Source organism: Suncus etruscus, chromosome 15 (assembly GCF_024139225.1).
Source record: "Suncus etruscus isolate mSunEtr1 chromosome 15, mSunEtr1.pri.cur, whole genome shotgun sequence".
In the NCBI taxonomy this organism is placed as follows: domain Eukaryota; kingdom Metazoa; phylum Chordata; class Mammalia; order Eulipotyphla; family Soricidae; genus Suncus; species Suncus etruscus.
Window position 1 is genome coordinate 90654325 of NC_064862.1, and position 133333 is coordinate 90787657.

Sequence of the window (133333 nt, forward strand, 5' to 3'; positions counted from 1 at the left end):
GTATTGTTTCTTGAAAACGTGAATCATTACCGCTCAGGTCTCAAGGCCGCCCTTTCCCCCGTCACCACCCCCTTCCTAGAACACTTGCTGAGTCGGCCAGATCTTGTCCCAGAGGGAAACCCAGCACCGACCGACTTCTCAGCGTCTGGAGAGGGAAAGAAAGAGTCCCTAAAATTTCGGCCCTCGCTTGAGGTAGGGGGACCGGCTTTTCGGCCTACTGCCCGTTGCCAGTCATGCTCGGCATGGTTAAAAGCAGACCCTTAAGACGCAGGTTTGCTAAGAGCCCGATGGCGCCTAACTCCACTCCGAGGAGACAGACAGCAAGAGTCCATGAACAAGCCACCCAGGGCGCCACGCCAGTGTACAGGAACGAGCACAGCGGCATCCACGTGGGGGAAAGCGGCTGACTGCGCCTGCGCAGGCCGCGAGGACTACAAATCCCGTCATGCCTCTCGCGCGCTTCTGGCTGCGCTTCCGGGCACCGCAGCGCTTCCAGCCTGGCGCGCTCGCGTAGTAGCGGGCGGAAGGAGGGTCCGAATGCATAAAGCCCAAGCAAGGGCTATGGTGTTGAACCCAAGGGAAGGTTGTGAGTTAGACACCGGGGCTGAGCTGGATCTGCAGGTTGCAGGCAGAGAGGAGTGGTTTGGTATGGTTCTTTTTGCACTGGAGCGAGTTGGAGATGCAGGGGGAGTGTGGTCAAGCCCAGGGAACCCCATTACTAGGTCAAGTCTGCAGGCGCCCCGTGGGGGCCTTGAGGGACAGCAGTGTCCAGCGGGTTCTGCTGCCTGTTTGGTCCTCCCGTGGGGGCTCCCGGTGAGTTGGGTAATGAGTCATCCTGGACTCCCCTCCTCCTCTCAAGCAGACACTGACCTTTCCAGCTGTCTCTTCCCAGGCAGCCCTCGGGCGACCTGCAGCTCACTGTACTGCTGGGAAAGCTCTTGTGTAAGAGAAAAGCCGCTGCCGTCTGGGACGACCTCAGAGGGACCCCAACGCAAAGCTCAACGGTTTGCATCAGAGGCAGCTTATGAGAGCTGTGCAGGTGGGGACCCTGAACATTGCCCTCGCTTGGGTGCACCAGCTAACAGGCACCACAGTCGTTGGGAGTTTCGAAGCATCACTGCACAGGTCGGGCCAGGAGAACTCCAGAAATGGGGGCGCCCCATAGCCATAGGCTCCTCTGCCTCCTGACACCCCAGAATAGAGGTTGAGCTGCTGCACAGCGACCTAGTTCTCCTTTCATTGCTTTAGTAAAAGATCCAGGTGAGCGCAGGGAGGGTTGCTAGATAGGAGGAACTGCCAGAGCACTGGCTCCCCAACCTGCCCTAAGGTTAGAGACACCACAGGGCCATGTTCCCCCAGGTCTGTGACAGAGAAACCTTTAAGCCCTCCTGGGAAAGCAGTCTTGGTTTCTCCTAAAACTCAGCCAGATGCCAACATCCCACACACCCTGCGCCCCTCCCTCCTTCCAGGATTTAGGTCAAGTCAAACCAGGGACAACCCAGACCCCCGCCTTTCCCATCTCCTTTTGCAGATGTTTTGTTTTGGGCCCTGGAGGTCCTCAGGATTTACTCCTGGGTGTGTGCTCAGGAAGCAAACCCGGGTCAGCCACGTGCAAAGCAAGAGCCCTCCTATCTGCTTTTCCATTTTCAGGGTACAGTGCCAGCTGTAAGGGCTGTGTTATGCTCGCTCTAGTTTGACACCCACACACACAGCTGGCAGGACCATGAGTCTATTTGGAGGCTCACGATTTGTGGACTCCCACCCGTAATCCTGAAAGGCTGGATCTAGCCCAGGCTGAGGGCAGGCTGGGGCTACCTGGGCCTGCAGAGGACCCAGGGGAGGCCTTGGACCTGGGCCCAGGCTTGGGAGCTGCTCCAAGTTCTGCAGCTTCGAGAATGACTGGGGGTTGGGAGGGACACAAGGACAGCCCGAAGCCTTGGTGGTGAGCAGGCAGCTTTTGGCCACGCAGGACCAGCCAGTGGGGCCAGGAGGGCACAGTGGTGCTGAAGCCCTGCCTTAGACAGCCTGTGCAAGTATCATGTTCTACAAGTGACAAAGACAGGTCCTCAGTGGAGCCATGGAACCAGGCCCAGTCTCCCCAGAACTAGCAGGCAAACTGGCCCCTACGAGCTGCAAACCCAGTGTGCCCACATTTATTTCACATCCAGAAACCAGAGGATTGCACTAACCAGAGAAGATGCAGTGGGCAAGTGGGCCTAAGAGAGTATTAGGTAAGGATCCTGCAAATTCACACGCTGCCAGCACGTTCCAGCCCACCCCATTGAAAACATGCTGTTTCTTCTTAGCCCTCACCTTTTTGTTTTGTTTTGTTTTTTGGGCCACACCCGGCGGTGCTCAGGGGTTCCTCCTGGCTGTCTGCTCAGAAATCGCTCCTGTCAGGCACGGGGGACCATATGGGACACCGGGATTCGAACCAACCACCTTCGGTCCTGGATCGGCTGCTTGCAAGGCAAACACCGCTGTGCTATCTCTCCGGGCCCCTTAGCCCACACCTTTTAAAAGCTACTCATAGGTTTCAGGAGGACAGAATGATAGAACAGCTGATGGGGCATTTGCCTTGCATGTGGCTGAAAGAAGGAAAGTAAAATAGAAGGGAGGAAGGAAGGAGGAAAAGAAGTAAGAGAGGAGGGGAGGAAAGAAGGGGCCAGAGCTATATCAAAGCAGGTAGGGTATTTGCCTTGCACATGATCAACGAGAACCGGGGTTCGATTCCTGGCATCCCATATAGTCCCAAGCCTGCCAGGAGCGATTTCTGAGTGCAGAGCCAAGAGTCACCCCTGGAATGCTCCTGGGTGTGGTCCAAACACACACACACACACACACACACACACACCACGCATGTGCGCCTTGTTGACTGTACATGTCTTACAGTCAATCTGGGTTCGATCCCTGAAATCCCTAGGGACCCTCTAGTCCACCATGGTGAGCTCTGAACGCAGAGCCAGGAGTAACCTCTAAATACAGCCAGGTTTGGTCCCAAAACAAACCAAAATAAAACAGAGAGGCTTGAGAGATAGCATAGTGAAAGGACGTTTGCCTTGCATGCAGCCGACCTGAAGGGTTCAATTCTCAGCATCCCATATGATCCCTCCGAGCCTACCAGGGATGATTTCTGAGTGCAGAGCCAGGAGTAATCCCTGAGCACCGCTGGGTGTGGCCCCAAAACCCATCAATCAATAAATAAAGTTTTCAGATATATAAAAAAATAAAAACAAAGAGTAAACTTCCAGTAGCCAGAGATGCTCTGTGAGCAGAACTTAGGCAGCAACTGAGGAACCCTGGTCCATTCCCTGGCCCCCCAGTAACAAACCAACATGCACAGAACCACAAGTATCCAAGTACCACGAGATGTGGCCCCAAATAACAAAAGACAAAGTTCTGACAATGGGGAGATGACCTCCTAGGAGGAGTTCTGACAATGTTCTGACAAAGGGGATCACACTCCTTGCTTGTGTAAGGCCCAAATTTGTCCCCCAGCGGGATGGTCCGACCCAATGTCCTCAAACATTCCAACATCTCATTCTGCCTCATCTCTGCCACGGTCCCCCACCCACCAGACTGCGGCCTCCTTGTGTGGGCATCTGCCTAGTGCCTGCTAGCACCCACACTATCTTGGCACTTCCACTTGGGCCTGACTGGTAACCGGAGCACCTGATGGAAGGTAAGCCCTCCATAGCCCTGCTCTGCAGCTCACCTCCTGAGAGGGCTGCCCCTCTCCTGCCTCCTGCTGCTAGCCTGTTCTCTCCCTTCCCTCCAATCCCTCCCAGGGGGCAGGTGGAATGAAGCTGGCAACGAAGAAGCAACAGCACAGACAGACACACAGACACGGAGATTCCAGGTGCCAGCACAAGGTCAAGTTCTTTACTTCCCAAAAGTGCTGGCAGGGGCTGGGTGGGGGAGGAGGAGGAGGAAGACAGAGGCAAGGAGGCGGCGGGCGGGAGGGGACAGTGAACACTGTCCTTTAGTCACAGGAAGCAAGTGCTCAAGGTACAAAAGAGTCCCGGAGAGTGGTCGGCGGGGCGAGCTGCTCCGGTCACAGTCCTGGGAGGCCAGCGCCGCCGCCGCGGTCAATACTTATGTACAGCGGCGAGTGCAGGCCGCGGGTGGGCCGGCCGGTCACTTCACCAGGGGCCGAGTTTTGTCATCGTCGCCGCACTGGTGGGCTTTGTACTTTTTGACCTCGGCCATGTACTTGGCCCACGCGTCGCCTTTACTTGTTAATACCTGGGGGAGGAGGAGAGGGGCGGGAGGACACACAGCAAGGAGGGAGAAGAAGCAAAAACCTGGGGTCAGGATGGTCTGATGACCACACACACCCCAGTTCTGGCGGCAGGCAGGGAAGGGGGGAGGAGCACTCACCTCATCCTCCGTCTTCTGCTTCTTGGCTACTATTCCTGTCTTGAGGGCTAGCTTGTTCCCGCCTCTGCGCTTGCCCACCTGGGTGAAGGGACAGAAGACTGCAGGGTTACAGGAGCCGGGCCCGCCGGCGGAGGAGGCCAGCTAGACCTTCCTAGCCCGGCCCGGTGGCCCTTGGACCTGCGCAGCAATCAGAGAGGGGCACAGGGACTCAGTGCCCGCACCGCCTGCCCCGTAGCCCGAAGAACCCCGGGATTGGGGTTGGGGGGTGCGGGCCCTGCCCAGGTCTCCCTGCACAGCCAAGCCCTCTCTAGTGCCCGCAGAACACCCATGGGCCACAGCTCCCTTTAAGGCCGGAGCCAAGGGATCAAACGCCACCCCCAAGGTGAAGAAGAGTCAACACCCCGTTTCAGAGCTGCGAAAACTGAGGCCCAGGAGCGGCAAGGAACCCTCGTCCTGCCCAATGACTCACGGTCAAAGGCAGACAGCGACCCTCCTCCCCTCCACCAGGCCTTCAGGGACCACAAGAGTTAACTGCCCACCCCCTTTTGTAGCAGATGAGGAAACCTGAGTCGGTTATTCTCAAGTCAGGAGGAGTTTTTTTCTCCACAGCCCACGGTTGAATCTCGGCACCCCAAACCCCTAGGGACCCAAAGCTGAGCTCCGGGGAGCCAATCAACAGCAAAGCCTCCGTTTCAAGCCAACAGCGTCTGGGCGGAGCGAGGAGGAGATGTTGATGCTTAACCACAGTCCTACCTGCAGTTGCCCCCTCCCGCACCCCCAGTTCTGACAACCATATTGGGGGAAGGAGGCAAGTGTGTGTGTTGTTGTTTAGAGAATCGTCCCCCAAATGAGAACCAGAACAGAGGGAGCCCTTCCCACTCTGGACCAGCAGCTACCAAAGAAACCACCTCCCAGCAGAGCAGAGTCTGCAAAACGGGGCGGGGGGTTCCAGTCCCGACCTCCGGGTTACTTCGCCATGGCATGAGCCCCCTGGGGGGGGGTGCTGCACCCGCTCCCGGTTGCCCTTCCCAGGGCGAGGGAAGAAGAACGGGCTCCGCGAACAGGCACTCGGGACGAAGGCAGTCGGGCCATTTCCCCGGGGTCATTCGGAAGGCGAGCAGTGTTTCTGGGCCACACTCCAGGGGGGTCCCCGAGCCCCGCTTTTGCTGAAGAGGGGGCGATCCCAGACTAGAAAGTTGGGGCACCACCCAAGCCGGGATGAATGCTCCTATTCTGGGACACCCCGAGGCTTCTGGGGTCCCCCCAGATCCCCAAGCACTAGCACCCCGAGGCTGGGCCCCAGGACCGGCTCAACCAGGGCCGGGCCTTCGCCCCGCTCTTCCCTCCGGCGTGCACGACCCGGATCCCGCACCCCGCACCCCGCGCGGGAGACGCGGCCGGCGCCGAGGAGGGGGGCCCGGGCTCCCCGATTCCCCTTCCGGCCCGGCGCCCGCCGCCCCCACCCCGCCGGCTCCTTACGAAGCTGAGCGTGGGCCCCGGGCCGCCCTTCCTCTTCGGGTCCCCGGGGCCCGCGGCCGGGGCGTCGGGGCGCGGCGGGCCCGGGGGCGGCTCCTCCTGCCGCTGCCGCTGCTCCTCCTCCATCTTCCGCTTGAACAGCTCCAGGAAGCTGCCGTCGTTGGCGAACAGGTTCACGCCGCCCGACACCGGGCTCGACCCCGCGTCGTCGTCCCCGCTCTCGGGCGACGTGCCCGGCCCCGACTCGGCCCATCGGCCGCCGCCGCCGCCCGCGGGGCCCGGCGCCTCCCGGCCCGGAGGCTCCGCCCGTCTCCCTCGGGCCGCCATCTTGTCGCCAGGTGCGCGCAGAGGACGCTGGGAAGGCCCTGCGCGAGGCATGCCGGGAAGTGTGGCGTCTGGGGGGCGTGGCCTGGGCCGAAGGGGCGTGGTCCAGCCCGGAGCCGAAGCTCCGCCCCCGCAGAGTTTTGTTGTGCTTTCTTTTTTTTTTTTTCTTTCTTTCCGGGATCTGCTCGCTTGGGGCTGGCTGGCTGCGCGCCCACCTGATTGCCTGATTGATTGATTGATCTCGCTCCCAGAGATGAGGCCGTCGTCTGGATCCGAAGCTGGACTGGGTTCCAATCCCGGAGGGAGTGAGTTTCCCGCTTGGGACTGGAGGAGGAGGAGGGGATTAGATTTCCAGCGCTCTGGTTTACTATCTTCGGACGCGAGGGGATTATTTGCTTCTGAGGCGTCAATATGATGCCTTGGAATTAGGTCCCGACTATCTTCGGACGCGAGGGGATTATTTGCTTCTGAGGTTTCAATGTGATGCCTTGGAATTAGGTCCCGACTAGATCTGGAAAGGTAGATCTAGTCTTGGGTACCACCCCTACTCACCCCCCTAACTGGGAAAGGGAGGTATTTCTGGGTTTGGGGAATCTGTCTCCTGAATGGACGAGTGGATGGATGGATGCTGCGCTTTAGACGCTACTGGCTTCGCCCTCATCTCCCGCCTTCCAGCTGGGGCTCTTATCTGATAAAGGTGTTCTAAAGACAAATGGCCTGGGGGTGATCCAATAAAGCCCGGTCGGAGATGCATTTCTAGGCTGGAATTCGCACCTAAAGTTTAGAGAAAGTATCCGCCAGCGGGTTGTATTTTTACACCCGGCAGAAACTGAAACGGGAAACTGGCCGGACCGGAGTCTCCGCTTCGACTGCGAGCAGCGTGCAAGGAGGCGCTAGGAGGAGTTTCTTCTTCCATCCGGTGTGGTGGTTCCCGGCGCAGGGGCTTTTAAGCTCTGGGTTGGCCGACGATCCGCGCACCGTACCCAGATATCCAGATACCGGAGTCTTTCTCCCGCCCAGTCGCAGCCCCGGGGATCTATATGCCCAGTGAACAAACGCATCAGCGGTTCGCTTTCAGAGCCAGATCTTGACTCAGAGCCAGTGGATAACAGCAGAGACGGACATGGGGCGATGCTGGAACCCCAGTCTGGAGAAAAGGGCGAAAAATAATCGCCCAATGTGGAGCCTACGAGGAGGTGAAGAGCAGCCAAACCACGAATGTCAAACTTCACCCTCTGCTCTGGGCACGCGTGGCTCGAGTGTTTGGCCGGTTGCTAAGGGCAGGCCGGCGGCTACCGGAACGCGAGTCTGATTGGTTAAAGCCAGAGACGTTATAGCCAATGGGAAGAGAGCTGCCGGCTGGACGGTCCAATCAGCGACGAGGAGTATCTTGGACCGTACCAAGACGCGTAGCCGGCGGGGAAAGTCCCCCTAAGAACGACATCTAAAAGGCGAACCAGGCGGAACTCAAAAGCGAGGCGATAGGGCCACGCCATCTCCCACTAACGTATAAAAGCCAAACTGAGGGGAAATAAATACGGTGCCCCGGCTCTGAGGACGAAACGCGAGCGCGCTCCCCCCCGCCTGAGCGCGGCGTGGTGCGGCCGGCCGGGTCACGTGATCCGGTTCCAAGATGGCGGCGGGGGCGGCCGGGTGGGGGGTTGAGGCGGACGAGTTCGAAGATGCGCCCGACGTGGAGCCGCTGGAGCCCACGCTCAGCAACATCATCGAGCAGCGCAGCCTCAAGTGGATCTTCGTCGGGGGCAAGGGCGGCGTGGGCAAGACCACCTGCAGGTAAGCAGGAGGCTGCGGCGGGGGACCCCGAACGGGGCGGGTGGTGGGATGTACCACTTAGCCCAGGGGAGGCCGGGCGCCGGGGTCTGGGATCCCAGGCCGGGGTCTGGATCTTGGGGGGACCCTCAGGGGGCGGCCCCTTAAGGATCTGGCCTGGAACTAGACGACGATCCCTCCTAAAAGCTCGGCCCGGCGGTGCTTTCTGCATTGGACCATCCCGTTAGGATTCCCGGGACGAACCCACCCCGAACACAACGCTTGGGGGTGTGGGCAGGTGCCCAGGGGGCTGGAGAGTAGGAAAATCCCCCTAGCAGATGCACCCAGACTGGGGTGCAAACCAGAGGGAAGGTGCACCGGGTTCCTCTAGTCCCCTTTGAACCTTGCCATGCCTTTCGATGCCTGGCATGCGGTTGCGGATGGAAAGTCAGCAAGAGTGCCTGGATCCGAAAGTGCCAGGGAGCTGGGAGAAGAGTTGGGAGAGTCCAGGCCTTCAGAACCTCTTGCCCTAGTAGATTGAGCCCCCCATTTAGTTTTGTCAGTTTATACTTTAGCTTAGGGTATATACAGGGCGGGAGTCCGGAATGAAAATTCAGCGGGCTGCATAGCCTCTTGGTGCCCGTAGAAGAAGGAAGCAGGCATGCAGCAGCATGAACTGTCAGGTCAGCCAGCTGGAGGGTTCCAGATCTGCAAGGCTGCCTCTGCAGGAACTAAGGCTTGGTGACCCTAAATGCCCATTTTAGGAGGCCGGAGAGATAGCACAGCGTTAGGGCGTTTGCTTTGCACGCAGTTGACCCAGGACGGACAGTGGTTCGAATCCCAGCATCCCGTATGATTCCCCCACACACACACCAAAGTCTGCCAGGGGCGACTTTTGAGCACAGAGCCAGGAGTATAACCTGAGCACTGCTGGTGTGACCCAGAAAAACAAAAAAAGAAAACAAATACCTGGGGTCGGAGGTAAGGCGTTTGCCTTAGACGCAGAAGGACAGTGGTTCGAATTCCGGCATCCCATATGGTCCCCCGAGCCTGCCAGGAGCAATTTCTGAGCATAGAGCCAGGTGTGACCCAAAACCAAAAAAAAAAAAAAAAAAAAAGACAGAAAACAAATACTCATTTTATTACGCCCTCCTGATCCGAGACAATGTCTTCACCCTACCACCCACCAGTCTGGGAACAGACACAGTCTGATCCCCTCCAACCCACTCTTTTGGCCTTGCCCCTGCGCAGTTGCAGCTTGGCGGTCCAGCTGTCCAAGGGACGGGAGAGTGTGCTGATCATCTCCACAGACCCTGCCCACAACATCTCCGATGCCTTTGACCAGAAGTTCTCCAAAGTGCCCACCAAGGTCAAGGGCTATGATAACCTCTTCGCCATGGTGAGCAGAATTTGCAGGTCCCCTCCGGATCCTCTGAACCACCCACTCCTCTCCCGCTCAGCCGCCCCGGCCCTGCCCTTTTCACAGCCTCTGCCCCTCCAGTGCTGTCTCCTCCCCTTCTTGCCTGCCTGAGGGGGCAAGAGTGAGGAGGAATGTTGATGGAGCAAGAAAGAGGCCAGAGAGCCCTAGGACTTAGGAAAGAGACATAGCAGAGGTCAGTCTCAGCCTTGGGTAATGAGCCCGCTGCCCACCACTGCATGCATTTCTTAACTCTTAAGGCTCCCCGTTCCTTCAATGTGTCTGTTCATGTTGTCGGAGGGCTCATACCCACTCCTGGTTGTGGTACTTCCATGTTTGGTTGTGGTGCTCGCCAAGGAACACATCACTTTGCAGTACTCGCACATCATGCCTAAGTGCTCACCATTTGTGGTGCCCACACACAATCTCGAAGGGTGTCACACTTTTTGTGGCCTTGTGCCCCACTGTGTAGTGATGCTCGCTGTGGATTGGATGCCTCAGTCCTGATTGGATGCTTCCTGAGACTAGATGCTATAATTGGAGTGCTCCCTTGCAATTGGCCACATGAGTCATGGTGCTCACCAGCGATTGGGCACTCTAGTATGCTCCCAGTAATTGGACGATTAAGTAACGATGCTCACCAACTATTGGATGAATGCTTTTGTTGCAGTGCTCACTGGCGATTGGACACTTTAATTTCACTGCTGACTAGCGGTTGGATGATGCAATCACTGCAGTAGCTCGCCGGTGATTGCACACTTGAGTGGCAGTGCTCTCACCCCTGGGCTCTGGGGTGCAGAGGATCAGGAAAACCAACCTCAAGTTGTCCAGGGCTGCATTCAGTGCCACAGGGCTTAATTCATGACTTCTTGTTTTCAAGGCTCGTCTTGAGAGCCATTGACCTCTTCCTTGAGGGAAACACACTTTTTGCAAGGTCCCTTTGGTTTTAAGGCAAGAAGGGATTTTAAATCACGAATGGTGCAAGGAGACAGGCGGTACATCCAGGCAAGAGAGAAAGGTGGCTTGAACTGGGTAGGGAGCAGGCCTTTGGGGGTTGGAGAAGAGCCCTCCTGGTCTTCCAAAGGCTGTGCCTGCGAGATCAGACCAAATCCTGTGCCCCAGCGATGAGGGCTTTGCTCACTGCTGAGTGGTAGCCCCCGGCTGCTCCTGTGCAGTTTCGCATCTGCTCGTGAGAGGTTTGCTGTCCCATGAAACAAGCTGGGTTTCAGAACCTCAGCCCAGAGGAGCCAGCATCCCCACTTGCCTTAGAGCGGCTCCCCTCTCACCCCCAGGAGATAGACCCGAGCCTGGGTGTGGCCGAGCTGCCTGATGAGTTCTTCGAGGAGGACAGCATGCTGAGCATGGGCAAGAAGATGATGCAGGAGGCCATGAGCGCCTTCCCAGGCATCGATGAGGCCATGAGCTACGCCGAGGTCATGAGGTCCGGCATCTGGCAGGGTCGGGATGGGCAGTGGGACAGTGGGGGGGGGGGGGAGTAGGCAAGGAGTGGGGCAGAGGGTAGGGGGCAGTGTGAAGGATGAGGGGCAGAACCTGCCGAGGATGCTCTGCAACATTGATGCCCACCAGCTGCCTTCTGTCCGCAGGCTGGTGAAGGGCATGAATTTCTCTGTGGTGGTGTTTGACACAGCGCCCACGGGCCACACGCTACGGCTGCTCAACTTCCCCACCATTGTGGAGCGAGGTCTGGGGCGCCTCATGCAGATCAAGAACCAGATCAGCCCTTTCATCTCACAGGTGTGGGGGGTCAGGCGGGAATCTCCCATAAACCCACCCATAGCCTTTCCCTCCCCCCACGCCCCATTTCCCATGGAAAGCATTGGTTCTCAGGGTCTGGGCACTGTGTCCTGGAGCCAGGTCACCACTCAGTTTCTGGGGTGCCAACCTAGTGATCCTGAACAAGCCTCTGGACTTCCCAGCGCCTCTCCTTCCTGGCTAAGAGATGCCCCCAGGACTTGATAACCCCCAGGACCTGGAGGGGCCAGAGAGATAGCACAGCAGTAGGGTGTTTGCCTTAGAAGCAGAAGAACAGGGGGTTCAAATCCCGGCATCACATATGGTTCCTTGAGCCTGCCAGGAACAATTTCTGAGTGTAGAGCCAGGAGTAACCCCTGAGCACTGCCAGGTGTGACCCAAAAACCAAAAACCAAAACAAAACAGTAGGACCTGGGACACTTCTTCCAACCTCTGTCTATTAGCATGAAGGCACTTGGAGGTTTGGCCAGTACCATAGGGGATGGGACAAGGGGCACAGGTCAGGCCCTCGTTACCTCCAGATACCCCCATGCTTTACAGCACAAATCTGAGAAATCGGGGGCCAGAACAGTAGTACAGTGGGGAGGGCGTTGGCCTCCAACATGGTTGATTCAGGTCCAATCCGGGCATCCTAGAGGGTCCCCTGAGACTCTCCAGGAGTGATCCCCGAGTACAGAGACAGAGGTCAGCCTTGAGCATTGCTGGGTGTGACTCAAAAAAAAAAAAAGATAATATCCCAGGGCAGTGCCCAAGTGGTCAGCCTGAGGCCCCTATCTGTGGACGTTTTGGGGCCCCACAAGCCTTTTGCGTCCTCCCACAGATGTGTAACATGCTGGGTCTAGGCGACATGAATGCCGACCAGCTGGCCTCCAAGCTGGAGGAGACACTACCAGTCATCCGCTCCGTCAGCGAGCAATTCAAGGACCCTGTAAGTTCCTGAGGTGGCGGGTCCAGGGGGGTGGGGGCTGCCCTGGGCCAGAGCAGTCCTCATGGTGCCTCTTGGATCCCTCCCACCTCTCCAGGAACAGACCACATTCATCTGCGTGTGTATTGCCGAGTTCCTGTCGCTCTACGAGACAGAGCGACTCATCCAGGAGCTGGCCAAGTGCAGAATTGACACACACAACATTATCGTCAACCAACTGGTCTTCCCCGACCCTGAAAAGCCCTGCAAGATGTGTGAAGCCCGCCACAAGATTCAGGCCAAGTACCTGGACCAGGTGCGTCCCTGTGTCAGGGTCTCGAGCTGGACACATAGTACAGCAGGGAACACGCTGGTTTTGCATAAACCCAATCCCTGGGATCTAAGTGACAGCACAGCGGTAGGGTGTTTGCCTTGCACGCTTCCCACCAGAGACGGACCAAAGTTTGATCTCCGGCATCCCATATGGTCCCCTGAGATATCAGGAGTGATATCTGGGCACACAGCCAGGAGTAACCCCTGAGCGTCACTGGGTGTGGCCCAAAAATTAAAAAAAAAAAATAACCCAACCATAGGGTTTGATCTCCCCCATCCTATAGGGTCCCCCAAGTGCCCCCAAGAGTAGTTGCTGAACACAGAGCTAGTTGTAAGCCGACTGGTACTGGTTGGGGTTGTGGCCCAAAAACAAAGAACAGAAAAATACTAGCGGCCAGAGAGATGGCGCTAGAGGTAAGGTGTCTGTCTTGCAAGCGCTAGCCAAGGAAGGACTGCAGTTCGATCCCCCGGCGTCCCATATGGTCCCCCCAAGCCAGGGGCGATTTCTGAGCGCTTAGCCAGGAGTAACCCCTGAGCATCAAACAGGTGTGGCCTGAGAAACCAAACAAAAAAAAAAAAAGAAAGAAAATCTTCCCTCAATGCTGGACCTACCCAGCTCAATCTGGAACTGGGGGCAGACTGCTGTATCTGACCCACTCCCCCCACAAAAAGCCCTGCAAATTCCAGTGCATAGGGATGAGGACTGTCCACACCAGAGCCCGCTGACCTCACTCGACCCTCTCTTTTCTCCGCAGATGGAGGACCTTTATGAAGACTTCCACATTGTCAAGCTACCGCTGCTCCCCCACGAGGTTCGGGGGGCCGACAAGGTGAACACTTTCTCAGCCCTGCTCCTGGAACCCTACAAGCCCCCCAGCGCCCAGTAGCACCTCTGCGTCCCCCCCCCAGCCCGTCCCGGGGCCAAGTTTGCACAAAGTCCCCCCCACCCTCACCCCCGAGGAGGGGGGGAGTCCCTTGAGGAGGCGGGGAGGGGGTTCCGTTCCCCCTGGTGGGGGTGGGGGCTGGAGTTGTCCCCCGTCTCTCCCTGCCTCTTGTTCCTCAATAAATAAAATGACCTTGACCCCCAGTGGCTTGGCTTTTTCCTTGGTTGGAGGTTTGGAGCCATCACCCCCTGGTGCTGTCCTCCGGGTCAGGCTCTGTCCAAAGCCGCTCTCCCCTGGGCTCCAGCTTGGCTCAAAGCTTTGCTGTTGAGTGGCAGTGGTTTGGGAAAGGGGTGGCTGATTCTGGCTCTGGCAAGCCCCGGGTAAAGGGGCCCCCCACCCAAGGCTGTAATGCTCAAGTGTGGGAACCAAGAGGCCCAGGGCTAGCCAGAGGCCAGTAGGGAGCGGATCAGGCCTGCAGCTGGCCTGCACCTCCCGCTGCTGGACTGGCAATTAGTGGGCACCCCCAGGAGAGGCCTTTCTGCCAGGCTGGGGATTAACAGTCTCTGCAAACACTCCCCAACTCCTTCAAATCCTGCCCCCGTGGGAGCATGCCTGCCCCTCCCAGCACGGCGTTCCAATTAGGGATCAGGAATGCTGAGCTTAGACCAGAGGCGCCCCTGCCCCTCTGCCTGCACCTCACCCCTTCTTCTCAAGTGACTGGCAAACCCATACTCATGCCCCAAAACTCCCACCCTCACATTGTGAAGAAGCAAAAAGGGGCTGCTGGCAGGGGTGGGGCCAGTTCACAGGCCCACAGCACCTGTTGGGGGACCCCTGCTATCCTTTTCCACTGCTGTGGCATCTTCCCAGAGAGACAGGGCCGTGACCTGGGCTGTGAGCGAGAGCCAAGGTGACACCCACTGGGAAGGGCCCCCCATCCCCCCAGGACAAGCATGAGTCAGGAAGTGTTGGTGTCTCTGGGTGTGTCAGGGTGTGGGTGTGCAAAGGGGAGCCCGGCCACGAGTCTTGACGTGCCCCCCTGGGTGTGCACACTGGCGGGCGTGGGCACGTCGGGGCGGCTTGGGTAAACAGACATGGGCGGGCCAGGACATCTCACGCTCCTGCTGCCACCGAGCTGCAGCCTGGTCGGGGGGCCAGTCAGGTCTGACACCCTGGCTCTGGGCTCAGAGTTCACTCCTGGAGATACTCTGAGGACACCGTGGGATGCCAGGGATTGAACCTGTGTCGACCACATACCCTCCTGTGTAGCCAAGACCAACTAATCTCTGTACGCCTATGGGGACTTGGAAGGACTTCGGGAGATGAAATACAGAACAGAAGCGGCCACCACCCCAGGAACTGCGTGTCCCTGACCCAGGGGCACAGACAGTGGGAGAGAGGGTATCCCAGCCCAGTTCTGGTGTCTCCAAGGCTGGGAAACCATGAGTTCGGGGAATAGGAGAACCAGCAGCAATGAGAGGAGGCTCCATCTGGGGGTGGGAACTGCTGGTGGAAGGAGTCTTTGAACTTGTCCCTTCCCCATGTCTTAGTACCCCAGTCCTTCACCCCCTTTTATGGGTCATTGGGCAGCTGGACAGCGGAGGCCCGATTGGGATGGTGGCCAGTCCCGGCCGGTTCCTAATTACCCCGGGCGGGGCAGACATCTGCCAGCTCGGAACACCATGTCCTGGGCTCCTGACTTCTGGGCTGGGCTTGCTCCTAACACAGGACACACTCACTCATGAGATGACCGTCAAGCTCAGGAGCTCCCCAGGGCGCCCATGTGGCCAGCACCCCATCCTCTAAATTGCACACAGTCCACTGCTACGCTCAGGGGTCTCAGGGATGGGGTTGGAAGATGCCACAGGGGGCATGTCCCCTCATAGGTCTCTGCAAGAGATGTATGACCTCCATCCACATATGCTACATGCAGACACGAGACTTCCTGTGCCCAATTTGTGTTTTCACAGCAATGTTAAGGGTCCTGCCTGGATTATGTATGCAGGTGTGGGAGAAGGAAGGAGTGGAAGTGTGCCCCAAGTCTCAGTGTGCCTTTCATTGGGAGGCTGCTTGGAAAGGAATTGCTATTACTGCTTTTTTGTTTTTGTGTTTTAGGCCACACCTGGCAGCACTCAGGGGTTAATCCTGGCTCTGCACTCAGAAATCGCCCCTGGTAGGCTCGGGGAACCATATGGGATGTCAGAAATCAAACTCTGGTTCATCCCAGTTTGGCTGCATGCAAGGCAAACACCCTACCACTGTACTGTACTATTACTCTGCCCGTCGCATTTTACCACTTTTTTTTTTGTGCAGGGTAGGGGTGCTTGACTCCCAGCAGTGCTCAGAGAACCCTATAAGGTGTCTGAGACAGAACCCGGGTCAGTCACTGGCAAAGCAAGTGCAGTACCCACTGATCTGCCATCAGTTCCAGGGATTTCCATGACACGATTGTCCCTTTGCAAGGAAAGTGAAGCTGAGGGCTGACCATGACCCCTCTCTGAGCCCAGAATCAGCCTCTGTGTTTCCAGCATCTGCAATGGAGTCCCGGTGGTGTCTCTATCAGGGAGACACAAGACATACTTGTCTGAGAGGCGATTTGCGTACAGGCATGCAGATCTGGCTAGGCTAGACACAATCTCTGTGCATGATCCTGGGGGACTGAGGAGCCCTGAGTTTCTGTCCCTCTTTGCTTCTGCCCACATCCTCCTGGGTTGCATTTATTTTTTTTCCCTCTACCTCTTCTCCAAAGCCAAAAGAAAAAGTAAAGAGGTCCTTCGGAGCCAGAGAGAGAGGAAAGGGGTTCAAGTGCTGGCCTTGCATGCATGTGGCTGAGCTAGGGTCAGTCCCTGGCACCTACCACATATGGTCCCCTGAGCTCTGAGTCAGGAATAAACTCAGGGTTGGGGGCTGGGCGGTGGCGCTAAAGGTAAGGTGCCTGCCTTGCCTACGCTAGCCTTGGACAGACCGCGGTTCGATCCCCCGGTGTCCCATATGGTCCCCCAAGCCAGGAGCAACTTCTGAGCACATAGCCAGGAGTAACCCCTGAGCATTACCGGGTGTGGCCCCCCCAAAAAAAAAAAAAAAAACTCAGGGCTAAGGAAGTTCCCAAAAGAAGAAACCTCCAAAGAGGGGCTGGAGTGATAGCACAGAGGGGATGGTATTTGCCTTGCAAGTACTTGACCAATGGATGGGTTCCATCCACCTGCATTCCATATGGTTCCCTGAGCCTGCCAGAAGGGATTCCTGAGCATAGAGCTAGAAGTAACCCCTGAGCGCCACCGCTGGGTGTGGCCCCAAAACAAACAAAAGATGAAACCTCCAAAGTCAAAAGAAATTCCCTCGTATTTTTGGGGTTTGGGGGACCACACACCGGCTGGGTGTGGCCCCAAAACAAACAAAAGATGAAACCTCCAAAGTCAAAAGAAATTCCCTCGTATTTTTGGGGTTTGGGGACCACACCCGGCTGGCTTTGCACGTAGGGATCACTCCTGGCAGGGCTCAGGGTACTCTAGGAGGTGCTGGGGATAGAACCTGAGGCAGCCGTGAGCAAAACAAGTGCTGTAGCTACTGTACTAGCTCTCCCACCTCAGAAACCCCAGATTTAAAAGCCCTAAGAGGTCAGTGGTAGGAGACAGTCTGGAATCCCCACTAGAGTGCTCCTGATCATATGGATGTTTCTCCAGTCACTCTGAAAAATATCTGTGACCTTGTGTTCTGCCCCTAGGTTCACTGTGCATGCAGTAGGCTCATGATGCTTTTTTTTTTTTTTTTGGTGGGGGACACACCTGAAAATGTTCAGGTTACCTCTGGCCTCTACACTCAAGAATGACCACTGCTGGCAGTGTTTGGGTGATACTTGGTTTGAGAAATAGCTTGTGTGTGTGTGTGTGTGTGTGTGTGTGTGTGTGTGTGTGTGTTTTGTTTGTTTGTTTTTGGGTTTTTAAGTCACACCTGGCAATGCTCAGGGGTTACACCTAGATCTGTGCTCAGAAATTGCTCTTGGCAGGCTCAGGAGACAATATGGAATGTTAGGGATCAAACCCGGGTCCTTCCCGGGTCGGCTGCTTGCAAGGCAAACACCCTACTGCTGTGCTATCACTGCGGCCTTATACTTTGAGTTTTTTGTTTTTATTTATTTGGGAGGATCATAATGGGTGGTGTTCTGGGTTTTCTCCTGACTGTGCTCAGGGACACTGTCTGGGGTGCCAGGTGGACCACGTGCAAGGCACATGCCCTCCCCAATGGAATATCATATAATATATATATATTATATGATATCAAAGATATATCTTTGCTATATCTATGATGTTTCTTGGTATAGCTTTGTTATCTTACTTCATGGCCGAATGTGTGTGTGTGTGTGTGTGTGTGTGTGTGTGTATGTGTGAGCGTGTGTGAGCATATCTGGTTAGTGCTCTGGGGAGAGAACTCAGGGGTCCCCTGTACAAGCTCCCCTACAGCCCTCAGAATATCCTTTCAGCTTTCTCTTTGCAACTGAGATGGGGTGAGATCAGAGGTGACAATGCAGCTTCTCCAGCTGCGTGTGTGGACCTGGGAAAGAGGTGACCTGCCCCTCCTCCACCTCCCTTGGACAGGGCCACTGACAGGCTGAGGGACTGGGAGGATCGGGCGGATTTGTCCCCCAGCTGAGTAACAAAGCCGACTTCTGCAAACAAAGTTGGTCAGCTCTGGGGGCGGGCTACGCTAGGCTAAACCTGCCCACTGCCCTGGCAGCCTCCCACCCAGGGTCTGTCTGTCTCCAGCCCCACCCAGTGCCGAAGCCACCCGCCCATCCAGTCCCTGTCCTCGGGTGTCCCTGCAGTACAGCAGCTGCCAGCAGGTGAGAAGGAAGAGCAGAGGCCTGGGGAAGAGGAAACACAGAGCAGGAGAGAAGTGTCCGCAGGGCGGGGCGTGGAGGCCACTTTCCAGGCTTCAGGGGTCAGACTGACCCGAGCCAGAGTTAAGGTGGGTGCAGATGCCGGAGTGAGAGGGCTGGGGTGGGAAATCATTGAAACATGGATCTGGCTTCACACGCAGAGCACCTGGAACCAGCCCCAGGCAGGTGGTGTGAGACCCCTCTTGGGGGGCCCCCAGGGGGTTAGGAACAGGAATCCAAGGACTTCCAAAGGACAAGTAGGGGACAATGGACCAGACTAAGAGTGAGTGGCCGGGGGCGGAGGCAGAGGTGAGACTGAGAAACCTTGATTGGGGTGAGGCGAGTTTGGGACCCTGGAAATTTAGGTCTCAGGCTCCACGCGCAAAACAAGGCAAAGGCGTAGGTAGGCAGAGCTGGAGACCCACTATTAAGGTAAGAGGGGCACTGGGGTGCAGAGGGGCAAAGCCATGCATCCTCTGGAGGTGGAGGGAAGAAGTTTGGGGGGTGGCATGCTGAAGGAGGTACTGTCTGGAGCCCAGAAAAGGAGTTTTGGAGTTGCGGGGAAACTCAGCCCGGATGGCGTGGAGCCAGGCTGGGAGGAGACATGGAACTGGAGGGAACCCGCCTGCTACACATCAGGGAGGTGATTGGGGCGCGTGGACAGAGGGACCCCGGTGAGGCCAAGTCGCAGCCCCCAGCGCTTGTCTCCCGTGCCCACAGACCCGAGTGCGGCCGAGTCGCGTCCCCCGCGCGCGCCGTTATGACTGTCACCTACACGGCGCGAGTGGCCAACGCGCGCTTCGGCAGCTTCTCCAAGCTGCTGCTGCTTTGGCGAGGGAGCATCTACAAGCTGCTGTGGCGGGAGCTGCTCTGCTTCCTCGGCCTCTACATGGCCCTCAGCGCAGCCTACCGGTGAGCACCGGGGATTGCGGAGCTGCGGGGTTGCGGGGTTTGGGGGCGCACGGTGCCCGGTGACTACCCCGCGCGTCTCGCTCGCAGCCTGGTGCTGTCCGACGACCAGAAGCGCTACTTCGAGAAGGTTGTTATTTACTGCGACCAGTACGCCAGCCTCATCCCTGTCTCCTTCGTGCTAGGTGCGTGTGTGCTTTTGGGGATGCGGGTGGAAGGTCCCTGCAGGCCCCCCCACCTGAGTCTGCCAAACGCGCTGCGTCCACACCTCCAAACCAGCCTCAGATCCAGCCTCTCTGGGTTCCCCATTTCTCCTGTCCCACAGGCCAGGCTCAGGTTAGGTCCCCGGGGCATCTTGAATACTATTTATTTGGCTTTAAAGATCCCATGTCTGCCCTGCTGGCTTATTTTTGGACACATTTGGGACTCTCACCTGCATAGAGGATTTGGTTATTTCGCTTTTTTTTTTTTGTTGTTGTTGAAAGGGAGCACACCCCAAGGTTCTCAGGGCTTACTCCTAGCTCTGTGTTCAGAGATCACTTCTGGAGGAGCTCAGGTAATCAAACTTGGGTTGGCCACGTGGAAGAAAAAAGCACACACACACACACACACACACACACACGCACGCACGCACGCACGCACGCGCGCGCGCGCTGTACTGACTCTCTAGGCCTCAACCTGCCTAGATCATTAAATGCATGATTAAATACATAGGTCATGTAGTAAAAGCCAGTGTGTGTGTGTGTGTGTGTGTGTGTGTGTGTGTGTGTGTGTGTGTGTGTGTGTGTGTGTGTGTGTGTGTGTCCCTTTCTCTGACAGTCCTCCATGTCAGACCTTTCCTAGTGTCCATGCTGGAGTTCCCAAGGACAGCCCAGGTGGCCCTGCAAGATTCCAATCCAACATCCTGCCCTATGTTCCTAAGGCTGACCTGATGCCTTACGCCACTGCCCAAGATTTAGGTCCCTCACCACTTCCTAAATCCCCAGATTCGGGGCCTGAGCATCACCATAGGTGCTCCCCAAACTCGCCAGGAATAATTCCTGGGTGCAGACCCTGCCAGAAGTCATCCCTGGGCATCGCTGGGTGTGGCTCCCTGACCAAACAAACAAACAAACAAACAAAAAAAAAACAAACAAAAAAAAACAAGACAAAACCAAACCAAACCAACTAAGTTCCGGGTGTCCCTAGATTCAGGGCCTGAGCATCATAGATGCTCCCCCAAACCCGCCATGAGTAATTCCTGAGTGCAGAGCCATCCAGAAGTCATCCCTGGGCATCGTTGGGTGTGGCTCCCCGACCTAAATAAATAAATAAATAACAACCCAAAAAAACAAGACAAAACAAAACAAAAAACAACTTAGTTCCGGGTGTTTCTATTCCACCGCAGGTTTCTACGTGACGCTGGTGGTAAACCGCTGGTGGAACCAGTACCTCTCCATGCCCTTACCCGACGCGCTCATGTGCGTGGTGGCGGGCACGGTGCACGGGCGCGATGAGCGCGGCCGCCTGTACCGCCGCACGCTCATGCGCTACGCGGGGCTCTCGGCCGTGCTCATCCTGCGCTCGGTCAGCACCGCCGTCTTCAAGCGCTTCCCCACCATAGACCACGTGGTGGAAGCTGGTGAGTTTCCAGGGGCGGGGCTAGACGAAAGGGGCGTGGTCAAGTGAATAGGGGCGTGGTCAGGTGGAAACGGGCGGGGACAAAAGCTAGGCGAGGGGGCTAGATGGGGAAGGTGGGCGGGGCTACTGGTAGAGATAGGCGAGCGGGCGTGGTAACCGATGGGTGTGGCTTATTGAGAAGGCGGGGCCACAGATGGGGCGGTGCGAGGGAGGGCTATGTGTGGGCGTGGCTATTGATGAGGGGCGTGGTCATATGCGGGATGACAGGGCCTGGAAAGCCTGAACTCCGCGCTTCCCCCCAACTCCCGCAGGGTTTATGACCCGCGAGGAGCGCAAGAAATTCGAGAACTTGAATTCCTCCTACAACAAATACTGGGTGCCCTGCGTCTGGTTTTCCAACTTGGCGGCGCAGGCCCGCCGCGAGGGCCGCATCCATGACAACAGCGCCCTGAAACTACTGCTAGAGGTTGGCTGGAGGGGGTGCCTGAGGGTCCAGGGAGAGGGTTGGTTGGATGGACTGACTGTCATGCGTGCCTTCATGCTGGAGGCTCAGGTCTGATCTCTGCACTGCAGGCGGCGTGGTCCCCTGAACTCTGCCAGGTGTGATACCCTCCAAAGAAATCATATAAGTAAATATGCATCTATACAGGAAAGGGCCAGGTTTGGTGGAGTAGGACAGCGAGTGACGGCATGGCTCATGAATGTGAGACCCTGAGTTTGATCCCCTCAGCATCTGCCACTGGAAAAAAATTAAAAGGCTAGCTATTTGGGGCCAGAGAGATAGCATGGAGGTAGGGCATTTGCATTGCATGCAGAGGATGATGATTTGAATCCCATATGTTCCACCGTGCCTGCCAGGAGTGATTTCTGAACAGAGAGCCAGGAGTAACCCCTGAGCGCCGCCGGGTGTGGCCCAAAAACCAACCCCCCCAAAAAAAATGGCTAAAAGGCCAACTATTTGCGAAAGAGCTCCCAGGAAAAATTCCAAAACTGTTATCAGCAGTCCCCGGGAGTGCATTCATGTCTTCCAAGCACTCCAAAGGAGCTGCTAAGTGTATGGGCGTCTTACCCCAGGGGTAGACTCATTAAATGTCCTCTTTGAGGTGCTCAGGACATGGCCATGTCCACCTTCTGCACGTGCATCCATGTGCATCCGGGTAGCCAAATGAAATGTGAACTCACATTTCAGCACTCTTCTGTTTTGTTTTGTTTTGTTTTGGAGCCACACTCTGTGATGCTCAGGGGATATGTCTGGGTTTGTGCACTGAACTTACTCATGGCAGGTTCAGGGGACTGTATGCCATGTATGTAGTTCAAACCTAGTTTAACAGCATGCAAGGCAAAGGCCGTTTCTGCTGTGTTATCACTCTGGACCAACTGACTTGTATTCTTTCCATCTGCCAGGAGCTGGCGGTGTTCAGGGGCAAGTGCGGGATGCTCTTTCACTACGACTGGGTCAGCATACCCCTTGTCTATACCCAGGTAACCCCCCAATGCTGGGCCTGGGTTGCCAGCCTGCTGCCTTGGTCTAAAGGGGATCTAGATGAGACCACAGCCTCTTCAGACCACTGCACCCCTGTCCTGGTTTCACCCATGCCCCCTGATGTGATGACCTGGCTTGCCCCCAGGTGGTGACGATCGCGGTGTACAGCTATTTCCTGGCCTGCCTGATCGGGCGCCAGTTCCTGGACCCTGAGCAGGGCTACAGCGGTCACAATTTAGACCTGTGCGTGCCCATCTTTACCCTGCTGCAGTTCTTCTTCTATGCCGGCTGGCTCAAGGCATGTGTGCTGGTGGTTGGGGGAGTCAGGGCTGGGGTGGAGGAAAATCCAGGATTGTGGGACACCAGGAAGTGGGGCACACCGGGGTACTCAGAGCTCCGCCTATTTCCCTACTCAGGTAGCCGAGCAACTCATCAATCCCTTTGGAGAAGATGACGATGACTTTGAGACCAACTTTCTGATCGATCGCAACTTCCAGGTGAGTCCTGCCCTCCCAGGGCCCCTGATCCAAACACACTGGTGAAGCGGAAGCCTCATGCCCCAAATTCAAGGCATTGGAGAGATGCGGGTATGGATGAAAACGTCATCCCAGGAGATAATCCACATATGCTTAAGGGGATAACAAGTCCAGAAACTTCCACATGCGAGCCTTCTGCTCCTAAGATGCAGTTATGTCAGTGGTGGAAAACCGGTACCGCAAGCCCTCTTTCCCTGAGGCCCAGCACCAGACCATACCTGGGGTGGGAAACAGATGGTCTAAGGCACCAATCCAATGAGTCACAAGCATATCCTGAATAAGATGGAACCCGGTTCATCCAACACACTGGGTCCCCTACTCGCCTCACTCCACCCTGCCCCGCGCCACAGGTGTCCATGCTAGCGGTGGACGAGATGTACGACGACCTGGCTGTCATGGAGAAGGACCTCTATTGGGACGCCACGGAGGCCCGAGCCCCCTACACAGCAGCCACTGCCTTCCTGGCGCAGCAGCCATCGTTCCAGGGCTCCACCTTTGACATCACGTGAGCCAGGGCTGGGCGGGGCCTTGGGATGGGACGTGGTTTTTGGTTTCTCTTGGGGTAGTAGTAATGATTTTGGCGTGGCTAACGCTAGGGGCGGGGTTTGTGGCTCTGCCTGTTGAAGAACTGGGCCACCCCCAGCAAACTGAGTTTCTGATGTTGGGGTGGGGGAACACCGGCTGTATTCGGGGATTATTCCTGGCTCACAGCTCAGGGATTACTCCTAACAGGCTCAGCGGACCCTATAAAGGATGCCAGGGACTAAACCTGGGTTGTCTTGCAAGACAAACTCCCTTCCCGCTGTGCTATAACTCCGGCCCAAGGACCGATTTTTTTTGGAGGGGTTCTTTTTTGGGGGGTCACACCCAGCAGCGCTCAGAGATTACTCCTGTCTCTACGCTCAGAAATTGCTCCTGGAACATATAGGATGCCGGGATTCGAACCACCGTCCTTCTGGAGTTTTTTTTTCCCACCAGGGGTGCACACCCAGTAGTAGTCAGGGCTTATCCCTGGCTCTGAGCTCAGGGATCACTCCTGAAGAGCTCGGAGATGAGGGGGGGTGCCCTATGGGATGCCAGGGATCAAACCTGGGTCAGCTGTGTGCAAGGCAAGTGCCTTCTGTACTATGGTCCCAGGCCCCTCGGGGACTGCGACTTGGGCAGAATTGGCCACCCCAGGATGTTCGATGAGGCGCCGGACTTTAATATGAGAGTAGACCAGGGGCTGGAGAGATAGCACAGAGGTAGGAGGGCGTTTGCCTCGCATGCAGAAGGACGGTGGTTCGAATCCCAGCACCCCATATGTTCCCCTCAGCCTGTCAGGAGCGATTTCTGAGCATAGAGGCAGGAGGAACCCCTGAGCGCCGCCGGGTATGACTCCCCCCAAACAGACAAGAGTAGTCCGAGTAGGCAGGGCCTGGATCCTGTCGGCCCTGAGAGGGGCATTCGCCCACCACCCTCCGTCTCCCACCTCGACCCAGTCCTTCCTTCCTTCGCGCAGGCTGGCCAAGGAGGACATGCAGTTCCAGCGGCTGGACGGCCTGGACGTGCGGCTGGGCGACGCGCAAGGCGACTTCCTGCAGCGCCTCCTGCCGATGGGCGCGGGGAGCGCGGCGGGCGCGGGCGGCCTGCTGGGCCGGCGCCTGTCGGTGCTGCGCCGCAAGAACAGCTGCGTGTCCGAGACGTCCACGCTGCCCAGCTGCTCGTGCGCGGGCGCCCCGGAGGGTGCGTGCCCCGAGTGCGGCTGCGGGGAGGCGCTGCTCGAACCCGGCCTGCGGGAGCCGGAGCCCGAGGGTCCCCCAGGCCCGGAGCCGCCCGCCACCCCCGAGCCCCTCGCCAACGCGCCCGTGCCCGCGCCCCGGGGCCCGGCTCCACCCTGGCTGCCCAGCCCCATCGGCGAGGAGGAGGAGCCCGGCCTGAACTCGTTCTCGGGCGAGTGAGCTCCGCGGCCAGGGAAGCCCAGCACGCAGGCGAAGGTTGCTGTCTCCGTTCCGGTTGATCCGGAGCCAGTTTCGTGGACTTGGAGAGATTTCTCGGACCCAGGACTCTTCGGCTTCCGCTCCTTGGAACTGCTGCCATTCCTTGCCAGCCCCACTGCCCGAAAGGTCTCTCTCTATTCCGCCTTACTTCTTTCCCCCAAAACATGAAAACCTGAGTGCCTACCTCAGTCGGGGCAAGATGACGGACCCAAAGACCTCAGAGTGTTTGTACAAAATAGGTGCTCAATAAAACGTGAGTGAGTTTTTTTTTTAATTATTTATTTATTGGTTTTTGGGTCACACTCAGCAGGCTCGAAAATTGCCGCTGTCAGGCTCGGGGACCATATGGGATGCCGGGAATTGGACCACCATCCTGGGCTGGCTGCGTGCAAGGCAAACACCCTACCGCTGTGCTATCTCTCCGGTCCCATGAGTGGGTTTAAAAAAAAAAAAAAAGAAAACTTTGACGTCAAGTGCTCTTCCTCTGGTATTATGCTAAAGAAGATATTTCCCCCAGTTTTTCTGTTTGGGGCTACACCGTGTAGTGTGCTCAGGGGAGGTGACTATTCTGATTCATGTTTAGATATTGGGTGGTGCTGGGGACCTGACCGCATGCTAATTCTAAGCTTCGGCACTTGGAGCTGCACCCAGCCCAGCCCTGTGCTTCAGAGCTTAATTTTTTTAATATTTATTTTTTGGGTTTTCTTTTTTTTGGTTTTTCGGGCCATACCCGTTTGATGCTCAGGGGTTACTCCTGGCTTAAGCGCTCAGAAACTGCCCCTGGCTTAGGGGGACCACATGGGACTCCGGGGGATCGAACCGCGGTCCTTCCTTGGCTAGCGCTTGCAAGGCAGACACCTTACCTCTAGCACCACCTCGCCGGCCTCTATTTTTGGATTTTTTGGCCACACCCGGTGACACTCAGGGGTTACACCTGTCTATGCGCTCAGAAATCGCTCCCAGTTTGGGGAACCATATGGGGTGCCGGGGATGAACTGCAGTCCATCCTAGGCTGGCATACAAAAGGCCTTACGCCTTGCACCACTGCTCTGACCCCAATATTTATTGATTGGTTGGCTTTTGGGTCACACCCAGCGGCATGCTGGGTAACCCAGCTGGGGTTACTCCTGGCTTTGCACTCAAAAATAGCCATATGGTGCTGGGAATCAAACCAGGTCCCTCCTGGGTCGGCCACATGCAAGGCAAATACCCCACTGCTGTGCTAGCTCTCCAGCCCCTTTTTGTTTGTTTTGGGGCCATACTCAGGGACGCTCAGTTTATTCATGGTGGTGCTTGGGAGATCATATGAAACGCTGGGATTGAGCCCAGGTCTGCTGTATGCAAAGCAAAAGTCCTCCCCACTGTCCTATCACTCCAGCCTCTCTCCTGGGCACTTATAGGTACGGTCAGTAACATAATAATCCCATAAAATGTTTACATACACAACAGGTATGATCTGCCCTTTCCCCAATAAAACACAAACTGTGGGGCTGGGAGGTACCTCAAAGGTACAAGGCACATTCCTGTATGTACAGGATCCTGAGTTCAGAACCACAATCCCCCCCAAGCACCACTGGGTAGCCCCAATATTGCACTACAGGCTGAAATCAGTCGGCGTATCCCTCAGTCCCCCTGGGCACTGCTTGGAATGGCTTCCTGTCCTCCCCCCCAATTTTTTTCCCTTCCACACCCATCTCCTGAGTCACCTTTCCTGCATTCATTCCCAGGGTAGAGCTTCCCACACTCGCCTTTTACATCACTGCTTATCTTCCCTAGAAATGACACCTTTAGGTAGCCGGCTCTCTTCCTAGGGTTTTTCTTCCATCCAACCCACCCACTGGGCGCCAGAAGTCACTCACACTTTAGTAAGAACAGACCAAGGTCTCTCTCTCTTTCAAAGCAATGTTTGAGGCTCTAATCACAGTGCCCAGATTAAAGTCCTTAATTTTCTTCTTCAATACAAAATCAGGGGGTCAGAATCACATTGTTGCGGGCTCTGGCTGTCCATACCTACCTCCAGCCACCCTAGTCCCCTTGGTCCCAACTTTCAGGATGCTGGCGCAGTTGGGGAGGCAGGTGCCCCTCTCTGCCCCACAAGAATTGGGGTAGGGGGGCGGCTTCTGGGTGGATCGGACCTGACTGGCTGGGAGGGTGATGGCAGGCTCCCAAGATCCCTCAGAGTTTGTCCAGGGGGCGTGCGCTGAGGGCCGCCTGGCGCCCCAGGAGTCCTCGACGGGCATTGATGACCAGCCGCTGCTGGGCCAGGAAAGACTGGGCATGCGAGGGGGCCCGCTCCTCACCCGCTCGCTGCTGCAGCGCCACGCCCTGAAGAGAGGGTTGGGGTGGCAGTTTGGGGAGCCCCACAGAGCGTCCTGCTCCTCCTGCAGGGTGTCCTGGGTCACTTACCATGTTATACCAGGCATTGATGAGCGACTTTTCCTCCTGCTCCCGCTGGCTGCGGCTCTTTTCAAAGTCCATCTGTCAGCAGGAGGCCAGAATCAGGGGACTTGAACCAGGTGGGGACCAGAGCGAGCCGTGCCAAAGGGCATGGGGTCAGGGGCACCCTCACCTCTAGATTCCGGATACGCGCTGTCCGCTCCCGCAGCTGCGTCCTCAGGCTGTGAAGTTCTGGGGATGGCCCAGCAGGGAGGGCCTGTTTGGGTTCCAGCGTCTGCATGACCTGGAAGTGGCGGGGAGACCCAGCCGGCTGAGATGACCTCAGGAGACAGAGGCAGGGGGGCATTTGGCCAGAAGGGCAGTGGCCCCAAGTGCTCACTGTGCGCGCCTTGTCCACGTAGCGCCGGTAGCGCTCCTCCATGGCGCGCAGGTCCGCGTCCTTCTTCTGAAGACTTTGCTGCAGCTCCTCGATGCGCCGGGCTGCGGGGCGAGGGGCGAGTCCATGCCGGCGCTCAGGCCCGGCCAGGCTCCGGGGGTCCCCTTCCCCCGTCCTGCCTCCCATCCATCAGGCTCTCTGGCCGGCCCGTTCACTCACTGCTATCCGACGGTGGCTCCAGCTCCTCGAGGTACTCGCGTTTCTGCTGCAGCTCCACATCCTCCCGCTGCAGCTGCTCCCTGCAAGTGGGGGTCACAGGGACCAGCTCACCCCCTGGACCACTGCTCCGGCCCACCCCAAGTTCCCTCAGGCACGCTGGCTGTGAGGCGGTGCTCAGAGCTCTCAGGCTATGCCCACCAGTGGCAGCGGAGAGCGTGTGGGCTAGGAGCATGGTTTGTACAAGGAAGACCCGAGCCCAATCACTGGCACTGCAAGATTGCCCTCTGAGTACAGAGCTGAGAGCAACTCCTGAGCACTGCGCCAGGAGCAGCCCTTGAGCACTGTGCAATGAGTCTCCCCCCAAAAAATCAACACCAAAAAGAAAAAGCAATCATACTCCTTTCCTGGACCTATGAACAGCTTCTTTTTGTTGTTGTTGTTGTTTTGTTTTGGGGCCATACCCAGTGATACTCAGGGCTTATTCCTTCAGGTGGGATTCCAAGGACCACTCGGGATGTCAGGAATCAAATCTGGGTCAACCGCATGCAAGGCAAGTGTCTTACCCACTAAACTAACTCTCCAGCCTCTCACCCAGCTTATTTTAAAAATATTTTTGTGGGGGTCATACCCTTTGATGCTCAGGAGTCACTCCTGAGTCTGCACTTATGAAACACTCCTGGTGATATTTGCTCCCCAGCATCCCATACGTTCCCTGAGCTTGTCGGGAGTGGTCCTTGAGTGTAAGTTAGGAGTGACCTCTGATCATCTCCTGGTGTGTCCCCAACACCAATAAAAAAGAGGGGGTTCTGGAATGCAATAACCAAAACTGACTTGTGATGAATCTGTGGTGCTTCTGGCAACATTTGCTCATGTTCCTTGTGCTAAAAACGGATTGAGAGGCCAGAGCAATAGCTCAGCAGTAGGGCGTTTGTTTTGCAAGCAGCCGACCCAGGAAGGATTCAGGTTCGGTCCCTGGCATCCCATATGATCCCCTGAGCCTGCCAGGAGCGATATCTGAGAGTAGAGCCAGGTGTTTCCCCAAAACAAAACAAAACAAAATGAAGGGACTTAGTGGAAAAAGGAACCCCCTGGACTCTGTCATTCTCCCTTGACAAGAGCCCTCTGTATGTTTTCACTGACCCGGTCCCCCCAATACCCCAACCCACACAGAATCTAGGACCCCCTGGACTCACAGGTGCTCATCTAGCTTCCTCTTCAGTACGGTAGGCTGGGGAGCAGAAGGAACAAGACAGGACGTGAGGGGATCTCCGAGATCCAGGGGTAAAGGTAGGGGGTGCTCCCGGGGCCACCATACTTACAGTGGACTTCCCAGGGCACCGGGCAGCGGTGGGGAGAGAGAGGAGGGTTACTGGGGGGCGCGAGGGGGGGCCAGGTGGGGAGGAAGCAGCACTCACGTCCTCGGGCTTGCCCCCCTGCTCCTGCGGGGCTTTCTGCAGCTCCTCCACCTGCGAACGCAGCTCCGACAGCTGCTGCTGGTTCAGTCTGCGAGGGTTGGCGCTCAGTACTCGCACCCGCAGCACTCACCTCCACCCCCGTCCTCCACCACCCTGGGCCCCGCGGGGTCCGCACCGGTGCTGCGTCTCCAGCCGGTGCCGGTCGCGGTTGGCTTCCTCCAGGTGTCGCTGCAGCTCCTCCAGCCGCTCCCGGTCCGCCGCCTCCTGCTGGCACAGCCGCTTGTTCTCCAGCTCGAGCCGCTGGAGCGTCTCCCTGCGGGGCAAAGAGGGCTCCGGGGCTAGGAAACGGGCCCCCCACGCAGGCCTGCCCGGGCTCCCCAAGACGCTGGGGCTAGGAGAGTGCCGGAGCCCTGGGAAAGAGACCAGCCGGGCACTAGGGACCCAGTCCTGGGGCGGCCTGGGTACCAAAGGGGCGGGACCACCACTGACTGTGGGCGTGGCCAAGGCTGGTTTTGGGCGAGGTCGGTTAGTGTGGGCGTGGCCTGGTTGGTTGTGGGCGTGGCTAACGTGCTCGTTTGCGTGCTGGACAGCAAACCCCACTTGCTCCAAACCCCTGGGGATGCTGAGCAGATCTGGGCCCAGAACGTGTTGTGCGCTGAAGGCAGAGGTGTGCTCTGGGGTATGGAAGCCTATGTGGGCACCTCTGATTTTGGTGGAGGAATGGGCCCTGTGTGGACGGTAGGTGCTGGCTGAGTGAGCCCCGGCATACCTTAGCTCTGCAGGCAGAATCTCCGCCGCCAAGTTTTCTGCAGCGGGTGCGGTGGAATCCAATGAAGGCCCTGGGAAAAACAGTCAGGAAAAGACTTCAAGGCACAGCGCCCAGCACCCAAGCCGGCCTGGACCCGCCCCAGATGTAGCTTTGCCTACACCTTCCTCCAGGTCTCGCGCGATGGGGCTCCCAAGGAACTCACCTGCCTGCGCCAGTCCCCGGTTCTGCAGCTGTGCACAGCGGAGTTCCTCATTGGCCTCCCGCAAGGAGTCCCGCTCGGCCATCAGCCGCTGGATGGACAGACGGTGCAAACGGGGCCCCTTGAGGTCTGAGATGAGATCTCAGACCCCGGGTGGGGGGACAGGCAAGGCAGGGCAGGGCAAGGCATGGCAGGGGCAATGAGCCCAAAACTTCACCTCCTTCTCCTTGGTCACCGACTCATACTTTTCCTCTAGGTTCTGGCACTCAAAGAGCCATTTCTCGGCCTTCAAAGCCTCCTCCTGTCTCTGACTCTGCAGCTCCTGGACCTGAACCAAACGGTAAAGGGAAGACGGCGGGATTGATTGAGTGTGTGTGTGTGTGTGTGTGTGTGTGTGTGTGTGTTTGGGAGGGCAGTAGTCAGCGGGCTTCATTAGAAACATATCTCCCCGGGGTGTGGTCCGTATGCTAGGTATGGAGAAGGCGTGGCTGTGGGGGCCCTGACCTCAGTCCCAGGCCCTTTGCACACCTGCCTCCGCTGAGCCTCCAGCTGGGCGCGCAAGGCGCTGGCCCTCCGCAGCTCTTCCTCCAGCTGCCGCGTGCGCTCCGCGTGGTCCACGTTCCGCTCCTCCAGCTGCCGCACCTGCCGCCGCAGCTCCCGCAGCTCGCCCAGCTGGCGCCGACAGCTGCTCAGGGTGGCTTCCAGCTGCCCGGCCCTCTCTGAGGACTGCCTGCGGGAGGGGGCAAGCGCGGGCAGGGCGGTTGGAATCTAGGATGGGGCACAGCTTGGCGGGGTGAGACCACCGGGCCAGGGGAACGTGTCATGAGGGACAGGGCAGGGCCAGTTTTCCTGGTGTAGATCAGCGATGACTCAGGGATCCTTGAGAGTGGAACAGTTGGGACACATTGTGGGGGACTAAGGGGGCATAAAGTGGGCTAAAAAATCCTGGCACACACCCAAGGACTCCTCAGGAGATCATAAAGTGGGTTGAGGGGTTTTGGGGTATGTTTGGGGGGATCACAGGGGTTTGAGAGTGCAAATGAGGCCCATAAGTACATGCCCAGTATCGGGTGTGGGGAGAGCTCTCTGAAGGTACAGGAAGGTTGAGAAGGTGGTTGCTGGGTTGGTAAGAAGGAACAGGGCTGGGGGACTAGAGGAATAGGACAGTATGGAGGGCATCTGCTTTGCACGGGGCTAACTTGAGTTTAATTTCTAGTACCCATCTGGTCCCCAAAGCACTTCCAGGAGTGATCCCTGGTAACCTCTGAGCACCGAAAACGTGTCCCAAAAAAGGAGGAGGAGTGTCCAAAGCAATAGTACAGCAGGTAGCCGGTAGCACAGCATAGCTGTGCCTCGCAGGGGGCTGACCCAAATTTGATCCTTGGCATCCCATAGGGGTCTCCTGAGTCTTCCAGGAGTGATTCTTGAGCAAAGAGTAAGGAGTAACCCCTGAGTGTTACCAGGTGTGGGCCACCCAACAAAAGAAAAAAGGAGGAGGAAGAAAAGAAAGGAGAAGGTGGCCCAAGAGTGTTCTGAGACCCCGGGGTGGCAGACAAGGGTATTGCACAGGTACTTTGGGCAGGTACTGCACTGTAAGACTTTGGGCAGAGGATGCTGGGGCCACAAGATCTGGAGCTGCTCTGGGGTCCTGGGTGGGTCCAGTGCTCAACTGAGGCACTGGGGAGCCCACGCACCACGGAGCCGGGCCAACACCAGGCCAACACTCACCGGAGCTCGTCCATCTCGTCCTGCAGCGCCTGCGCTTCGTGGGCCAGGCTGGTGAGGGCCTGGTTGCGCTGCTGCAGCTCAGCCACTTCCCGCTGCAGCGCGGCGCATCGCGCCTGGTCGTCCTCGCGGCTGCTTTCCAGCCGGAAGTTCTCCTCCTGCAGCTGCTCCAGCTGTGTCTGCAGCAGCAGCAGCTTCTTGGCTGTGAGCTCCGGGGGCCCCTCGCCCGTAGGCCGGGCCCCGCGCTCCCGCAGCGCCGCATTCTCCTGTGCCAGGCCCTGCTTCTCCTCCGTCAGGAGCTCCAGCTGCAGGAGATGGGGGAGCTGAGCGGAGGGGCTCTATGGGCAACTGCGCAACACCTATCCCGGCGTGCCCACCAGCATCCCACCTGGCGCTCCAGGTCCAGACAGCGCTGGCGAAGCTGGTCCCCATCGTCAGCATCCTCGCTCAGGAAGTAGTACCTGCGGGACTAGAGGGACCCAAAAGTCTCGGGGCAACTGGGGGAGGTCCTCAAGGGTAGGGTCAGGAGGGGACCAGGCTTCTGGGGTGTCCATTACTAGGGTCCCTCAATCTTTACCTGGCTATCAAAGTTGCCATATGTCTCTGCCGACAGGCCATCCGGGGTGTCTTTACTCAGGAACTAGAGGGAAGTGGGGAGATGCTGTATGAAGCTGGGGGGGATCCTAAAATTGTGGGTTTGTAATCTCAGGCCATCTCTGCCTTCCTGATCCCAGTCAGCCCCCTGGAGGCATGCAATATCCAGGGAAATACCCTTGGCTTGGAGGTTTTTGGAGTCACACATGGCAGTGCTTGGGGATTACTCCCAGCTCTGTTCTTGGTGAAGGGGAGGTTTCTGGTCTTATTGGGGCTCGAGGAGAACCATGGGGTGCCCAGGATCAGAGCCTGCACCCTGCCCTTTGAACTTTGTCCCCAGCATCCCTGGTTTATGGGACCACACCCAGCAGTGCTCAGGGGGGTTAACTCCTTGGGTATGCATTCAGGAATCACTCCTAGTGGAACTTAGGGAGACCATATGGAATGCTGGGCATCAAACCCAGGTTGGCCATGTGCAAAGCAAATGCCCTCCCCACTGTGCTATCACTCTGACCCTACAGGAAGTGGCTGCATTGGGACCGAGAACTGAGATATCAGGGACAAATGAGATCAGAGGGCTCCAGGGGATCCCCTCCCCTTACCTCCTGGATGGCCTCCATCACCACCTGCTGGACCGATTCCTCCAGCGTCATGATCCTCTGAATGTGTTCTGGGGACAAGACGCCTCTGAGTCCCCGTGGGAGGATGCAGCTCATGTTCTCCCCTGGGAACCCCCAGAGCCCCGCCATACCCTGCTTTTTCTCACAACTGATGGCACAGCCCAGCACTAGCTGGAGCAGCTTGCCCAGCTCCACGGGGTCTGAGAATTCACCAATGAGATTTACATCCGGCCATTGCTGCTGAGAAATAGGGTGGCCCAGGACCTGGAAAAGTGGGGAGAGGAGGCATTTGAGGGGCTCATAGACACTCCTTCCCCATCCCCCAGACCAGCCCCGAATTCCTGATACTCACATCCCGGGTGTACTCCGTGAGACTCGTCAGGATGGCTGTGAGTTTGCTGACCTGGGCAGCGAATGGAGAGTTTGTGTTTAGGGGTCCTGGTGGCCGCTTCCCCAATTCACCCCCTTTTCCCCCTCCTGCTCCTGTTCTCCTAAGGCTGTCCCATGGGGCCGCCTACCCACCTGTCTACTAGCCCAGCCCTTTCTCCTCTGCTGCCCCAGCCCCCCTTAACTGTCATGTTTTCTCAGGATCCTCGTTCCCCCATTCCCAGAGCCCTCAACATCCTCAGCTCCTCTGCAGTCCTAGCAGCCTGAAGGCAGCATTTAAAAGGCCCACTAGATCCTGGCTTGGTGGAAAGTCTCCTTTCACTCTTCATGACCCTTAAAATAGAACCAGAGCCCCAGCCAGGTTGCCAGGCCCACGGTGACCTCATCCGCCTCCAAGCAGCAGCACTCACTGCCTGGTCATTCCCTGCTTGCCACCAGTCCCGCATCCCACCCAGCCAATGTCCACCTGGGGCTTTTCACTGGGGGCCAGCTTCGACTTTTCGGGAACCACACAGCCACCCCAGATACTCCTGCCCACTGCTGCCCTGCACCCTGCAGAAGGTTCAGTGCCAATGGAAGACACAGCTGGGGTGTGAGTGTGTCAGGCTGGCTGTGTCCCCAGAGATAAACGATAAAGCACCTGCGGCTGATCCCCGAACACCTGTACCTCTCCCTGCCCACGCCCGCCCTGTCCATCACCCAGGCTGTGTGTCTAGCCTGACCCTTCAGCCGTGTGTGTCCCCCAGCCAGGAGTCCACCTGTCACCTTCTGCCTCCTGTTGGGACTTGGGTCATCTGAGATGTCCCGCAGCCAAGCGTCATGGAACCAGGATGGGTCTCTGGGCGGGGGAGAAAGTGAGATGAGTTCCTGGGGGGGGGACCCTCGTGGCGGTGGGAGGGGGGATCCTCCACTTTCCCTTGGGCCCTACTCACATCTGGTTCAGCACCTGGGCTACAGCCAGGCCATTGCTCAGGTCTTGGGGGCTGGCACAGGGGGGCGGGACGTGGAACGTTTGCAACTGGGGAGACGAAATATAGGGCATCAATCAGGCTCTGGGGTTAGCTGGCCCGCGACAGTTTCTCTCCAACCTAGGCGGCTCGGCGGGGCGTGGCCTCCGGACGCTCACCTGGGCCAGAGGGGCGTGGCCTCCGCTCACCTGGGCCGGGGGCGTGGCCTCGCCTCACCTTTGCCCAACCAAGCGGGGGCGCCCCAGAGGCGAAGGGGGCGGGGCGTCACCGGCACCACGTGACGGCCCAGCCCACCTGTGCCCCACGTGACCCGCCGCGAAGGGGCGGGGCCTCACCTGTTCCTTCCACGCACACCTGCCACGTGACGGGGGCGGAGGCGCGGGCCAGAGTCCAACGGTTGGCCTCGCTGGCCCAGAGAACCCCGAGTTGGGGGAGGTGGGAGGTGGGAAGAGCGGGCGCACACCTGTCCCCACCCCGCCCCCCGACCTACCCAGGTGAGCAGGGACCCGCACAGCTCGGCCTTGTCCACGCTCATGGCTCCCCGCGATCGGAGTCGCCCCGGGCCGCGGGAGCCCCGGCGCCGCTGCAGCCGCTTCGGGATCCGCCGCCACCAGCGAGCGCCCGCAGCCGCGACCTCCCGCGCGGCCTAGAGCGCCGCCCCGCCCCGCCTCTCCTCCTCGCCTTCCCCCGCCCCTGGGCGCAGGCCCCGCCCCACCACGTGACCACTCTCCCGTGCCCGCTTTGGCCTCCGGCGGCTCCATCTTGGATCCGGGCAACGGCGGCGGCCGCCCGCTCGCCCGCCCCGCCGCTAGGGGGCAGTGTGGGCCCGCCTTAGGCCCGCCGCAGCATCCCCGCCACGGCCTGTGCGCTCGCTCGGCCTCCCCCGGGCGCTTTTTTGGGGAGGTGCTGCAGGAGGAGGGCGGGGGGTAGCGGGGAACCTCACGATCATTCCTCAGCGGCTGAGGCGGAGCTGCCGCACCCTGTTATACAGGCGCGTTCCTGTCCCTTCCCAGCAGCCCCATGCAATGAAATAAATGCTCGGGTGTAAGCACTTTAGCCTTGCAACCCATTCTGCGCCCCGGAGGCGCAGGTCGGGCCCTCCTCCTCTGCACTGCGAGGAGGGACCTCGGGAGGACCCCACGCCCCGGGGATGAGCATCTTTGGGAGGCTTGTCCCTCCCCTGGGGAGCTCGAAGGACTTGGGGTGGTCCTAGCGAAAGTCAGAGAAGCAACCACCCTGGATGGCGGGCAAACCCGCGCCCCAAATTTGGAACTGTCTTCCCTTTGGGAATCCCTCTGCACCTTCCCGCACCCCAGATCCTCGCAGGGGGGGCTCCTCTTGCCTCGGAATCCGGGACTGGACGCCTGCGGGTCACCGGGAGCGCGCGCAGATGCAGAAACGCAGATTTGGGGGGACTCGGTGCTTGGAGGGGCTGCCCGGGGGCTCTGGAGAGGGGCGGGCGCTGAGGTTGTGGGGGCCCATTTCTGGGCACCCACAGTGAGGGGGTCACGACCTCTCGATGGCGGTGACATAATTCATAGTTCCCCACGTCTCGAGGGGGGCCAGAGCCCTTGTTCTTCCCTGCTTGCCAGCTAGGACACAGGGTGGTTTTTTTTGGGGGGGCGGCTTTCAGGGGTACCGGAGTGGGATGAAGCCCCAGCCCGTGCTCTCTGACGCCCCGAGTCCCCCGGGGCGGACGAGATAATGAGCACTAATTAGAGGTTATTAGCTGTACCCGGAGGCCCGGGCGGGCTCGGCTTTGGGGGTGGGTCCAGACCTTGAAGAAGGGGCGCTGCGCCCTCACGCCCCAAGCCAGGATGACCGCCACCCCCTCGAGGCTCGGTCTGGACACGACGTGGCCGGGTTACCGCCCACATGCACTCGGAGGACCTTGGAAGAGACTCGCCTACACCCCCACATTCCCTTCCAGGGTTGTTTGCAGTCTCCAGCCGCCCCCCACAGGCAGGTGGGGGGGCAGGGAGCAGAGAGGAAGGGGACCACGGCCAGCAGCGCAGGGCTTCCGGACCCGGCTACCTTCCGGCTCCCCTTGGCCTCGCCACCCGCAGCCCAGCCGAAGGGAAATGGCCCCCCTTGGCCCGGGCAGCGCTGGAAGGGGAGCCGGAAGTCTGGCTGTGCCCGGATGGGGGTGCTGAGAAAGGCGAAAAGGGTTTGTGGGTTCCCATACGTGGGCCGGGGAGTTCCCTCTCTTGGTCAAGCCCGTGATTTTTGGGGGGACACAGAGAAGCCACCTTCATGTTGACACTGCCTCATCTGGATGTACATTCTGGAGATTCTGTAAGCCTGATGCCCCAGATGTTAAGAAAATGTGTGAATGTCCCATGGGGACGCTGGGGACTCAAGTCCGGGACTCATGTCTGGGACTGGGGAACAGAACCTCGCCTCAAACTCCCACTCCAAGCCAGCAGAAAGAGACCAGTGATCCCCATTATGGAATTTTGGGGGAGTTCCACTGATTGAGGGGAAGATGGATTCCAACAACTTCTTATAATCCCACAAGACAGCGGGGGAGTTTAATTTTTGGGAATGAGGTAACAAATCCCCATCTTCGGTGGAGGGAGCCCCAAAGTGTGAAGAGAAAGGACGGAGACCCAGCCCTGCAGGTCTGGGCCAGGAGCTCTGGGGCTGGTTGGGGGACCCCACCCCCTCCTGCGTGTTTCCAGGAACAGCTGGGCCCAGCCTGGGCCTCGCTGCTGGGAAGAGAGTGACTCACCCCTCCCTGTGGCCACAGCTGGACCCCCACCTGTCCCCTCGGGCCTTCACATCTGGACAGAGACCCCGAGTTTCCCACTGTGGGAAAATGGTGCCACAGAGGGGGTCCTGTCATGCACCAGGGGTGAAAGGTGATGCCAGGTCCCATCTATGACCACCGAGTGGGGGGATCCTAGCAGGGCTCCCCACTGGCCGGTAGCTGTCATCCAGCCCATCAACCCCAGGGCCCTCCTGCCCCTGCCCTGAATGAGTGTGTATGTGGATCGGACCACTCAGAGTCACCCAAAAGCATAGGAACACAGCCAAGGGAATGAGGTAGGGTGTGGGTGTGTGTTGGGGTCCCTGTGATAGACCCCACTCCCTAGATTTCGAGTTGCTGCTATTTGTTTCCTAACTGCAGTATTAATTTTTTGAAATTTTTCTTTGTTTGGGGGCCACACTCAGCTGTGCTCAGGATTGAATCCTCCTCGCGGTGTCTGAGGGGACCCTTTGGGATGCCAGGGATGGAACCTGGGTCAGCCACCTGCAAGGCAAGCGCCCACCCCGCTGTGCTCTGGCTGGGCTGGGGGTGGGGGTCCTCCTCTGCAGGTTTTCTTCATTCCTCCCATTTTTGTGTTTTTGGTTATTATTTATTTTTTGTGGAAAGGCCTGTTGGCACACACACATACATGCCATCTCAGGGCCGCTTTGTGCTCAGGGATGGTTGGGGGGGGTCCTCTGTGTCACTTGGATTAAATCGGGGTCTCCAGCGTGCCAAGGAGCAACCCAGTCCTGGCTCTGGCTCCGGTTCCGACCCGGGGGCTGGATATTCCTCAGGGACCCGCCGCCCACAGCGCCCTCAGTCTTGCGTCACGTCCTGGAGCCGGTGTCCCCGCGGCCCTAGGGGGCTTTTTAGGGTCACCCCTTCTCCCGGTCCGCGCTAAGCTTCCAGATCGGGGCATTATGTTGGGACGCCTCGCCGGACCCCGGGTCTGGGCATGCGGAGGGCGCTGGTGACCCCGAGATTTGAGCTCCCACCACCTGCATCCCCCAAGCGAATGTCGGGGTGACAGGCCTGCCTGGCGGGTGGCCCCGGTCTGGGTCGCGGGGGGCGTCGGCGGGCGAGCGGGGGCGGCCGGAGCAGGGGACGGAGCGGGGCGCACCGGAGGGGCGAACCCCGCATCAGGCCCGCTCCGAGACGCTGCGGTGCGGGGGCGCGTGCGTCGTGCGTGACGCGAGTGGCCACGGGGGGTCGCTGCGTGCGCGGATACCCGACGCGGTCGTGCGTGCGTGCGAGCGCGCGCGCGTGCGGGGGCGGGAGGGTGTGCGTGAGTGGCTGGGGGCCCTGCCCCCCCCAACCCCCGAGCCCCAGGACCGCGGGGAGGGGGAGAAAGCGAGGGGCCGCCGTTAACCCCTTCCTGCCCGCCTGAAACTGGGGCCCTTCGGCGGAGCGCGCGCGGGCTTCCCCGGTGCGCGGTGCTGGCGGTTGGTTTGGGGGGGCTGTCCCTGCAGAGGGAGGAACGGCCCCTCCGCGGGCTGGAGCGCACCCCAGTGTTGCCATGGGAACCGGATTCCCGCGCTGCCAGCCTTGCCCGCCTCCTTCTCCCCCTGCGCGCATCCACCCCCCTGCTGGCTCCCCCCAAGTGCTCACGCCCACCCACCCCAACCCCAGCCCCTGCGAACCCCGCGCCTCCCTCCCGCACCGGTCTGGGCGATACCGGGTGGGTGTGCGGGTGACTCAGACCAGCCCGGGGGTCTCCTGGCCGTAGCGACCCGGCTCCCCCTCCCCGCCCTCATGACTCACCCCTCCCTCTGGCTTTCCCCGACTGTGACTCAGGCCCCTGGGGAGGGGGCTGCGGGCTCCCCGACCCTCCCCAGTGGTCGCGGGGAGCCTAGGTCGTTGGTGGGCGGCGGGGAGGGTCGGTGTCTGCTTGTGGCTGCCCCTGGGTCCCCCCCCTGCCTCGGGCCTCCTGGCTAGCAGCATTTCTCCCCCAACCCAGAAATTGGGGGACCGGTCCCCCACATCCCCAAGCCTCCAGGAACCCAGCTCCTGCCCCTCCCCCAGCCCACAGGAAGTTTTGGCAGGGCCCCTGGCGGCAACGAAACGGTTAAAGTCGTTTTCTTATTCAAGTCATCCCGGGGTCCCTTTTGACTCACTGGAGACCCCCTAGAGCCAGCCAGGCCTCCCGGCCACTGCTCAGCCTGCACCCTAGAGCCGGAGCCGTTCTTAGAAAGGGGAAGCAGTGGGGGTCCCTTAGAGCTCCCAGAGCTGGGTGCACAGCCTCCCTCTCTCTCCCCAGGGCCTCAGTTTCCCCATCAGCACCGGCAACCTGAGTCCAGAGGGGCTGGAACCCGGGGTCTCCTCCAGCCCCTCACCCAGCGGTGCCATGCAGAAGCAGGTCACCCAAGCCGAGCCGGGGCCCACCTCGGCTTCCTGAGGCCACGGGGTTCATCCCGTCCACCCCTGCCCCGTCGGGCACCCAGGAAGTGAGAGGCGGGGCAGGAATGAGGCGGAACCAGTCCGGCCCGTTGGCACCCCGCCCCTCACCCTCATTCCGGGGCCCTGAGAGGCCCCCCCACGCTAGGGGCCCCACCCCCGCGCCTGGACGCGCCTGGGTCCTGACCCGGGGGAGGGGAGGGGACCAGCCAGTGGCGGCGGACAGACTGTGTCTCGGGCACATCCTGTGGACGGCTGGCTGGGTGCGCCCCTCCCCGGGCAGGGCCAAAATTGCCAAGGGGGGGGGCAGAGTAAACAGCAGCCCGAGCGGCTAGACTTGGGGGGCAGCCAGGAGTACACATACAGTCACCCCGAGACAGCCAGGCCGGACACACCCCCCTCCTGTCACCCTGGCCACAGACAGAGGGCCCCTTGGTACAAAGCGACAGGGCCCGAAGCCATCTGACCAGGATGACCGGTTATAGGGGGTGGGCATGGCCCCCAGTGGTCAGGGGACATGGGGGGACATGTGAGACAGGCACTTCACGGGTTTGACACTTCTGGGTGCTGGAGCCAGGCCCAGGGCAGTGGGGCCGAGACTGGCTTTGCACAGGACAATCAGGTCCCATCCTCGGCACCAGAGTCCACCAAGACTGCATGTCCCGGAGCACAGAGCCAGGAGTGAGAGCTGAGTTCAGAGCTAGGAATGAGCCCCAATCACAGCCAATGTGACCCCCAAACCAAAACAAACATCTGAGAAGGGCTGGTGGGGGGTTCCTTTTCCTGGAGGTGCTGGTGCTGGGACTGAACCCAGGGTCTCCGGGGCCTGGCAGGCTGACTCCCCACCCAAGGACAGGTGCTCTAGGGACATGCATCTGGAGAGGTGCGAGAAACAAGCTCCCCTGATCCCCCCAACATAGGCCCTGCCCCAGCCTAGCCCAGGCCTCTGTCCACTGCTCAAGCCAGGCCGAGTTACAGACAACCTGGGGTGAGGGTAAGAAACCCCCAAGGGACACAGAGTCACAGACCCAGAGTCACAGACAACAAGGGTGGGTGCAAGGTCCTGGGGTCACCCACCCCCAGCCTCACATACACACTCAGGTACAGACACACATGTCAAATCCACAGGTACACAGAGACTCCAGAGACAGCCACACACACACAAGTCAGTCACACAGAAACAGGCCCCAGCCACACATATGCCAAGACACAGACATGGAAACATGGCAAAGGCACCCAGACACTGACATGCACACACACTCCAGACCCAAACCAACCATAGTTTGTGACATACATCAGTTTCTCTCTGTCTCTCTCATACATACATACATACATACATACACACACACACACACACACACACACACACACACACACACACACACACAGAGTCAGGTCACCCTTAGGGAGCCCCACCACTGCATTCAGGCCTCCCCATAACCTCTCACCATACATACATTTTCTCTCTCTCTCTCTCGCATACATACATACATACATACATACATACATACATACATACACAGAGTCAGGTCACCCTTCGGGAGCCCCACCACTGCATTCAGGCCTCCCCATAACCTCTCACCATAGATACATTTCTCTCTCTCTCTCTCTCCTCTCTCTCTCTCTCTCTCTCTCTCTCCTCTCTCTCTCTATCTCTCTCTCTCTCTCCTTTCTCCTCTCTTCTCTCTCTCTCTCTCCTCTCTTTCTCTCTCTCTCTCTCTCTCTCTCTCTCTCTCTCTCTCTCTCTCTCTCTCTCTCTCTCTCTCTCTCCTTCCTCACCCCAGGAAGCTGCTCCCCCCACCTTGTGCACTGCAGAACCCGGGACCCTTCCTGCAGACTCCACAGACTGAGATGTTCAGGGTGGGGGACTCTGCTGTCCACCCAGCCTCCCCCACCCCCCACGTCCTGCACTTCCTGTCTCCTGTACCCCTCTTTCCTCCCCTTCGGCCACCTCATCCAGGGGGCCCTCCTGCTCTGCAGCTTCCATCCTGCAGACCTGTTTCAAGACACCTTCCCTCCAAGGAGGCCCCCAGATGCTCCATGCTCAGGGGCCCCTCAACAGGGGTGGAGTGAAGGGGCAACCCTCGTGCCCAGCTGAGTCAACCAGACAATCAGGGTTTCTTCCTGCTTCCAAGAAAAACCAGCCGCTTCCTCTCTCAGAGTGGGACTGCGGGACCCCCCAAACCACAAAGGTGGGGAGGGAGGCTCAGGAAGGCCTGGGGTACAGAGGAGAGAGAGAGGGCCACGCCCTGGGCCCGGGGTCATCACATTGGGGGTGCGTGGGCTGCCTGACTCAGACGCCCCCAGTTTCCTGGTGAGGGCCCCAGCTGGTCAGTGAGGGGGGCGGGGGTCAAGGGTTATTTATAACAAGGAGAAGTCCCTCCTGGCAAGGCCAAAAGCAGAGAGAGAGAGAAAGAGAGAACAGGGTTGGGGGTGCCAGCTTCCTCTTTATTCTTAATGCTGGGCCCCAAATGGCTGCGGCACCTAGGCTGGGGAGGGGGTCCCCCCATTCCCTGCGCCCTGGTGCCGGGCCCTTGGCGCCAGCAGGGCGGCGTGAGGGGGCGGTGCCAGGCCACAGGGTGAGAATATGGCTGATGGCTGGTGGCTGGCCCTGAACGGAACCGGCTGGACCAGCTCGACTGGACCCCACCCTCCTGCCCTGGGCAGGCCGCACCCCAGTTCTGCTCAAACAGTCCTGCAGGGGTCCCAGAAGTCCCCCCCAGCGCCCTTCTCCCTCAATTTCCCCCAGAGAAAAGAAGCCTTCGTGAGAGGTGCCACAGAGCTGGGCACTGCCCACCCAGGCAGCGAGGGGGCTGAGCAGGGGGTCAGCAGGCTGGTGCACTGATTTCCTGGGACTCCCTGTGTGGCTACCCTGCCCAGTGAGGTGCCAGCCCGGCAGTTGGCATCCTGGAGAGGCCATGTTTGAGGGCTCTAAGTGTGGGCTATTAAAATAATAATTGGGATCTGGCGGGCTGTCTGCTCCCTGAGTCTGAGTGCTGCCCGCGACCTGCTCACCCCACCCCACCCCACCCCCGTTTTGGGTGTCTGGGTCCCCATCCCAGTGGCCCTGACTTCTGGCCCCCACGTTGCATCGCGGGAACCTGCGGTGGGTCAGGGGTGGGAGCGCCAGGCACTGGGACTCCCCTGACTGACTCAGGGCCGAGGCGGGGATGCTTGGGGCCTGCAGACGGCTGCCCTGGGACACACCTGCCCAGCCCCCCCAAGCTACCCACTGTACCCCCGCAGGGCCCAGCCAGATGTCAGCTGCAGTTATTAGCAGGGGCGGGAACCGGGCTTGGCCGCAGGCCTGCCAGACTCAGCGGCCGCTGGAATCTCCCGCAGCCCTGGGGAGGATTGGGGGGGCACTAGTCCAAGGCCTGGCAAGAGCAGTAGCGAGGGCACCCCAGGGTCACCAAGACCCTCCAAAGACCCAGGCTGGGGACGCCCAGCTTGCTGCAGGCGGTTCTTCTGCCCCAGCTCGGGGCTGGATTTCCCCTGCCCCCCCTCTTCCCTTTTCTCTGTTTCTCTTTCGCTTCGTGCCTTTCCCTTCTCTCCCCAAGCCTGGGGGAGCTCGGGGCTGCGCTCCCAGCTCGCGCTCTGCACCCCAAAAGAAGCACATCCCATCCTGGGGTACCCAGAGGCTTCTCTCCCGCTTCTGTCCCTGGGAAGAGGGTTAGGAGCATCCCCAGTTTAGATCCCTCTTCTGGGTTTTAGGGAAGGTGGGCCATCTCCCGTCGCCACGGCATCCCTCCACCCCGACTACAAGGTGGGAGAGGGGACCCGCCAGATTCTGGGGGTGCCGGAGGGGGGAGGGGCTTTAAGAGCTGGCAGAAAGGACGGGCACCCCGCCCCGGGAGACAAGGCGGGCCAGTGCCAGCCCGCCCAGGCGCCGGGGGGTGCCTGCAGGCATCGACCCGCCCCCTCCGCACCCCGTTCGGGCCGGGGGCGAAGTTCGACCCAGGCCCGCGGGCAGGCGGGGACCTGCTGGAGTGGGTCGGGCCGGGCCGGGCTGGGCAGGACGCGGCCCCAGAGAGGTGGGGTGGGGCCGGGCCAGGAGGCCGAGGGCCCCCCCCCCCCCGCCTCGAGGGCGGCGGCCGGGGCTGGTCGGGACTAGCCGTCCGGGGCCGGGCGCGCCCTGGGTCCTGGCAGAGCCCAAGCTCGGGGTTCCTGGCCCCGCGCCCCGAGAGCGCGCTGGCCACACCCCTTCCTGTTCCCTTATATGGGTGTCGGGGAACCGCTGGGGGGCCGCTCCGCCCCCCGCCCGGTCCCCCGACTCTGCGCCCGTCTCCATGGCGACCTGCCCGCCGCGGCCCCTCGGTGCGCCCGAGAGATCCGTCCCCGCGCGCCGCCAGCCGAGCCCAGCGCTGCGGGCTGAACCACTGCGGGGGACGCGGGGTCTCCGGGCCGGGCCGAACCGGGCGCGGTGCAGTCAGTGCGCGCCGCGGGGCTGGGCTGAGCTGGGCTGGGCGAGGGGCGCAGCGCCCCGTGCGTGTCGTGTCTCGGAGCGCGGGACCCAGGGCGGGGCGCACGGTCCCCAAGGAGCCCAGTGACGGAGGCTGGGCCGGGTGCTTCCCCCGGGCGGTTGCCACACTTCCTGCGGGGCGCCCCGTCTCCAGCCCGAGTCTAAGGAGGACTCCAGTGGGGTTGGGCCACCGCACCCCGACCGGCGGGCTGGTGGGTCCGACCGACCAGCTCAGGGGAGTGGAGAGGTTTTTGGGGACTGGAAACGATGTTCTGAGGCTGACACTGGGAGGGCAGATTCTGCACCCCAAAATCCTCAAATATTCTCCCCCATTGCGCTTCGATCTCCACCGTAGGGTGGGGGGGGGCCCTCGGCTATTGTCACTCATCTCTCCCTCTCCTTTGGGGGGGGGTAAATCAGATGAACCTCGGGACACCGCCAACCCAATAGTTCCCTTCCTGCAAACTCAAACATCCTCCCTGACTCAGTTTCCCCTCCAAACCCTCACTGGCTTTCTGAGCATCTCTAGATGGTCCCCAGTCGCTTCTCCTCCTAGATTACGGGGACGATTCCTTCCTTCTGGGGAATCCTCTTATGTCATCTCCTCACCCTTCCTCAGTTTCCCCTGCAGGAAGCCCATCATCCAGATACTCCAGAATCGCTCCCCCCACTCAATTCCACAAATCAGGCGACTCCTTACCCCGCCCCCCATTTGCTCCACCAAACCCCCCATCTTTATTCGAAGTTTTGGGGGTGTCTCCCACCAAGGGTTTCCATCCCCGCTGCTGGGAGACTCCAGGTCCCCCAGGATCTCCCCAACCCCCACCCGCACCCCGCTTTGTTTTGTGTCATTGCCTCGCCTCGCGCGCGCATCTGCTATTCCGGGGGTGGAAGTGTGGGAGGGTGGGTGGGCGAATGAAAAACCATCACCTGCCCTGGAGACTCTCCGGCCCCGGGTGGACCCCCGTGCAGCCCCCGAGTCTCTCCGGGCCCTGCAAGGGTCCCCCGGCCCTCCTCCCCTGCCTCGGCGCGCAGCCCCGTGGCCGTTGTTTACCAGGACACGCGCTTCCTGACAGTGACGCAGGCCGCCTCCTCCCCCTCCCTCCGCGGGGGGGGGGCGCGGGGGCCCGGCTCGAGCGCCGGCCAATCAGCGCGCACTTCCGCAGTGACACGGCACTATAAAAGCGCGCGTCTGGCTCGCCGGCCGGGACCTTGAGCGCGGCGGCGGGGCGAGCGGACGGGAGCCAAGAGGGAACTCGTAGGGGGGGGAACGTCCCGCGCCCGATCGGATCCGACCCGACCCGACCCGACCCGGCACCGCGCGCCCGGACGAGACAACCCGCCGGGGCTCGAGGCACCGTCACCGAGCCCGGAGCTCCGCTTCCACGCCAGCAGCGCCCCCCCCGACCCAGCCCCAGCCCCAGCCCCAGCGCGGGCCCGGGACGCACGTCTGTCCAGGGCGCCGCGGCCGGGACCCGGCAGGCGGGCCAGGGCGGCTCGCTCCAGCACCGCAGCGCACCTCGGCTCGGGGCCGGCCCCGCGGGGTGACCCAGCCCGCCTCGGCCTCCTCGGCCCGGCCCCCCGCGCGCCCGGGGCCGCCCGGATGTGCACGAAAATGGAGCAGCCCTTCTACCACGACGACTCCTACGCCTCGGCGGCCGCGTACGGCCGGAGCCCGGGCGGCCTGGCGCTGCACGAGTACAAGCTGCTCAAGCCGGGCCTGACGCTCAGCCTGGCCGACCCGTACCGCGGCCTCAAGGCGCCGGGCGCGCGGGGCTCGGAGGCGGGCGGCGGCGGCGGCGGCAGCGGCGGGGCGGCCGGCGGCTACTTCGCGGGCGCGGGCGCCGCCTCGGACTCGGGCGCGTCGCTCAAGCTGGCGTCCTCGGAGCTGGAGCGCCTGATCGTGCCCAACAGCAGCGGCGTGATCACCACGACGCCCACGCCGCCGGGCCAGTTCTGCTACGCGCGCGGGGGCGGCGGCGGCGGCGCGGGCGTGACGGAGGAGCAGGAGGGCTTCGCGGACGGCTTCGTCAAGGCCCTGGACGACCTGCACAAGATGAACCACGCGGCGCCCCCCAACGTGTCGCTGGGCGCCGGGGGCGGCGGCGGCGGAGGAGGCGGCGGCGGGGGACCCCCGGCCGCCGGCGGGCCCGGGGGCGTGTACGCGGCGGGCCCCGAGCCGCCGCCCGTCTACACCAACCTCAGCAGCTACTCGCCGGCGGCGGCGGGCGCCGGGCCGGCCGCGGTGGGCGGCGGCGCCTCGTACCCGACGGCCACCATCAGCTACCTCCCGCACGCGCCGCCCTTCGCCGGCGGCCACCCGGCCCTGGCGCTGGCCCGCGGGTCGGCGGCGGCGGCGGCCGCGGCCTTCAAGGAGGAGCCGCAGACGGTGCCCGAGGCCCGCAGCCGCGACGCCAGCCCGCCCGTGTCGCCCATCAACATGGAGGACCAGGAGCGCATCAAGGTGGAGCGCAAGCGGCTGCGGAACCGGCTGGCGGCCACCAAGTGCCGGAAGCGGAAGCTGGAGCGCATCGCGCGGCTCGAGGACAAGGTGAAGACGCTCAAGGCCGAGAACGCGGGGCTGTCGAGCACGGCCGGGCTGCTGCGCGAGCAGGTGGCGCAGCTCAAGCAGAAGGTCATGACGCACGTCAGCAGCGGCTGCCAGCTGCTGCTCGGGGTCAAGGGCCACGCCTTCTGACTCTGACGGACGGGGCGCCCCGCCGCCGCCCACCCCGACGGACGGACGGACCGACCCGCCTGGGTGGCCCACGCTGGACAAGGCCCCCCGCCGCGCCTCCCGCCACCCATCGCCGCCCCCCGACGGACCTGTCTGCTGCCAGGGGGGTGGCCCGGCGGGCACTCCTCCGAGCGGCCCCGGGACTGGACAGCCGCCGCCGCCGCCACACTGGACAAGGCCCCCGCAGCCCCTGCCTGACCGACTGACGCCCGGACCACCGCCACCGCCCACCTCGACGTTTACAAGCCCCCGAACGACCCCTCCTTCCTTCCAACCGTTTTTGTTTCCCTTTTGTATTTTTTTTTCTCGCTGGAAACAGACTCGATTCATATTGAATATAATATATTTGTGTATTTAACGGGGAGGGGAGGGGAGGGAAGGCAGGCCGGCGAGGCGAGGCGAGGCGAGGCGGGGATGGGACGTTCGCTGGCGGCGGAGCTGGCCCCGCCGCCCCGGTACTCAAAAGCCCTCGCGAGGGGTGACACTAGAGAGGGGATCCCCCAAACACCCCCGTCCTCGCCTCTTCGCGCTTCCCACCCCCGAGGCCTCCCCTCCCGCCCCACCGGCTCGGCCCCCGCGCCCGGCCGCTCTAGAGTTTATTTTAAGATGTGTGTGTTTGTGTGTGTGCGCGCGCGTTTGTTGTCCTGACTTTTTATTGAATCTATTTAAGTAAAAAACTGAAAAAGGTTCTTTATTAATTTCCGTGGTCTGGATTCTTCTGTTTTTTTTCCAAGCCAGGCGGGCGGAGGGAGGGCCGAGAGAAGACGGGGCGGCTGGCGGTGACTCCCCACATCCCGTCACCCCCTTCCTGTGCGGGCTGGCTCCGGGGTCGGCTCCCTAGCCACCCGGCCCCGCCGCCGGCCTGACACCGACCCCCGGGCTCGGAGGGTCCGGGATGGGCCGCCAGGAGGTGGAAGCGGCGGCCCGGGCGCGCGCGTCAGAGCGCAGGCGCGGCCCCGCCCACCGCGCGCGCCGGGGCTTTCCCCGCTGACGCAGCGGAAGCGCTGCCCATATATGGGCCGATTCGGCCTAGTGACGCGCCGGCGGTCTCCGGGCAGATTCCGGGAATCCCCTCCCCCGCTCTGCCGGGCAGGGCCGCGGCGCCGGGAAGGAGGCCGGGATTTTCCCAGGCGGGCGGCCGCCCGGGCCCGGAAAGCCCCAGGTCTGGGTCCAGCGCGTCCCCGGGGGGCGGCCCGCGGCACTCCGGGGTCCCCCCAAGATAAGTCCCAGATCGATCGGACCCGGAGACTTAGCAAGGAGTTAGGGCGTTTGCCTTGCATGCAGAAGGACGGTGGTTCGAATCGCGGCATCCCATAGGGTCCCCGAGCCTGCCGGGAGCGACTTCTGAGCGGAGAGCCAGGAGGAACCCCTGAGCGCTGCCGGGTGTGACCCCAAAACCGAAAAAGGAAAAAGATAGTCCCAGATCACCTCCACCATCAATCACCCTGGGCCTCCCCCCATAGGACTGGCATCCCAGGCCCGAAGTCCAGATTCTAGTTTGGGGACAGGGGTGACTTTGACTTTAGGTCGCGCACCCCGGGCCCCCTCGATCCCCACCCCCGTCAGGAAGGGCGCCGCCCGCCTGCCCGTTTCCCGCCTCGGTGCCAGGCCCGGTCCTGCCCGGGCAGCCTGTCCAGGAGCGCCTGGTGGCGTCTCCGCCGCGGCGGGATCGTCCCCCTGGGACACTACTGGCTGGTCGCGGTGCTGGAAGAGCTGCCAACCGTCTGGGGAGTGGGAGTGGGGGGCCCCCTAGTCTGTACGGGTCCCACTCTCCTAAGATTTATGGGATTGGATAGTCGGGGTTCATGACTGCTGCCTGGACCTCAGGGAGGATGGAGGGGGGATAGGATGCAGCATAGAAAGTGACACGGAGAAAGTTGAGGCCTGAGCAGTGGCACAAAGTGGAAGGTGTTTCACCTGGATTCGATCCTCGGCATCCTTAGGGTCCCCCAGCCCCGCCAAGAAGGACCCCTGAGAGCAGAGCCAGGGTTAACACCTGGGCTTTTTTTATTTGTGACCTCAAAAACTCAACCCCCTTTCAAGAAAAGCAGAGAAGGCACCTTCGAGGCGTGGGACCAGATCAGAGGTTTCATTCATTCATTCATTTGTAAAAATTAAAAAAGATTTGAATATAAACTTCCAGTGAGACCGACGCAGGCTAATATTTAAAACAACCTTGAAGGGAGGGAGTCGGAGCGATAGCTAAGCGCGTAGGGTTTTTGCCTTGCACGCGGCCTACTGGGTTCAATCCCTGGCATCCCATATAGTCCAAGCCTGCCAGGAGTTAATAATCCCTGAGCTCAGAGTCAGGAGTAACCCCTGAGCACCGCCGGGTATGACCCCCGAACCCAAAAATAATAAATAAAATAAAACAGCCTAGGAAACATTCTGGGGAGTACAGAGCCAGGAGAGAACAAGAAGTTACCACACTGAAAAAGGAGGGGCCCTGGGTGGGGTCCTGGGGAGACCCCTGGCCCTGAGGATCTATGCATGCGAGCCTAGAGTAGATGGGGAGGGGGCTCAGAGAGGCCGAGCAGCCTGTCTCACCACGCACAGCATCAAATGGGCCCACTGCACCCCCTTGAGCAGATTGAATTGCACGGCTTGCTTTTCCAATCCGGGGAGCGCGCGGTAGCTGGGGACGACGTGTGCGTGCGTGCGTTGACTCTTACTATCAAAACGGTCCAACCCCCACACCCCTTTTTTCCGAGACTACATTTAGCACCCGGCCCCCGCCTCCCTCCACCCCCGAGCTCCCGGGAACTGACGCTGTATTTAGCTGGTGGGCTGCAGCTGGCAGCGGTGATGCCCATTATCCTAAAGAGCATTGCAATCAGCGAGGCTGGCTGTTCAGCAGCGCCAGCCTGGCACGGTCAGATCTCAGGATGGAGGGCATCCCGGGCGACCGGCCCAGCCGCTCCAGGGGACCAGGAACCCGCGCTCCCACCCCCGCACCCCACTTGCAGAGAAAAAAATTGCGCGCGTGGGGAGGGTGGAAAAAGGTTTAGGCGGAAAGCTGGCGCGATGCTGCCATCTGGTGGTTGAACCGGGCAACTGCAGCGCCAGTGTGGCAGACCTGAGCCCTTAGGCTAGGCGCCAAGTGCCCCCCAGTTCCAGCCTAGTTCCCGCTGCAGACCAAAGGACACAGGTTCGCATCTAGCCCAAACACTTTATTTGGCTCCTTCTAGGCGTATGCCCTGCTACGTGGACTCCAGAGCGGGGGTCACCGCTCACCAGAACCCTTCCTAGTATGTCACAAGAGCACATCTGACTTCTCTCTGTTCTGTGGACAGTGTGGGGGGAGGCCCAGCATAAGTGTCAGGTGTGCAAAGGGCGGTTGGGCACCACCTAGTTGTGTTTGGAGAAGTATTCCTTGCTGTCGTCCACGCTGGGCTTGATGGTGTCGCTCCCTGGCTTCCAGCCCGCAGGACAGACTGTGGAGAGAGACAAGAGAGACTCAGGAAGCTGCAACAAGGAGGGTGAAAGCAGGGCAGGGGTGAGGCGGGGATGGGAAGAGGCTGGGAGAGAGGCTAGAGACAAAGCTCTTCGGGATGGTGGTGGTGAAGGCAAGTTTTGCATGTGGCAGATGTGTCTTTGATCCCTGGCATCCCAGTGGCATCCTGAGCCCCATCAGGGATGATCCTTGAGATCAGAGCCAGAAGCAGCCCCTGAGCAGCACCAGATAAGCCCTCTTCATCCAAAAAAACAAAACAAAAACAAACAAACAAAAAAACCGGCAGGAACAAGACCCCAGTTTACACAATGCTAAAATCTCTCCGAGCCAGCCGTAGGGCGTGAGTTTTCTAGGGTTGATTTTTATTTTTTTATTATTATTATTTTGATTTTTGGGTCACACCTGGCACAGCTCAGGGGTTACTCCTAGCTCTGCGCTCAGAAATTGCTTCAGGCAGGTTCGGGGACCATATGGGATGCTGAGGATGGAACTGCGGTCTGCCCCAGGTCGGCCACATGGAAGGCAAATGCCCTACCGCTGTGCTATCTCTCCAGCCCCTAGGGTTGATTTTTATTTTTATTTTTTTGGTTTTTGGGCTGCACCCGGTGGCACTCAGGGGTTACTCCTGGCTATGCACTCAGAAATAGCTCCTGGCTTGGGGGACCATATGGGATGCTGCGGGATCAGACCGCAGCCCGTCCTAGGTTAGCTGTGTGCAAGGCAAACACCCTACCACTTGCGCCACCTCTCCGCTTAGGATTGATTTTTAGACCACACTCAGCATTGCTCAGGTCTTATTCCTGTGCTTAGAGATCAGTCCTGGTGGGGCTCAGGAGAACATATGGGGTGCAAATGGTAGTGTGGATATCCTCTCTCCCAATTTCTTATTTATCCCACTTGAATGATCAGAACTGCCCACACTGGAATGTGTGGGTAGAGAAGGCTGACTTAGGGGAGAGAGGGATTAAGGAGAGTTAGAGATGTGGGCAGAAGTGAGAATCAACTGTGAGATTTAACAGAGATTCAGTATCAGTAATTCGGCATCTGATTCAGCATCAGCAGTCGAACATCAGCAAAGAAACAGCAGCAGTAGCATCTGCAAAGGGGGTTATTCAGCAAGGAAGCCTGGAAAAGCAGCTGAAAAGGAGACAGAGGCCGAGAGACAGAAGGAGCAGAGAAGTAGCTGCTAGGAAAAAGCTTAGTATAGAAGCCATGTGAGGAAATGTTAGGTTCGGACCATGACATAAAGCTAGTTGACTCCTGGAACTTCACCTGACTGCTTTGGGAATCTCTACCCTCACTCTGCCAAGCCATAGGGGCTGCAGGAGCCGGGCCTAGCTGAGAAAGGCCTCACCATCACCCCCCACCAACTCTAGGACCCATTAATTAATTAATTAATTAATTAATTTTTAGGACTCATTAATTTAAATTAAAAAAAATAGGGTAGAACCTGAGTCAAAGTGCCACAGCAGATAGGGTGTTTGCCTTGCATGTGGGCAATCTGGGATCAATTCCATAGGGTCCCCCAAAATTTGTCAGGTTTTTTTTTGGGGGGCCACACCCCGTGGTGCTCAGAGATTGGCTCTGGGCTCAGAAATTGCTCTGGCAGGCTTGAGAAAACATATAGGATGCCAAGGATCAAACGCGGATCCTCCCCGGGTTGTCTGCATGCAAGGCAAACATCCTACAGCTGTGCTATCATTCCAGTCCCAAAAGCATTTTTTTGTTTGTTTGTTTTTTGGGTCACACCAGGCAGTGCTCAAGGGTTCCTCCTGGCTCTATGCTCAGAAATTGCCCCTGGCAGGCACAGGAGACCATATGGGATGCCGGGATTCGAACCATCCTTCTTCATGCAAGGCAAACACTCTACCTCCATTACCTCCATGCTATCTCTCCAGTCCCCTCTTTTTTTTCTAGAAGCATTTCTTTTCTTTTCTTTTTTTTTTTTTTTTTTTTTTTTTGGTTTTTGGGCCACACCCGTTTGATGCTCAGGGGTTACTCCTGGTTAAGTGCTCAGAAATTGCCCCTGGCTTGTGGGGAACATGGGGGAATCGAACCGCGGTCGAAATCTTTCCTTGGCTAGCGCTTGCAAGTCAGACACCTTACCTCTAGCGCCACCTCGCCAGCCACTCTAGAAGCATTTCTTAAGTGCAGAGCAAGGAGTAAGCCCTGAGAGTGGCCCAAAAAGCAAATAGAGGGCCCAGAGAGATAGCACAGTGGCGTTTGCCTTGCAAGCAGCCAATCCAGGACCAAAGGTAGTTGGTTCGAATCCCGGTGTCCCATATGGTCCCCCGTCCCTGCCAGGAGCTATTTCTGAGCAGACAGCCAGGAGTAACCCCTGAGCACCGCTGGGTGTGACCCAAAAACCAAAAAAAAAAAAAAAAAAAAAAAAGCAAATAGAACCCGGATCAAATGCATGCAAGGAGAACATTTTACCTGCTAGACTATCTTTCTACCCAATTTTTGGGGAAGATTTGAGGGTCATATCCAGTGGCATTCAAAAGATCTACTTCTTTTTTTTTTTTTGGTTTTTGGGCCACACCCGGCGATGCTCAGGGGTTACTCCTGGCTGTCTGCTCAGAAATAGCTCCTGGCAGGCACGGGGGACCATATGAGACACCGGGATTCGAACCAATCACCTTTGGTCCTGGATCGGCTGCTTGCAAGGCAAACGCCGCTGTGCTATCTCTCCGGGCCCAAGATCTACTTCTTGTTTGTTTGGGGGCCACACCCAGTGGTGTTCAGAGGTTATTCTTGGCTCTGTGCTCAGAAACTACTCCTGGCAGGCTTTAGAGACCACATGGGATGCAGAGATTGAACCTGGGCCAGCTATGTGTATGTGTAAGGCAAATTTCCTGCCCATAGTACTATTTCTCCAGACCAAAAGATCTACTCTTAGTATTGCTTCAAGGACCATTTGATACTGGAGAGAGAGAACCAATGCAAAGCATTTGCTCCAGCCCTTTGAGCTATCTTCTGGGCTCTAACTTTCTTTGGGGGGGCGGGGGGCAAACCCAACAGGGCTGTGAGGCAACCCCTGGCTCTGCACTTAGGGGACCCTAAGTAGCTGATCTAGATGCCCAGCAGGCTAAGCATAACCTTTGGTCTAACTCCCAACTGCCCTAAAGTTTGTTTTGGATGTGGGGCAGCACCCAGCAGTGATCAGGAATCAGGCCCCACCTGCAGCCTGCAAAGTCTGTGTTCCAGCCGATGTGTGGAGCTGTTTCTCCATCATCTCTCCTTCGGAGCACTGCTGGGCACACCCAGTGATGCTCAGGGGTTAATCCTGGCTAGGCACTCAGGAATTACTCCTGGTTTTGTTCGGGAGACCTATGGGTTGTTGAGGATTGAAGCCAGCTTGGCCTTATCTCCCACCAGATCGGGTTGGATTCCTGATCCCAGAAGGTCTCTTTTAAAGAGACCTTTTTTTAAAGGCCACCCAGGTTCATCAGGAGCAGAGCCAGAAATAGCCCCCAGCTCTACTGTTGTCACCTCCAAACCAAAACTAGGGCTGGAGGGGCCAGAGAGATAGCACAGCAGTAGGGCATTTGCCTTGCACAAAGCTGATGGGGGACAGCCCAGCCTGGGTTCGATTCCTAGCATTCCATCTGGTCCCCAAGTCTGCCAGGAGTGATTTCTAAGTCCAGAGCCAGAATTAATCCCTGAGCACCAGCAGGTGTGGCCAAAAGAAATAAATAAATAAGTAAATAAATCCCAAAGAACAACCTCAGGCTGGAGATGATAGTGCAGTGCCCAGCATGGGGGACCCCTGAATGAGAGGCAGCTGGTTATGGCCCTAAACCAAACCAAACCAAACTTCATTCTGCTTCCCTTTCACCCAACTTCTTCCCTCTTTCCCCATGTCTCCATGGAGATTCCAGTCGGAGACTAGCTAGTCCGTCTCATGTGGGAGGTCCAGTGGCTCTCATAGTCTGCCCTGGACCATCCTTTTTATTATTCCTACTACGATTATTATTATTACTTGGGGAGCCACACCCAGCAGTGCTCAGGGGACCCTATGAGATGCCATGGATGGAACCTGGGTCAGCTGGGTGCAAGGCAAGTACCCACCCTGTTGTGCTATCAGTCTGGCCCCTACAAGTTCTTTTTAAAAGGTATCTGTGGGGCCCGGAGAGATAGCACAGCGGCGTTTGCCTTGCAAGCAGCCGATCCAGGACCAAAGGTGGTTGGTTCGAATCCCGGTGTCCCTTAGGGTCCCCCGTGCCTGCCAGGAGCTATTTCTGAGCAGACAGTCAGGAGTAACCCCTGAGCACCGCCGGGTGTGACCCAAAAAAAAAAAAAAAAAAGGTATCAGTGGATTTTAGTGCCCTGACCCCCATATTCTTCTGGGGTATCTCCTATATTTGTTTTGTTTTGTTTTTTTTTTTTGGTTTTGGGGTCATACCCGGCGGTGCTCAGGGGTTACTCCTAGCTTTACACTCAGAAATCACTCTTGGCAGGCTAGGGGAATCATATGGGATGCCGGGATTTGAATCACCATCGTCCTGGATCTATTGCATGCAAGGCAAACACCCTACTGCTGTGTTATCTCTCCGGTCCCTATATATATATATATATATATTTTTTTTTTCGGGGGAGGGCACTCCATCGATGCTCAGAGCTCACTCCATGCTCTACACTCAGGAATTACTCCAGGTGGTGCTGGAGATAGAACCTGGGTCCAGGGTCAGCTGCATGCAAGACCAGCGCCCTTCCCATTATAGTGTTGCAGACAAGCCCTGAAGCGGATGGAGGGAGCTGCCCCAGCACCCATAAAAGTGACTTGAGGGGCCTGGAGGGGACTCCGGGGACAGTCCCACTGACCTTCCCCATGCTCGTCGGTGTACTGAAAAGCCTGGACCAGCCGCAGAGCCTCTTCCACGGAGCGCCCGACAGGCAAATCATTGACGGTGATCTGGCGGAGAATCCCTTTGCCATCGATGATAAAGAGGCCCCTGGGAAGATGGGGCAAAAGGGTCACAGTGAAGGAGGTGGCAGACCCCTTAGCAAGGTCTGAAGTGTGTGGGGGCTACCCTCTCTCTCCTTACCTGTAAGCAATACCCTCATCTTCCTTCAATACCCCGTAGTCGTGGGACAGGCTTCGGGTGACATCGGCCAGCAGGGGGATTTTCAGGGGGCCCAGGCCTCCTTCCTTTCTGGGGGTGTTGATCCTGGAGGGTGTGTAGAGGTGACAGAGATGGGGCCTCAGGCAGCCTGAACCCCAGAGGCTCTGCAGCCCAGTGGAGATAAGCATTAAAGAAGCGATATTTGCAGCAGCATGGCTGGAGTTTTGAGATAAGGCTTCACAGCCCAGTGCAGGGGGCCCCACCTTCTATCTCTAAAATGGTTCCTAAGGCCTAGGGGGCTCCACCTGGGGTAGTGAGGTGAGGGGCTTTGCCTGCTGGAGCAGCGCCCTGGAGCTCCCTTTCCCCCCAACCTTTGAGATCCTAGAAATTGGGGCGTGAGCATTGTAGGGAGATGAGGTGAGAGGCTCGGGGCTCCTCTGGGAGGATCTCTGGGCTCCCTGGGGAGGACTGATCGCTCGCTCTGTTCTACCTACCAAGCTAGGTGGGTGAACTGCGAATCCACCGACACCCCCAGGACCTCGCAGCCCAGTTGGCGGAAGGCGTCTGCGTGCTCGCTGAAGGCGATGATCTCGGTGGGACACACGAAGGTGAAGTCCAGTGGGTAGAAAAAGAGGACCACGTACTTCCCTGGGGTGGGGGGACAGGCCAAGAGGCGACTGAGCACCCCCCACCCCGCTCCGGGCCCTGCTCCCCAGCCGGGCACTCCTTGGGCGCTCCCTCGCCTTACCCCGATAGTCGGAGAGTTTCACCTCCTTGAAGGCTCCATCCACCACAGCCGTAGTCTGGAAGTTGGGGGCCGGCTTCCCAATGTGCGCGTTCCCCGAGGCCATGTCTGCAAGCGGGAGGCCCCCAAATTCCCCCCAAGCCCGGTTAGCGCTTCTCAGAAGGGCCTTTGTCCTCTGAGCCCCAGGAGTTGGGGGTGGGGGGACCCTCATCCCCAGAGTCCGGGTTCCCCTCGACATCCAGGAGGCTGCTGCAGGGAACCGGGCATCTGTCCCTTAGGCCAGGCCTGGGGCCCCAGCCCGGCTGGCTTGGGGAGCCGGGCGCTGCGGCCTGTCGTCCCCGACCGTGACCTCGGTTTCCCCCGCCCGGACAAAGGCAGCCACTGCAGCGGTGGCCTCGGAGAACAAAGCCACCGGGGTTGGGACTGGAGACACACGGCCCGGGCTGGTCCCCCCGCATCGCCCTTCCCCATCTGGGGGTGCAAGACCCGTTCTGCGGGGGCCCTACCTGCGTGGATCGGCGCAGGACGCACAGACACGGTGCAGCGTGGATGCCGAGGTGAGCGCCCGGGGACGCGCGGGGCGCGGGGCCCTTTATAGCCGGCGCGAACCATGACGCGCGGGGCGAGGGGAGGGCCCGGCCGACTCCACTGATGCTGCCGGGTGGGGGGGGAAGCGCCCCGACTCGGGTACCTACCCCTCACCCTGCTCCCCCTTCTCCGGCCTCTTGGAGAGGTGGAGGTGGACGCCCCGTGCCGGGTTCGAGCCGGAGCGCGCGTCTTGAGGGGCGGTTGGAGACTGGCATGGCCCCCAGAGGGCTGGTCCTGGGGCTGCCTCTGCTGCTTCTCCAGGTGGTGCTGATGCTCCAGACGCCCGCTCTGTCCTCCTCTGACTATCAATACTTTGGGGAGCACAGCACAGGGGACACGTGGGAGCAGCTGCGCCTGCAGAGGCAGGACAAAGGTAACCCCGAGTGTGGGAAGAGATGCCCTGTGCCCCTCTGCTTTGCATCCTGGCTAAGTTCTTGAGTATTACTTTTTCTTTCTTTTTTTTTTTTTTTTTTGTTTGTTTGTTTGTTTGGTTTCTTTTGGCCACACCTGGCAGTGCTCAGGGCTTAATCCTGACTTTGTGTTCAGCGATCATTCCTGGAGATGCTCTGGGGATCCGGTGGGGGTTCTGGAGATAGGACCTGGGCATGTCTCATAAAAAACAAGCGCTCTCCCCGCTGTACTGGCTGGTCTTCCCATCCCCACACTCAGTATCTTCTAAATTGGAACTGGACCTATAGCACAGTGCTAGGGACAGACCCAGGTTCAATCCCCAGCATCGCACATCTATAGCACAGTGCTAGGGACAGACCCAGGTTCAATCCCCAGCATCGCACATGGTCCCCTGAGCCTTCCAGGAGTTATTTCTGAGCTCAGAGCCATGAGTAAACCCTGAGCGCCGCCGGGTGTGGCCCCAAAACAAAACAAACGAACAAAAATTATCCTTAGTTGATTTGAGCAGATACTGGGGCAGAGAGGAAGGGGATGCTAGGGACACCCCAAAGTCAGGGGGTGTACGATTTATTGGAGGTTTTGCTAGAACAAGAAAAGCTTCCTCAAAAGGGAAGGTTTGGGGTGGGGTTGCGGTGGAGGCAGTTGGGTCCTTAAAGAGGGGGCCTTGGCATTGGGGAGGAGAAACCAGGCAGGGTGGGAAGGGCAGGCAGGCGGGGAGGCTGCTGATCAGGCCTGACCTGTCCCCCCAGAGTGCTGGGGGGGGAACCTGGTTTGATCTGATAAGGACTCAGTTCTGGAATGATCTTAATGACTGCTTTGGTTCTAAGTGTCCCCCAAGGCCTTGGAGGTGTCCATCCAGAAGCTGTTCAGTTTCTGTGGGTCATCTTCGGGGAGCCCGCTGGGTTGGCCAGGGTCATGCCCACACGGCACGCCTAGATACCCTGGACTCAGCACAGATGACACCCACAGAGTGGAGTCCCTCCAGCCCCATGGCACCGCCCTGCAGGCTGGCATAGTGGGAAGATACCTTTGGAGTGGGGGAGGCCCCATCCAGACCAGCCACTAGAAGTGAGAGCTGGGAAAAGCCTCCATTTCCCTAGCTGCGAGGCCAACCCGGGAGATGGGAGAGCTGCGGTTGGTTCCCCGTCAGCCTTTCTGTGCTCCTACCCCCCTAGCTGAGGGGATAGTGAGGGCCGCGCCCCCCTACCTGGCCCTCCATCCCTAGAAGTGCTGGACTCCATCCTCGGTCCCTGGGGACCTTGGCACTGTCACTGCGGCCTGGGCAAGCAAGAGCGCAGCCGCGAGGTGCAGGGCAGCGCCCCGGGCCCAGTGTTCCTACAGCTGGAGGAGCTCGTTCAGGTGCGGCCTTGCCGGATTCGGGACTGCCTCAACTGCGAACCGAGCGACTGTGACTGGCAGCCCTGAGTTGGGTGAGAAAGGTGGTCGGAGGGTCCAGGGCCCAGGGGAGGCCTGGGTGGGCGTGGCTGTCACTAGGACGGGCGTGGCCTAGAAGGGACCCAGGGGTGGGGACCAGAGTCTGCTTCTTTGAGGGGAACTTGCATGGAAGGATTTGAGTCTAAAGGCGTGAGCCTCATTGATAAGAGGGGCAGGGTCTCTGGTGGGGGTGGTCGAAATGGTGTGACTGAGGAGGGAGGAGCACGAAGCTGGGAAGGAACTGGGCCCCAAGGACTGCAAAAGGAGCCCCACCCCACGCAGAGACCAGGGAATCCAGAGACTGGGGTGAGCTGCAGATATGGGGGTGTGTGTGACTGCAGCTCAGATGTGGGGGGAAGAGAGAGACACGAGGGCACAATGGGTGTCGGCCTGAGATCTTGCTCAAGAGGCTGCGTGCAAGAGGCTTGGATTCATTCCCAAATCGTATCCCCCTCTCCAGAGCTGGGAATAGGCCTTGAACATGGACCTCTGGGGTTTGGTCCCAGGAAGGAAGAAAAGCCGAGAAGAAAGAGAGAACCTGGAAAGTGGACCCAGAGAAATAAGAGCTGGGAGAACTGGAATATGCTGTCCATAGGGTTTAGTCTGTGGCGTGGCCGGAACCAGGAATGCAAATGCCTAGATGGCTCTTTAACAATTAATCCCAGAGCAGAGCAAGATTCAGAGATGTCAGACCCTTAATTTTGAACTTGGGGCACAATTTACCAACTAGGGGCCCAGCTATGTCGAGTTTATCCAGCCCACTCACAGAATACTCCCCGCCCACCCCCTTTATTTTTAATTCCCCCTCTTTCACGCAGGGGTGTGCAGCGCTCCTGGGACCCCCGCCCCAAGGCGGAACTTGGCAAGAGATCCCGCTCATTCTGTCCCCCTCCATCTCGCAGCTGGACAAGCAGCCTCGTGGACTACAATTCCCAGAAAGCCGCGGGACAGTGACGTCATCTTCGACGTCCTGTCCACGCGCTGATTGGTCCAAATCCCGGAAACTAAGCGCTGATTGGTCGGGAAACGGCACCCGTGAAAAGCGCGCGCCGAGTCCCGCGCGCCAGCGGAGCTGGAGCTGTTTTCTGCGACTGGCTGGGCCTGGGCGCGATGGATCTCAGCGAGCTGGAGAAGGACAATACGGGCCGCTGTCGCCTCAGCTCGCCAGTCCCCGCCGTGTGCCGCCACGAGCCCTGCGTCCTGGGCATCGATGAAGCGGGCCGAGGCCCGGTGCTAGGTGTTTCCCAGGGCCCGGGTGGCGGAGAAGCTTGGGGAGTGGGGAAGGCAGCTTGTTAGCACCAACCCCGGGATCTCGGGCCCAGGGGGTGCATGTGGGATGCTCAGAGTTGCGGAAATCGCGGCACCAGAATGCAGGCTCTTTGCATGGAGGAACCCTGGATTCGATCCCCAGGTCAAAGGGAACCTTTGGTCCCCAGCACCTCACGTTCCTCAACATTGTAGGTAACGACCCCCGAAGGAGCCCAAAAGCAATCTTTCTCCCCCCACCCCAAATAAGTTGAGCTGCAGACATAGTACAGAGTGTAAAAGGCTTCCTTGCACATCGCACACAGCACCCCTATGATCCCCTGAGCCTGGCGCCAGGAAGGAAATAGCCTTGAGCACAGGAACAAACCAGCAAGAAAGGTGGCTGATGTGGGGGACAGATTTGGTGACGTCTCCTCTTCCTGTTCTCCCAGGCCCCATGGTCTACGCCATCTGTTACTGCCCCGTCTCCCGCCTGGCAGATCTGGAGGCCCTGAAAGTGGCAGGTGAGTTGGAGGCATCGTGCCTAGGTGCACTCCAGGGGGTGAGGGGCGATCCGGGAGCCCACAGGATCAGGATCGATGGAGCCACCTTGAACGCACCACCCCCTCTCTCCTTCCCCTCCTCACAGACTCAAAGACCCTGTCAGAGAGCGAGCGGGAAAGGCTCTTTGCAAACATGGAGGAGGACAGGGACTTTGTGGGCTGGGCGCTGGACGTGCTATCTCCAAACCTCATCTCCACCAGCATGCTTGGGCGGTGAGGGGCCAGGGCAGCGGGGAGCCCAGTGGCTGGCTGGAAGGGAGGGTGGTAGGAACAGGGGTGACCGGGTCCCCTTCCTCATCGCAGGGTGAAATACAACCTGAACTCTCTGTCCCATGACACTGCAGCAGGGCTGGTGCAGTTTGCCCTGGACCAGGGTGTGAATGTGACCCAGGTAAGCTGGCTGACTATTGACCTGTCTATTGGATTAATTGCCGCAGCATCCTATGAGAAGCTAAAAGTGCACTGGTAGGGTGGGCTTGCCTTCACCTCGGCTCAATTTTCTTGGCCACCGATGTGGTCTCTGAGCCCTGCCAGACGTGGACCTAGAACTTAAAGTAAGGAGAAAGCCCTGAGCACTGCTGGGTGTGCCATCACCTGCCCAACACTCTGCCCCCCCCCAAAAAAAAAGACTAAAAGAAAAGGCAGGGGGCCAGAGAGATAGCATGGAGGTAAGGCGTTTGCCTTTCATGCAGGAGGTCATCGTTTCGAATCCCGGCGCCCCATATGCGCCCCCCCCCACCTCCGTGCCTGCCAGGAGCAATTTCTGAGCCTGGAGCCAGGAATAACCTCTGAGCACTGCCGGGTGTGACCCAAAAACCACACAAAAAAAAAAAAAAAAAAGAAAAGAAAAGAAAAGGCAGGGGCCCGAGAGATAGCATGGAGGTAAGGCATTTGCCTTGCATGCAGAAGGTCGGTGGTTCAAATCCCGGCATCCCATATGGTCCCCCGAGCCTGCCAGGAATGGTTTCTGAGCATAGAGCCAGGAGTAACCCCTGAGGACTTCCTGATATGACCCAAAAACCAAAAAAAAAAAAGAAAAGAAAAGAAAAAGAAGGGCCCGGAGAGATAGCACAGCGGCGTTTGCCTTGCAAGCAGCCGATCCAGGACCAAAGGTGGTTGGTTCGAATCCCGGTGTCCCATATGGTCCCCCGTGCCTGCCAGGAGCTATTTCTGAGCAGACAGCCAGGAGTAATCCCTGAGCAATGCCGGGTGTGGCCCAAAAACAAAAAACAAAAAACAAAAAAAAAAGAAAAAAAAGAAAAAGAAAAGGCAATGATTTATTCCGTGGCAGAACTGGAAAATCCAAAAATGTAGGGGCCAGACAGCACTTGGCCCACACTGTCCCTTCCAGCTCACATCTGGATGGACAGCCTTGTAGACTACAATTCCCAGGAAGCCAGGGGGCAGCGACCATCAGGCTGCATGTCCCACATGCCGATTGGGCTGAATCCCAGAAAGCAGGCGCTGATTGGTCGGGAGCTGACTCCGCAGTGGCTCTGTGTTTTTCTTGCACAAGAACCCAGATTTGATTTGATTTGATTTTCTGGCATTTCATAGAGTCCCCCACGCCTGCCAGGAGTAACCCCTGAGTGCCAGCATGTGTGGCCCCAAACAAACAAAAAAATGAATATAGATTACTACTTTTCACTTATTACCCCCCCCCCCCTATTTTGGCATTTGGTTTTTGGGCACACAGTGATGCTCATTGGTTATTCCTCACTCTGTACTCAAGAATCACCTTTGGTGTGCTGCAGAGGGACCCTACGGGATGCCAAGTATTGACTGGACTCCGGTTGGCATCAGGCAAGGCAAACGACGTTCCCATTATGCTGTTGCTCCAGTCCCAACTTATTACTCCTTTACCCTATTTTAATATGGCTGGACACTGGGGCCGGAGCAATAGCACAGCAGGTAGGGCATTTTCCTTGCATGTGCCCTGCCCGGGTTCAATTCCCGGCATTCCATAGGGTCACCAGAACCTGCCAGTAGTGATTCCTGAGTACAGAGCCAGGAGTAATCCCTGAGTACCTCCGGGTGTGGCCCAAAAACTCTAAATAAATACATAAATAAATGTGGCTAGACACAGTAGAGCCCCTGACCTCACGCCATGTCCATCCAATCTTTCTCCCAATGACTCTGTGTCCGCTCAGTCAACCTAACAGCAGCCTCCCATCCTTCCCTGCCCTGATTCCTTCCCCTCCTGGCCGCTTGCCCATCTTCCTCCTCCCACCCCGGCCCCCGACAATCTGTTCCCTGTGTCTCACATATGCACTCGTCACTGGGAGATGTAAATCTGACATTTAATGTTGTGATCCCAGCGGTAATTAAATTTGGAGGACTCACGGGCACGGAGGGGAAGGAGATTCAGTTACCAGCAAGAGACAGAAACTGGCATCGCCTCAGCACCAGGGCAGAGCACAGGCTGGCCAGAGGGGCTAGGGACTTGATCTAGGGATTGGGGCTGGAGATTGGCTGGGCCGAGGGCAGGGTCTTTGGGAACCTAGGGCTGCTTGTGGGGGGGGGGGTGCTCATAGATAGTGAGATAGAAGACAGCTAATAAAGGGCCACCTGTTTTGGTCACGTATTATGTCTACTGTGGCTGTGGGCATCATACTTCCATATGACCCCAGGTTCTTTGATTTTTCTGTTTCCCAAGAAACCTTTTCTCCATACCCCTCGTTGCCTTGCTTCACATTTGTGTTTACATGAACCCCCTCAGCACGGTTAGAAATGAGGGAGTGGGGTGACTCATGAGTGAGAGGGGCAAGTTTGATCACCTGTGCCTTGTATTTCTTCATCCATACACTAAGTCTCATCCTGGTGACCCCCCCAAGCTCAGCAGGGTGCAGTCCCTGTAAAGATGATTTTTTTGGGGGGCTCACACCCAGCAGTGCTCAGGGGTTACTCCTGGCTCTATGCTCAGAAATCACTCCTGGCAGGCTCGGGGGACCATATGGGATGCCGGGATTTGAACCACTGACCTTCTGCATGAAAGGCAAATGCCTTACCTCCATGCTATCTCTCCGGCCCCAAGATGAGGTTTTTTTAAAACTTTTTTTAGGGACTGGAGCAATAGGACAGTGGGAGGGCGTTTTTCTTATGCGTAGCTGACCCAGGTTCAATCCCCTACATCTCCTTTGTCCTCTAAGCACCTCCAGGAGTAATTCCTGAGCTGAGAGACAGTAGTAATCTGAGCACTTCCAGGTATGCCCAAAATGTAAGAAATAGAGGTTGTTTTTTTTTTTTTAATTTATTTGTATTATTTTTTGGGGTTTGAGGCCACACCCTGTGGTACTCAGTTTACTCCTGGCTCTGTACTTAGAAGTCGTTCCATACTTAGAAATCGCTCCTGGCTTGGGGGACCATATAGGAAACTGGGGATTGAACCCAGATCTGTCCTGGGTCAGCCACATGCAAAGCAAACACCCTATTGCTGTGCTATCGATCCATCCCCAACAGAGGTTACTTTGTTTTTGTTTTAGTTTTTTGTTTTTTGTTTTTTGGGCCACACCTGGTGATGCTCAGGGGTTACTCCTGGCTATGCACTCAGAAATTGTTCTTGGCTTGGGGGACCATATGGGACACCGGGGGATCTCGGTCAGTCCTAAGCTAGCAAGGCAGACACCTTAACGCTTGCGTCACTGCTCTGGCTCCAGAGGTTATTTTTTTAAAAAATACTGTTTTAATTTTGTTTTGTTTTGTTTTGTTTTTGTTTTTGGGCCACACCCGGCGGTGCTCAGGGGTTACTCCTGGCTGTCTGCTCAGAAATAGCTCCTGGCAGGCACAGGGGACCATATGGGACACCGGGATTCGAACCAACCACCTTTGGTCCTGGATCGGCTGCTTGCAAGGCAAACGCCGCTGTGCTATCTCTCCAGGCCCTGTTTTAATGTTTTTTTTTTTTTTTTTTGGTTTTTGGGCCACACCCGGTGACGCTCAGGGGTTACTCCTGGCTATGCGCTCAGAAGTCGCTCCTGGCTTGGGGGACCATATGGGACGCCGGGGGATCGAACCTCGGTCCGTCTCCTAGGCTAGCGCAGGTAAGGCAGGCACCTTACCTCCAGCGCCACCGCCCGGCCCATGTTTTAATGTTTTGAGCCAAAAACTGCTCAGGGTTGACTCCTGGCTCTGTGCTCAAGTTCATTCCTGGAGGTCCTCGGGACTATGTGGAGTTCTGAGTATTAAATCCAAGAGGACCTAATACATCTATGTACCCAGATCCAAAAAATAAAGTTGAAGGAAGGGCAGGAAGAAGAGCTTGGGAACCGAACCCTTTGCACACACAGGCTTTAATCCCCACTATCCAGTGTTGCTCCCAAGCCACATGGGTGTGACCTAATAAGCAGAAATTGCTGCTCTGGCCGTGGAGGTTTTTTTTTTTTTTTTAAAGACGTCATCAGAGAATTGGAGAGATAGAGTCCAGCCCCTGCCAGGAACACAGCCTGTTTCCCGGTTGCAACCCCAGGCAAGTGCCCCGGGAGTGACCCGGAGTGGCTCTGGGAATTGTTACAGACCCAAGAAATAGAGCTGGAAACAGAATTGCAACTCTGTGCAAAAGGGACCTAAGCTTGGGGCCTAGCTCAGGCCCCAGGGCAGGTCATTTGGCAACTGTGACACTCTGTAAACAGTGAATCATTCATTCAGGTGCTGGGTGGCGACAAGGTATCAAGTGTTAATTGTATGTAATTTCCAACTTTAAGTACAGGGCTGGGAGAGAGGGTGCCGGCCCTGGAGCCCAGACTTATGCCCCAAACCCCTTTCCCTGGAAATCCAAAATAAAATAAAAGTGGGGCAGAGCAGTGGCACAAGCGGTAGGGCATTTGCCTTGCATGCGGCTAACCTAGGATGGACCACGGTTCAATCCCCCAGTGTCTCATATGGTCCCCCAAGCCAGGAGCAATTTCTGAGCACAGAGCCAGAAGTAACCCCAGAGCGTCACCGGGTGTGGCCCAAAAAGCAAAAATAAATAAAATAAATGTAATGTGGATAGCTATGCCACAGCACACCAAGACTACTCACAGCACTGCGTGTGACCCGGCTTGATTGGAAGTGGGGGGATGTGCCTTCTCTGTTCCCCCGCAGGTCTTTGTGGACACGGTGGGACCCCCGGAGTCGTACCAGAAGCGGCTGCAGCAGTGTTTTCCCGGCATTGAGGTGACCGTCGCAGCGAAAGCCGATGCCCTGTACCCCGCAGTCAGCGCTGCCAGCATCTGTGCCAAGGTGAGCCTGCCTGGCAGCTTGGTTCCAGTGGGCTCTCCCCAGGAAAGGGGGAGAAGCAAAGTGGGGGGTCCCAGCCTCTTTCTGTTTTGTCTATAGGTGGCCCGAGACCGCGCCGTGAAGAGCTGGCGATTTGTAGAGGAGCTGGAGGAGCTGGACTCTGAGTATGGCTCTGGTTACCCCAATGGTAAGCAGCAGAGGAGATGGCAGCCGAGCCCATGTCCCAAGGTTCCCTTGCTTAGTTCACACCAGACTAAGACTCCAGCACCCTCCAGACCTGGCCACAGTGGCACAGGGCATGGGACCCTTACTTGAGGGCACTAACCAATGAGAAGCAGGTCTGGATTCCATCTGGGGGACCCGTCTCAACCCCTTACTCCTCCACTCCTCTGAAACCTGTAGAGGAGTAAAACTCGCCATGGGTGTCTGTCTGGGTTTTGGGAATTTTGGGGTGTGTGTATGGAAGGGGACCTTCAACAGGTGATGTGCTATTTTTGGGGCACGGTGAACTCTGCCCTGTGCTGGGTTGCAGGGTGTGTACTGCAGCCCTTTGAGCCATCGCCCAGTCTCCCTGGGCATCATTTCAGGTGTACAGAGATGGCTTCATCCCAAGTCGTCTGCTGTGTCCTGTCATGACACCGCCCGATTTTATGTTTTGTTTTGTGGCCACACCTGGTGATGCTCAGGGCTTACTCCTGGCTCTGCACTCAGGGATCACTCCTGACAGGCTCAGAGGACTATGTGGGGTGCCAGGGGTTGGACCTGGAACATGCCAGGCCAGCACCCTCCCTGCTGTCCTACTATTCCCTTGCGTGACACGGAGATCAGGCCCATCCACAGCTTAGTGGCAAAAATTCTGTGCCAGGGTTCTAGGAACCCCCCGAGGCAGGGGGTGTGGCACCAAGGGCTGGGTCAAGGACTCTACCTGTGGGAGCTCCAGGTTTCATCCCTGACCGGACAGGGTGTGCCCCCAAAATCAACACAAAGGAAAGAAGTCAGAATCAGATGCAAGCACAATGCCCAGTATTATTGTCTGGTCCAGAGTCAAATCCCTCTCACCACCGGCTTATGTTGATGCCCTGTGCCTCCAGGGATCACCCCTGAGCACTGCAGAATGTGACTAAACACACACACACACACACATACACACACATACACACACACGTTCCCTCACACACAAAAAGGGGCTAAAAAGCCCATGTCTTCTAAGTAGGGAGGGCTTGCAATTGGAGGTACAGGGTGCCTGGAGCAGAGGGTCTGAATTTTCTGCCTTGGGCTGGATCATCATAAGGACAGTCTGAGGACCTGCGGTCACCATAGCTCCTGGTTGTGAGTTTTGGGGTGTGTGTGGCACAGACAGGGCGTTGGTCCGGAGATCCTGGGTGCCAAGGGTTGGTATCCGGGTCATATCCTGAAACCACTTGGAAGAGAGGCTGACCAAGGCAGACATTGAGCATGTGGTGGTAGCACTTGGGCATGGGGGGAGGAGTTTGGTGTTGGGGGCGGGCCCCAAAGAGCCTCATCTGTAGGCGGGGCCTGGGATTAGGGGAGTAGCTTCATGTTGGGGCGGGGCTCAGTGTCTTGCCCCCTTCCTCAACTTTTCTACAGCCTAAGATTCAAGCTTGGTGGCTTAATCACTCGGAGGTGGACTGGGTGCGGGGTGGGGTGGGGGAGCCCCCCTGGAGGCGGGGCACAGAAAGCCTCAACCGTAGGGGTGTGACTTGGGCGCAGGGTGGGGCTGGTCTTGAGGGCGGGGGTCCAGAGATCTTCAACCCTGTGCCTTGCACCCCTTCTCCAGATCCCAAGACCAAAGCCTGGTTGCGGAAGCACGTGGATCCGGTGTTTGGGTTCCCCCAGTTCGTCCGCTTCAGCTGGAGCACAGCCCAGAGCCTCTTGGAGAAGGAGGCCCAGAGTGTCCAGTGGTAGGTATTCTGGGGGAGCTACCCAATCTCCCCCAATCTCCCCAATCTCCCCCACATCCCCAGTAGTCAGCACCCACCCCCCACCCCCGTCCACAGGGAGGACTCCCCTGCAGAAGAGCAGAAGGGCCTGGCCCGCATCACTTCGTACTTCGGTGATGGCCCCCGCACTCGTGCCCGCCTCCCTCACCGCTTCTTCCAGGAGCGTGGCCTGGAGCCGGCCATCACCCTCTAGGGGGAGGCTTGTACCCCTGCGCGTTATTAAAGGTGCCACTGCGGAAAACAGTGTGGGGCTATGATTTGGGGGAACTGGGATATGCTTGGCCATGCCCAGAACTGGACTCGAGCGAGTGGCCACTGGACACCGCTTTTTTCTCCCCCTTAGAGTGTTTCGGGCCAGTGAGGTCCAGCGGGCGGTGGTGAGATCTCTTCGGGGTGGCTAATCTGGGCTTAGTACCCGATTCTACCTGGTCCGGCCAGCACCTCCATGAACCACTGCTGAGTGCAGAGATAGGAAGAGGTGATCTGCTTATCTGTAACATTCCAATGCGAATTCCTCTTCTCCTGGGACAGTCTGGAGGCTTCTCCCAGATACCTCATTTGTCCTCAGCCCCTCGGTGGCCAAGAGGGGGGTACTCACCCTGCAGGCTCACCCACATGGCCTGTGTGCAGGTCCCCGGCCCAGAATCCTGGTTAGTGATTCTCTGAGGGGCCCTCACACCTCTTAGCACTGGGTGTGCCCCAGGCATTCAAAGCCGGCTATAATGCACATCTCTGAAGCCTGACCTGCAACATCTGGCCTGGCAGGCCTGGCCCTCTCCTCTCAGGGCTGTCCTTGCCTCCACCCTGCCTCTTTCATCACCTGCAGCCCTTCTTTAATACAGCCTCGCACCTTTGACCAGGGCCTATTTGTGCATATATCTGTTTGTACATTTTGGCTTTTTTTTTTGGAGGGGGGCTACACCTGGCATCACTCGGGTTATTCCTGGCTCTGCACTCAGAAATCACTACTGGCAGGCTCTTGGCAGACCATATGGGATTCTGGGGATCGAACCTGGGTCCATCTCAGGTTGGCAGCGTGCAAGGTAAACACCCTATCACTGTGCTATCGCTCCAGCCCATATTTTGGCTCTTTTATTTTTTGTTTTTATTTTTTTCCCTCTTCCCCTTGCCTTGCTGCTATGACCAGGCTTGACACATTCTAGGTGGCAAGTTTATTCAAGGCGGAAAAGGGGAAAAAACAATCCAACCTGGGTTCCTCTCGAATGTTTCCAGAGCCATATAAAAGAGGGGCGAGTCTCTGGACCCCGGGAGGTCGGGGGAAAGGGGTCAGCGCTGTGACCACCACTGGGAACAGGCCAGAGAAGCCGGATGGGGATTCCGAGCATGGGGGACGGGCGCCCTCTAGTGGCCACTGCCGCTGCCGCTGCTGCTGCTGCCGCCGCCGCTGCCCGCAGGATCCCAGAGCCAGGCCGGGGCACCATGGCTGGAGAGCGCCAGGCTGGTCCCCCGGGTCTCGGGTGGTTCTTGATGGGGCAGCGCCGGGGTGGACGAGTCGGGGCAGTGCTGGGAGCCGGGAGGTGCCATCCGCTGGGCGGTGTAGCCCAGCACGGCGCCGCAAAGGTCAGCCCCGTTGGCAAATTTCTAGCGAAAGGGGGTGAGTTTAGGGGACGGGGCTCGGGGGAAAATGATCCTTGGAATTTTGGGGTCCGGATTCCACGAGGCATGCGAGGTGGATAGGAAGTACAGGCCACAGTGGAGAGGAACTAGCTAGCAGTGCTCAGGGGTCATCCCTGGCGGTGCTCAGGGGACCATTGGGGAGGCCAGGCATCAAAGCCGGTCAGCCCCAACAAGGAGAGGGCTCTCCATGCTGTAGCTGTATTACTTCTCCGGCCTCTGGGACTGTTAGTTTTGGAGGAAAACTAGGAGTGTTTTTTTTTTTTTTTGGGTGAGGTTTGTTGAATTTTCTCTTGATTTTGGGGGATGGGGCCACATCTGAAGATGCTCAGGGCTTAATCCTGGTTCTGCATTCAGAATCACTTCTAGCAGTGACTGGGGCACCATATGGTATGTCGAGGATCAAACTTCATTCAAGGCAAATGCCCTACTCAGGCCCTTTTTTGGTTTGGTTTTGTTGGTGCTCAGGTGATACTCCTGGCTCTTTGCTCAGAGATGTTTGGGGATCATATGGGATGTTAGGAGTTGAACCTGCACATGCAAGGCAAACATCCTGCCCGCTGTGCTATCGTTCCGGCTCTATGGCCCCTATTAATGTGGAGGTGGGGTTTGTTCTACACCAGTGGTGCTCAGAATTTACTCCTGGCTCTGCGCTCAGGAATCACCCCTGAAGTGGAGACTCTGTGAGGTGTCAAGGATGAAGCCTGGGTTGTGCAGGGCAAGTGTGTAGGCAACTATCACTCTGGCCCTTCTATCCTCCGTACAGTCCCTCTTGATTTTTTAAGTCATATAGTGGGAGGTTACAATGACAAAAATGATGAGTGGGGTTCCCTGGGGGCCTAGGGTGCGGAAGGGGAAGTTGATTGGGACCTCTGGGTTTCTTCTGGGCCAGAGAGCCAACATGGTCCCTGGGGAAGTTTAATTTGTAACTGCAGGTCAGAGAGATGGTCTGTTAGGAAGGGCATTTACTTTGCATGTGGCTAACCCAGGATCTATCCCTGACCTCCTATGTGGTTCCCCAAACACCACTAGGAGTGATCCCTGAGTGCAAAGCCAGATTGAACCCTGAGCATCGCCGGGTGTGTTCCAAAAACTTATATATATATATATATATATATATATATATATATATATATATATATATATATATATATGGGTTCACTGTACCTCCAGGGTGAGAGGTGTGTCCCTAGCTGGAGAAGAGGGAAGGTCTGAGGGGTGGGCAAGCAGAGACTGAGGACTGGGAAGGTTGTTCTCACTACCCATCAGACTTACTTGCCCATAGGTGGTACAGCCAGGTGCGCAGAGCATCTTCTCCAGGACTGGGGGCCAAAGTGGGCTGCAGGCGACATCGTTTTCACAGGAAAAAAATCTGCAGAGAAGGGGCAACCACCCGCCAAATGGCAACCTCGGAGGCCCATCAGGCAGAGGCCTTGTCACCGCCCCCTCAGGACCATGCCCCCTAAAAAAACTGCCCCCCCACAGGCCATGCCCCTTTAAAAGCCATGCTAGACTGTAGAGATAGCACTAGGGGTTAGGTGACTGACCAGGGTTTGATCCCCAGCATCCCATAGCATACCCCGAGTACCACTAGGAGCGATCCCTGAGCACAGAGCCAGGATTAGGCCCTGAGCACCTCTGGGTATGACCCAAAAACCAAAAATAAAATAAAATAAATAAGATGTGTCTGGGGTGGCTGGCGAGGTGGTGCTAGAGGTAAGGTGTCTGCCTTGCAAGTGCTAGCCAAGGAAGGACCGCGGTTCAATCCCCCGGAGTCCCATATGGTCCCCCCAAGCCAGGGGCAATTTCTGAGCGCTTAAGCCAGGAGTAACCCCTGAGCATCACGGGTGTGGCCCGAAAACAAAAACAAAAAAAAGATGTGTCTGGGGTTGGGACTAGAGAGATAGCATGGAGGTAAGGCATTTGCCTTTCATGCAGAAGGATGGTGGTTCGAATCCCGGCATCCCATATGGTCCCCTGTGCCTGCCAGGGGCGATTTCTGAGCATAGAGCCAGGAGTAACCCCTGAGCTGCTGGGTGTGACCCAAAAACAAACCAAAACAAAAAGATGTGTCTGGGAGACCTTGACACGCTCCTTTCATTCTGCACGAAACCCCACCTTCCTACCCAAGGTCACAGTCTTCAGTGCACAGAGGCTGCATCTGGGGAAATCCCTTTCCCAGCAGGAACATGTGGAGACGATCCAGAAAGTTCTTGCACCTGGACATCCGGAGAGACAACGTGGGATGGAACAAGGGTGGAATGCTTGGGGACCCCGGCTCTGCAGGGGTGTGTAGGGATGAGCGTGCTGCAGCAGAGAAGAAAGGCAGGGAGAGTGGGGTGCAGAGGCCACAGTACTCACCCCGAGCTCACGGGCCTGCATGGGTTTGGAAGGAGCCCCGAGCTGAGTTCCCGTGATGTGTCCGTCTCTGTGGGGTAACAAGAGATGCCTCTGAGCTGTGGTCTCCATCAGCCAGACGGGGACGCTTCCTTGCACAGGGTCCCTAGAAATGTCTGTTCTTCCAGAGGTGACCTCAGAAGCCCCTTTGCCGGCAAAACTAATGAAATTTCCAGGGCTAACATCATCCTCTTAAGTAGCTTAAGCAGGTGTGAGCGCCCTGTGGCCCACACAGATCTCTGCACCATCCCCTACCTCAGAGCAGGCCGACCCCCTGAAGCCCAACACGGTTAGGATCAGGCCCCTATGCCCAAGGAAACCGATGTTGATTTAGGTTTGGTGCGTTGGCTGTCTGTCTCCAGGCTCTTCTTCCCTGATTGGCTCTTCCACAGTGTCCGCCCACTGGCTTGCTCCCTCTCTTCCTTGCCTCCTGGAACCCCTCTTAGGTGGAAAGTTTCTATGACCAGCTATCTTGGGTGTCGGGAAGCAGCCTGGAGCCCCGGGGTGTGCACCTGTCCAGTTCAGCCGGTCCAGGCTCAACGCAGCCTCCTTGGTGTCCCAGGCGATTGGTCTGTGTTGTCCCTGGCGCTGGGCTGGGAGGGGGTGACTCAGCCCATGGATCCCCAGGAGCATACAGAGAGTCAGCCGAAGGGCCCAGCTCAGGCCCCTGGATGGAGCATGGCTACTGTAGACCATGTTTCCCTAAGATGAGAGTCAGTTGGGGTCGGAGCTATAGAACAGTGCAGAGATGGGCCCGGAGAAATAGCACAGCGGTGTTTGCCTCGCAAGCAGCAGATCTAGGACCTAAGGTGGTTGGTTCGAATCTCGGTATCCCATATGGTCCCCCGTGCCTGCCAGGAGCTATTTCTGAGCAGACAGCCAGGAGTAACCCCTGAGCACCGCCGGGTGTGACCCAAAAACAAAACAAAACAAAAAACAAAAAACAAAAAGGAAAGAAAAAAAAAAAAAGAACAGTGCAGGGGGCGTTGGCCTTGCATGCAACTGATCCAGTTTTTTTGTTTTTTTTTGTTTTTGGGCCACATCCGGCGGTGCTCCGGGGTTACTCCTGGCTGTCTACTCAGAAATAGCTCCTGGCAGACACGGGGACCATATGGGACACCAGGATTCGAACCAACCACCTTAGGTCCTGGATCGGCTGATTGCAAGGCAAACACCGCTGTGCTATCTCTCTGGGCCCTGATCCAGGTTTGATCCTCGGCATCCCATAGCTCAGGTCCCCTGAGCCTTTCCAGGAATGATTGCTGAGTGCAGAGCTGGGAGTGAGCCCTGAGTACAGCCCGGTGTGACCCTCACGGAAAAGCTGGGTATATGGTGAGGTTGGGTCATGCTCTTCTGAGAGCCCAGGAGACAATGCCAGATAAGAGAATGTGGAAGATAGTCTCAAAGACTCTTCAAATCCCGGGGGATCCCAGAACCCACCTCTGAACTCTGACCCCCCAGACCTCCCATCTACTTCAGCAACAAGATCCCCCTGGATTTGACCCTGATTCCCCCCATTACCCGCCTCGATCAGGCCCCCTGTTCCCCTCCCGCTCTGGCTCACCTAGGTCACCTTCCCAGGCCCACAATCGGCTTAAGGGCTGCCAGCCAGAGCTAGTCCTTCGAAGGAGCCAACCATGGGGAACCAGAACTTAGGTTCTGTTTTGGGGGTCCCAGAGTCCCCAAACAGGGCAGGTGAAACTTTGGGGTGAGCCTATAGAAATAAGACACTTTCTCCACACACACCCCCCACACTGCTGCCCTCACCTGTCAGCTGGGCCTGAGTCTCAGATGCTGAGGATCAAAGCTTGGGACAGCCAGGAGATGGGGCCAACCGGAAGGGGCTTGGCTATCAATGGGAGGGGCTTTATTATGACCACACCCACATTTGGGTCAGCTGACCCTAGCCCGTCCCCTATCCTGGAGCTGGTGTTCTCGACCAATTTTTCTGCCTTTTAACAGGACTTTGTGACTTAAGTGCTATATATACCTGGGTAAGGTGCATGTCTGCGTATGTGTTTGGCATGGATAAGGATGCGTTTGTACTGCTGTGCTGAAGGTGCAGACGTTGAGTGTGTTATGTGAGATCTCTTGATTGTGTGTGTGGGCATCCCTGTGTTGTGGAAGATAATGAGTCTATGTTTGATGACAATTTTCTTTCCTGCTTGCAATTGGGTCTCCCTTATAAAGGGGACAATGTGTGTGTTTGTGGAAGTGCTTGTGTGTATTACTTGTGTGGCCAGTTGCTGAGTGCAGATCTGCATATGCCTATGTCTGCTGCATGCAGTCTGCTGTATGAACATACACACATCTCTTTTTGTGCTAAGTGTTAAGGTATGTTTGCAGAGAACTGGTGTGTACTGAGTGCCTATTCTGCACAACTCTATGTGCTCTGTGTATGCCCATGTTAGTGTGCATTTGCACATGTGCATAACTCTGTGTTCCTTTGCAGAGTTCCTTAGCAGGACTACACATCTGGGCATCTGTTTGTGATGTGTGTGTGATGCCTGCCTTGGAGAGTCTGCAAACATTTTGTGGCTGGTGTTGAGGCCCACTGTTATTTGTGCAAAGGCCCGCAGTGGTGGGGACTGAATCCAGGTCCTCACATCCTGAGGCCACACCACTGCTCCTGTAAATGGGTTTTTGTGGGTCCTGGCCACATTCACAACTTTTCCTCTATCCCCTAACTCGGGCTAGTCAAGGGCTTGAGCCTTCCTCTTTTACTGCTGTACTCCCAGATCCTGAAATATTGCTTTATGCTAGCAGGCATTTAATATGTATTAAAGAGTAAATCAAGGTTTACTCTTGGGGAGTTTCTTTTACTTTTACTTTCTTTGAGGGGTCATATCTGGTGGCACTCAATGGTTACTCCTGGCTCTGTGCTCAGAAATAGCTCCTGGAAGGTACGGGGGACCATATGGGATGCCGGAATTTGAATCACTGTCCTAGTTCGGCTGCTTACCACTATGCTATCTCTCCACCCCGGGAGTTTCTTTCTCTTTCTTTTTCTTTTAAGGCCACACCCAGTGGCGTTCAGGGGTTACTCCTGGCTCTGCACTCAAATCACTCCTGGCAGGCTCGAGGGACCATATAGGATGCCGGGGATCAAACCCAGGTCGGCAATGTGTCCTGTGCAAGGCAAAGACCCTCTTTACTGTGCTATCGCTCAGGCCCCTCTTGGGGAATATCTGTGGCACCCACGGATATCCTGGGGGCTTCAGCCACCAAGATCCATAGCCTTGTCTTTCTCCAGCCTGCTTTAGGGTCTCCCAAAAATGCTTGTGGGTCGAATCTGTGCAGCCCCTGCCTCCGTCCACACCCCTGCACAACCCCATGACCTCAGGCTCTCCCAACTCGCTCCTCTGCTTTTTCAGCACCAGGATTGAAGTGCACGCTCAGCACCATGGAGAGCGCCCAGGATCCTCCTAAGAGGCCTATAGGAGCAGAGGAGCTTGGGGTGGAGGAACCCCAGGAGCTGAGCCCGAGGCCTGGGGAAGAAAGACTACTTGGGGGTCCTAAGGAAACACCCAGATTGGCCCTCGCTGTCGCCCGCGATGGCCAGCAGGGGTCACTCCCACCCACCCACGCTGTTCTTCCCAGCAATTCCAGTTGGGGCCTAGACCATCACTAGACACCCCCCAACCTCCGGCTAGATTTGGGGTGAGGAGTCCCCGATACTTTTCAGTCCAACTCTGGGACGCTCAGTTGGTCTGGCCTCAGCTCACAGGAAAGAGGTGGGGACTGGGGTGAGGGTTGAAAGTCACTTCAGATACCCCCCTTCCCTGCAGCGTAGGACCAGCTAATCACTCCTATAAATACAGCTCAGACTAAAGTAGCACCCTAATCCCAGTGCTAAAGGAATGAGCTTCTGGGGAGGGCCAGTAGGGAACCCCAAGGACGCTTTGCTGAGGGTCTATGCACATATATGTCTTCTGAGGGGACGTGGATCCCAAGAGATGACGTTCTCCTGGAGAAAATGTAGCTTTCTTGCACGCAGCCAATCCAAGATAGACCCCGGTTCAATCCCTGGCATCCCATAGGGTCCTCTGAGCATTGCCAGGAGTAACCCCTGAACACCACCAGGCGTGGCCAAAAGATAAATAAATAAATAAATAAATAAAGATAAAGAACATGTGTTCTTGAGGGCCTAAGCGGTAGTACAGCTGGGAGGGCGCTTTCCTTACACTTGCTGACCCGGGTTCCATCTTTGACATCCGACCATATGAATTTCCAAGCACCCCCAGAAGTGATATTGAGCACAGAGCTGGTAGTAGTAGCTCCTGAGCATCTCTGGGTGTGGTGACCAAACCAAAATAAAAAAGTAAAAATTAAAGAGCAGATTTTCTAGATCTGGAGAGATAGCACAGCAGGAGGGTGTTTGCTTTGCACGCAGCAAACCTGGGACAGACCCGGGTTCTATCCTTGGCATCCCATATGGTCTGGAGACTGTAAGAAGCGACTTCTGAGCGCAAAGCCAGAAGCAACCCCTGAATGCCGCCATTGTGGGCCCCCCCAATAAAAGAACATGCGTCCTGTGGGTAGGTCAAATATAGATTTGGGAGACATTATTAGAAATGGGTCCCCCGGAGTGGGGGTCGCTGCAGAGGCAATCAGTTCGTGGGGTGCGTTCCTGGGTGGGGATAGGGGGTCTAGCCTTGAGTCTGGATCTCCCCTGGGGTCTCTCTCCTGGGGAGGGGGTGCCCTGGGCAGCTCGTCCGTGTCCTCCCGGGCCTTCGCGGCCCCCTCCCCCGGCGGTGGCGGGGCCGGGGCGCCCAGACGCAGTGACGGCGGGTCCCGCCCCGCTTCGCTCCGCCCCGCCGGCCCCCACCCGCCGCCGCCGCCGCGGTGCCCGCGGCTTCTCCCGCCCGCCCGCACCGGCCTCCCCGCAGCCTCCCGCCGCCGCCTCCCTGCTGCCTCCCCGGGGCCGGAGCTGCGGCGGCCGCCATGGACGATTCGGGCCTGATCCGCCGCCGGAGGCTGCAGGTACGCGGCGCCCCGGGAAAGGGGATGGATGTGGGGGGCCCGGCACCCCCCGGGGCGGAGCCCGGCAGGAGGAGGCTGGAGAACTCGCCCCGCGGGTCTGCCCGGGCGCCCCCTCCGGTGGACGCGCGTCCCGCCGCCTTGCTGGGGACCCCGCCCCTTAGGCGCCATCTGGGGAGCTGGAGCAGCAAGGGGGTGTCGGCTGGGGCTCCCCCCAAGACAGCCCCGGCTCGCCCCGAGCAGGTGGAGGTCCCCAAGTCGCCACTCCTGGCGCCCCACCGGCTTAGGGGGGGGGTGCAGGAGGAGGTGGGGGACACCCCTGGGGCAAAGTTATTACCCCCAGGGCTGGTGCCCCGTGGGGCCAGCAGGGCTCAGGCAGTCGTAAACATGTTTGCGCAGCCGCCTCGCCCCCTGGCATAGCTGTGAGCCCCTTTCTGAAGCCCAGAAACATCCCCCGACACACAGTGACCTTACTGCTCTCACTGGACGGGCACAGGGACAGGACAGCCTGATCCAGCTTCATGCCAGTCCAGGCCACTACGCCCGCCTCTCCCTGCCCGGCCCAGCTAAGAGGACATGGGTCCCGGGGGCCTGGCAGATACAGAGGGAGGTCGTGGTGGGTCCATTTTCCGGAGTGGGACACTGAGGTTGGCCCTGGAGTGATGGAAAGGCCCGGACAAAGCCCCCCATTGAGCCATTTCCCTCCCCTACACCCTACTAGGGTGAGTGTGGGTTGTGGCAAGGAAAAGAAGAATGTTTTTTCAGTCTGGCTGCAAGAAGGGTGTTAACTCCCAATACTAACCCAGAGGGGAACGGGGCCAGAGTTTCACAAACCTAGGACAACTTGGGGTTCCAGCAGACTGGTGATTCTTGCAGCCAGGCCCTTCACCCCACTAGGTAAAAGTGCAGTTTCCATAAAGCCATGTGAGGACCCAAAATCAGCCTGTTTAGAGACAGAGAGAGAGAGCAAGTCCCTGTCCCCTGTTCCCCTGGCCAGAGGGTCAGATCCATGGGGGGCTCTTAGGGCAGTAAGCTCCCCCAGGCGTCCATATGACCAGAGCTGGGCTTGGGGGGCCCATTTGCTCTCATCCCGCGCCCCATCTCGGCTCCGGGACCTCCTGAGGTCCTCCCAGGACCCAGAAGACGGGCGGGATCTGGGCCGGAGCCAGCGCGAACTCCGGGCCGCACCGTCGGGTCCCCGCGGGAAGAGCGTGAAGGGGCGTGTCCTGCCCGCGGCGTGTCCCCGCCCTCCCTGTCGGCGCCGGCTCCCATTGGCTCAGAGCCACGCGGCACCAGCGTCAGGCCCCGCCCCTCGCCGGGGATCCTCCCTCTCAGCCCTCCCCGCTCCTGCCGCCTCCATCCGTCTGGCCTGGAGTCTGTCGGGCTGTCCTCGCTGGAGTCCTGCCCCCAGCTTCTTCCCTGGGGGATCAGTTTCCAACTCCGCTGCCTGGCGACAGCCTCGCACCTCGCAACACCCGCGCCCCCCTAGAGAAACTGTCCCCCAATAATGCTATAGGAGGACTTTAGGTGTCTTTCTAAGTGCACTGGGTTTTCTGAGTTTTCTGGGTTCGAATCCCCCGGTGTCCTCAGAGATCTGAACCCGCCACCTCCCCAAGTTGGTCCCTTTGTTCAACTTGAGAAAGTTCACAGGCCCTAGGAGATGGGACAAGGGTCAGGTCTTCTCAGTGTGACTTCAGGCTCCCCCAGGGACTCACCCCTCCTTGGCCCTGTGCCTGAAGCCCCAGATTCTGTGACCATCATGCCCAGATCTTGCCCTAGCTTGGGCCCCTGTGACAGTTCAACCCGTCCAAGAAAACACCATGCAAGGTGTTCCCGCAAAGTAAGGGGGACAGGAAACACGGTCAGGATTCCCTTCATCCTCCCCTCGGTTGGGCATGTGTGCTAGCTTGACGATGTGGCCTTTGCCCTTTGCCCCTCACCTTATTTTCCTTTTGAGCATGGGAATGCCACCCAAACTCTGTTACTGCTTGTCATAGGACCGAATATGCACAAGCAGTTATTATGTTTGTTCGTTTGTTTGTTTGGTTTGGTTTTTGGGTCACACCTGGCAGCGCTCAGGGGTTACTCCTGGCTCTATGCTCGGGGGGACCATATCGGATGCCGGGTTTCAAACCACCATCCTTCTGCATGCAAGGCAAATGCCCAACCTCCACCTCCATGCTATCTCTCCAGTCCCGAGCAGTTACTAGGCTTTGAGGCCTGCTGCCTGCATCATCTCTCAAGATAACCAGGAGAAGAGGATTCTGGGAAGGCCACTGCCCAAGTGCTTCAAAGGCAGCAGTTTGAGCCCAGGCCTTCCTGCCCTCAGAGATCCTTGACAGACTTCAGAACATTGCTTGTTCCCCTGTCAGCCCTTTCCCTGTGCCACCGTTTTCAGTCTAGACACCCAGAGCTGGTTGGCAGGTGATGTCTTTCTCACCCTGCCCTCCTGGAGAAAAACAAAACAAAACAAAACACACAGGGGTCAGAGCTATAGCACAGCGGTTGGGTGTTTGCCTTGCACACAACTTATCCAGGTCAAACCTGGGTTCGATCTCTCAGCATCCCATATGGTCCCGCTAACCAGGAGCAATTTCTGAGCACATAGCCAGGAGTAACTGACTCTGGGTGTCACTGGCTGTGGCCCAAAACCCAACCCAAACCAAAACAAAACACAGAACCCCTAATAAGCGGGGTTACTTAACTTCTAGATAGACACTTAATTCTTGCCTCCAATGGTTGGCATTTTTTGAGAGGGTCACATCTGGTGGTGCTCAGGGTTTACCCCTGGCTCTGCACTCAGGAATCACTTCTGGCAGGCTAGGGAACCAGATAGGATACTAGGGCTCAAACCTGAGTTGGTTGAGTGTAAAGCAAATGCCTTCACTGCTGTGCTATCGCTCTGGCATTCTGGTTGACATTTTGGGAGGGGGTCACATCCGGCGGTGCTCAGGGATTACTCCTGGCTATTCGCTCAGAAATCACTCCTGGCAGGCTCGGGGGGCCATATGGGATGCCAGGAATCAAATCGGGATATGTCCAGAGTTGGCTATGTGCAAAACAAATGCCCTACCACTGTTCTATCATTCTGGCAATCTGGTTGGTACTTTTTTGGGCCACACCCATGATACTCAGGGGTTACTCCTAGCTATGCGCTCAGAAATCACTCCTGGCTTGGGGACCATATGGGATGCCTGGAAATTGAACTGTGGTTTGTCCTGGGTCAGCTGCGTGCAAGGCAAATGACCTACTGCTGCACAATCACCCCGGCCACTCTGGTTGGCTTTTTTTTTTTTTTTTTTTTTTTTGGTTTTTGGTTTTTGGGTCATACCCGGCAGTGCTCAGGGGTTCCTCCTGGCTCTACATTCAGAAATCGCTCCTGGCAGGCTCAGGGGACCATATGGGATGCCAGGATTCGAACCACCATCCTTCTGCATCCAAAGCAAACACCCTATTTTTTATGCTATCTCTGGCTCCTGGTTGGCATTTTTGAGGATCACACTTGGCTGGCACATGACTTGCCTCTCAATTTCCTGCTTTGATCCACTCTGCTTGGACAGAGCTTGGGGGTCTGGAGGAGGCATTCATTCATCCTTTTATGCCAGACTCACTATAGTGCCTAGGTCATTTCTTACGGGAGCTACATCTTGCACTGCTCACAAATAACTACTGCTCTGCACTCAGGGATCACTCCTGGTGGGCTCAGGAAACTATGGGATTCCAGGAAATGAACCCAAGTTGACTGCTTCCAAGGCAAACATCCACCTAGGTCTTTGCATTTTCCCAGTCAATATCCCTGCACTGGTCTCTCCATGGAGGACTCAGATTTCAGCTCTCTGTCTGTAAACACCCTCCAAGGAGGGGCCTCGGCTGGTCATTATGTTCTCTTTCCTTGCCAGTTAGTCCCATGCCATCCTCTTGCTTAATCTTATCCATCGTTTACTACTGCCTAAAATGATTTTATGTGGTACTGAAGCGATAGGATAGCAGGGAGTCAGGTTCGACTGCTCAAGGCATAGTCAGTTTGGATCCTCAGCATCCCACATGACTGCTCAGAGACCCACCAGGAGTGATTCCTGATGCAGAGCCAGGAGTAACCCCTGAGCACAATGAGGTGTGTGGCCCCAAAACAACAAGAAGAAGAAAGATTTAGCTGCCTGCTCTGGAACAGTAGCCTGAACCTCACCTCTCTCCTTCAAATGCTGTGCACAGGGGGCAAGAAATTTGCATGTCACAGGCTCTTGGGATCTTGCAAACAACAGGTGCTCAAGAGCAGTTTATTTTTTCTTTTTGTTTATTTTTTGGGGGCACATCCTCTGTATTCTCAGGAATTACTCCTGGTTCTGTGCTCAGGAATTCCTCCTGGCGGTGCTCAGGAAACCCTATGGGATGCCAGGGATCGAACCCTTGTCGGCTACATGCAAGGCCATCGCCCTCCCCACTGTGCTATATTGCTCCAGCCCCTAGAGCTTAATGGGACCTTGTGCTGGGGGAGTGGAGGGATCTGCCTAGTATTCCTCAACCCCAGAGACCCCCCCCCAAGCCTCAGTGCATGGCAAAGGGGTGCATTCATGAGGGCCCTGGAGCCTCCCCTTCTGTGCCTCAGCCCCAGGGGTCCCTGCTTCAGGCAGGCCCACCCTTATGTCATCCCTCCTCCGTGTCTGTGTCTTACAGAAGGATTTGCCCCTACCCCGGAAGAGCAGCAGGTAAGCCTGGGGAAGCAAAGGTCCAGGGCTAGCAGCCTGGGTGCAGGGGGGAGGCGCGGGGGGCGCGCGCGGGCGGGCGGGGCCAGGCGCGGGCGGGCTCCCGCAGCGCCCCCTGCCGACGGGCGGCTGCCACGGCGCGCGCCCTTCCCCCGCCCGCCCTGCCCGCTGCGGCTGGAGCCTCCGCCCCGCGCGTTCGCGCTCCGCGCCGCCGCCGCACCTGCCACCATGTCGCCGCCGCCGGGTCATGTCTGACTCGCTCTGGACCGCGCTTTCCAATTTCTCGATGCCCTCCTTCCCCGGCGGCAGTATGTTCCGCCGCACCAAGAGGTAGAACCCCCCCTTGGCACTTGGGCATCCCCCCGGTTCTCCTCCGGGCCACCCCTCCGGACGCTGCCGCAGGGTGGGGCCCGGGATGCTGCACCCGGTCCAGCCGAGCGATCCTGCCCGGGGTTGGGGTCCGGGGGGGGGCACTATAGGCCTAAGTCTGCCAGGGAGGTTGGAGCTGGGGGCCTGCATGCCCGGGAAGGACCCCCGAAGAGGAGGGAGGAGGTTGCGGGCTGCGGGGGGCGGTGTCTTTGTCTGCTGGCTGCGGGCTCAGGCTGTCCAGCGGGGGGGGGGGGAGGGAGGGACAGGAGGGGATGTTGGGGGTTTGGCACCCTCGGAACAATAGCTGCAGCCTGGTCTCCCCCCGCCCCCCATGTCTCATCCACCTGGTAATGCGGCAGTGGCTGCGGTGTGTGTGTGTGGGGTGTGTGTGTGTGTGTGATGATGTGATACGGGGAAATGATTCTGGGGGGGTCTGGGGGGCCTTTGTCATTGCACAATCTCCTCCCCCCCCAAGGACAGAGGCTCATATGGAAAATAGTGACACACACACACACACACACACACACACACACACGCCAACCCTAATGGCCCAGATACCACCGACAGGCACCACCCAGCACAGCTGCATAGGTGCCACAGATCAAAGGCACAGCGGAGACCCAGGGGCACCTGCCGGGAGCCCCACAGCCTCGTTCCATGTTAGACACCTGGGGAGCCACACATACATGGGCAGCCAGGACTGCCTTGCACCCAACAAGGTCACCACGCATGCTGAGGTCACCTGATTGGGTCATACAGAGGCCAGAACACACATACAAAACAGGATGTTTTTGGATTTGGGGGTTTGGGGACCCATTGGGTGGTGCTCAGGGCTGACTCCTGGCTCTGCATTCAGACATCACTGGGCTCTGGGGTGCTGGGGATCGAATCCGGGTCAGGGGGGCTGCCGGGCAAGCACCCTCCCCGCTGTGCTGACCCTCCCGCCCCACCCACAGAGGATCTTGCAGAGATGGAGAAATGCACCACAGCGCATGCTAGCTCATGCTATCACATGCTGTCACATGCAAGAGGTCTCTCTCTGGCAGTATCCTGTATGCCCAGACATGCTCCATGTTACGGAGGGCTGAGCAGCCTGCGGTGGCTGCCACACTTGGGCACACGGGGCATGCGACATGCACATAGGATGGCAGCTCACACTGGCGCCAGACTCTGTCCCATGCCCACAGACATCTGCAAGGAAATCCCGCGTCACACACAGGCCTGGGTGCCCTGCAGCGCATCTTCATCTCCTAGGGCAGGCACCCCGGGGCTCACGCTGGGCATGTCCTTCCTGCACCCAAAGTGACAGAAGGGTGCTCTGTCTCAGCACTCATTCTCTCAGTGTCCCACACAGTCATCCCCATGACCCCCACGGAGCTATCTGGGCACGTATCTGGAGAAAAATGCCCTCCCAGATGCGGCCCTGCTGAGGCCTTCCATTGCCTCCTTCTCTCAGCAACTCTCCAGGGTGGGCACTCCAAGGAAGGACATGGCTGAGAGACAGGCCGGGCAGCTGAAAAGGGAGGGCCAGGCTAGTTTGTGTCTCACCAGCTCCCGGGGTGGCTGGGCTGTCCGGCCCGGCCCCCTGGCCTCGCCTTTCTCATAGCTGCCGCACCAGCAACCGAAAAAGCCTCATCCTGACCAGCACTTCGCCCACCCTGCCGCGACCCCATTCCCCGCTGCCGGGCCACCTGGGTGAGAAGGATGGAGTGGAGAGGAGCCTAGGCTGGGGGTGTGGCCTCAGTCGGGGCGGGGCTTATACTGGCCAGAGGCGTGTCCGGATTGGGCGGGAGGCGGGGCCAATCTCCAGAAGGCTGGCCATTGGCTGGTGGGGGCGTGGGCGTGGCCAGAAGAGAGAGTGGGCGTGGCAGAAGGGAGGGGCGTTTCCAGGAGGGGCGTGGCCAGCTCCTCCCTGGGTAGGACCACATCTAGAAGAGGGTCCAGGGAAGCGTGCCGGGACGACCCCCCCCACTTGCAGGCTTGAAGATCCCCCATCTTTCTGCCACAGGTAGCAGTCCCCTGGACAGCCCTCGAAACTTCTCCCCCCAACACCCCGGCCCACTTCTCCTTTGCCTCTTCCCGAAGGTGAGTCCTGCTCTCCCCGGGGCCCCAGAACGCATCCACCCACGACTGGGTCTCCATCTGTTCCCCCCTTTGAGGGCCCCTGAGTCAGGGCCCCAGGGACCCGCCCGAGCCCCAAAGTCCCAGCGGAACTGGCTGGCGCCTGGTCCTGCTCGGGGGCGGGGCCTGCTCAAGGGGCGGGGCCAACAGTCCGGCCGAGCCGAGAAAGGGGCGGGGCTTCCTCTGCGGCGGCGCCCAGGCGCTTGCGCTCTGCGGCCGCTGGTCTGGGTCTCCCGGAGCCTCGCGCGCCAGGCCGGGCGTTGCCATGGCAACAGGCCGGCAGGCGAAGATGTGGTGCGCACGCGCAGACTGCTCCTTGGCCCACCGAGGGACTTTCGGTCCTGAAATGGTGGGGGCCAGGGAGCCCCGGGCTCTTTCTCTAGGGTCCCAAAGGACGAATCTCAGGTTTCCCGGCTGGGGTCCCAGCGGGGTTCTTGAGTGTGCTCTGCATGCATGTTCACAGACCTTTGGTGAAACAGGAAGAAAGACCATCCATTAACGTGTTCTGGGGAATAACTGGGTGCCTAGGGTTTGGGGGTGCTCAGAGACACCTGCTGCAAAGAATGGTGAAGTCTGAGGATTGGGAACTGAAGCTGTTTTCTTTGGAGGCAGGGGAGAGAGGCCCCCCCTTGGCTTTGGCATTAAACTGCTGGCCCCAGGAAGGCAGAACTGGGCTGGTAGATCGTCTGCAGGAGGATGTATCGAGGTTGGGGGTTGGCCCGGCTGCAGGGAGGATTCTGGGTGCTCCTGGGGCACCCAGGGTAGCCGGCCCATACAGATCTGTGAACATGCAGTGTGGAAGAGTGACTGAGTGAGCGGATGGATGTCCGACTCTTGGATGTGTCTGCAATGGAGGAAGTGAGAGGGAGAGAGAGAAAAAGAAAGAGGGAGAGAACACTTTTGCTGAGGGAGGTCTCCCTCTGAGAACTTTAGTGTTTTGGTTTTGGGGGGTCGCCCTCAAAGGTGCCTGGGACTTCTCCCAGTTCTGTTCTCAGGGGACTGTCTGGTGTAGGATTGGACACAAGACTCAAACATGCCCCCTCCATAGCTTTTCCATGGTGCGGAAGGGTCCTTAGGGGTTCCCTCTGGAATGTCACCAGTAGTGGGAGCTTTGCTGCCCCTCTGGCCCCTCCAAAGATGGGGGGGTCTCCTGGGAAGGGCCACTCCAGTCACTGGCTTCTCTCGGGAAGTTGTTATCTGCCTGACTCTGAGTCTGCTGGGAATCCCTCAGTATAGATATGTCCCACCTGCACCCCACTCCCCACTGGCAAGACCAGGGCTCCCCCAGCCCTTCAGAGTGGACAGAGTGTCCAGTGTCTGACACCAGACTGGGTTCCAGGGCCGATGGACGCCGCTGGTCGCTGGCTTCTCTGCCCTCCTCTGGCTATGGCACCAACACTCCCAGCTCCACCGTCTCGGTGAGTATGGCTGATGGGCGAGACTCCTGTCACCTGTTTGTACCAACACAGACTTCCCATGTGGCCCATCTTTTCCAACATGATTCAGTTGATTTGATGGACTTTGTGGAGGTTCAAACCTGGCAGTGCTCAGAGTTTTCCACCAGTAGTGCTCAGGGGCTTGAACTCAAGGCTCTTGTATGCCAAACCTGTACCTCAGCTCTTGCCAAAAAAAGTTGAACAGAGGGGGGCCAGAGGGATAGCATAGCAGGATAGAGTGTTTGCCTTGTATGCAGCTGATTTAGGTTCAAATTCTGGCATGCTTAAGGTCCTCTAAGCCTGCCAGGTGTAAATTTTGAGTGCAGAGCCAGGAATAAACCCTGAAAAAATCAAAAGGGACAGATGAGAGGTCAGAGAGATAGTCCAGTGGTTAGGGCACTTTTCTTGCATGTGGCTGACCTGGGTTTAATTCCTGGCACCCCACAGAGTCCCCCAGCCTCAACAGGAGTGATTCCTTGAGCATAGAGTCAGGGCACTGAATACTGCTAGGAGTGATGCCACATCACCATAAACAAACAAAACTAAATAAAAGCAAAGCAAAGAAAAAAAATAAAAACAAAAAAAAACAAAACAAAAGAACAGTTGAGCTGTGGGTCTCCTGGAAGGAACAAAGGCTTTTTAAAAGGGTTGGTACCAGGAGGAGTGATGCAGAGGGAATGCCCTGGAGCGATGGAGCAGAGAACAGACTGTTTAAAGGCCCTTTGGCACAGACAGGCCAGGACCATTGATTGCAGGCAGACCTTCTGCGATCTGTGTCTGGGATGAGGAACAGCAGAGGAGAGAAACCACTCAACCCAGATTCTCATCATCCCTGCGGGCTGCATGACCCCAGATGGGCCAGGGGAGAGGGGGACAGTCCCTCTGGTCACCCCTGCGTCTGGGGCCAAGGTTCACCTACATCCCTCTCGGGTCGCGGCCGCCCAGGGATCCCCCAGCCCGGGACTGGGCTGGGGGGCGGCGCTGCAGGTCTGACCTCTCCCGCAGTCCTCCTGCTCGTCCCAGGAGCGCCTGCACCAGCTGCCCTACCAGCCCACCCTGGACGAGCTGCACTTCCTGTCCAAGCACTTCGGCAGCACCGAGAGCATCACGGATGAAGATGGGGGGCGCCGCTCCCCCGCCGTGCGGCCGCGCTCCAGGAGCCTCAGGTGGGCTCAGGCCCCAGCCCCTGCCCAGCTGGCACCCAGGGGTGGGGTGGGGCAGGCACTGACCAGGCCGGCTGCTCTCCCCGCAGCCCCGGGCGCTCGCCCTCCTCCTACGACAACGAGATCGTGATGATGAACCACGTGTACAAGGAGCGGTTCCCCAAGGTGAGGCCGGGTGGGGGGCGAGGGTGCGGGTGGGTGGGGGGGCCCACCCAGGCGGAACGAGCCTGAGCCTCGCGCGCCCCCTGGCGGCCGCCGCGTGAAGCGCAGCTCTGCGCTGTAGTGCCGGCTATCCATCCATCCATCCATCCATCCATCCATCCATCCATCCATCCATCCATCCATCCACTCACCCATTCGTCCATCCTTCATCTATCCACCATCCACCCATTCCACCCACTCACCCATCCATCCATCCATCCACCCATCCATCCATCCATCCACCCACCCCTCCACCCATCCATCCATCCACCATTCCACCCACCCATCCATCCACCCACCCACCCCTCCACCCATCCACCCATCCACCCACCCATCCCATTCATCCACTTATCCCACCCATCCTATCCATCCAACCACCCATCCACGCATCCATCTATCCATCCATCCTTCATCCATCCATCTATCCACCATCCATCCACCCACCCACACATCAATCCATCTATCCACCATTCACCATCCACCATCCATTCACCTATGCACCATCCACCATCCATCCATCCATCCATCATCCACCCATCCACCCACCCATTCATCCATCTACCCATCTATCCATCCACCCACTCATTCACCCATCCATCCACCCACCCACCTTCCACCTATCCTTCCATCCACCCATCCATTCACCCATCCACCCACTCATCTATCCACCCATCTATCCACCCATTTCATCCACCATCCCATCCATCTCATCCATCCACCCACCCACCCATCCCATCTATCCATTCATCCCTCCTTCCTTCCCTCCCTCCCTCCTTCCATCCATCTATCCATCCACCCATTCATCCACCCATCCATTTCCTCTGTCCATTCACCCATCTGTCTGGCCACGCACTTGTCCGTCTCCCATAGGCCACGGCGCAGATGGAGGAGAAGCTTCATGATTTCGCCCGCGCCTACGAGCCTGACAGCGTGCTGCCGCTGGCTGATGGCGTGCTCAGCTTCATCCACCACCAGATCATCGAGCTGGCCCGCGACTGTCTCACCAAGTCCCGCGATGGTCTCATCACCACCGTCTACTTCTACGAGCTGCAGGAAAACCTGGAAAAGCTTCTGCAGGATGTGAGTGGGGGGTGGAGCTTCCCCAGGGCTCAGCCTCGGCACCCTCAAATTCAGACCTGCATGACGGGGTGTGGAAGAATAGAGGAGGGACAAAGAGGTGCCCACAGGGCCTGAGGACTAAGAACTTTCCCCCTGGTCTGGGGGTTGGATCTTGACTGGGATGTTGATTCTTGGGGTTCGTGTCCTAGTCGACTTGTCCTCTTCCCCATCTGGTGGTGCTCGGGCTGCTCCGGGGACTGTGATGGGCTGGGGTGAGGTGGGACGTCTGTAAACTCCATACACACACTGCTGTCCCTCACTAGGCTTATGAGCGCTCCGAGAGCTTGGAGGTGGCCTTTGTTACGCAGCTCGTCAAGAAGCTGCTGATTATCATCTCTCGGCCAGCGAGGCTGTTGGAGTGCCTGGTAAGGGGCTGGGTTTGGGGGAGGGAGAGGGGGAGCTGGGAGCCCCCCACGAGCCTGAGCCTGGCCCTCCCCTGCCTCAGGAATTCAACCCCGAGGAATTTTACCACCTGCTGGAGGCCGCCGAAGGCCATGCCAAGGAAGGCCACCTGGTGAAGACAGACATTCCCCGCTACATCATCCGCCAGCTCGGCCTCGCCCGAGACCCCTTCCCAGGTACAGCCAGGGGAGTCTCATGGGGTGTGGTGGGTCTCAGGGCACAGTGCCAGGACCCGAGTCGCTCACTCTCCTCACTGCTTAGATGTGACACATCTGGAAGAACAAGACAGTGGTGGCTCCAACACGCCAGAGCAGGATGACCTGTTAGAGGTAAGCGAGGTGGCCTGTGTAGAAACAGACCTCCACTTGTACCCTAGGGCTGTGGGATCAGGTGTTTGCCCCTGCCACAGCAGTTTCCCCACTTGTAAAATGGGCTTCTTTATAGCTACTCTTTTAGCACCATTTTTCTTTTGTTTTGGGGCATCCCTAACCTAGAGTTGCTCAGGGCTTACTCCTGACTCTGCACTCAGGAATTACTCTTGGCAGTATTTGGGGACCAGATGGGATGCCGTGTATTGAAATCAAACCTGGGTCGGCTGTGTGCAAGCCAAGCGCCCTCCCCACTGTACTCACTCTGACCCGGAAGAAAAACTACAAACTCAACTTTACCTTTCAATTAGATAATAGAGCCCATTATATTCTGGGGGGGGGGCACATCTGGTGATGGTCCAGGGTTACTTCTGGCTCTGCATTTAGGAGTCACTCCTGATAAATGGAATCTGGGTTGGCCACATGCAAGGCAAGCACCCTCCCTGCTGTCACTATCACACCAGCCCGTCTTATTTATTTTCCCCCAAGGATTCTCCCTAGCAGTGGCCAGGAGCCTCCAGAGGCCCATCTGGGACTGCTGGGGGGGGGGGGGGTAATGCAGTGTGGAGATCCAACTCTCCAAAAGCCTTTGTAGGCACGGGGCCCACCCACGGAACCTCCCTTCCAGCCCTAGCCTGGTGTTGCCAAGGCTCCTAAATCCCATGAATGGGTGCTTCATCCCTCATCAGGATGGCTACCCAAATCGCTGCCTCCTGTTCCTCGGTGGGCGATTCCCCCTCTGTGATTAGTGCTGTTGTTTTGTTTCTGAGTCACAAGTGCTCAAGGGAACCCTTTGGGGGGCCGGCGATCAAAACCCCAGTTGTCCGCTTGCAACGCCAGCGCCCTCCCCACCGTACTATCATTTCAGCAATAAGCCCCATTTAATGCTGCTGGGAACGTTTGCTTACTCGCCTCAGTCGGATCCGGGGCGTCTCCCTAGAGCAGAACTGCTGAGGCGCAGGAGAATAATATCTGGGAAACGGATGGAGGAAAGCGGGGGATGTGAGTGGGCGAGCGGCTGTGTGTGTGTTAACAGTGACAGAGTGACAGTTGCCGGGGTCCCGCCCCCGGACACCCAGGCACACACACACTCCCCCCCTGGCTGGCAGCTGTCTCCCGGAGCCTGCCTGCCTGTCTGCCACCAGGAGCACAAGTGTGTAAATTTTCCTCTCAGCCATCGAGGGTTCAAAAAAAAATTTTTTTTTTTTTTTTGGATTTTGGGCCACACCCGGCAGCACTTAGCAGTTACTCCGGGCTCTGCGCTCAGAAATTGCTCCTGGCTCTGTGCTCAGAAATTGCTCCTGGCAGGCTCCGGGGACTCTATGGGATGCTGTGGATTGAACCCGGCTGGGTCTGCCCCGGGCCAGCCACGTGCAAGGCAAATAAATGCCCTGCGGCTGATAGATAGCAGTTCTATCTCTCTGGCCCTGGGGGTTCGAACATTTTGGAAGTGAAACTGGGCAAGCCAAAGAGCAGAGGTTCCAGTGCAGTTTGCAGCTACCTTGGGAAAGTTCCTGGGTCCTGACAGTGATGTGGGGCTCCTGGGATCTGAGGGGAAAAGATACCCAGACCAGAGGGTGTCTGTCGAAGCATACACTCGATATTTGCTTTCGAAACCTTTGTTTTCAGTTGTCAGCGTTTGAGGGCACACACACACACACACACACACACACACACACACCCCTTTTCGATTTTGGGACCACACCTGGCGATCCTCAGGGCTTACTCCTGGCTCTGCACTCAGGGATCACTCCCAGAGATACTCAGTGGGACCCTATGGGATGCCCAGGATGGAACCTAGGTTGGCCTAGGTTGGCCCTGTGCAAGACAAACACCCTCCCCATTGTGCTAGGCCCGAGAAAAATTGCTTTGGGAGCAGATCTGGTCTTGGGTGCAAGTCCTGAGTCTGCTCCTCTGGGCCTCAGTTTCCCTGTCTGCAAGCAGCAGGAACCAAGCGACTGATGATGACTCTGTGTGTGTGTGTGTGTGTGTGTGTGTGTGTGTGTGTGTGCGTGCGTGTGTGTGTGTCCAGGGCCACAGCAGCAGCCGCAAGGCCAAGAAACCTCCAGGAGAGACGGACTTCGACACCATCAAGCTCATCAGCAACGGCGCCTACGGGTGAGCCACCCCGGGCTCTGGCGGGGCGAGGGCGGCGTGGGCTGGCGGCTCGGAGGTGACGGCGGCCCGCGCTCTCTCCCCCGCAGCGCCGTCTACCTGGTGCGGCACCGCGAGACCCGCCAGCGCTTCGCCATGAAGAAGATCAACAAGCAGAACCTGATCCTGCGGAACCAAATCCAGCAGGCCTTCGTGGAGCGCGACATCCTCACCTTCGCCGAGAACCCCTTCGTGGTCAGCATGTTCTGCTCCTTCGAGACGCGCCGCCACCTCTGCATGGTCATGGAATATGTGGAAGGTGTGCGCCTGCGCGAGCCGCCCCGCCCCTCCCCAGGCGGGTTTAATGAATTCATTAATTCGTTGATTAATTTTGGGATTTGAGGCCACGACATGCGGGATGCCGGAGATTGAACCTGGGTAGGCCACGTATGCACAGGGCAAGCACCATACCAGCTGTGATATCATTTTTGTTCCCAGAATTTATTTTATTTATTTATTTATTTTTGTTTTTGGGCCACGGTGCGCAGGGGTTCCTCCTGGCTGTCTGCTCAGAAATAGCTCCTGGCAGGCACGGGGGACCACATGGGACACTGGGATTCGAACCAACCACCTTTGGTCCTGGATCGGCTGCTTGCAAGGCAAACGCCGCTGTGCTATCTCTCTGGGCCCTATTTTATTTTATTTTTTTGGTTTTTGGGTCACATCTGACAGCGATCAGGTGTTCCTCCTGGCTCTACACTCAGAAATCGCTCCTGGCAGGTTCAGGGGACCATATGGGACGCCGGGATTCGAACCACCATCCTTCTGCTTGCAAGACAAATGTCTTACCTCCATGCTATCTCTCCAGCCCTAATTTTTATTTTTTAATTTATTATTATTATTATTATTATTATTATTTTGGTTTTGGGGCCATTCCTGAACACACTCAAAGGTTACTCCTGGCTCTGCGCTCAGAAATCACTGCTGGCAGGCTCAGGGAACTTATGGGATGCTGGGAATAGAACCGGGGTCCCTCTTGGGTTGTCTGCCTGCAAGGCAAATGGCCTACCACTGCGCAATAATCGCTCGGGCCCCTATTTTTTGGGGGGGTGGTTTGGGTCGCACCTGGAAGCACTCGGGGGTTACTTCTGGCTCTATGCTCAGAAAATGCTCCTGGCGGGGCCGGGAAGGTGGGCGCTAGAGGTTAAGGTGTCTGCCTTGCAAGCGCTAGCGTAGGACGGACCACGGTTCTATCCCCCGGTGTCCCATATGGTCCCCCCAAGCCAGGAGTGATTTCTGATCACAAAGCCAGGAGTAACCTCTGAGCATCAAATGGGTGTGGCCCAAAAACCAAAAAAAAAAAAAAAGAAAAAAAGAAAAGAAATCGCTTCTGGCAGGCTCGGGGAACCATATGGGATGCCTGGATTCAAGCCACTGAACTTCTGCATACAAGGCAAATGCCCTACCTTCATGCTATCTCTCCTCTGACCCCTATTTTTATTTTATTTATTTATTATTATTATTGGGGGTTTTAGACCACACCCAGACAAAAAAGTTTGAGTGGGTGGGGGCCGGAGCAATAGCACGTGCTGCATTTGTCTTGCACTCAGCAAATCCAGGATGGACCTGATTTGATCCCCGGGTCCCATATGGTACTCCTTAGCCAGGAGTGATTTCTGAGCGCATAATCAGGAGTAACCCCTGAGCATTACTGGGTGGCCCTCCCAAATAAAACAAAAAAAGTCTGGGTGGATGGATGATGACTTGGGCTCAGGGATTACTCTAGGCTCTGCACTCTGGAATCACTCCTGGTGGGCTCAAGGGACCATATGGGATGCCAGGGATCAAACCCGGGTCAGCCACATACAAGGCAAGAGCTCTACCTGCTGCACTATTGCTCCCATACTCAGAGTTTTTATTTTTATTTATTTTTGGGGTTGGGCCTCACCCAGTGGTACTCAGGGGTTACTCCTGACTCTGCACTCAGAAATTATTTCTGGCATGTTTGGGGGACCATATAGGATGCTGGGGTTCGAACCTGGGCTGGCCATGTGCAAGGCAAACACCCTATTTGCTATGCAATTGCTGATCCCTTGTATTCATTCTTTTAATTTTATCCAATATACATAGAATCACCCACTTATCCATTACTTCATCCAGTCATGATCCATCCATCCAGACATTTTTTGGGGGGATATACCCAGTGACGCTCAGGGATTACTCCTGGTTATGCGCTCAGAAATCGCTCCTAGCTAGGGGGAACCATATGCGATTCTGGGGATGGAATCAGGTCCATCTTGGATCTGCTGAGTGCAAGGCAAATGCAGTACCTCTGTGCTATTGCTCCAGTCCCCACCCACCCAGACTTTTTTGTTTGTTTAGTTGATTTTGGGCCACATTCAGCTATATTCAGGCATTACTCCTGGCTCTGCACTTAGGAATCACTCCTGGAAAGCTCAGGGGATCCTAAGGGATGCCAGGATGGATCCTGGATGGACTTTGTGCAAGGCAAATGCCCTGCCCACTACGCTATCACTCCAGCACCTTCTTTTAGGGTCTGTTTGTTCATTTGTTTTGTTTTTGTTTGTTTTTTTTTTTATCCCACCTGGCAGGTGGTTACTCCCAGTTCTGTCTTCAGGAATTACTCCTGGAAGGCTTGGAAAATATTTGGGATGAGGGGATCAAACATAATTGGCCGTGTGAAAGGCAAGTGCCCTCTCTGCTGGACTATCTCTCCCAACTATACTATTTATTTGCCAATCCATCTACTTTTTTTTTCGGACCACACCCGTTTGATGCTCAGGCTAAGTGCTCAGAAATTGCCCCTGGCTTGGGGGGAACATAGGGGACCCAGGGGATTGAACCGTGGTCCTTCCTTGGCTAGCGCTTGCAAGGCAGACACCTTACCTCTAGCACCACCTTGCCGCCCCCCCCCCCATCTACTTTTCTATCCATTCACCTACCATCCACTTGAGTGGCAACAGGAATAATCCCCTTGCACAGAGCCAGGTGTAAACCCTGAGGATTGCTGGGCATTGCCAAAGCTCAAAGAGAGGAAAAAAGAAAAAAAAATACTAACTCATGATTGAACAACCTTAGAACAGGGGCTGGAGCAATAAGCAGGAATATATAGAAGCATTGAGGTTACTTTCCTTGCACACAACCAATCTAGGTTAGATCCCCAATATCCCATTTAGTCCCTGAGCACCCCCCAGGAGTGATCCCTGAGTGCAGAGCCAAGAGGAACCCCTGAGCATCACCAGCTGTGTTACAAAATCCAAAACAACCAAATAAATCTTCAGTACCGTCAGGATGCCTATATCTGGGTGCCTGGTCCTTCTCCTCTCAGCCCCAATCTCTTGCCTCCCACCAGGACAGGTCCTGAGGGGTGGGATATTCCTCTTTCGGCTGACCCCAACTTGTACCCTAAGAATAGAGTGATCTCTGGGCAAAGAGAGACACCTCGTTGTTCCACAGGATCTGTTTGCTTGCAGCATAGGCCGCTAACCCGGATGCTGCGGGCCTTAAAGATTTCAGGTGTCTGGGGCCCGGAGAGATAGCACAGCGGTGTTTGCCTTGCAAGCAGCCGATCCAGGACCCAAGGTGGTTGGTTCGAATCCCGGTGTCCCATATGGTCCCCCGAGCCTGCCAGGAGCTATTTCTGAGCAGACAGCCAGGAGTAACCCCTGAGCATCGCCGGGTGTGGCCCAAACCCCCCCCCCAAAAAAAAAGATTTCAGATGTCTGGAGATCTCCCCAGGTTGCTCAGGTTCAGACCTCACCAATTCCACCTCCCTGTACTCTCAAAAAGCAGCTGAGAAGGCCAAGAGGGGTCTGGCCAGGAGCAGCCTGGAGGAGGATGTGGGGCACCTCCATTTTCCTGATCCGAAAAGGGGGTGCAGTGTAACTTGAGTACTTCACCCATATCCAGGGCACAGCTGTGGGCCTGGGGGGCAGGGGCTCTTCCTTCACGAGGGTTCTGCGCCCCACAGGTGGCGACTGCGCCACGCTGCTGAAGAACATCGGGGCGCTGCCGGTAGAGATGGCGCGCTTGTACTTCGCCGAGACAGTGCTGGCACTCGAGTACCTACACAACTACGGCATCGTGCACCGGGACCTGAAGCCTGACAAGTGAGCCGCTTCCCCTCTGGCTGCTGGGTGGCCAGGAGGCCCCCAGTCCAAAATGCTGCCCCCTTACCTCCCCCTTTTGCCGCCTCCCCTCACCAGCCTCCTCATCACTTCCATGGGCCACGTGAAGCTCACGGACTTTGGGCTCTCCAAGATGGGGCTGATGAGCCTCACCACCAACCTCTACGAGGGCCACATCGAAAAGGACGCGCGGGAGTTCCTGGACAAGCAGGTGTGTGGGCGGCCCGAGCGAGAGCACAGCGGGGAGGGCATTGGCCTTGCTCGCGGCCGACCCGGGCTCGACCCCCGGCATCCCTTAGGGTCCCCCCTGAGCACTGCCAGGAGTGATTCCTGAGCACAGAGCCAGGAGTAACCCCTGAGCACGGCCGGGAGAGGCTCCCTCCCAAAAAATAATCCCAAACAGGTATGCGTGATGGGGATGGGGGTGTCTCCGAGGGTGGCCTGGCCCCAGACCTCAGGGCAGGGCGGCGAAACCCACCTCCTGTGGCCCCCCTCTGGGTGTGCGGGCTGATGGGCTGCCCCTAGGTGTGCGGCACCCCGGAGTACATCGCACCCGAGGTGATCCTGCGCCAGGGCTACGGGAAACCGGTGGACTGGTGGGCGATGGGCATCATTCTGTACGAGTTCCTGGTGGGCTGCGTGCCCTTCTTCGGGGACACGCCCGAGGAGCTCTTCGGCCAGGTGATCAGTGGTACGTGTGGCCCCAGTTGGGCAAGTGGGGCGTCAGGGAGGCGGGAAGGCTAAGGGGCCCTCCCCGCACCCCAGAGCATCCCAGCCACGCCTTGCTCTGCAGATGACATCCTGTGGCCAGAGGGGGATGAGGCACTGCCCTCCGACGCGCAGCTTCTGATTTCCAGCCTCCTGCAGACGAATCCCTTGGTCCGGCTGGGAGCAGGTAAAGGCGCGGTGGGCGGTGCAGAGAAAGTGGAAGGGGCTGGTCTGCCAGAGCCTAGATCTAGATCTCTAGACCCTAGAGCCAGGACTATGGAGCCAGTCAGCAACCAGGGGGGCCATGCGGATCACGAGCACCCTCACTCCCCACCTCCCCAGGTGGAGCCTTCGAGGTCAAGCAGCACAGTTTCTTCCGGGACCTGGACTGGACCGGGCTGCTGAGGCAGAAGGCAGAGTTTATTCCCCACTTGGAGTCCGAAGATGACACCAGCTACTTTGACAGTGAGCCTGGGGGAGGCGGGGCTTGAGGAAGAAGGGGGGGTAGGTGGGGCTCTGTGCTGCGATGTGATTGGGCAGGAGAAGCTAGGGGGTGGGGCGAGAGAAATGGGCGGGATTCCCAAGTAAGGCCTGATTGGATGGGAGAAGCAAAGGGCGGGTCTAGAGGATGGGTGAGTGGGAGTGGTCTGTTTTGGGGGCGGAGTTAAATGAACCTGAGCTTGGAAGGCGGGTTGAGGGGGTTACCCCGAGATTGAGGGTGACCTGGAGAGAAAGTTCCAGAGATGCTTCTGGGCCTGCTTGGGCCAGAAGAGAGGCGATGTCCGCCTGGCAGGAGCTTGTGGTGACCTGAGGTGGTTATCCAAGTGGGATGTGCAGCCCCTGGGAGGCAGGCTCTGCAGAACCCGGGATCTGTGTGCGAGGCCCAGAGCGGGGCCTGAGGTTCCCACACTCTGCGCCCACAGCCCGCTCAGACAGGTACCACCACGTGAACTCCTACGACGAGGACGACACCACGGAGGAGGAGCCCGTGGAGATCCGCCAGTTCTCCTCCTGCTCCCCGCGCTTCAGCAAGGTGGGGCCAGGCAGGGGCTAGACAGGCAGGAAAGGGGGGACTAGAACCAACTGGGTCTGAAGAGAGGGGCTAACCAAGGAGGGGCATTAGATGAGGTGGGACTGGACCTAGGGGTGGGGTTAGATGGAGGTGGGACAAGCTCCCAGGCGCGGGATAAGCCGATCAGGGTGATGTCAGATGGGGTGCGGCTAGGCCCATTGGCGTGGCTAGGTGGGCACGGCTAGATCGGGGGTGTGGGGCTAGACCCTAGGGCAGGGCAGATGGGTTGGAACTAAATGGGCGGCTGTGGGGAGGGCCGAGATAGTGGGCTGCACAGACCCTGGCGGAGCAGGCAAACAAAGTGGCCTGGAGAGGGGTCCCTGGAAGAAGTTCCAGTGAGTGGATCCCTGGCCCGATTTCTCACTCTTGGGAAGAGGGACTCTGGCTGCATGGTGGGGGTAGTGGAACAGCATGGAGAATCCAAGGTGCGCCTGGATTTGGATCTTTGTGGAATGGGGAGTGGGGCTCGGGCCCCAGAAACAAAGATGGGCAGCGGCCAGGCTGGTGAGGAGAGGACTGTCGGGGTTGCAGGGCGGCCCTGGAGCCAGGACACATGGAACCGGGTAGGGAAGGGTAGGCACAGATTCAACAGGGCCTGGCTCTAGACACGCGCTGGGTCTCACGCCAGGTGGGGCCTGAAAATGGTCGGGATCTGGAGTGCCTGGATGCGAAGGCAGGAAGGTGGGCCCAGTGGTGGGCATTTCCAAAGCCAGCCGGCCTCTCTCCCTGTCCCACTCCGTGTCAGGTGTACAGTAGCATGGAGCAGCTGTCGCAGCACGAGCCCAAGACCCCCGGGACGAGCGCGGGAGCCGGCAAGCGGGAGCCGGGCGCCAAGGGCCCAGAGGACAAGGTGGCCGGCAAGCGGGAGGGCCTGGGCGGCCTGACCCTGCGCGAGAAGACCTGGAGAGGGGGCTCCCCCGAGATGTGAGCGGGCGCAGGGGCGGCTTTGGGGGCGGGGCCCGCGGGCCGGGTCCGCCCTGACCACCCCTGAACCCCCTCCGCGCAGCAAGCGCTTCTCGGCATCCGAAGCCAGCTTCCTGGAGGGGGAGGCCAGCCCGCCACTGGGTGCGCGCCGCCGCTTCTCCGCGCTGCTGGAGCCCAGCCGCTTCAGCGCCCCCCAAGAGGACGAGGATGAGGCCCGGCTACGCAGGCCCCCGCGGCCCAGCTCCGATCCCCCAGGCTCGCTGGATGCTCGGGCGCCCAAAGACGCGGCTCAAGGGGACGGCACCCCCAGCTCCAGCGCTGGGGACCTCGAGGCCAGTGAGTGCTCCCTCCTGTCGCCTTCTTACCCACCCTCTGGCTCCTAGACTCTCCAGTGGCCAAATGTCAACCAAGCATTTAGGGGACCTGATGATACCCATGTATTGCAAGAGCTCAACCAACCGAGGTTTGTTAGAAATTAAAAAAAATAGGGACCCCGGGGGGGGGGGGCCCGGAGAGATAGCACAGCGGTGTTGCCTTGCAAGCAGCCGATCCAGGACCTAAGGTGGTTGGTTCGAATCCCGGTGTCCCATATGGTCCCCCGTGCCTGCCAGGAGCTATTTCTGAGCAGATAGCCAGGAGTAACCCCTGAGCACCACTAGGTGTGACCCTAAAACAAAACAAAACAAAAAAAAGGGGGGGGGGCGGAGAGATAGCATGGAGGTAAGGCGTTTGCCTTTCATGCAGGAGGTCATCGATTCGAATCCCAGCGTCCCATATGGTCCCCCATGCCTGCCAGGAGCAATTTCTGAGCCTGGAGCCAGGAATAACCCCTGAGCACTACCGGGTGTGACCCAAAAGCCACCAAAAAAAAAAAAAAAAAAAAAAAGGAATTAAAAAAATAGCAGACAGGGCCGGAGTGATAGCCCCAGAGATAAGGTGTTTGCTTTGCATGCAGCTGACCCAGGACAGACCTGGGCTCGATCCCCGGCATCCCATATGGTCACCCAAGCCCGCCAGCAGCTGTTTCTGAGCATAGAGTCGGGTGTGATCCCCCCAAAAAAGTAACACACAAGGAGGGGACTGGAGCGATAGCACAACAGGGAGGGCGTTGGCTTTGCACGCCATAGACCCAGGTTTGATCTCTGGCATCCCAGAAGGTCCCCTGAACACTGCCAAGAATGAACCCTGAGTGCAGAGCCAGGAGTGACCCACATGGAGCACCCTGTAGTCTGGGCCCTGGGCAAATGTTTGAGTCATGTTGACCTGGCCCCATGCAACCTGTAATCGTGAGGGAGCAAGGAAGGGCGCGCGTGCTGGGCATGCAGAGAGCATGCCCCCAACGAACCCCTGCACCCTCCCACCCTGTTGCAGCTGACCGCCCTGGCGACCTCTGCCCGCCATCAAAGGATGCAGACCAGTCGGGACCAAGGGCTACCAACGACCTGGTTCTGCGGCGGGCGCGGCACCAGCAGCTGTCGGGCGACCCGGTGGGAGAGAAGCGACCTTCCCGGACCGGAGGCAAAGTCATCAAGTCCGCCTCGGCCACAGCTCTGTCCGTCATGATTCCAGCAGGTGACTCAAAGCCAACCCGACTGGAAGGGGAGGGTCCTACCAGGACAAGCCAATGACAAAGGCTCTTGTCGTGTCCACTCTGTGATTGGCTCTGGAGCCAACCAATAAGAGTCCAGAGCGCTGGGCAGTGGGTGGAGCCATGGCCATTGGGCCTGACTTGCAATCGCGGTTCTCTGCAGTGGATCCCCATGGAAGCTCGCCCCTGGCCAGCCCCATGTCCCCTCGCTCTCTCTCCTCGAACCCGTCCTCGCGAGACTCTTCACCCAGCCGGGACTACTCGCCCGCGGTCAGTGGGCTCCGCTCCCCCATCACCATTCAGCGCTCAGGCAAGAAGTACGGCTTCACCCTGCGTGCCATTCGCGTCTACATGGGAGACTCCGATGTCTACAGTGTCCACCATATTGTCTGGGTGAGCACACAGGGATGGGGGCGGCCAGATGGAGAGGCAGCAAGGTGGGAGGAGAGAGCCCTAGCTCCAAAAATGAAGGGAAGGCTTAAAGTCTGACTCATCTGTACCCAAGGGGGAGAGAGAGTCTCTATTTTCCTAGGTCTTGACCTTAGAAACTTAGGGAGACTTCTTGTCACGGATAAATTCCTTGTTACCCACCAATGGGTTGTCCCCCAACCTACAGCACGTGGAAGAAGGGGGTCCAGCCCAGGAGGCGGGACTGTGTGCCGGGGACCTGATCACCCATGTGAATGGGGAGCCCGTGCACGGCATGGTGCACCCTGAGGTGGTGGAGCTGATCCTGAAGGTGAGTTAGGGGTGAGCACTGGAGGAGGAGCAAGGGGAGAGGGGCAGGAGGGGCAGCTCCTTACCCGCAGAGCTCTTCCCGCAGAGTGGCAACAAGGTGGCGGTGACCACGACGCCCTTTGAGAACACGTCCATCCGCATTGGCCCCGCGCGGCGCAGCAGCTACAAGGCCAAAATGGCTCGGAGGAATAAGCGGCCCTCAGCTAAGGAGGGCCAAGAGAGGTAGGAGGGGAGGAGGCATCCACTGAACCGCTCTCCTTCCAGCAGTGGGGGGAGTCCATAGGGGAGGGGCACAAATGAGGGTCAAAACCAAGAAATGCACAGGAGGTCTGGAGTGATAGCACAACTGGTTGGGTGTTGAACTTGCATGTGGCAGACTCGGATTTGATCCTCAGCATTCTGTAGGGTCCCGAGCCCTCCAGGAGTGACCCCTGAACACCACTGGATGTGGCCCCAAAAGAAAACAAAACAAAAATACACAGGAAAGGTGTCTGGGCTCAGAATCAAAAGCAAGGATGGAGGGTTTGAGGAGGTTAAAGCCAGAGTGGAAAGTGAGGTTGTCCAGGGAGATAAATCTAAGTAATGGAGCTGATAGAGCCCATCCGCCACCAAACCAAAAAAAAAAAAAAAAGGGAGACTAGAGATGTGCCTCAGTGGGAAAAGCTGATGGATTTGCATGCACAGGACCTGGGTTCAATCACCAATGTTGCATAATAAAGGGGCCGCAGGGGAGAGTGAGATGGAAGCTAGCTGTGCCTCATGAGAAAGCAATTGTGGTGTCTTGGGTAGGTTTGCAAGACTCCCAGACCTATACTAAAAAGGGCACCTTAGGGGTGGGTCACCCTGGTCAGGTGTATTTATTTGGACAGTTGGGAAGGGCCAGCCGAAGGATTTTTCTCTCTGAAATTTTGCACGCCCAGAACTCCTGGAACCAATAAAATAATTTCTACAATTACAGAAGGAGCGAGGAAAAGGGTGGGGCCAGGAGTCTTTCCTTTGATTAGGCTGGTAATGATCTAGACAGGGCGATTGAATAAGAGGAACCAGACAGCGAAGGCAAGGGAAAATTTTTTCCCTGCCTAATTGGTGGATCTAGCTGGTGAGGGCGGGACTGGTGGGATGGGCGGGACCAGAAGGCAGAGTGGGCGTGGCCACACGGGTGGGCGGTGCCTTCGAGACAGTGGGAGGGGCCTGTGACGTTCCTTCCATCCGGATAGGTGGGTTCTGGCTGGAGGGGCGTGGCCAGGGGAGGGCGGTTTCCCAGGGCCGCCCCCAAAGTGGGAGGAGCCAGCAGGTGGAGCCGGGAGCCTCGCAGGATGGACGCGACTGGGACCGACTCTGACTCTCCCGTCTGGTTTCCTAGCAAGAAACGCAGCTCCCTGTTCCGCAAGATCACCAAGCAGTCGAACCTGCTGCACACCAGCCGCTCGCTGTCGTCGCTCAACAGGTCGCTGTCGTCCAGCGACAGCCTGCCGGGCTCGCCCACGCACGGGCTGCCGGCGCGATCGCCCACCCACAGCTACCGCTCCACGCCCGACTCTGCCTACCTGGGTGAGCAGCTCTGCACCCACGCCAGGCGGGGGTGGCGGGTCGGACCCAGAGCCGGGCGGGAGCTCGCCGGGCCCCGCGGCCTCCCGTGACCCCCCTCTCGGATCCCCGGCAGGCGCCTCGTCCCAGAGCAGCTCGCCCGCCTCCAGCACGCCCAACTCGCCCGCCTCGTCGGCCTCGCACCACATCCGACCCAGCACGCTGCACGGCCTGTCGCCCAAGCTGCACCGCCAGTACCGCTCGGCGCGCTGCAAGTCGGCGGGCAACATCCCGCTGTCGCCGCTGGCCCACACGCCGTCGCCCACGCAGGCCTCGCCGCCGCCCCTGCCGGGCCACACGGTGGGCAGCTCGCACACCACGCAGAGCTTCCCGGCCAAGCTGCACTCGTCGCCGCCCGTGGTGCGCCCGCGCCCCAAGAGCGCCGAGCCGCCCCGCTCGCCGCTGCTCAAGCGCGTGCAGTCGGCCGAGAAGCTGGGCGGCTCCCTGGGCGCCGACAAGAAGGGCGCCCTGCGCAAGCACAGCCTGGAGGTGGGCCACCCCGACTTCCGCAAGGACTTCCACGGCGAGCTGGCCTTGCACAGCCTGGCCGAGTCGGACGGCGAGACGCCCCCGGTCGAGGGCCCCGGCGCCCCTCGGCAGGTGGCCATGCGCCGCCTGGGCCGCCAGGAATCGCCCCTGAGCCTGGGCTCAGACCCGCTGCTGCCCGAGAACGGCCCCCGGCCTCCCCCAGGCTGCAAAGAGGAGGCCCCCGGGGCCGCGGAGGCCTGCACCCCGCCGCGCGCCAGCACCCCCGGGGGCCGGACCCTGGATCGGGACCCCAGTTGCACGCGGCACCAGAGCGTGCAGACGGAGGACGGGCCCGCGGGGCCGGCCCGGGCCGTGGCGAAGGCCGCCCTGAGCCCCGTGCAGGAGCACGAGACGGGCCGGCGCAGCAGCTCCGGCGAGGCGGCACCGCCGCCGCCCCCGGTGCCCATCGTGGTGGAGCCCGCCAGGCCCGGGCCCAAGACCAAGGCCCCGCCGCCGCCGGCCGCAGACTCCCAGCGCGCCCAGGCGCCCGTCGCGCCCGTCGCCCCCGCACCCGAGGTCACGCGGGGCCGCGAGCGCTGGGTGCTGGAGGTGGTGGAGGAGCGGACCACGCTGAGCGGGGCTCGCTCCAAGCCTGCCTCCCCCAAGCTCTCCCCGGACCCCCAGGCGCCCTCCGCGACCCCCGCCAAGAATATGCCCGGTGGTGGTGGCGGGTCCCCTGCCCCGCCGGCTGTCCCCGCCGTCCAGGTCCAGGTCCAGGCCAGCAAGCCCGAGGCCGGTTTGACCTCCTCCCGCTGTCTGGCTGAAGCGCCGCCCCCAGCGGGGATGACCAAGAAAGGGGCGCCCTGCCCCACGCCCCCGGGCCCCTAGCCTTGCGGGCTCTGTGCTGTACAGCCCCCGCCCCGTATACATATGTACACATATAAATAAATTGCTCCGTGAGCTTCGGGGGCACCCCTGCTCCCCCGCCCAGCCCACAGGGCCGCCTCCCGAGCACTGTGCTGCGAGAACCAGTCCCAGCCTCTCTCCAGGGACAGAGCCTGCCCCATGCGCCAGGATCACCCCCAGAAATGCACAGCTGTCCCCATCCCTCATCGATCAGAGCAACAGCTCAGCACGACCCTCCACACCCCTCCCGTTCTCCCCCACCCTGCTTTCCACTTCATTCGTGCGCACAAGGGGTCACCACAGACACGTAAAGCTGAGGGGCATTAATTGGTTTGAAGGCCAACCCCGAGGCGGTCAGGGACTACACCTGGCAGACAAGTGCAAGGCAAACACCCACCCACTGTACTATCGCTTGGCACTGCCCCTCCCAGGGTTTATTATTTTATTATTATTTATTTTACTTATTTATTTTGGTTATTTGGTTTTGGGCCACACCCGGCAGCGCTCAGGGCTTACTCTTGGCTCTGTGATCAGAATTTACTCCCAGCAGGCCCCCGGTGGACACTACAAGATGCTGGGGATCAAACCGGTTTGGCCACGTGCAAGGCAAATGCCCTTCCAGCTGTACTATTACTCAGACCCCCACAGCATTTTGTTTTTTGTTTTTTGGGTCACACCTGTGGTGCTCAGAGGTTACGCCTGGCTCTGTGCTCAGCAATCGCTCCTGGTAGGCTTGGGCGACCATATGAGATGCCGGGATTCCAACCACCGTCCATCCTGGTCAGCTGCATGCGAGGCAAACACCCTACTGCTGTGGTAGCTCTCTGCCCCCCCCCCCAACAACATTTTAAATGTGGCATCATAGCCCCACTTTGCAGATGGGTGGACTGAGGCCCCAGTTAACTCCTACCTCTTGTAGCCAGAACTTATTTGTAACCTGGTCTGGGCTTGTTTTTCCTTTACACACTAGTGGCTCTCAAAGGCAGGGCCCCACACACTCTGACCTGCCCTCAGCCCTGGCACATGGACACCCCTGTCCCATGTGCCTCAGCCTACAGCCCAGGAACAGCTCACCACCACTGAAATTTTCACACTTGGCAAAGGTCTTGAAGGTGTTGCCAGCCAGGGTCTTGAGCATCACAGGGCTCTTGCACTACTTGTTTGTAACACGGTGGCCTTTGGCCACCTCCACCAGTTTGGACAGTGTCTGGTTGAAGGGTGCTTTCAGCTGGTGCTCGTACACGTTGGGCGAAGTGTAAGTCAGCTGCTCTGAGATAAGGGACAATCTTACAGATTCACTGTGGGGCTTGGAAATTGTAGGCTCGAGGCCCACCCCATCTGCACTCACCATTGTTCTGAAACTGGGAGAAGGAAAAAACATGCAGAGCAAGGTCTGCCCATAGGTTCTGGCACTAGGAGACCAGCAGTACACCTTGGTTTTGGCATGGGGCAGGAACCTGGGCACGCTGTGGCTAAGCCAGAAACCTTTTTTGTCTAAGAGCATCCTGTCTGAAGCAGATGTAAATTAGAGATATATTCAAGCGTCCCAGCAAGCACTGATTCCCAGGGAAGTTGGGAGGGTGTGGGTGTGAGCTGGGCATCCTGAAGCCACGTCTCCAGCCTCCACCTTACAGGGCCAAAGGAGAGAGCAGGAACAAACAGAAACCTGGGTCCGGAGAGATAGCACAGTGGTGTTTGCCTTGCAAGCAGCCGATCCAGAACCTAAGGTGGTTGGTTCGAATCCCGGTGTCCCATATGGTCCCCCATGCCTGCCAGGAGCTATTTCTGAGCAGACGGCCAGGAGTAACCCTTGAGCACCGCCTGGTGTGACCCAAAAACCAAAAACAAACAAACAAACAAAAAAAAAACCCAGAAACCTGAGTTCAATGATCCCACCCACTTACCCACATGTTTTGTTTTGTTTTGTTTTTTTATTGTTGTTGTGTCTGTGTGTGTATAAGGCTACACCCAGCAGTGCTCAATCATTCCTGGAGGCAGGAGCTAGGGCATTTGCCTTGCACACAGCTAGCACAGATTTGATCCCTGGCATTTCATATGTTCCCCCAATCCTGCCAGGAGTAACTTCTGAGTGCCACTAGGTGTGGCCCAATAACACGCACGCGCGCACACACACACACACACACACACACACACACACACACACACACACACACACCACTCCTGGGGCTGGAGTGATAGATAGCCCAGTAGTAAGGTGTTTGTCTTACACAGGGCCGACCCAGGACGGACCTGGTTTTGATTCCTGGGATCCCATATGGTCTCCCAAGCCTGCCAGGAGTGATTTCTGAGCTCAGAGTCAGGAGTAACACTTGAGTGCCACTGGGTGTGGCCCCAAAACAAAACAAAAGAATAAAGCACTCCTGTCGGACCCAGGAGACCATATGAAATGCCAGAAATTGAACCTAGGTTGGTTGCATGCAAGGCAAATGCCCTCCTTGCTGTCCTATCATTAGGGCCCAATATTGTTTGTTTTCTTTGGTTTTATATGTTATTTTTTTCTAGTTTTGGAGTCACACCAAGGTTACTCCTGTCTCTGTGCTCAGAAATCTCTCCTGGCATGCCCAGGGGACCATATGGGATGCCTGGATTTGAACCACCGTCTCTCCTGGATTGGTCGCGTGCAAGGCAAATGCCCAACCACTGTGCCATCTCTCTGGCCTATGGTTTTATGTTTTTTTTGAAGGGGCACAGCCAGTGGCACTCAGGTGTTATTCCTGGCTCTATGCTCAGAACTTACTCTTGGGATGCTGGGGATGGAACTTGGGTTGACTGCCTGCAAGACAAACACCCCACTCATTATGCTTTTACTCCAGCCCCTGGTCTTTTTTCTGGGGGGGTGGGTCACACCCGGCAGTGCTCAGGGGTTACTCCTTGCTCTGTGCTCAGAAATCACTCCTGGCAGGCTCAGGGGACCATATGGGATGCCGGGATTCAAACCATCCACAGTCCTATGTTGTCCGCATGCAAGGCAAACTCCCTACCACTATGCTATCTCTCTGGCCCCAAGGTCTTTTATTTTTATCTGGGATCTGCACTAAAGAATCACCCCTGGACAGCTTGGAGTGATCCCTATGGGATGCTGGGGATGATCAAAGTCAGGTTGACTGCATGTCCTCCTCACTGTGCTAGTGTTCCTGCCCCTGAACCCACACATTAACAGTGGGGGAGGGTTTGGAGAATCCAGCACCCTTTTCCCTCCTGCAATGAGAGTCTCGCCCTTCATGTGTTCATGGCTGCCATGGCTCTGAAGCTCCTTGATATTAGAAGGTTGGTGATTGTAGAGCAGGAAAGCAAGCAGGAGGAGGGAGGGGGCGCTGTCAACACTTGATAGGCCAGCCCTGCCCACTGTCTCACCCAGGTGGCAGGTGTCCAGGTGTCTCACTCAGATGCCCAGACACCTGGCTGGCATTTTTCGCGTAAGTGACTTCAGACTCCAGCCCACAGCGCCAGTTAAGCTGCTGCTGGGTACCAAACCGTCATGCCAACCCCTTGATCTTGTATCCAAGTACTTGTACCAAAGACCATTTGGGGCCACAGTTTTCAGGTAGCTTGTAAACCATGAACCTGAAGTTTGGGGGAAATATGGACCTGTAGGAAGAAGAGGAATTTACTCCAGGATTCATGTGAGTGTGGAGGCACTCCAGTCTATCCAGGGGTATGATGAGCCCTGGAGCATTCACCAGTCCACTGGTCGCCCTGAGTCCCCGATGCACCTCAGGGGCTCGACGAAGACCCTCAGCAGTGGGACCAGCAGCAGCAACTGGTGTGGTGCATCGATGGAGCTTCCGAGTGTGGAGGAGCCAGTGTCAGAATCACCAACTGGGACAGGTTCAGCTCCAGGAGGGTTTTAATTCCCCAAACCAGTCTGGGCATCCATGTATTGACACCTTGGGAATATGGAGACTCAGCTGTGGTTGGGGAGCTATAGCAGGACAGGAGAAGCAGGTGCAGGGCATGGGGGCGGAGCTTCCACACACCAAAAGACCACGCCCAGACCACGCCCCAGGGACTAGGGTAGGCCCAGCCCATTGGCTGTGCTCAGGCCACGCCCTCTTGGGGGTCCAGGGAGGTTCTAACTGCGAAGGTCCCCTAGTTCAATTGCCTCCAATTACAGCTCACTGTCCTGGACTTGTCCTGCCTCCGCCAATTACAATCGAAGCTAAATCCATTGTTCTGTTCTGTGAGACCCTACATCTCCCAGTATTGGGGCTCAGACCCAAACTTGGACACTCTCCCTTCCTATTTCCTAGCCTGAGGTTAACCTCTTATGATCTTTAGTCTCTCTATTTCTTTTGAGGGGTGACCACACCCAGAGGCACTCAGGGCTTTCTCCTGGCTGTGTTCCACTCCCAGAAGACTTGGGGGTACCATAAGGGGTGCTAGGCATTGAAAACCAGGTGTGCAAAATGACCCCCCTCTCCACTGTAATATCTCTACAGTTCCCCAATCTTTACTCTTTTAAGGGACAAGTATATAGCCTTAATCTCCCCTCTTTTTTGGGGGGAGTGGTTTGGGCCACACCTGTCGGTGCTCAGGGGACCATATGGGACACCGGGATTCGAACCAACACCTTAGGTCCTGGGTCAGCTGCTTGCAAGGCAAACGCTGCTGTGCTATCTCTCAGGCCCCAACTTCCCCTCTTTTTATTCTGCATCGTTTGGGGTCCCCCCAGAGGGTCTTTTTGATCAAGGCAGCCTTGGAGAGGCTGTGGCTTAGGTCCGCGGGATCTGAAGTTCAGGAGACAGAGCTGCCCCTGAATGTCCCTAGGGATGGATTCAGGACACAATCATAATGATGATGGTGATGATTAGGTGGGAGGGCTGGTAGGAGGAAGCACCTGCCTGCTGGGGTCAGGTGAGGCCTGTGGATTCTTAGGCAATGAGGATATAAGGGTGTGTGCGATTCCTATAAAACATCTGGGTTGGGGCCAGAGAGATAACGTGGAGGTGGCGCATTTGCTAGCATGCAGAAGGGCTGCAGTTCAAATCCCGGCATCCCATATGGTCCCCTGTGCCTGCCAGGAGTGATTTTTGAGCAGAGAGCCAGGAGGAACCCGAGTGCTGCCGGGTGTGACCCAAAAACCAAACCAAAACAAAACAAAACAAAACACATCCGAGTACAATTCATCCAAGGTTCAGGCAGAAGGGCTGCTTCACTCTTTGGGTCACTTATGTCTACCTGGGAGGTTGCTGCCCAGAGTGTCCACTCCCATTGTCTGGTGTAGTTGCACCCTTGGGAAGAGAGAGAAGAAGGGTTTTCTCCTTGGGCTGTACAAATGCTAAATATTAGCTGGGACTGTTGAGATAATTATAGGTAGAAGGGGGGAAAAGTGTGACCCTATAATTCTCCTGTTGATTTTTTGTTTGTTTGGTTTTTGGCCCACACCCGGGGATGCTCAGGGGTTCCTCCTGGCTATGCGTTCAGAAATCGCTCCTGGCTTGAGAGACCCTATGGGACGCCGGGGTATTGAACTGCAGTCCATCCTAGGTTAGGTGCATGCAAGCAAGTGCCCTACCGCTTGCTCCACCTCTCTGACCCCTTATTTTATTTATTTATTATTTATTTATTGTTTTTTGGGTCACATCCAGCTGCAGTCAGGGGTTACACCTGGTTTGGCTCTCAGAAATTGTTCCTGGCAGACTTGGGGGACCATATAGGATGCCGGGATTCGAACCACCATCCTTCCTGGATCTGCTGCATGCAAGGCAAATGCCCTACCACTGTGCTATCTTTCTGGTCCCATAAGCTCTAATTTTAGCTGCCCCTCAGAGTGTCCTGGACAGATGGGGTACAGGCAGGGCTGGCACCTGATTCAGTGGGAGAGGTTATAAAGGTGGAACGAGAGAATGCGGAGATCCTCAGAGCTAGAACCTGATTGGGCAGAGAGGCTAAAGAATGGGGGCCAGAGGATGGAGCGATGCTCAGAGCTGGGACTTGATTGGGTAGTAGAAGCTACAGGAGCGGGGTCACAGGATAGGGTGGGACTTGACTTGTGAGGGTGAGACTTGGGTAGAGAATTCCAGTAAAAGGAACCCAATATTGGGAGTGTTCTGGGGATAACAACAGAGTTGTATGAAGGCCTGACCAGGGCAGATCATAGGTCCTGTGATGAGGCTAAGTGAGGGCTTAGGTTCGTCTGAAGCAGAGTTAAAGATGCAGATAAATCAGGATGCAGAACACACTCCAGTAACTGAGTTCTCACCAATACAACAGGGATGTTGTCCTTCATAAAATAAAACTCCATGGGCCCAGAGAGATAGCACAGCGGCATTTGCCTTGCAAGCAGCCGATCCAGGACCAAAGGTGGTTGGTTCGAATCCCAGTGTCCCATATGGACCCCCGTGCCTGCCACGAGCTCTTTCTGAGCAGACAGCCAGGAGTAACCCCTGAGCATTGCCGGGTGTGGCCCAAAAACCAAAAAAATAAAAAATAAAAAATAAAACTCCATGAGTAGTGAGGTCACCCAAACACCATGTTTCCAACGGGGCTGATGAAACAGGATAGCAGCGGAGAAATAAGATACCAAGCAGTCAGGAAAGAGTCATTGAAGAGTCCGTCTGCTTTGCACTTCTTTGCCTCATGCTGCCTCTCTCTTGAGCCAAAAGCCAGAACTTCTTTCTTTGTTCAAACCGATACCCCATACCAGGAGGGAGGAGAAGTGATAGCACAGTGGTAGGGTATTTGCCTGGCACGTGGCCAACCTGGGACAGACCCGGGTTCAATCCCAGCATCCCATATGATCCTCTGAGCCTGCCAGGAGCTATTTCTGAGCACAGAGCCAGGAGGAATCCCTGAGTACCACCGGGTGTGACCCCAAAATAAAATAAATTAACTACCTAAATAAAAAACTCCTCATGTCCCAGGAGTTTCGCATTCACCCTGGGACAAGTCAGCCATCACCTTGGGGAGCATTAGTTCTATTCTGAAGCCCAGCTCCCCCTCCCCAGCATAGCCAACAGTGCTTTGCTCTGAGTGCCATTATTTGGATTAACCTAAGGTAAGCATATGTTTCCCACTCACGGACAAGCCCACGAGGCACTTTAGGCTCCTAAAGTTCGCTTTTGAGGGGATCTTTGGGGTGTTCTAGATAGCCCGAGTGAGGACAGAGCTCGAATTCCTTCACCAGGGACCTGAAGGCATTGCAGACGTGGTGTATTCGAGTGCACAGGGCACCCCCACTCCGCAGGTACCCCCCAGAATTTCGATTCAGGTCGCTCACACAGACCCAGTCTTCTGTAGAGGCGACAGCCCACTTGGAGTGGTCCTTTGTGGATTTGTAGGACAGCCCGCCTGGGAACTCGATACTGGTCACATCGAACACATGGAACGGCCCGGAGCAGTTGGAGGGCATGACTTTCCCCTTGCGCCAGAACTGGACCATCAGGTTGCTGCCCAGGGCTGGTGCCAGCAAGCCTGAATATAGGTCTGCAGAGAGAGGAATAAGGGCCTGGGTGAGTGAGGGGCACTGCCAGGGACTCAAGCAACCTTCCCCTCTCTGTGCTCAGTGTCCCCACTGTCAGTTCCTAGGCATGGAACAGGGATTGATTTGTTTTGTGAGAACATGAGAAAATGCTCTGCATATTTGACAGGCACCCCAACTGTATTTTTGGAGCTGTGGAACCGAGCAAGGGACCACATGTTATGAGTATCACTGAGAATCAAATCTAGGTTTCCAGGGCCAGAGAGATAGTGCAGTGGTTAAGGCACGTGCCTTGCCCTCAAAGGCCCAGATTAATCCCGGGACATCATACCTATTTCCCCAAGCATTGCCAGGAGTGATTCCTGGGCACAGAGCCAGGAATGACTCCTGAACATCCCATGCTGGATGTGACCAAAAATAAAAAATCAAACCTGGGCCCAGAGAGGTAAACCAGCGGCATTTGCCTTGCAAGCAGCCGATCCAGGACCAAAGGTGGTTGGTTCGAATCCCGGTGTCCCATATGGTCCCCCGTGCCTGCCAGGAGCTATTTCTGAGCAGACAGCCAGGAGTAACCCCTGAGCACCGCCGGGTGTGAACCAAAAACCAAAATAAATAAATAAATAAATAAAATAAAATCAAACCCACTTCTCCAACATTCAAAACTTCTCACTAAGCCAATATCACAACATTCTCAAGATATTCTGGCATTAAGCGTGGCTATGGGGTGGGGGGGAGGTGAGCCAGAGAAGTTTTTGGAATGCTTGGCTCTGAGCCTCAGAGGTCACCAGGGCTAGAAACAGCAGTGCCATGTGGTACCCATCCATGTGGACCCATATCGAATTCAGAGTCTCCTAGGTAGGCAGGTCTCTTTTGCTACAGGGGTATGGTTCAAACTAGCACATTAGCCAGGCACAGGCTACATGCTGACTAACTCCTCAGAATTCAGAAAAGAAAGGAAGGAAGGAATACATGAAAGAAAGAAAAAGATATAAAGAAAAAGAAGTAAAGGCATTTGAGTCTGTCTTCGACCCCCAACAATGATCCTTCAAGTGAGGCATCATAGCCCCACTTTGCAGAAGGGTAGACTGAGGTCCCAGACAAGTCACCTCTTGTCCCCAGATACTATATATATATATATATATATATATATTGGTTTTTGGGTCACACCTGACAGCGTTCAGGGGTTACTCCTGGCTCCACTCTCAGAAATCGCTCCTGGCAGGCTCAGGGGACCATATGGGATGTTGGGGTTCGAACCAATGACCTTCTGCATGAAAGGCAAATGCCTTGCCTTCATGCTATCTCTCCAGCCCCCCCAGATACTATTTTTATTCTTACTGTCTCTTTACATGCTCATCACTTTCAAAGGTAGCACCCGCTCCCTGACCTGCCCTCAGCCTGGCATACAGACACCCCTACTCCAGACTGAGCCCCAACCCTCAGGCTCACCATCTTCCAACTTTATAAACTTGGCAAAACTCCAGAAGGTGTTGCCTGCCTTGGAGGTCAGGGTCATGCTCCTGTTCCATGGCTCCTGCTTCACATGCTGACCCTCAGCCACAGCCACCAGCTCGGACACCATTCCTTCCAGCTGCTGGTCATACACAGTTGGGTAGACATAGGACAGCTGTTTGCCTGTAGGAACAAGAGGGCAGGAGAAAGTAAGGCACGGACCCCGCTTCCATAATGGGGCTGGAAATAGGCTCACAGCTGCCCTGTGCACACTCACCAATATGGTGGAATTGGTCTAAGGGGAAAGACACGCAGAACAGCGTTTGCCCATTAGGAACCGCACTTGAGGGCCAGCTGTATGCCCGAGTTCTGGCAAGTGGAGGGAACTTGGGCACGCTGTGGACCAGCCAGAAACCCGCATCTTGGTCCAGGAGCACCACCCCTGAATGAGAGATGGGTTCGAGGGATGGAGAGGTACCCTGGCATGGGCACATCCCCAGGGGGGCAGGAGTCAGCGTAAGCCCTGCTGTCCGCTTCCTGCAACCTCCATGCTCCAGCGAAGAAGGGTTAACAAAACAGGGGGAAATTGAAATCCAGGTCTCACCTCCCCGGCCCAGGTTTAGCAGAGTAAACATTTAGGGAGTTTCAAGGGAGCCCTGCCCCATCTGCTGAGGCCTCACCCTTGGCATGCCCTCGAGATGGAACATTTATTTCAGCGGTATTGGGGGGCTGGTCATTGTAGAGCAGGAAGGCAACCTGGAGGGGAGATACAGGAACAGCCTCAAGTCTGCTCTTAGCTTTTCTCCCCTTTGTTCTTCCCCTACAGCAGCCCTGCACCTAATCCCTCACCTGGTTGTACGTGTTCCCGTAGAGAGGTGCCAGGCTGCGTCCCAAAGCTCCCTCCGAGCTACTGATGGAGTCCACGCCATTCCTCCAGTTTGGGAAGCTGTCATCCAAGTACCTGTAACGCAGACCGTCGGGCACGTCAGATCCATCCATGCAGTCAGCAGGTAAATCCTCGCTTGCCCTGGAGTCATTGGAGCACTTTTCAGGCAGCTTATAGATGATAAACCTGGCGTTTGGGGAATGCACAGAAGAGGAAGGGGAGGAGGAAAAGTAAGCTCAGGTTTTGCCAGGAGCACAGAGGTTGCCGACAGTACATCCGGGGCTGGATGAGCCCTGACGCCTTACCAGTCCACAGGCTGCCCTGAGTCCCCAATACAGGTCAGCATCCCTGCAGGGACCCACAGCAGAGCAGCCAGCAGCAGCAGCAGAGCAGCCAGCAGCAGGGGGCTCAGGGCAGCCCTGGACCTTGAAAAGATGTGAGGATGGCAGGATGCAGGATTCTGAGCTCGGCCAGACCCCATCTCCAAAGTCATTCCCATCCCCAAGCCTGCTGGAAGGCTGGGAACCCGACACCAAGTGTCCAGAGAAGAACAGAGCTTTGCAAGTAAATCTTACTACATGGGGCAGGGTTTCTTCCTCCCTGGCCAGGCCGACTCTCTCTGCCCTTGGCTGAGTGTAGGTTTGACAGTAACTCCTGTGACAGGCATCTCCTCCCACTCCTCTGGGCCAATCGAAGAACAACTCTGTTGTCGCCCTCACTTTATTTTTATATTATTTTCATTGATGAATTAAGCTGCAGATATGGTCCCCCAAGCCAGGAGCGACTTCTGAGCGCATAGCCAGGAGTAACCCCTGAGCGTCAAATGGGTGTGGCCCAAAAACCAAAAAAAAAAAAAAAAAAAAGAATTAAGCTGCAGGGATCAGAATCTGTAAAATAAAGACCCACAAGTGGTGAGACCACCCCAGGCACTGTATTTTTATTTATTTATTTATTTATTTATTTGTTTGTTTGTTTGTTTATTTATTTTGTGGTTTTTGGGTCACACCTGGCAGTGCTCAGGGGTTATTCCTGGCTCCAGGCTCAGAAATTGCTCCTGGCAGGCACGGGGGACCATATGGGATACCGGGATTCGAACTGATGACCTCCTACATGAAAGGCAAACGCCTTACCTCCATGCTATATCTCCGGCCCCAGCACTGTATTTTTAAACCCTACACAGCCGGATCTGAAGAAGCTGGGTAGCATCGAAGAAATAATACCAAGCCAATCAGGAAAGGATAGCAAACATGGATGGCATCCGTGGCCTTTGACCTCTTGCTCTCTCTGCGCCAGCAAAAAGCCAGAGTTGTTTTCTTTATTCAAACCAATTTCCAATACCAGGAGGGGGAAGGTTGAGAAAGAAAAGAAGAGGCTTAGGGAAAGAGGAAATTGGGGGAACACCTTTGTTTAGGGTTGTTCGCTAGTCTCATCTCACAAGAATCTATACTGACCTGAGTCTGTGGCAGTTGTGGTGTGGCCAAGATGAGATATGGGATGAGGTAGCCCTCAGGAGGAATGTGAGGGGATTCCGGATGGATTTGGAGAGGAGAGGCAGGACTCTTAGGCCAGGGCTGGCTCAGCACCCAGAGACTTAGAAGAACAGCTGGGATATGGAGGCAATCCCTAAAGTATGTAGGGATGTTGGCCATAGGGCTTGCTCTGTGAGCAAAGCATCACTTTATTTTTATATTATTTTCATTGATTTGTGTTTTGTTGTTTGTTTATTTTCTGCACCATACTCTGCTCTACTCAGGGATTACTCCTGGCTCTGTAGTCAGGAATCACAGCTTCCAAGCTTGGGGACTATCTGGGGCACTGGTGACTGCACAAGGGTTGGTTGCAAGCAAGGCAAACATCTCCCTTTCTGTGTTCTCTCCAGCACCTAAGCCCAGTATTGTTGGAAGCTAGGGCCCTGCCCACTACCTCCTCTAGTCCTGTGCTATGCAGCTCCCCTCCCTGTATCCCTATATAATTATAGTACACACATGTTTGGGGAGCTTTCTGGGCTATTTGAACCACAGATCTGGGTATAAATAATTTCTGGCTGTGTGACATTGAATTTAACTGGAACCTCAGTCTACCAACCTATAAAGTGGGACTGTGACCAGTTGGTACTTATTTTTTGTTATGTTGTAGGGCCATACCCGTTGTTGCTCAGGGTTTACTCCTGGATGTGCACCGAGGGATCTCTCTTGGTGGTGCTCAGAAAAATGGATAGGATGTCAGAGATCGAATTTGGGTTGGCTGCATGCAAGGCAAGTGCACTCCCTGCTGTGCTCTCTCAGTACTGCATCTGCCCTTTTTTCACAACACTCAAAGGACAGCTGAATGCCTGGGTTTCAACATGTGAAGGGAAACACAGTGTACCAGCAGGAAGCCCTCTACTTTGTTCTGGAGGACTGTGACCCCTTAACCAGAGACAGGATCAGGGGAGTTCTGGCATCCTAACAAGCCAATGCCCTCAGCAAGGATGGGAGCAGGTGTAGACCATGCTGAGCTCTTTCTGAAGACTCTGATAAAAGAGAATAACATAGCTGGAGGTAGCAGAGGTTCGGGTCTGATCTACCCCTACCTGCTCCCTATCATCAAAAAGTGCTTAGGTGGGCCAGGGAGACAGCATGGAGGTAGGGCATTTGCCTTGCATGCAGAAGGATGGTTTTTTGAATCCCGGCATCCCATATGGTTCCCCAAGCCTGGCAGGAGCGATTTCTGAGCATAGGTCCAGGAGTAACCCCTGAGCACTGCCAGATGTGACCCAAAAACAAACAAACAAAAAAGTCCTTAGGTAACCCACATATCCCCACTTACCCATAAATTTTATTAGAAAATGTTTACTCAGATCCAGAGAGATAGCATGGAGGTAAGGTGTTTGCCTCGCATGCAAAAGGTTGGTGGTTCAAATCCCGGCATCCCATTTAGGACGTTTTTTGCATGCAAGGCAAATGCCCTACCTCCATGCTATCTCTCCGGCCCCAATGACCAGCTTTCTGACTCCACAAGGTGTGAGGACTCTAGCAATAGGGACCCCGAGAAGAGTGAGGTCCCCAAAGTTGGCTGGGGAAGGGTCTGCCAAAGTACTTTCTTCTAGTCATATATGGCTAGGTGGGGATCTGTGTGTTGACCAAGTATTTTTCCTGGTAATAGTATATGGATAGGCAGAGACACATAGATTGCCAAGTGTTTTCTGGTAATAATATAGGCCTAGTGAGTAAGCACTCTCTGATAATTATTTATGAGTAGGTGGGGACATGTGTGTTGGCAAAACAGGAATACATGGATAGTGTCTCAGCATTTTCTATTAATACGATCTAGGTAGGTAGGGATATGTGGGCAGTGCCTCAGCATTTTCTGGTAACACTATATGGCTTGCTAGGGCTACATGGGTTGCCTAAGCATTTTCTGGTTATACCACATAACCAGCAAATGCAGGTTAAATAACCAGGAAAAGTAGGTAGAGATACATTACTAGAGAGTAAGCATTTTCTTTTTTTTTTTTTTTTCTTTTCCTTTTTCTTTCTTTTTTTTGGTTTTTGGGTCACACCCAGCAGTGCGCAGAAGTTACTCCTGGCTCTACACTCAGAAATCACTCCTGACAGGCTCAGGACCATATGGATGCCGGGATTCGAACCACCGTCCTTATGCACGCAAGGCAAACGCCTTACCTCCATGCTATCTCTCCGGCCCAAGTGTCTCTATCTTGACTTCTGTCCTTGATGGCTCTGTGCTATTTGGTGTCCAGGACCCGGCACCCCATGAGCCCTTACCCACGCAAGCTCCAAATGGCCAGACAAGGGTCTCCATGGGCTCTAAGTGCAAAGATGGTGGTGAGTCCAGGCCAAACATGCAGAAGGGCCTAGTCCACGTCCAGAGAATGGCTGGCACCAAATGTGATGTAGGCTTCTGGGTGCTGTGGGAATCCACTTCCCCGGGCTGCCAGGGCCAGATTCCAGGACATTCTAGACAGGACTCAGGAGCTCTACATCAGCTCACAGGCCAGGTGTGTGTGTGTGTGTGTGTGTGTGTGTGTGTGTGTGTGTGTGTGTGTGTGTTGTGTGTGTGTGTGTGATGTGGGGGGGTGTCCACTGTACAAAGTGATGGGTGGAGAACAGAAGTCAGGAGGAGGCTGCGTCATCCACTGTCCTGATATGGGGTCTTGGGAAATAGGTGGAGGCTGAGCGAGTCACATGGCTCTAGAGGCCACCCCACACCCCCACATCCCTAGGAGATGGATCCTTTGAGGTCAAGCACACAGTTTCTTCCGGGACCTGGACTGGACAAGGCTGCTGATGCAGAAGGTAGAATTCATCCTCCACCTGGAGTCCATGGACTACACTAGCTATTTTGACAGTAAGCCTGCAGGGGAGTTGGGGCCTGAGGGAGGACAAGGATGGGTGTGACTCTCTTGCGACCTGAGTGGGTGAGAGAAATTATGGGGTGGGGGGGCTGAAGCCTCATCCCACCCATTCTTCCTAGGTAACTTGACCTTACCTGCAAGACCCCGCCTATTTCCTGGGAGGGGTCTTGGAAAAGGTAGATAAGGCTTTGACCAGAGGGGATTGGGCTTTTTGGTCTTTTGCCAGCATGGAGATCAAAAGGAAGATGGCTAAAAGGAGTTAAGATGTTGGGGCCGGGCGGTGGCGCTAGAGGTAAGGTGCCTGCCTTGCCAGCGCTAGCCTAGGACGGACCACGGTTCGATCCCCGGTGTCCCATATGGTCCCCCAAGCCAGGAGCGACTTCTGAGCACATAGCCAGGAATAACCCCTGAGCGTCACCGGGTGTGGCCCAAAAACCAAAAAAAAAAAAAAAAAAAAAAAAAAAAAAAAAAAAAAAAAAAAAGGAGTTAAGATGCAGGGCTACCTAAGAATGGCTGAATGCTTAAAAGATTATGATATACGGAGCCGGGCGGTGGCGCTGGAGGTAAGGTGCCTGCCTTACCTGCGCTAGCCTAGGAGACGGACCGCGGTTCGATCCCCCGGCGTCCCATATGGTCCCCCAAGCCAGGAGCGACTTCTGAGCGCATAGCCAGGAGTAACCCCTGAGCGTCACCGGGTGTGGCCCAAAAACCAAAAAAAAAAAAAAAAAGATTATGATATAGGCCACACATGTGGTGGATAGGGCATGAATAAAGTTGATGCTTCCTGAAGTCTGCCTGTGAGTGAGTTCAATACCTGAACCCAGACCCGCTGGTTGATGGGGGAAGAAGCCACGTGGCCATGGCCTAAGAATAAAGGCCTCCATCCTTCTCCATCCAAGCCCATCCTAAGGGCGAAATGCAACAGGGGGGGCCACATGATTGGGGGCGGTGCTTCGAGCTAGTACCTGATTGGCTTGGGGAAGTTGTAAAGGTAAGGTCAGGCTCAGAGTTGAAACCTGATTGGGCAGGAAAGGAAACAGAGCGGGGAACCAGATGATGGGGCAGGGCTCCAAAATGGATCTGATTTGCGGGAGAGGATACAGGGCTGATTCAGAAGATAGGGCAGGACTCAAAACTGGAATATGATTGGGTGGGAGATTCAGAGGTGGAGCCAGAAGATGAGGCAGGGTTCAGTGCTGGGCCTGATTGGATGGATGGGAGAGGCTACAGAGGTGGAGCCAGAGGATGGGGTGAGGCTTGGCTTGTTGAGGGGACAGCAAAATTTAAGCAAAATATTGTTGGTAAAGGAATGAGGCTTTGGGGGTGTTCTGAAGATAACTCCAGAGTTGTATCAGGCCTGACAGGGCAGATCGTAGGTCCTATGATGAGGCTAAGTGAGGACTTAGGTTAGTCTCAAGCAGACTCACATAAGATGCAGATAAGGAGGGATGCGGGGTGGTGCCTAGAGGCTGCACTCCAGCAACTGAGTTCTGACCAGGGCAACAGGGGTGTTATTGTTTAGGCTATGTATGCAGAACTGGACAGAACCAGGTACCGGTCCCTCTGGAGTGCAAATTGAGGAGTGGGTATTCGCCGTTCCCCTCTCCCATGACCCACCCCTCAGCAGCCCAGCTCTGTGTCTAATATAGACAAAAGGAAGCAGTATAAACAGAGAAGGGACTAGATCCAGGGGTAGGAAACTACAGAGAAAAGGATTAACTGGGAGTGGGGTGGTACAGGGATGGTACTCGGTGTAGGGGATTGGCCTTGGAGGGGTTGGCATGTAGGCCTGGCTAGATTTGGGGCTGGGTTGACCAGGATAATGGAAGTGTCTGGATAGGGACTGACACATTTAGCTGTAGGGAACTGAAACCAGGGCCCTGGTCTCATTTTAAGGCTGTGGTGATTCAGTAGAGTTGAGGCTTGAGAAGAGGTGTCATAGGAGGTTCTTGGAGCAGCTCTCAAGAGGAATATGAGGGAAGTACGGATATTTGGAGAGGGGAGGTGGAGCTCTCTAAGGTCACAGCTGGCTTAGTACCCAGAGACTTGAAGGAACAACTAGGATGTGAAGGCGATGGAGAGGCTGCAAGTGACTATGCAGGGACCACGTATGGTTGCGGGATACTGGGGTTCAGGATCACTGTGAGGAGGTAGAGAGCGGGAGCCTATTCTTAGAGATTGGGGACCAGAGTCCAGATTCAATCTAAGGGTCAGAGTGACCCTGCCTACTCTCAATCACATACAAACAAAGTGGCCCTTATGCCAGTGGGCTTTGGGGTGTGCAGCCCCCTATAAACATGTGCACCAAGAGAAAGAAAGAAAGAGCCCCCATGTGTGGGAGCTCCCTGGGGCTCCCCATTCTCCCTGGGACAAGTCAGCCATTATCTTGGGGAGCATCAGGACTATTCTGAAGCCCAGTCTCCCCAGTTCCCCAGCAGAAAGAACAGCACTTTTCTCCAAGTTCCCTTTATTTGGATTAATCTAGTCATTTTATTTAGAATTAATTCATTGATTTGGATTAATTTATTTGGAAATGTGTGCTTCCCATAATGTGTGGACTGGCCACAGAGACCCTTCAGGTTCTTTTTTTTTGTTTTGTTTTTGTTTTTGGGTCACACCCGGCAGTGCTCAGGGGTTACTCCTGGCTGTCTGCTCAGAAATAGCTCCTGGCAGGCACGGGGGACCCTATGGGACACAGAGATTCAACCCAACCACCTTTGGTCCTGGATCGGCTGCTTGCAAAGCAGGCACCTCTGTGCTATCTCTCCGGGCCCCCCTTCAGGTTCTTCAAAATCTGCTTTTAGATTCTCTTTAGGATGATGGATGGACAGGGTGTGGACAAGGTTGGACCATCTTCACCAGAGACTTGAAGGAATTGAAGAGGTTGCGGATCTGAGTGCAAAGGGCACCTCCGCCCCGCAAGTACCCACCATAGCTCCGATTCAGGTCGCTCACACAGACCCAGGTCTTTGTAGATGTAGAGGCAACAGCCCACTTGGAGTGGTCCTTTGTGGACCTGTAGGATGGCCCTCCCGGGAACTCGATATTGATCACATCAGACACGTGGTACTGCCCCGAGCAGCTGGGAGGCATGGTCTTCCTGCGCCAGAACTGAACCTGCAGGTCGCTGCCCAGGGCTTCTGCCACCCAGCCCGAGTACAGGTCTGCAGAGAGAAGAAGGAGGGTCCGGGCAGGTGAGGGGGTACTGCCAGGGACTATAGCCACCCCCCCCTCTGAGCTCAGTGTTCCCAGTGTTAGTTCTTAGGCACAAAACAGGTATCGATTTGTGTCATGAGAACATGAGGAAATGTTCATGTTGACAGACACCCCGACTGCATTTTTGGGACTGTGGAACCGAGCAGGGGATCATACATTATTAGTATCACTGAGGATCAAATCTAGGTCTTCAGGGCCAGAGAGATAGTGCAGTGGGTAGGGTACACAGACACCCCGACTGCATTTTTGGGACTGTGGAACCGAGCAGGGGATCATACATTATTAGTATCACTGAGGATCAAATCTAGGTCTTCAGGGCCAGAGAGATAGTGCAGTGGGTAGGGTACATGTCTTGCCCTCAAAGGTCCAAGTTTATGTCCCGACATTCTACCTTTTCCCCCAAGCACTGCCAGAAGTGACTCCTGAGCACAGACACAGGTGTGACCTCTGAGCATCCCATAGTGGGTGTGACCAAAACTCAAAACTCAGGTCTCCATCATGAAAAGATTCTAAGTAGGCCAACATCACACACATTCTCAAGCCATTGTGACATTCAGTGTGGCTGGGATGAGGTGGGCCAGAGAGGTTTCTGAAATGCTTGATTCTGAGCCTCAAAGGTCACCAGGGCTAGAAACAACAGTGCCGAGGAGTGCCATATTGTGTCCATATCAAACTGAGTCTGACCTGTGTAGGCAAGTCCCTTCTGCTACAGGGTTATGGTTCAAAAATAGAACATTAGAACATTCTACATTCTGACTAATTCCTCAAAATCCAAAAAAAGGAAGAGAAAAGAAATAAAAGAAAGCAGCTAGAGTGATAGATAGCACAACGATAGGGTGTCTGCTTTGAATGCCACCAACCCAGGACTGAGTCTGCCAGGAGCAATTTCTGAGCAAAGAGCCAGGAGTAACCACTGAGCGCCACCTGATGTGACCAAAATTAAAACCAAAAAGAAAAAAGAAATGAAAGAAAGAAAAAAAGAAGAGCAAACATTTGAGTTCTGTCTCTGACCCCCAACAATTTCCTTTTAAATGAGGCATCATCATAGGAGGCTGGAGAGAGAGCATGAAGATAAGGCATTTGCCTTTCATGCAGAAGGTCAGTGGTTCGAATCCCGGCATCCCATATGGTCTCCTGAGCCTGCCAGGAGCAATTTCTGAGCACAGAGCCAGGAGTATCTCCTAAGCACTGCCGGGTGTGACTTAAAAACTAAAAAAAAAAAAAAAAAAAAAAAAGAAAGAAAGAAAAATAACTCTAAATGAGGCATCATAGCCCCACTTTGCAGAAGGGTAGATTAAGACCCCAGTTAAGTCACCTCTTGTTCCTAGATACTATTTGTATCCCTGCCTTCTCTTTCCATTCTCACCACCCTCCAAGGTGGGACCCTCTCCCTGCCCTGCTCTCAGCCCTGGCACAGACACCCCCACTATAGTGAAAGCTCCCAACCCTTAGGCTCACCATCTTTAAAATTGCTAGCCTTGGCAAAACTCTGGAAGGTGGCACCTGCCTTGGAGATCAGGTTCACGCTCCTTTTCCATGGCTCCCGTTGCACACGCTGACCCTTAGCCACAGCCACCAGTTCAGGCAGATTGTCTTCGATGATTTTCAGATCCTTGTCATACACCAATGGGTAGATATAGGACAGCTGTTTGCCTGGGAGGGACAGGAGGGCAGGAAAAGGTGAGGCACGGACCCTGGTTCCAGGGTAGGGCTGGAAACTGGCTCGAAGTCGCCTTTTGGGTACTCACCAATGTCATGGAACTGGGAGGAAGGAAATGTCACACAGAACAGTGTCTGCCCATAACATTGTGCATTTGAGGGCCAGCTGAATGCCGGATTGCTTGTATGTGGAGGGAACTTGGGCACACTGTGGACTAGCCAGAAACCCTCATCTAGGTCCAGGAGCACCACCCCTGAGTGAGAGATGGGGATCGGAAAATGGAGAGGTACCCTGGCATGGGCACATCCCCAAGGGGCAGGAGCCATTGTAGTCCTGCGGCCTGTTTCCCACAACCTCCATGCTCCAGCGAAGAAGCATGATCAAAACAGGAGGGGACAGAAATTCAGTTATCACCTCCCCTGCCCAGGTGAGAGATTAGCAGGGTAAATATTTAGGGAGCCCCAAGGGAGCCCTGTCCTAGCTGCTGAGGCCTCACCCTTGGAATGCCCAGATTGCCCATTGGTTTTCCCGGTGAGTGGGGGGGGCTGGTCATTGTAGAGCAGGAAGGCAATCTGGAGGAGAGATGCAGAATCACCCTCAGGTCTTCCCCCAGTTTGGCCCCATGAATTCCACCACCATAGCAGCCCTGCACCCCCTCACCTGGCTTTTGTTATTCTGGTAAAGTGGTGCCAAGGTGAGTGCCAAAGCTCCCTTCGGCTCTCTGATGGTGCCCACTCCATCCTGCCAGTCTTTGGACTTGGCATCCAAGTACTTGTAGCTCAGACCGTTGGGCAGTACAGATCTATCGGGCACCGCAGACCCGTCATCACACTTTTTAGGCAGCTTATAGATGACAAACCTGGATTTGGGGAATGCAAGGAGCAGAGGAAAGGGAGGAAAATGTGCCCGTTTCCACCAGTACGGTCACCAGTGCATTTGGGTACATGATGCACCCTGACACACTCACCAGTCCACAGGTTTCCCCGAGTCCCCGATGCAGGTCAGCGTCTCTGCAGGGACCCACAGCAGTATGGCCAGCAGCAGTGAGCTCGGGGCTGCCATGGACCTCGTGAGGTTTGAGGCACCAGGTTTGGATTCTGGGAACCAGGTCCCAAGGGATGGAGGTTCAGGTTGGAGAATTTCTTCCCCGCAAGTGGAACAAGAAACCAGATCCTGACATTTTAAACACGTGAAGACTCCTCCCAGTGCCTTGAACTTGCAAAGGAAGTCCAAGTTTGACGCAGACAGAGCTGCCTTCCAGATGAACCCCCCACTCCCCAACATACAGAAAACTGAGCATGAACCCACCCACTGTCTCGCTTCAGATCAGACCACTGTGGTGTGCAGAGTGTGATGAAGTCAATCCCAAGAAGTCAATCCCAGCTCAGGTCTTTCACCTCGACCACACTTCTTCACCTATCCAGTTCAGTTGCTGCTAAATCTGTCTTCCTAGGAAGTCAGGGTGTCCAATATGGGTGTCAGAGGCAGTTTGGAGGGTTTCTTGGTTCCTGTGGCCTTTGGCTTCTTAGGAGGCCAACCTCCTGAGCCTCCTCTCTTTGTTCTGCATGATTTTTCTTGTTCCCCAGTTCACAATACAGGCCAGGCAAAGGGCCTGGGTTGAGGTGTATAGGGGTGCATTTACTGTACCTCTTTCTATACAGTCAGTGTAAAGAACACAGACTGTGGTAAGAATTGGGTGGCCTTATCTTTTCTTTTATTTGTATATATATATATATATATATATATATATATATATATATATATATATATATATATACACACACACACACATGACTTTTTAGGGTTCCCATGAACTTAGGAAAGGGTGCATTTGACTCTGGCAGAATGATGAACTATGAGTCTGGTCGGAGGGTCTGAAATTCAGGAGCTTGTGCCCAGAATGTTACTGGGGTCAAAACTGAATGTAGGAGTCTTGTATCCTGCTTAGGGGTGAGGATAGGAAGGTGTCCTGCAATTCTGAATACTGCTGACACTCGGGTGGAGAGCCTGTCAGGCTGTACATGAGCCCTGTAGCAACTTTGAGGGGACAGCTTCCTCCTCTCAGTCCTCACCACCCCAAAAAAAGTCAGACCAGCATTGAAGAATTAGCTATAAGTGGCATGTGGACAGGACCCAAAGCTATTCACAGCCAACAGCAGACCAGTATGTGCTCAGAAATCATGCCTGGTAGGTTTGGGGGACAATATGGAATGCTGGGATCAAACCTGAGTTGGCCATGTGCAAAGCAGATGCCCTCTCCCCTGTGCTCTCGCTCTGGCCCCTGCTTATTTTGGGGCCACACTCTGTTATGCTCCAAAATCACTCCTGACCAGCATGGTGGACCATATGAATGCCAAGGATTGAGCCTGGGTTGACCACATGCAAGCAAATGTCTTGCCCACTGTACTATCACCCCAGCACCCTATGTTTTTTTAGTTACCCCTTGAAAGGTCAACGGGTAAAATCTTGTGCCTGAGTTTCAGCAGGTAGATGAAGCTGGACAACACTAGACCCATCCTTTTGAGGGCTTCCCCTTTTTTGTTGTAGGAGAACAAGCCCTGAATGGGAGGCCAAAATCAGTGGATCACAAAGGCCTCCTAGGAAGCACAGGTTCCAACTCAAGGCACTGGGCAGGGGAGCCAGGACTGATGTCCCCTGATCTCTTTCTGCATGTGCCACCATCCTCCCAGGTCAGGAAAAAAGTCATCATGAGGTTGGGGAAGCAGGGGGCCCTGGTCTGATGTAACCCTCTTTTGGCTTCCCTACTATCAGGAAGTGCTTAGGGAACCCTCAGATCTCCACCTATCCATAGAATGTTCCCGAAATGCACTTATGCCAACCAGTCCTCCCCCTCCTCTGCAGTGATGGCCTCACGCAGATTGTGGCCCCTCTGGAATGTCCTGAGGCCTTGAGGAATCAGGAAACTGATCCCTGTAGAGCAAGAAGGAAGTAGAAGGGGAGTAGAGGGAAAGATGGAGGTGCAGCATCAAGGTTTTTACTCAAACCTCCACCACCTTCTATTAACCCTCTTGCAAATCAACTCTACAGCCCTTCACCAGGCTGGTGTTGGCCCCATAGAGGAGGCTCAGGGCATGACCCATGGCCCCCTGTGAACAGTCAGTGACCTCCACGCCGTCGTACCAGGCCCTTTGATCTGGTGCCCAGGTTCTGGCACCGCAGACCATTGGGCACCTTAGAGCAGTTTCTGTTGTTGGGAAGCTTGTAAGCACCAAGCCTGAGTTTAGGGGGAAGAGGAAGCAGATGGAAGGGAAACAAAGTGAGTCAAGGTTCACCCCAGAACGCCACAGTCTCCAGGCCCAGAGTCTTTGCAGGAACCCACAGCAGTGCAGCCAGCAGAGGCTGCCCTGGAGCTGGTGAGGGTTCAGGAACAAATGTCAGGGTGCTGGGATCCCAGTCACATGCTGTTTCTGACCCCTTAGGTCAGTGTTTTTCAACCACTGTGCCGCAGCAGCACACTAGTGTGCCATGAAATACTGTAGTGGGGCCGGAGAGATAGCATGGAGGTAAGGCATTTGCCTTTCATGCAGGTCATTAGTTAGAATTCCGGCATCCCATATGGTTCCCCGAGCCTGCCAGGAGCGATTTCTGAGCGTGGAGCCAGGAGTAACCCCTGAACACTGCGGGTGTGACCCAAAAACCAAAAAAAAAAAAAAAAAAAAAATGCTGTCTGGTGTGCCATGGGAAAAATTCCAACTTCATCCGTAACATGCGGCTTCAGCTCACAAATAGACCAATCATTAGATTCTTTCATAATAAAGTAATTATAAAATAATTTATTTGTGTTTATTTGATTCTTTTCAAGAGAATTACTTTATATATAGTCAAAATAGGCACTGTGTTTAATTATTTTAACATTTTCTTTTTTTTTTTTTTTTTTTTTTTTTTTTTTGTTTTTGGGCCACACCCGGCGGTGCTCAGGGGTTACTCCTGGCTGTCTGCTCAGAAATAGCTCCTGGCAGGCATGGGGGACCATATGGGACACCCGGATTCGAACCAACCACATTTGGTCCTGGATCGGCTGCTTGCAAGGCAAATGCCGCTATGCTATCACTCCGGGCCCTATTTTAACATTTTCTTTTTTTTTTTTTTTTTTATAATTTTTTTATTTTGAATTATGAGAATAAAAGATGCAAAGAAAGAGGATAAGGTAAAGTTACAGTGGAAGGACAATCACCCATAACATAATTATCAGAAGTCCCCTTGTTGATATCTTAACTTTGAACTTTCACCAAAGAAAGTTAAGATAAATAAAACAGAATCCATGTGCAATTACTTTGTCCCTCAAGTCCCCAGATTGTAGCACATTATAATATTTCTTAACAGCACACAAGGCAATCTAAAGCCATCAAACTTACATAACTCCTTAAACATTAGAGGCATAGTATTTTTTACATTTCCATGTACATGCATATTAGCTTAAGTTAACCTCAAATTTTAAGTGGGTGCGTTTTAAGGATTAGAGTCAAAGGAGCACAGTAAAAACGGTGTTAGAGTGGCAATTGTTGTTTGCATAGGCCCACCAAAATATGAGAGGCATGGAAAGGAATAACCTTGGCCTAAATACAAAGAGATCCTACCCCTGAAGTTTCCTGGCGTAAGACCAGCTCTAGGCCTCAGGAAAGTTATCGTTCGATCCAAGACATTGTCTGTAGTGCCAACACACTTTTCACACAGTCTCTGTTGTTGGTCTCATGTTTCTGTATTAAAGATTCTGGAATCTGCATGTCCTACATTGAAGTCATGATGTGGAGTGCCTTCTCGTTTCACCTCACCATGAAAGGGCAATGCAGGAAGCCCTTTCCTGTAAGCAGGTTGTTGTTGTTAAGTTTTCTCAGTGTTAAGGGAAGTCTCTTTTGAGCAGGACGATGTCTGAGCAGTGGTAGGGTCTTCCGTGGTAGAGGATTGCTTCCAGGTGATGTTATAGACAAACCTCACAATTAAGGGGCAATACAGCAAGTCCTGTCCAGTAAGCAGGTCTTTGTTCTTGTTGTCTTCTCAGTGTTAAGGGGTGTTTCTTTTGAGTAGATGTCAGAGCAGCTGTAGGGTCTTTCCTGGTACAGGAATGCCACCAGGTGATGTTATATACAACCTTGGATGTTTTGTAAATGTCTTCTGTAGATCAAGGGGTGAATGGAGAATGCCCATTCTTCTGAGGCCTGTGCCATGTCTTTATGTCAATGTTCAGGGTGTAAGGTCTCATTGCACTACAAGATTTGTGTGTTCCCATTCTTATTAGATAAGAACTTATTGGTATGTATAGTATTTTTCCATGTTAGTGTGCCTACGCAAACAAGATATAAAGCCACGTGGTGCTATCAGATATATGGGGGCATAAGAACATTTCCAACAAGACCCATGACTTGGTTCAAACATAAGTATTAAACTGAGGGATTCTTTCACACCAAATTCCATATTGAGCAGTTCACAAAGAGAAGATAAAAAACATGGGGGGGATCATCACTGTATAAGAAAGTATTTAGCAAAAGTTATAGCCGTCAAAGAAAACACCCATAAAATGTTGAAAAGATATGTGTCCTTTTTATGCCTTTAAAAATAGTTGGGTGGGTGTTAACTCTAGGGCACCACTTTGGTCTGTGACTTAGGACTCAACAGTACTTAAGTTAGAAAGGGTATAAAAGGAGTAATGATGATAGGAGTTAAAGAAGTTAAAGAGAAATATGAACTTATGAAGGGGTATGCAAAAGGGCAGAGTACAAAATGGACATTCTGCATACATAAAAACATAATTCAATGATAGTGAGTACTATTAAAGTTTCTTGTGAGAGTACTATTAAAGTTTCTTGTGAGAGTACTATTACAGTTTCTTGTGAGAGTACTATTAATGTTTCTTGTGAGAGTACTATTAATGTTTCTTGTGAGAGTACTATTAATGTTTCTTGTGAGAGTACTATTAATGTTTCTTGTGAGAGTACTATTAATGTTTCTTGTGAGAATACTATTAATGTTTCTTGTGAGAGTACTATTAATGTTTCTTGTGAGAGTACTATTAATGTTTCTTGTGAGAGTACTATTAATGTTTCTTGTGAGAGTACTATTAATGTTTCTTGTGAGAGTACTATTAATGTTTCTTGTGAGAGTACTATTAATGTTTCTTGTGAGAGTACTATTAATGTTTCTTGTGAGAGTACTATTAATGTTTCTTGTGAGAGTACTATTAATGTTTCTTGTGAGAGTACTATTAATGTTTCTTGTGAGAGTACTATTAATGTTTCTTGTGCGCGGGGGCTATTGCCCCCGCGCGATTTTGAAAATGTAGACTGGACAGAGATTACCAGTGCCAGCCAAACCTCCTCCTGCTGGACTCCCGGCTCCCAGGAAGGAGAGAGCCTTCAAGAAGCTGGGAGACCAGAAGCTCAGAGCCCCACCCAGACCCTCCCTAAGGAGCCGCATGGATAGTGGGGGAAGGCCTAGGGTACCTTCAGGCTCCACCAAGGGGCCCAACTCACCGGCTTGCCCAGGCGTGTGGCCCGGGGAAGCCCTGGAGATCTGGAGCAAGGCGGCAGAGGGGTGCTGGGGTTACCCAAGTCCTGCACCCCCCCTAGGCCTGGCCAAGCAGGCCTCCGGCATGGCGGGGGCCTGCCAAACCTCCTCCTGCTAGACTCTATTTTAACATTTTCTAATGGTGGTGTGCCTCATGACTTTTTTTCCCATGAAAAAAGTGTGCCTTTGCACAAAATGCTCATGAGTTTTTTTCCATGAAAAAAGTGTGCCTTTGCACAAAATGGTTGAAAAACACTGCCTTAGGTGGGTGGGTCTGAAAAATCAGGGTAGTAGTAGAGAAATAATACCAAGCCAGTCAGGGAAGGGTGGACATGATGTCAGCAGCCTTTTGCTTAGTGGTCTCTCTGCGAGAGCCAAAACCAGAACTGCTTTCTTTATTCAATTCCCAGCATCAGGAGGGGGAAGATCGAGTAATCTAGATGATCTTTTATATATCAAAGGAATCAGGTTATGATTTACAGAGGATGTCAATTCCTGGAAATGGGCAGGAATTGTGTGCATTATCTGCCCACAGAGGTTAATCCTAAATTTGGAAAGGTAGACTATTTTTTGGGGGGGGTCATTCCCGGCGGTGATCAGGGGTTTTATCTGGCTCTGTGCTCAGAAATCGCTCGTGGCATGCTCAGAGAACCATATGGGATGCCTGGAATAGAACCCGGGTCCATCCTGGGTCCGTTCCAGCTCAGCAGCATACAAGGCAAACACACTACTGCTGTGCTATTGCTCTGGCCCTTCTCGGGGTGTGAAGTTAGGCTGGGGCTGCCTTCTGGGACTTGCCCTCCTGCTCCTTTCTCTGCACGAATCCTTTCTCAGCTCATGATCCGTGGAGTCCAGTGACTCCGATCCCAGCTCTACATCTTTCCAGTGCAGCTCCTTCTAAATCTGTCTTCTTAGGAAGTTGGATGTCAGCTGCCAGTTTAGTGTTTCCTTTTTTTTTTTTTTTTTTTTTTTTTTTGGTTTTTGCATCACGTCTGCGGCGCTCAGGGGTTACTCTTGGCTCTGCATTCAGAAATTGCTTCCGGCAGGCACAGGGGGCCATGTGGGATGCTGGGAATTGAACCTGGTCTATGTGGGTCAGCCGCTTGCAAATCAAATGCCCTACCAGTGCTACCTCTCCAGTCCCAGTTTAGTGTTTCCTTGGTGGGCTGGAGTAGCAGCATGTGGTCAACCTGGGATGGACCCGAGTTCAATCCCTGGCCCTGCCAAGTGCCAGAACTTGGGCACCAGATCAAGCTTGGGGTTCAATCCCCCAAGCCTGTCAGGAGAGATTTCTGAGCGCAGAGCCAGGAGTAACCAACTCCTGAGCACTGCTGAGTGTGGCCCAAAACCCAAAACAAAAAAAACCAAAAAAGTGTTTCCTTGCTGATCTCACACCTATGACTGTTATTTTCTTGAGAGGCCAACCTCCTGAGCCTCTCCGATTTGATTTTCTGAGGTCCAGCAAACTAAGGAAGGGGTGCATTTGACTCTGGCAGAAAGATGAGTTGTGAGTCTGAGGAGAGGGTCTGAAATCCAAAAGCAGATGCCCAAAATTTTCCTGGAGTCAGAGCTGGACCTGGAGACCCTGTACCCTGATTTGGAGTGAGTAGTGGGAGTAGGATGACAGACTTGTTGGGGTCCAGGGGTTGCTGATATTCAGGTGATGGAGGTGTCAGGCCACCTTGAAGCTCCTGGTGCTTTAGCCCCCTGGCTCCAGGGAGAGTGGGCAGAATTAGGCCCAGGGGTCCCATGAAGGAGGCCTAATGGGGGGGGCCTGGGAGGGCATGGTTAAGGGGGCGGGACTAGGAGGCAGAAGGCGGGGTTAGACCAGGGAGAGGTTCATACACAGTATGGGACTAACTCGGGCGGGGCTTCAAGAAGGGCCTGTAAATGGGCTGGACGAGGCAAGAGGGGCGTGATCAGGTTATTCAAAGTGTGGTACTATCTTGGAGGGAGGTGAGAGGGTGGAACTTAGACTGTGGGCGGAGCTTGGTGAGTGGAAGTGGCTGGACAGGGACCCGAACCCTGGCCCTGGTCTTCTCTGAGGCAGTGGGGGCCTAGCAGAGGTGAGGCTTGGGAAGAGGTGGCTCATGGGGGATCCCAGAGCAGTCCTTAGGAGGAATCTGAGGGGAGTCTGGAGTGGAGATCTGGGGAGTAGAAGTTTGGCTCGGCCAACCAGAACTGGCTCAGCACCAATCTAAGAGACTTAGAGGAACAGAGGAGGCTGCAGTGATTGTGTGAGGGCCCTTTGGGGAATGTGGGATCCTGGCGTCAGGGTCAGTGTGAAGAGGCAGCCAGTTCTTGAAAGTGGGGAACTGGAAGTCAGGATTCACTCTTGGGGACCATAATGGTTCTGCCCACTCACGACCAAACATACGCCGGCCCTTAGCTCAGCAGTTGTGGGCTGTGCAACAAGATAAAGAAATAAAGGAACCGGGCCGGAGAGATAGCACAGCGGCGTTTGCCTTGCAAGCAGCCGATCCAGGACCAAAGGTGGTTGGTTCGAATCGCCCGTGTCCCATATGGTCCCCCGTGCCTGCCAGGAGCTATTTCTGAGCAGACAGCCAGGAGTAACCCCTGAGCACCGCCAGGTGTGGCCCAAAAAACAAAAAACAAAAAAAAAATAACAAAAAAAAAAAAAAGAAAGAAAGAAAAAGAAAGAAATAAAGGAACCTCCATGTCCCGGGATTTCCCTAGGGGTATAAATCAGGCATCATTTTGGAGAGCACAGTTCTCTTTTGAAGCCCAGTTCCCCCCTAGCACAGGTGAACAGCCCTTTCTCCCACGTTCCCTTTATTCAGCAGCACCCTGAGTTGGACACTGTAGAAATGCATATTAATTATTGAGTCCTGGATGGTCATGGATGATAGTGAGAGGGAGTGGAGAGGCCTTCCCTCTCCAGCCCAGAGCCACGCGCCTGCAACCCCCCCCCCCCCAGCTGGCGGGTCTGAGGGTTCTGGGTAGCAACGAGGAAATGATCTGTCACCCCACCCTCATCTTCCTTCGTAACCTTACCTGATGATAAGACAAGCACATTTCTGGGAGGGGTCTTTGGTAGGCAACAAAAGGATTGCCTGAAGTGTGTAAGGGGATTGAAGAGATTCAGCAAGAGAGAAGCAGAAGGAGTGTTGGCAGGATGGAGAGTTATGAGAGACAAGTTTAGGTGCAGGGCTGACTATGGAGCCAGCGTAAAAGATTTAAGCATAGGAGTCACACATGGTGGCTAGGGCCTTGAGTAAAGCTTCATGGCTCCTGAAACCTGACTGCCTGTGGACCATTTCCTCACCGACTGCTGGAGGGGGTTGGAGGCTCATGGCTCAGGCTGGCAGAGAAAAAGGCCTCTCTCTATCCCTTCATCTTACCATCCAGGACTCTATAATTAATATGTTATTCAACATACTGGATTTGAACCCTGAACCCAAGAAGACAACAATTATGGTGAGATTCCTTGTCTTGTGGCTAATCTTGGCTCTTTTAAGCTAGATTGAGACTGGAAAGCCCAAAATATTTTGGGCTACATGGCATTTGATCTAACAATGGCAGAAACTTCTGCTGATGGCAGGACGGGAAGTTTTGAAAAGGGGATTGCTGAAATCTTGGAACAGCTCCCCAAAGGTGCAGGCACCTGACTTTTCTTCTACGAAAAGTGCTTTTTCCAAGGATCGAAGCCTCCAAATTTGCAGAGCCTTATAGAGGCCATTAGTTGGAAAAAGACGAGAAAAAAAAGACTACTGAGAGCAATTTGATTCCTGGATTACGGCCTTCAGCCCGAACATGGATTTTGACTTTTGAAATTCGGACTTTCTACTCAGACCACCTTGAACTTTGAACACCCAGACGCATGGCCACCACAGCAAAAAGCTATGCGTCCAAATACCACCTGGCAGGGCAGAGAAGCAGCAGTGGGCGGTGGAACACTTTCTCAGCAAGAAGCATCCAGGCCGCTTGGGCTCCGGTCCTGTGGCCGGGGTGGGGCAGAGAAGCTGCGGCCGAGATGCACGTCTGAGCTCCCTGAGAGGCTGGAGTTGTGGCGAAGCTCCCGACCAGACAAGTCTGCGGGACTCCAGCCCGGACCCTTCTGCGGGGCCTGGATTCCATGGAACTAAAGCCATGAGTAGCTTGGGAGAAGCCCAGCTTCTGGACAATTTGGTGATGGGATAAAATGTGAAAGCCCCGGGCCCGAAGAGATAGCACAGTGGCGTTTGCCTTGCAAGCAGCCAATCCAGGACCTAAGGTGGTTGGTTCGAATCCCGGTGTCCCATATGGTCCCCCGTGCCTGCCAGGAGCTACTTCTGAGCAGACAGCCAGGAGTAACCCCTGAGCACCGCCGGGTGTGGCCCAAAAACCAAAAAAAAAAAAAAAAAAGTGAAAACCCACAGACTTTTCACATTTTGACAATTGGTGTTGGTGATGGGATTTAAAAAATTAAAAAGAGGAGAAAACAGCGAAGCCCAACTGAACATTTTGATTTAAAACCACCTGCATCTAACTTTGTTTCAGGTGTATCTCTTGAGCTAAGCCATTTTCTTGCTGGTTTAAATGTGTTTACAGGGGCCGGAGAGATAGAACAGCGGTGTTTGCCTTGCAAGCAGCCAATTCAGGACCTAAGGTGGTTGGTTCAAATCCCAGCTTCCCATATGGTTCCCTCACCCCTGCCTGCCAGGAACTATTTCTGAGCAGATAGCCAGGAGTAACCCCTGAGCACAGCCGGGTGTGGCCCCCACAAAAAAGAATAAGAACAAAGAGGCTGGAGAGATAGCATGTAGGTAAGGCATTTTCCTTACATGCAGAAGAATGGTGGTTTGAATCCCAGCATCCCATATGGTCCCCTGAGTCTGCCAGGAGCAATTTCTGAGTGTACAGCCAAGAGGAACCCCTGAGCGCTGCCGGGTGTGACCAAAAAAAAAAAAAAAAAAAGAATAGGAACAAGGACGTTCTAGGATAGTGCTTAGTAAATAAGCATTAAGAAATTAAAAAAAAAAAAAAAAGAAATTTTAAAGTTTGGGGGCCGGAGAGATAGCACGGACATAAGGTGTTTGCCTTTCATGCAGGACAGTGGTTTGAATCTGGCATCCCATATGGTCCCCCATGCCTGCCAGAGGCGATTTCTGAGCATAGAGCCAGGAGTAACCCCTGAGCGCTGGCAGGTGTGACCCGCCCCCCCAAAAAAAAAAGAAATTTTAAGTTTCAGGTATATATATTTGGTTTTTGGGTTAACCCCGGCAGCGTTCAGGGGTTACTCCTGGCTCTCTGCTCAGAAATCACTCCAGGCAGGCTCAGGGGACCATATGAGATGCTGGGATTCAAACCACT

General features: G+C 56.3%; 12 protein-coding genes and 1 non-coding gene across 14 annotated transcripts; 6 read left to right on the plus strand and 7 right to left on the minus strand.

Annotated features, from left to right (window-relative positions):
- Positions 1-3853: 3853 nt before the first annotated feature.
- Positions 3854-6193, minus strand: TRIR (telomerase RNA component interacting RNase). Of its 2 annotated transcripts, XM_049788565.1 has the most exons (3): positions 5860-6193; positions 4381-4458; positions 3854-4245 (listed from the first exon to the last, which is right to left on the minus strand). In XM_049788565.1, the coding sequence occupies exons 1-3, from the start codon at positions 6181-6183 to the stop codon at positions 4138-4140; spliced, it is 510 nt and encodes a 169-aa protein (XP_049644522.1). In that variant the 5' UTR covers positions 6184-6193; the 3' UTR covers positions 3854-4137. The 2 variants fall into 2 exon arrangements, with proteins under 2 accessions (XP_049644522.1, XP_049644523.1); XM_049788566.1 differs by lacking the exon at positions 3854-4245 and having other exon boundaries at positions 4382-4458; positions 5883-6193.
- Positions 6194-7802: 1609 nt separating this feature from the next.
- Positions 7803-13464, plus strand: GET3 (guided entry of tail-anchored proteins factor 3, ATPase). Its single transcript, XM_049788539.1, has 7 exons — positions 7803-7974; positions 9202-9349; positions 10660-10808; positions 10972-11122; positions 11961-12068; positions 12163-12360; positions 13133-13464. The coding sequence occupies exons 1-7, from the start codon at positions 7814-7816 to the stop codon at positions 13262-13264; spliced, it is 1047 nt and encodes a 348-aa protein (XP_049644496.1). The 5' UTR covers positions 7803-7813; the 3' UTR covers positions 13265-13464.
- A 5433-nt stretch (positions 13465-18897) lies between these two features.
- BEST2 (bestrophin 2) lies at positions 18898-24625 on the plus strand. Its single transcript, XM_049788354.1, has 9 exons — positions 18898-19049; positions 19137-19231; positions 20434-20667; positions 20978-21132; positions 22071-22148; positions 22295-22447; positions 22566-22646; positions 23036-23190; positions 24187-24625. The coding sequence occupies exons 1-9, from the start codon at positions 18898-18900 to the stop codon at positions 24623-24625; spliced, it is 1542 nt and encodes a 513-aa protein (XP_049644311.1).
- Positions 24626-26554: 1929 nt separating this feature from the next.
- HOOK2 (hook microtubule tethering protein 2) lies at positions 26555-34978 on the minus strand. Its single transcript, XM_049788419.1, has 21 exons — positions 34824-34978; positions 34298-34383; positions 34131-34203; positions 33331-33381; positions 33110-33242; positions 32961-33028; positions 32342-32404; positions 32153-32233; positions 31768-32069; positions 30568-30769; positions 30257-30367; positions 30043-30130; positions 29841-29910; positions 29247-29384; positions 28976-29159; positions 28850-28884; positions 27657-27736; positions 27441-27541; positions 27234-27344; positions 27071-27142; positions 26555-26989 (listed from the first exon to the last, which is right to left on the minus strand). The coding sequence occupies exons 1-21, from the start codon at positions 34866-34868 to the stop codon at positions 26840-26842; spliced, it is 2244 nt and encodes a 747-aa protein (XP_049644376.1). The 5' UTR covers positions 34869-34978; the 3' UTR covers positions 26555-26839.
- Positions 34979-45510: 10532 nt separating this feature from the next.
- JUNB (JunB proto-oncogene, AP-1 transcription factor subunit) lies at positions 45511-46639 on the plus strand. The gene has a single exon (XM_049788429.1). The coding sequence runs from the start codon at positions 45545-45547 to the stop codon at positions 46637-46639; it is 1095 nt and encodes a 364-aa protein (XP_049644386.1). The 5' UTR covers positions 45511-45544.
- Positions 46640-49827: 3188 nt separating this feature from the next.
- PRDX2 (peroxiredoxin 2) lies at positions 49828-56082 on the minus strand. The gene is made up of 5 exons (XM_049788437.1): positions 55947-56082; positions 55693-55846; positions 55181-55303; positions 54957-55087; positions 49828-50112 (listed from the first exon to the last, which is right to left on the minus strand). Exons 1-5 carry the CDS (start codon positions 56047-56049, stop codon positions 50027-50029), a joined length of 597 nt encoding a protein of 198 aa, XP_049644394.1. The 5' UTR covers positions 56050-56082; the 3' UTR covers positions 49828-50026.
- Positions 56083-56666: 584 nt separating this feature from the next.
- On the plus strand, positions 56667-59225 carry THSD8 (thrombospondin type 1 domain containing 8). Its single transcript, XM_049788439.1, has 3 exons — positions 56667-56904; positions 58168-58372; positions 59195-59225. The coding sequence occupies exons 1-2, from the start codon at positions 56745-56747 to the stop codon at positions 58365-58367; spliced, it is 360 nt and encodes a 119-aa protein (XP_049644396.1). The 5' UTR covers positions 56667-56744; the 3' UTR covers positions 58368-58372; positions 59195-59225.
- Positions 59226-59244: 19 nt separating this feature from the next.
- Positions 59245-67560, plus strand: RNASEH2A (ribonuclease H2 subunit A). Its single transcript, XM_049788432.1, has 8 exons — positions 59245-59613; positions 60074-60145; positions 60271-60397; positions 60488-60575; positions 65267-65404; positions 65501-65588; positions 67200-67323; positions 67420-67560. The coding sequence occupies exons 1-8, from the start codon at positions 59487-59489 to the stop codon at positions 67553-67555; spliced, it is 900 nt and encodes a 299-aa protein (XP_049644389.1). The 5' UTR covers positions 59245-59486; the 3' UTR covers positions 67556-67560.
- A 1164-nt stretch (positions 67561-68724) lies between these two features.
- Positions 68725-72090, minus strand: RTBDN (retbindin). Its single transcript, XM_049788355.1, has 5 exons — positions 71907-72090; positions 71359-71425; positions 71124-71216; positions 70273-70369; positions 68725-68964 (listed from the first exon to the last, which is right to left on the minus strand). Exons 1-5 carry the CDS (start codon positions 72088-72090, stop codon positions 68725-68727), a joined length of 681 nt encoding a protein of 226 aa, XP_049644312.1.
- Positions 72091-81241: 9151 nt separating this feature from the next.
- MAST1 (microtubule associated serine/threonine kinase 1) lies at positions 81242-102578 on the plus strand. Its single transcript, XM_049788418.1, is given in 27 exon segments — positions 81242-81407; positions 83053-83141; positions 83455-83489; positions 83491-83531; positions 84907-84985; positions 86009-86169; positions 86256-86331; positions 87238-87447; positions 87750-87851; positions 87932-88064; positions 88150-88217; positions 90289-90374; positions 90461-90669; positions 94342-94480; positions 94577-94709; positions 95024-95189; positions 95292-95393; positions 95549-95671; positions 96130-96239; positions 97024-97202; positions 97285-97538; positions 98574-98774; positions 98954-99183; positions 99407-99529; positions 99614-99750; positions 100892-101079; positions 101192-102578. Coding segments are annotated over 27 exon segments (4737 nt in total). The 5' UTR covers positions 81242-81324; the 3' UTR covers positions 102472-102578.
- Positions 102579-109558: 6980 nt separating this feature from the next.
- On the minus strand, positions 109559-112749 carry LOC126030177 (deoxyribonuclease-2-alpha-like). The gene is made up of 6 exons (XM_049788356.1): positions 112574-112749; positions 112232-112454; positions 112063-112138; positions 111660-111824; positions 111380-111565; positions 109559-109935 (listed from the first exon to the last, which is right to left on the minus strand). The coding sequence occupies exons 1-6, from the start codon at positions 112747-112749 to the stop codon at positions 109559-109561; spliced, it is 1203 nt and encodes a 400-aa protein (XP_049644313.1).
- Positions 112750-119433: 6684 nt separating this feature from the next.
- On the minus strand, positions 119434-122560 carry LOC126030178 (deoxyribonuclease-2-alpha-like). Its single transcript, XM_049788357.1, has 6 exons — positions 122466-122560; positions 122159-122357; positions 121995-122070; positions 121587-121751; positions 121297-121491; positions 119434-119786 (listed from the first exon to the last, which is right to left on the minus strand). Exons 1-6 carry the CDS (start codon positions 122558-122560, stop codon positions 119434-119436), a joined length of 1083 nt encoding a protein of 360 aa, XP_049644314.1.
- A 511-nt stretch (positions 122561-123071) lies between these two features.
- Positions 123072-123200, minus strand: LOC126031986 (small nucleolar RNA SNORA51). The gene has a single exon (XR_007503789.1). It is a non-coding gene; the product is annotated as a small nucleolar RNA SNORA51 (small nucleolar RNA).
- Between the last annotated feature and the right edge of the window lie 10133 nt (positions 123201-133333).

Bases quoted from the DNA above. Each gene is read 5' to 3' on its own strand.
- RTBDN (XM_049788355.1), bottom strand. From the start codon at position 72,090: ATGGTCTACAGTAGCCATGCTCCATCCAGGGGCCTGAGCTGGGCCCTT. The intron at 71,217-71,358 runs GTGAGTACTGTG...CCGGATGTCCAG, and splicing joins TGCAGGCCCGTGAGCTCGGG to GTGCAAGAACTTTCTGGATC. The intron at 68,965-70,272 runs GTAAGTCTGATG...CCCTTTCGCTAG, and splicing joins GCTGTACCACCTATGGGCAA to AAATTTGCCAACGGGGCTGA.
- GET3 (XM_049788539.1), top strand. From the start codon at position 7,814: ATGGCGGCGGGGGCGGCCGGGTGGGGGGTTGAGGCGGACGAGTTCGAA. The intron at 7,975-9,201 runs GTAAGCAGGAGG...GCCCCTGCGCAG, and splicing joins GTGGGCAAGACCACCTGCAG to TTGCAGCTTGGCGGTCCAGC. The intron at 10,809-10,971 runs GTCCGGCATCTG...TTCTGTCCGCAG, and splicing joins AGCTACGCCGAGGTCATGAG to GCTGGTGAAGGGCATGAATT.
- LOC126030177 (XM_049788356.1), bottom strand. From the start codon at position 112,749: ATGGGGTCTGGCCGAGCTCAGAATCCTGCATCCTGCCATCCTCACATC. The intron at 112,139-112,231 runs GTGAGGGATTAG...TCTCCCCTCCAG, and splicing joins ACGGGAACACGTACAACCAG to GTTGCCTTCCTGCTCTACAA. The intron at 111,825-112,062 runs GTGAGGCCTCAG...TCTCTCATTCAG, and splicing joins ATCTCGAGGGCATGCCAAGG to GGGTGGTGCTCCTGGACCAA.
- LOC126030178 (XM_049788357.1), bottom strand. From the start codon at position 122,560: ATGGCAGCCCCGAGCTCACTGCTGCTGGCCATACTGCTGTGGGTCCCT. The intron at 122,358-122,465 runs GTGAGTGTGTCA...CCCCAAATCCAG, and splicing joins TCGGGGAAACCTGTGGACTG to GTTTGTCATCTATAAGCTGC. The intron at 121,492-121,586 runs GTGAGTACCCAA...TGTCCCTCCCAG, and splicing joins CTCCCAGTTCCATGACATTG to GCAAACAGCTGTCCTATATC.
- RNASEH2A (XM_049788432.1), top strand. From the start codon at position 59,487: ATGGATCTCAGCGAGCTGGAGAAGGACAATACGGGCCGCTGTCGCCTC. The intron at 60,576-65,266 runs GTAAGCTGGCTG...GTTCCCCCGCAG, and splicing joins AGGGTGTGAATGTGACCCAG to GTCTTTGTGGACACGGTGGG. The intron at 65,405-65,500 runs GTGAGCCTGCCT...TTTTGTCTATAG, and splicing joins CTGCCAGCATCTGTGCCAAG to GTGGCCCGAGACCGCGCCGT.
- BEST2 (XM_049788354.1), top strand. From the start codon at position 18,898: ATGACTGTCACCTACACGGCGCGAGTGGCCAACGCGCGCTTCGGCAGC. The intron at 19,050-19,136 runs GTGAGCACCGGG...TCTCGCTCGCAG, and splicing joins GCCCTCAGCGCAGCCTACCG to CCTGGTGCTGTCCGACGACC. The intron at 22,647-23,035 runs GTGAGTCCTGCC...CCCGCGCCACAG, and splicing joins TGATCGATCGCAACTTCCAG to GTGTCCATGCTAGCGGTGGA.
- THSD8 (XM_049788439.1), top strand. From the start codon at position 56,745: ATGGCCCCCAGAGGGCTGGTCCTGGGGCTGCCTCTGCTGCTTCTCCAG. The intron at 56,905-58,167 runs GTAACCCCGAGT...CTCCATCCCTAG, and splicing joins CCTGCAGAGGCAGGACAAAG to AAGTGCTGGACTCCATCCTC.
- PRDX2 (XM_049788437.1), bottom strand. From the start codon at position 56,049: ATGGCCTCGGGGAACGCGCACATTGGGAAGCCGGCCCCCAACTTCCAG. The intron at 55,847-55,946 runs GTAAGGCGAGGG...CCCCCACCCCAG, and splicing joins GAAACTCTCCGACTATCGGG to GGAAGTACGTGGTCCTCTTT. The intron at 55,088-55,180 runs GTAAGGAGAGAG...CCATCTTCCCAG, and splicing joins GATGAGGGTATTGCTTACAG to GGGCCTCTTTATCATCGATG.
- HOOK2 (XM_049788419.1), bottom strand. From the start codon at position 34,868: ATGAGCGTGGACAAGGCCGAGCTGTGCGGGTCCCTGCTCACCTGG. The intron at 34,204-34,297 runs GTGAGTAGGGCC...TCCCCCGCCCAG, and splicing joins GCCCAGGTGCTGAACCAGAT to AGACCCATCCTGGTTCCATG. The intron at 33,243-33,330 runs GTGAGTATCAGG...CCACTTTTCCAG, and splicing joins TCACGGAGTACACCCGGGAT to GTCCTGGGCCACCCTATTTC.
- JUNB (XM_049788429.1), top strand. From the start codon at position 45,545: ATGTGCACGAAAATGGAGCAGCCCTTCTACCACGACGACTCCTACGCC.
- TRIR (XM_049788565.1), bottom strand. From the start codon at position 6,183: ATGGCGGCCCGAGGGAGACGGGCGGAGCCTCCGGGCCGGGAGGCGCCG. The intron at 4,459-5,859 runs GTAAGGAGCCGG...CCCTTCACCCAG, and splicing joins CGGGGCCCACGCTCAGCTTC to GTGGGCAAGCGCAGAGGCGG. The intron at 4,246-4,380 runs GTGAGTGCTCCT...CTCCTCCCCCAG, and splicing joins AGCAGAAGACGGAGGATGAG to GTATTAACAAGTAAAGGCGA.